The following is a 141,638-nucleotide window of genomic DNA, read 5'->3' on the forward strand; positions in this document are numbered from 1 at the left end:
TTATTTATTTTTTCCATTGCCAACTTGACAATATAAAAAGTTCAATTGTATATATTAATTTGATAGTTGTGGTCATGGATCATATAACCTTCAAAGCTAAATTGGATCCTCCGGTCATGAATTAGCGGTATTTACAGGAACCAGATTGAGGAGAAGAAAAAGTAGATGGGTATGTTGATTCTTAACTTTAACTAGCTAGGCAGTGTCATCCATTAGAAAAAGCGAGGCAAAACTAACCGGCTTCATTTCTCTCATGAATTCAATAAAGGCACACCGGTATAGCAAGAAACACCGATATCTATCCATTCGCTTCGATTTCTATCTGCTTATAGCAGAAGAAGGCCAGAATAGAGATGAAGATATATACTAAAAGTGAGCAAGCCAGACAGCAAGAAGAGCATCAAGCAAGGCTGCTAGCTGGTTTTAAGTCTTGAGCAATCAATTTCTCTGATCATCATCAATCATTCGGCTTGATAAAAAGTTGAGACTTGAGATAGGTATGGTCTATTCTTTATTAAGTTTCTCTGACAAGTTAAAAATATTGGTAGCTGATCTTCATTTGACAAAATTAATGGCTACTGCAGCACACAACTATCTGTTTTAGTCCTCACTGTTGCCATTGTATTTGTTACCATGGCAATTTAATATGGTGGTGAAACAGAAATATCAATGTTTTGCAGCTGTAGTCTGCGGCTCCACGGCCATCATATGTCACTTGCACATATATTGCCTAGGGGCGCAACCAAACGTCATCAAATAATTAGCTAAGGTTTTATTGCAGCACAAAAGGCAAGTTTTCTCTCTTAGCAGATATTTAGTGTACTGTTTTAAACAATTTGGTGAACAATTCCTTCGTCAGCATCCCTTGGCTTTTCATTCCATCTTCTCCTTGATTTGCTAAAGAATATCGAAGATATGTTTTAATGGATTAATGAGATGTTAGTTTAACTGCTAATTTCAACTTGATTCAAGTGGAAATTAAGGTGAAGTGAATTATATTTATTTTTAGGACACATATAATAGAATATGCTTATGCTTATATACAACAAAGTTGGAAAATAAATTAAGTTGGAGTTGCAAAGGATAAATGGATGTGTATGGAAAATGTTTTTGGGGATGATTTATCCCGGTTGTAAATAAGAAATTCAAATGACCCAAGTTGTTTAGTGATGTACATGTTATAAAAGACATTCCAAGTTTTCGTCTGTATATAGCAACTATAGCATGCATCTGAATTGAAAGTTTTCCAGACATGGAGCTTTATCACCTAGTTAAAAAATCAAAAAACTATAGCAAAGGCTGAAAAGAAGAGAAGCTCGAATTGCAGGACGACCATAAACGCAAGAGTACTGAATTGAATATGGAAATGAGCCTGAACCCAGACAAAAATGAAAGGAGGCAATTCATTTCTACTGTATATGCTCGGAAATTTAATTATTATTTACATCTCTGTCTGAACAATGGCACCGGCAGGATCACAACATTAAGCATTGATTGATTCAGCTTCAGGGATGGAAAAATTTTGGTATCTATTAATTAGTTTCAACCACTTTTGGTTGAAATGAAAAGTTAAAGATACTATGCGCTACATTTTCAATTCTCCCTATACTATGCAATAGTGATGTGCCCTACACATAACGTAAAAACTATTGGGACAGACACAACCGCTCCTTCCCAGGTGGTCGTGGACTTGCTTTTTTTGCCGCAGGTTGGGACTTGGATTGGGAATATTTAGTGGAAACCTACCAAAATTTGTTTGATTTTTTTATTTTTTTGTGGATATTACAAATTAACACAATTGTTGATGCCAACTCTGATCTTTTCATTTTTCCTTTTACTCCTTTTTTTTTTAATTCAAAGTTAAATTTAGCAAGTTACTATGTTATATATCTTGTTATTTTCTTATGTAAATTGACATATTAAAAGTTTTTTATGTAGATATTTTCCCTATATATATATTTTTTGTGTAGATTTACGTGGCGTAACAGTGGCCAGTGGCCAGTGAGTGGTGCGTGATGACACGAGAAGGAAGGGAAAGAAGGTAAATTCTTAATATATTGCCGCATAAGACAAATTAGCAAAGGCAACAGTTATTCATTAATTAATTTCAAAACCACCAAAACATAAAAGCAGAAAGAAATGTTTTCTAATGGGGTGTGAGTCCAACCAATGCCTTCAACAAAAACACATGAAACCAAAGAAGGAAAAGGAAATTAGACAATTTATAATATAACCATTATATTCCTACGTTAACTCTCAGTCTTACTATAGACTTAGCCCTAAGGTCACAAAATGGCGACTTCTCCTATTACCCTTGTTTGGCAAAGTCAATTCCCGAACCTATTACCCTTGCAGGGTGGCGATTTGCCTTCTTACAAACACCACGATGCAAGGATCATGAAAGGTGCGTTCTTGACTTCTTCCTTATGTTTTGAGGCAAACATCATTTCTTTTCTCTTCTCTTCCTCCTCTTGTTCCTGCTCAACATACAAAGAACATAGGTTAAGAGGGGGGAGAAAATACCAATGTGAAATGGGATAGATTCCAACTCTAAAAATAGAAAAGAAATTAATAGCTGATTGCTTACCATATATAACTCTTTTGATACGGTCAAGCATGATCACACATTACTGCAGCCTTGATCCTTTCAACTGTGCATTTAATTAGACTATTGACAGTAGTCACTGATCCTAGAGAGAGTTTAGCTGTTGGAACTGAATCAACTAAAATCTGGAACGCAACAGTAAGGAGAGAGCCACCGGAACCGATTTCTAGAATTCCTTCACTATTAAGTCCGGGACCATCAGGAAGTATTGCAAAACCTGATGGTAGAAGCGCAACATAATCAGGATCCCCGCCGCTTAAGACCACGTTCATAGCAGCAATGTCGACCGGGGCGTAAATCACATAGGACCCTGTAGCATCACTGCAGCTCTCTTGAAGTATCAACATGTTGCTTTGACTAGAGTTTGCACTCTACAGATTAGTTTACAATTGGAAAGGTTAGCTTAAAGAATATTGATATATTTATATAGATAGGATTATCAATGTTAACTTAATGGAAATTTAACATACATTTACGCGCAATAAGGAGACACAATTGCCTGGATCACGACCATTAGCTATGTGAGCCATCTCTTGAACTAGACCACCATTTGAAAGGATATCCCACTAAAAATTCAAGTTAAAAAATGCAAATTAATTAGTACAATATTTTAACAGAAAAAGAGTGCTACATGTATGATTAAGAATGCACCATTGTCTTGGCAAATGCAATGTAGAGAAAATATTGAAATGCAAGACTGGCATAAGAAAACATTTGTTAAGTGCGATATGATGATTGCTATCTTTTTCAAATCAATCATGTTGACAAAATATTGAAAACTTTCTCAATTATCCAAAAAAAATGATGACAAAATGATTGAATTCTCCCAAGTCAGTGCCGCCTTTTTTTTTTCCAACAAACGAACAATCATATAGTACTATCTGGGCCCTTTTTCTTTGCTGTTGCTGCATGTGGTGATAGAAGCAACTGTGCAAATGCTTAATTGAAAGCTTCATGATTATGTTCGTTTACCTCACTTCGAGAGTTTTCATCCCGGAGGAAATCAAAAACCCTCTTTGGTGGAACTGGGATCCAGAAGGAAGTTGCAGCACTTAACACAATACCAGGAGGCCTGCCTGGATCATCCATACTCTTCCTGGTCATAACCCTCACATCATCAGAACCTGTTGTTGATAAAGTTGTCCAAGCATGTGCAGTAGAAGCACCAACGCCAGTACAAAAGCTAGTCACCATCCTTTCTGCCAACTTCAACATGCTCTTCCTCCCTTCTGGGCTTGTTATAACTGCAGAACAAGAATTGAAATAGTAACTTAACTGAAAATGAAGTGCAAACCATTGGCAATTTATCACTTCTAAAAGGTTTCTCAAGGAGAATAAGAAAAGGCGTTAATATGCTTTTACCGCATAGATCCCCTGCTGGAATGTTACTGGCCATTGAACTTGCAAGACGTTCACACTGTCGATCTAATGTAGCCACCCAACGTTTTGCCCCGAAAGCTAGATCAGAATTAACTAATGGTCTGTATATGTTGTGGACAGCTCTATCATCCACTTCTGCATGCTCAACCCATATAAGCTGCAGGTATCATGAAATTAAACATGGCTTGAGTAAATGAAGATTTTGCCTGCCATGATTAGACAGGGAATGAACAGGGGAATTAATCTATACGAAAGAGTTAAGGCAACTTAGAATGCGGTAAATATGCTGAAACAAAGAGTAATTTACCTTTGAGTATCCATTTGGCAATTCTTGGATCAAACAACCTGACGGCCGTCTTCTACACTTGGACAGTGGACTAGGGCGTAAATTATCCAAGGAAACATCAACCACTGCCCAAGTTCCGTCAGTGTGCTGCTTACAATACCTCAAGAAATAATTTTCCCGAGTTGGTACAAGTGGTGTAGGGACCTGAAACTCAGCTGTCATCTGAAAATGCAGGATATTAGGTATATTTTCAAAAGCTAAATGAAGAAAATGCATGCCCTTAAGTAGTACCTTTTAATTTCTGTCTTCAACTAGCACAATTTCATGTATGACAAAATTATTAGATTGAATGCATAGTTTTGAATATATATATGAACCACTAATTAGTACCACTTGCAAAGCCCCGTTGTAGTATCCTGCTACTCCAGTTGAGAGGACTTCTAGAGTCATAGCCCTTGAAACAATACCGCAAAACACCCTTGACCATTGATTCTGAAAATCAATTATTTAAATCAGAAATGAATGGGGGGTGGATCTAAATATTTAGACAATGGATCCAAACTTCAAAAGAAAAGCCTACCACATCCATGAGAATCTCAACTAGGTTGACATGATTCATAATTACTACAGCAGATTCCCTTGAAGCTTCAGATCTCATCCCCAAAGGTTTTGGTCCAATTCCCCTAGGGAAAGTTCTCAAGTATTCATCATCATTCAACACCTCTGTAGAATTCTCGCCAGGAACCCATAAAGGTTCCCCAGATTGGGCCATTCTGATTAGTTCCTCCATTGCCGCAACAGCAAGCTCGACAATCATGGGCTTATCTGCTTCTGTAGGCACAGAGACAGACCTTAGAAGATCACCACCACCATACATCTCTCCTACAAACCCTGATTGCGTTCCAAAATTGCTAGCTCCAAGATCAAGAGAACGGGAATGTAAATTAGAAGAAAGGTGAGGATAGGAAGTCGAAGGCTTGCCGACATATTTAGCAGCTATTCCAGATAACCTATCTATCTGTAACAGAAGAATAAAAAAATTGAATAAGAATCAAACTAAGGAACTTGACGCTAACAAGGACGTGTGTAAGATTTTCCAATCACCTCTTCCCTTAACCGGGCATTTTCTATTCTCAAATGCTGCTCATCAAATGACATCTCTCCAAGAGCAGCTGGGCCTCCGCAGTTCGGACATGTAGCATTGATAAGAGCTTCCTTGTACCTATTGTTCTCAGCACGGAGTTTTTCATTCTCAGCCTTCAATATAGCATTTTCGTGGCGTTCATGTTGGGCCTGTAATGATGGTGAAGTTTAGCAGTTAAGCTAAGAAGTGCTGCATATAAGAAGCTTACTACATAGACAATAAGTATAAATACTTATATCAAGCATATGAGAGCCTGATTTGAACTCTATTTATGGAAGTATACCTTCATTTGGGTGCGCTTATTTTGGAACCAAAACTTGACTTGTAGAGGTTCTAACCCTAGCTCGCGGCTCAGCTCCTTCCTTTGCTTGTCATCTGGGTGAGGGCATTCCTTAAAGAATCTGAGAAACAAAGTTTCAAAAACCCAAAAGAATCAATTCTCCAAAGAAGAATGAGCTTCTTTAATCTGTCTCTCACTCTTATCTCTAATTTCTTGTATATAAACACCCAATGGCACACATAGAGATGGTAAGGAAAAAAAAGACTTACGCTTCCATGTCCTGGATTTGACGCTGGGTATGGCGATGGTAACGCTTCTTTTTTGGGCGCTGGTTAGGATCCTGATCATCTCCTGAGGGAGCATCCATGGTTTCAGTTCCTGATTTTGTCTCGTAATCATCGTCCCTTATCTTCCCCACTAATTCACTTTCAGAGGTCTTATGGGTCATGTCGAAAATATGGGGACTCTCAAATAGGTTTGGACTGAACATGTCAACGAATTGCTCAAATGTCGACTCGCGCAATGGATTTTTGGGTTCTGCCGAGAAAACACAAGTCAAGCTGGCTAATAAGGGGAAGAAAAAGACAGGGAAAGAAACTGTAGAACAGTACTGAAAAGGAGTAACAAACGAAGAAAAGAAAAAAGCAAGTACAAGGAAATGACGAAGGATGATAAACCAAGTCAAAACCAGTGCATCATAAATGGAAGTGCAGAAACTTTTTAGGGTAAGTAAACCATGGAGAGAGAGCTGTAAACCATATAGTATAATGAATATCTCCTCCTTTTTAAGAAAAAGTTTAGGCGTAATAGAGTGATAGTATATATTAGAATTAAGTCAGCATATAGTATGAAGACACAAATGATAAATTAATCAAAAGCTTACCCTAAAATGTGACTAAATTGTACGGTCTTAGCTATATATCCATTGAATAAGTGAAATTAGGAGATAAAGAATAGCAGCAAAAGGGGGAAAAAGGAAAGAGAATTGCCTTATAGATTGTTGATGAAGGGGACTAAGAACTTAGATCAACAATTTTCTTGCCTTAAACGGGGCGATATGTCGCTCACTGGAAGCATCATGCTAGGAGACATAGGTAACTAATCACCTTTAAAACCCTAACTAGCAGCACACATATCTCTCTCTCTCTTGCTTGTTAGGTTTTGGCTTTGGATTCCAGTATTGGAGGTTTTTGGGTTGATTTTAATAGATTCTCTGGTTTTCTCTGGGCTAAGCTAATGGGATCACTCCAAGTTGCAAAAGAATAGAAATGACTATAGTTTTAGTCTATCAAAAAGTCTTCAGCCTTACGTGCAAAAAGAGTACTGTATATAGAAAAAGAAAATAGAAGAGTTGACAATGAGAAACCTCTTTGACGCTCCAATTCTGAAACCCCCCAAAACAAAGATTGTAACGCTCAGCTAAGATACTTCTGTACCATATAAAAGCCTTTTGGTACTCTCTCTTTCTCAGCAAAATAATAACGGAAAATCTTCTTCAAAAGAAAAAATAAAAAAAAACCAGCTAGCTAGAGCGTAGAAGAGATATCAAAGAGAGAATGAGAAAATATGCATATAAGTTACACACATAGATATACTGCTAACAAAATGGTCTGGGGAAAACAAGGAATAAGTTTGTGAGTTAAGAGTGGGAAGCAGGCTTGGGGGTCAAAACACAAGAAACCCTTTTGAACTTTATTCACAAAGGTTAATGAAAGAAGGTTTAGAGTGGGTTTTTTAGATTGGGGTCACCGGAAAAAGCAACTCTGCGGTTAAGAGGAGTGGTTTTGACAGAGACCTACCTTGTGAAGTCGAAAGAGAGGGAAGAAAAAAAAGGAAAAACAAGGATAGAGAGGAAAAAGAGGAGACAAAATCAAAAGAGAAAGAGAGAGAAGGGGGTTTGAAGTTTGGACTTCGAAGAGGGTGAGAGAAATTGAAGAGAAGAAACAGGTGGAGAGGATGCTGTAGCTAAGGAGCAGTTATTGCAGAGGTTGCAATAGCATTTATGGAGGGTGAGAGGTGTAATTGCGATAGAGAGAAATTATAGAAAGACAAACAAACAGAAAGAGAAAGAGTGAGGCATCTTCCCTTCCCTTCCCTTCCCTTCCCTTCCCTTTGTTTAAATTTACTTGCAAGAGTATGGTGAGACGAATTACAGCTTCTTGGCTCCAAGCTTTCAGTATCACTGTCACTGTTTCAATATTGTGGATGGGTTGCCAGTTTTTGAACGACACTTATATTGATTCGTCCACCTTAGTTGAAGTTATCCCCAATATTTCTTTTTTCATATTTCTTTTAGACTTTGATCTTTTTCACTAAAAGAAATATTGATTGATTTTTCAGAAAGCATATCGATTAATTGAGAGCACTTCAATTTTTTGTTTTAGCGTTATTTTATATAAGTAATTATGACATAATGCAGGTTATGTAAATTTGATTGAGACACTGAAAGCTTTTTTTTTTTTTTTTTTGCAAAATATAATGTTGATATATGGTATATAACTAATATAAATGTGTATATTAATAATATATATGATATAATTATATATGTTAACTAAGATATGATTCAATATGTTACTAATAATTAATTTTCCAGTAAAATTTAATTATGATAGTTAGAACATATTCATAATCATTGCCTCCATTCAACAACATTTGAGGTATATAGGGAGATCCAAAAGAAAATAATTATCAGAACTGACCACACTATTGTTAAAATCTTTAAACAAATATATATATATATATATATTTATGATTATTGAGATACTGAAATTTAAAAATTGTAATTTTTTTCATAATAATACTAATACATATATATCATGATGACGATGATGTAATGAATATATGTGAGTATATAAATATGATTATGATAATGATGTAATTAAATTTTTTTTTTTTGGAAATTAAAATGTAGAGTACAAGTAAAGTAGCTATACTTTCCCTAATGGATATAACCATATCCACTAATAATTTATATTTTTTGAACAAATTAATTTATTATTTCTTTCTTTAGATAAAAAATTAAATTTTTTATTTAAAATTATCAAATATTGAACCGAACAGATGATAGGAGACAAAAATGCTATGCCATGTATCTCTTTTCCTTGGGAAACGCAAATCATATATCCAGTCAAGATGTTAATCGATAAATTTATCAATTATAGATTAATTATATATAAATGTATAACAAAATAAGATTATTGCAAACGCAGGTAATATATGTATGGAATATAATGTAGAGTTCTAAATCTTAGAAAAAAAAATATAAATATATATATATATCTGAATAGGTATATATAAAGTAAAAATTTATTCATATTAGTGTAAAAGTTATATATATATATTTATTTTTAGATCAAAATTAAATTCATAACACTTATATTTAATTATTTTAATTCAATGATAAAAAATATATATAATTCCTCCATCAATATGAGTTAACCTTTCCTTATATAATATAAAACTAAAAAATTTTTTATATATTTTTTTAATATTTGGTTTTAATAAATCTAAAAAAATTAAAAAATAATAAAAATGATTTAATATTATCTCTTAAATATATTAAAATCAATATTAATTAAAAATATATAAAACTTTTTTAATTTTACATTATATATATTGATTTTTCATATATATATATATATTAAATAAAAAGCAATTCACTCTCGTAATCCGTAAATCTCACATGAATTCATGATAAATCCATATCTTTCGAGGGGCTAACATAATTAAATCTTACTATGAATGCATTGCATTTATGAGTATGCTTTTGATAATAGAACTTAGATTGGATTGACCTTTTGCTTAGAGTAGCTAGCCTACATTATTAAACAAATGAAAACTCAATTTTTTGATCTGTCCACTGTCCAAGGGAGCCAGTTCTCTCCCCATATATATATATATATATATATCATCAAACAAAATCATTTATTTAAGAAGCCTTTCTTCATTAATTTTATATATGCCTAGTTATCAAACAAATTAAAAGTCATAAATTACCTGCCATGTTCTTTCTCAGAAATACTTGCTTTCATGCAACCCACCAACTTATGTACTGTTTGGCTACATCCTCTTAAGTTTGTTAGCTACATTTCCTCTTTCCCATTCGTCTTCATCTTCCACTAAATGTGTCTGAAGAACGCAGGCTCTGCTTCTGCATATTCAGAAAAGCACAATTTACTTCTGCCTTGCTTCCCTTGCATTTGCCTACCAAAAATCTATGGCGCAATTCTTATAATTTCCATGAAACAAATAAAGATAACAAAAATTCATTTAAAATAATTTAATAGCATCTCATCAGCCAAATACAGATAATTATCATTTTCAACATGTGGAATTAGTGTGAAATTTTATGTATATATGACCTTTGTCAATAACATATAAAAATAAATAAAACAAGTAAAATGATGCAACAGTGTAAATGTCATTTCTCCTTTGATATACCCAGCATTTTGCTTAATTTTGCGTGCGGGTAGTTGTTCGATTGCATCTTTTGTCTACGAAAATAAAAATATGGGTGTGACATTATGGAATATTGACTTTGTAGGTGGTCTTTTTCAATTATGGTTAGACATGAAAATCAGACGATAATTAATCACTCGAAATTCAGCGGTCAAGTTCTTCAATATGTCCACACATTAGATAAAAAACACCGGAAACTTAAATTCAATTTTTTTTTCTTCGTTTTGGTAAAAGAATTATGATATGTTAATTATAATAATAAATTTCAATACGAATATCATTTTATATTTTCCTTTTGTTGTTGTTGCAAAAGTGAAATGTTTTATGATAAATCAATGGAGTTCATCAGCAAGTTCATTGAACCCCAGGCTGGGGCATGTGTGAAGGGTTTTTTAACCTTTGGTGAAATGTTTCCCTTTCATCAACGTACCGAAAGAAGAACCATTGTTTTCAAATATATATCATACCAAAAAGATCGAATTACGTTTATATAGTTATATAATTCGAACTCTTTCAAAGTTGGGACGGGACAAAAAAAAAATTGAAGGGTTAAAACAACGTGAATTGCTGTTTGGTGAGCTAGCACTGCAAGATATTTATTGACGAAAACAAAATCTTGTCTGAGTTTTCAATGTGCATGCTGTCCTACCTGAAATTTTCATTTATTATCTCCCTCAATCTCCATTGATTAGCTTCACCAGAGCTCATTCGACTATAAGCCTTTGGTTCTCTGGTATTTATGAGATGTATAATGAATTCTTTACCAATTTGAGAAATTGCTACGATCCCTCGAAAGGTTGAGGGAACCTTGTTCGACCGATTAATTTGAGGACTATTTAGTAGTACATCACATATATTCTTATTAACTTCATCTTATTGTTTATTCAAGTACTTGATGCTCAATCACTTTGAGTAATTGAAGCTCAATCCCTAGCAAAGTAGGGAAGAATCTAAAATGGGCCAATTTGGAGGTTGAAATGATAACTGTTCAAAATAAATGTTTCACCACACTGTTGGATATTTAGTCCACACTATTCAAAATAATATCACAAATCCTTTCTCATGTGGCGAAAATCAAATGCACTTTCTTTATTACAAATGACAACTATATATTTTGATCAATCAACAACTTTGATTTCTTGTATTAATTCTTATATACGTGATAAATGTATCTGTTAGTACAAAATGAAAAGTTTTCCGGACAATTACAACCTGATTTGGATTTGCAAACAGAATCAACGTTCTCTGTTTAGATCAAAATGGAGATGATACAGCTGCTGCTACTAGAAGCTTTCAACTTGAGGAAGTTGAAAACGTTCACTTTTCCATGCAAAATCGTTGATGAAGTAAAATTAGAACCCCAGTTACAAAATCTTTCATGAAATTACGACAGGCGGCCAAATTGTCTGCAAAGATGATCATTGTTGTGCTAATGTTATGCTTTGCTCGAGCTAGGATAGAGTCGTTTTCTGTTGGAGCTTTAGCTACTAATTAAATTCCTACCATAATATTTATATAAGCTGTAATGTTCTAATGGAAGAAAACCTCAATCTCTGTTGTGAATTTCTATTAACAAGAAGCTCAAAATTAGTTGGGAAAAGTTGTGGCACTGGCACCAAACTTTCACTGAATCGGTTTCCACTTCCGATTGGAATACGTGTGTAGGAAGTGCACACTCTTCCCCATTGAGCAAGACCCTTGAAGGAAATCCATCTCCTTTTGCCATATTAATCAGCGGTTTGTTCTTCTTTTTAAAGGAAATGATGGATTGCTGTGTTTTCCAGGAACATTGGGATCTGTTCTTTTTTTTGTGGCTTGAATAGACTGTCATTTCAGGTCAACAAGAAAATGCTCTTGTATTTCAGAGGTAACTATCTCCATGCAACCCTGGCCGCATAACATTCTTGCATGTGAAATGAACTTGGAAGGGTTGGAAGTCAGCATCTTAAATAGACTGTCATTTCATCCACAACATGAAAAATTTAGATTCTTTTAATTTACAAACTTGTTCGAGTCCAATAATCTGAATCAGCAAAACTTTCCAGTTTCCATCAAAACAACTACAGTACCAATCCCCCATGATTATTCCTTATTGTAAGCCAACAATTTTCTTCTGCCTGTAGATAAGTCTCATCCTTGGACGTTGATCATTCTTTTTTGTCCATGTCATCATCCACACCTAATTTACTTTTATCCTTTACAAATTAAATATGAATTCTAATTTACACAAGCTTTAACACTTCTTTGTTGTCTTTATAAATATCTTGACCACTGAAAGAAACTTCTGCAATCTTTTCTGAGCGTATTGATTGTTTGATCAGTTCAAATCAAATGCCACAATCTTGCATGATGATCTCTAAATTTCAGGTTCTGTTGATGAGTCCAATTGAGTATATGTTGCCTTGGTCTTTGATGTTCGTGAAGATTTGGAGGAGGAACACTTCGGAGAGGAAGTTTTCTTCTTTTTCCGTTTTTGCTTCTTAGGAATATTAGGGAGATCCATCGAAGGCAGGTCTCTTATCATCTCTGTTGCAGGTTGGCATCCCATTGATTGTTCAAAATCTGTTACAAAATAAAGAAAGACCTGATCAGAATGCTATATTTGTTTTAACAAGGTTTGAATTTGAAACTGCTAATGTTTCTGTGAAGAATGACCAGTTTGTTACAATACCAACAAAGAAAAACATCACACTCACATATATCACCAAAACCAGGACAGAAAAAAAAAAAGGTAAATCCCAGGACATTTTTCCAAATAGAACACAGCCAAATGATCAAAAGACAAAACTGCTGGTTGGTTTTCTTCAGTGGTTTAGTTAGACAGAGTTACCAATAAACACATAAGGTATTACCAAAATATTTCCTTGCAATATTTCGCATAATAGAGAGTTTTCATGGATCATATTAGTTTAATTTGAATTATGTTATTAGATTCTGATATAATTCCTTTGAATCTGAATGATATTTGATTTAGTTTAAGTTGGATTCATTAATGATCCAAGTATCCCACTCAGTAGATTCATAGTTTTAACACAACATCCGAACGCTTTCAGCTTCCTTGATGGCCGAAAATCATCAAAACTTAAATGCTTAACAGCTTGAAGACAGAACATATCAACTCATTAAATTGTGCAATAAAAAAAATTCTGATTGAAACCACAAGTGATATCGAAGATATCAAATTAGAAGTTAGTTATAAAGCCAGCCAGTAAAATTATTGCAAGGGACAACCGAAATGATCTTTAATTAGGACTAGTAGCCTATAGATTCCTCTTGATATGGAAGTTTTGTCCCGTGACAGAAGAGCCAAACTCTTCCTTTTGGGAGCAAATCAACTAAAAATCTTCCTCCATGTCTATAAATTGAGACAAAAAACATTTCCCCTTATCAATGTGACCCGTGAAATGACTCTATTGTCTTATTAGGAGCTCTCCACATGATACCAGACAATGCTTCAGGCATACATAATTTGGAAGTTACCCTTGGTCTTACCTACTATTCTCTGTATTGCATATTCTTGTCCGTTATTTAGTTACATCTAAACGTGCATACATATTAGTATATCATTTTGAAAACATGTATTCTAAATAAGGTAGATTGAGAGAAAACATGCCTTGAGAGGACCATGTTGAAAGAGGAGTAGGATTGGAACCTCTGGAGTTACCGATTGATGTTGCTGCGAATTCAGGGCCTGTCTTGAATTCATTCATCTGCATTAATTACCAGGCCAAGGCAACAATTAAGAGATAAACACAACACACTTAGGCCTATACAAATAGTAGTATTTGAATATTAAATCAAGATATTGAACAGGGTAGAGATAAAAGAAATGAAAAAAAATATAGACGACACACCCAACTCGGTGCAGTGCCTGAAGGGCCATCCCAACCGATGTGTGCCACATGTTTAACATCTGTCGGATACCCAATTTCCATCTCTCGCTCCTTCACAACTACAACAACAATACCCTTTCCCACCTTAGTTCCAAAGCAATCAAAACCCATCACCATAAACATAAGTAATCCAGAAACATGCTCAAACACATTCATATTTCATACATCTACATGTGCATAAATAGAGAAATGTATAAAGAAAGAGACAGAAAAGGGCCTCACCAAAGATTTGGGAAATGAATTTGAAACCTTTGTAGATCCCTTTGATCTTGGTAGCCATGATGGTGGACTAGGAACACAATGGAACTGCCGATTCAGAGAATGATATTATGTTGAAGGAACCTCTATGTAAATGAGAGATTGTACTTGCATGGGGTTTGTTGCTTTAAGCATTTTGCAATTACCAAAAACACAAATACAATACAAAAGGACAAAAAGTTGCTGCGTATCAGAGGAGTAATTACATGTGATTGAGGAACTATATTACCCGTGAAACAAGCTTGGTATCCATCATTGGAACTAAAGCAAATTATGATGATAGATATATGAAAGGTGCAATCTTTTAGGAGTAAAAGTAAACAAATGTAACGTACGTATAAAATACGGTGATGATGATAGCTGGAAGATTCAAGAGAGAAGCAACTTCTCCTCCATCTCCTCTAAGCATTGATGCAAGGTTCCATTCTTCATCTTGTTTGCTATCACTTTTGATAAATGGACAAATAACCCTTTTAAAGAAACAAACAAGGAGGGAAGAGAGAGAAAGAAAAATGCAAGCAAATGAAGGAAAATGGTGGCTTCAAGAGAATGGGGAGAAGAGGGTTGTAAAGGGAATAGAAGAGAAGGTGAGATATGGGTCTTGAAAGACAAACAAAACAACAAAGAATAGAGTCAGGACATAAAAAAATGTGGTGGTGGCTTTGTTAGTTTGGTTAAGAAGCACAAGATTGCGACGGTATTTGTTGTGGGGTGTAGGGTGCTTTGTTGTTGAGCGAGTAAAGTGCGGATCCTTAAGGCTACTTTGTGAAAGAAAATGCAGGCAAAATCCAGAAGAGATGGAAGAGAGAGACAAAAAAAAAATTATACTTTTGTAGTTCATAGACAACAGTAGTAGTTTTCAAGATGTTTTGTTAGCTTAGACCAAGTACAGAACTTTTTTTTAGCGGTAAATGAATTTTGATTTTTTTTTCTGTATTTTTACGTATTTATAAAAAAAATTATTTTTTTTACAATTTTTTCAGTAAATTGTAACTTTAAATAAAGAGAAGTAGATTTTTTTTTCACTTAAATTACTCATCCGTCGATAAATTGTTTAATTTTCCTAAAAAAATTGTAAATTTTACCCACCAAATGTCAATAAAAAGATTAAAAATCAAGACATGATTCAACGCTTGTATCTGACCAAAAAAATCAGCACTTGCACTAAAATTTTTTTTGTTATTTACTTATATTAATATGTTAATTCTTCAAGGATGGTCCATTAGGGGAAAAATATCAAAAGTCAAACACCACAGTCATATTTTTTTTTTATTTGGTTCATTAACAGGAACATACCTTTCATAACTGTCAAGCAATTTTAATTCATCTTTAATACCGTTTACACGGATAGTCAAACGTTTAAAAATATTTCTGCTTTTGATACGAATGTCAATTCTTGGAAGGTTTTGAATCTGCTTTTTAACAGTGTCTTCCTCTCAATTTGCTTACAAAATTCTTCTTGGACATCACAATATTCTTCTTACCTTCTTGACTACATCATCTGGCAATCTAATACAGCTCAATTATGCTTGGAAATGTTGATTGTTGCAGCCACGTTAGGCGCAGCTGTCTCTTAGAATGAAAATGAAACACAGCCTTATTTCATGGTTTCCAGATATAGCAATGTGCTTTCTCACCTTGAAAACGACCAGGCGAGTTTTGAGTCTGTTTCTGTATCTCTAAGAATCTAAGAGAACCATGGTTGAAAACATGATCTGATTATTGAACTGTTATTAATGGTCAAATCATAAAAAGAAAATGAACAATGTAATCGTTTCTTTTCCTTTTCGGATTCCAGTATTTAAATACTCAGCAAATCTCACTTTAGTTCAACTAAACTAAGGTCAGTGAAAGGTTTCCATCCAAATTAGTTTAGTGGATGAGTAAGACAGCAGCAATTTTTTATACCGTTGCTTCAAAGCAATCGATTATGTTGATAATGAACTAGAACTTCATTGAACCATAAACTCATGTTAGTACATTGGCAAAATATATTACAGTGAAAGGGATTCTGGAAAACCCTCATTTATTTTCAAACAAACAGATGAAGTTGAAAGAGGCCTAGCTATTTCTACAGCTCGCCCTTGTGTAAAAGCCCCCCCAGTAGATTTCAACCAAGATCCAACTTGTATAGCCCAGCCACAGTGAATTTTTTGGCCTCTTCCGGACTAGTAATGACATGATAACTGATTAATTATTAATAGTCCGCCGTTTTAAGAACCAAGTGGGGGATTTTATATCCTCTTGTAAATATGGGAACCATCATGGAATTGCTCATTGATCTTCTTCCCGACATTGCGATTGAGTCAGTCACCTACTCCATCTTTTCTTTTGCCTTCTATTTCTTACATAGAAATTTGTCTACTTCAACATTAAAAATGAGTAAAAGTTCGTACAACAACATCAGATCCGCCAGCAAAACATCCAAGATTCTTCTCTATCATAACAATTTTGCTTTGTCTGGGTTTGCTTTTGTCTCTCATCTGGGTTTTTCTCCTATTTATTTGGCTGATGTGGCAACAAGATGCTGTAAGAATTTTCTTTTACATGAATGTAGCAGCTTCTGTTTGCATTCAATCATGCTGTGTTTCATGACAGTGCATGGGCTACACGTTTGTAAACAGAAACATAGAATCCGAGGGCTGTCATTTTGGACCAGAGATGTGTTACTCATAAACCAACCCAAACAATTCACCATTCAAATGGCCCACATGAACAATGAATCAAAACATAGTCCAAGAAGCTTTAAAAGGATCCGATCCAACTCATCCAGAAACCAATATCAGTACAGGAATCAAAACCGTTCTGTTTATAATAGTAGAAAAGGGTAATATAAAGGGGAATGAACGAATTGCGAGGCATAGTAACTTGGTTTTCTTTTTATTCAACAAATCAATTACAACACAAATGATAATGATTGAATGGAAAAAAATTCAACCATAATTAAGACGGAATATGTCATTCTGCACGAAGAAGTGTCCTTCAAGCAAAGGGATTAAATGAAACATCTGTAATATATAATTAAAAATTAGAGATTCATAAATGTGAAATGCAAATGAATTACAAAGAGTGAGAAAAACTTTAGAATGCAAGAAATAACCTGGCTGAACCGTAAATGGTGCTGCTCTCCAGGCAACTGGAGGCTGCCACTGACGAAGACAACAATGCCACCAGTGAAAGAAGAAGGTTGCGAATCAATGGTGCTGATGACATGTAGGCATTGATCAAATGGCAACTGGTTAAGCTTAGCAGTGATGTCCTCAATACTTTGTATCTTCTGGCCCTCAAACGTCAACATGGAGGAAGGCTGGTAGAGTGAAGACAGTGCTGGCCGATCATTATCGAAAAGATGGTAGTAATGATCCACAAATGCTTTCCCTACCAAATCAATTAGTTCTTCCATTGGCTATCTCTCAAAAGGTTCCCTTCTTCCCAGTGTCACCATGCTATTGGAATATAAGGAAAATTTTTATGCCATTAAGAGTATAACATGTGGGCTAAGCAACCCAAAGAGGAAAGATGACATTGGACTGTCTTCCGGGTTAACACTAGATGACTATAATGCCCTCAATTCATTTGCCTTTAGCTTAAAAGGGCTGTGATTTCTTCCTACTAAATGAAGCGTGCAATGGTAATTGGAGGATGGGGAATCGACACCGCTGCATTTATACGCAAAGTTGCATAGGGATTGAAATAGCATGGAGTAGATGTTCCTTCAAGGCTTAAATATGGCATCCATGAACCTGGAAGGGGCTTAAAACTTAGGTCACCACAATTCAGAGCCCTTTCTAGCCGTCCAAATGCAATTTTCCTTATCCACGTTCTATGAATGTTTAAAAGCCCTACCTATGGTCGTGACTCATCGGCAGTCACATTCTAACTTGGAGGTTGGCCGAAAGTTTGGAATATATTCTTTTTGCTGATCAACTAATCCCCTTTAGATGGATGCCAAAAACGTTACCAAAGAGTGTTTTATTAGATACTATTTCTCCACTTAACCAGTAGACCACATCTCCGTGATCAACTAATTGGAATTGATTACTTGTAAAGTATGGGCATCTGCCTTTTGGCATAGGAGCTGAGCTACAATCTTTAAGAAATGGAAAGGCTATGCCATTTTTACCGTCTTTCTGCTTTTTTGTGTGGAAGGTATACAGACATGTTCCTTTTTTACCTTAAATAGAGTATGGCAGCCTATTACACCTAGACCATCCAACAACAACTATTGCAAATTCAAAGGAACAAGTTCCCACAACCAAAATTCCAAGGAGCAAAAATCCAGGTCCTGCTCTTTTGACGCTTCATTTGAAAGTGTAATACACACAGGCAAGCCTTCAAGCGCTGTGAATAAAGAGGATCTAGTCATTAGTCTGGGTTTAGAATCAAAGTCTCATGTTCATGGCTTTTCACATACAATCACTCTTGGTTGAGATCAAGGAAAACAACTACTGATGACAGTTGAGAGTTGCTTTGGGCCTCAACATACCTACAACTTTAAGCAGCCTCATGTTGTACAGCACTAAGATGGTGGGTTCCCGAGTCCTGAACAAGTATCTCTAGTCAACTGAATCACTCTTCTTAATCAGCCTCTCCAACTGACAACTTTGAATGATCTCCAAAATAACTCAAAGAATTCAGGTTCACGAATATTAGAGCACCTTCCAAAGCCTTACCAGAACATGCGCTGTTTTGTGAGAATGAGTTGATCACAAGACACAATTCAAATGGAAAATCAAATGCATTCTATGCAAGAAATCGAATGAATAGTAGCAATGATGAAGAAATAACATGAGATTTATGTTTCCTATGTCCAGGCCAATTTGCACAACCCAACGAACTATGGGCAGACAACAAGTATCGAGCACCGCAAATTAACAATTTATTTTAGAATTTCTAGACTACAATCAAGATAAATATATAAGCAAATTTTAGTTTGCAATTACCAGGGGATAGGCATATCAAAATTTCCAAATTTAAAATACATTAAGATGGATAATCCAAACAAACAACTAGACATGGAAAGAGATTATAACCAGCAAATTTTACATCAAAAAGACCTAAAATTTCCCCACTGCTCCTCTTAAACAGTTTGCTGACATCCTAGGAATTATTGCACCCTACATGGAACATAAGGCAAAGAAAACGCTTTCATAGTTTATGTTCAGTCATTTTGGAAGATTAGATCTTAGAAAAGAAGTTTACTTCTCTAGATGTGATTCATTGATCATCAAGAACGTCAACTTTTACGCGCCACTAACTTGACAAGACCATGACCTTTGGTCCTTGATGCCAAACTCAGGGAACTTAGACATGATCACATGAACAAATCCTAAGAACAGTCAGGGCAAGTAAAAGGCGTCAAAGGATTGAACTCAACTGAGCCATTAAGCTTAGTTAAGGGGATCCTGTACTCTCTACACCAAACGGCGGAAGATCCTGTCCAAGAGGCTTAAGCATAGTTATGAAGTAACTGGAGAACCTATTGATTAACCTTTCCAAGCCTAAATTATGCCTCTCATATGTCCATAGGATTCCATTTCAGCTTACAGTATGAAATCCAACAAGATTTTTTCCAATTCTGCTTTAACGAAAACTTAAACATCAGTAACTATAACAAAGATTGTATTAGGATTATTAGTGCACAAAAGCTTTCATTCATACACTACGAGAACTGGCATCAGAAGGTTTAAAGAAACTATCAAAGCTAAACATGGGAAACAAAAAATCTAGGATAAATCTAGAACCTAATGCAGCAGAAAAACTGAGATAACTGGACACATGTACTTGGAACACTAATTAACATCTGAAAATCTTATAGTAAATTGGGGTTTTTCAAGAAAAGATGTCAACTTGTAACAAATAATGTTCTTTAAGCCCAAAATTTCAAACGAAGTTATAAATTTAAACACCTAAACTTGATATCGAATTCTCAACTAAATTCTCCAAATATCAAAACCATAATTCACCTCATAGTAGCCTAGAAAACAAAAAAGATATAGCCTTTAATTCCAACTGGAAGGCCAGAATCCGTGAATGCCATATCCAGTCTTCCAATTGTCCAAGATAATGACTTTCTTCACCGCCCAGAAGGAGACGAAAATCGCAAAAAGCATCGCCGCACGCTTAGCCGTCGCATCCTTAACATAAACAAGCACATGCGTCACAAATGCTAGCAATAACCCCACAATTGTATAAAGAAAACCCACCGCGAACCCTTCCGCTCCAAGCTGCATCCCAGAACCCTGGTAAAATAAAATCAATTTGTTTGGATCGTTCCTATCCACCAAAAACATGGGCATTTTCCTTATTATATTATGCATTGCCCCCGAAACGCTGAAGAAATAAACAAAAACGGCACCCGAAAGCCAAATTTTGGGATCGTGCAATAAGGTTTCGCCAGCGAAGATCTTTTTGGCGACGAACGGAGACCAAATTAACAAAAGGGCAACGATCAGACCCAGTTTCTTTTTAGAAAGAATGGGAGGACGATGGATGGGACCCACGGTGAGTTTTGTTCTGGACTCGACGAACTCGGCCATTGACTCAGCCAATCGGGAGACATCGCCCTGGTTCATTTGTTCCGAGTCATCTTTCAGGGATTTCGCGGTGGGGCCTACGAGGCGTATGTGGGGAAGCGAGTTGACGCCGAAGAGGTGGAAGGAAGATTGGGATTCGCGGAACTCGATGTCACAGAAGAAGAGCTTGGTGTTGGAGTTGTTGTGGTTGGCGATGAAAGAAGAGGCAAGGAGGGTGAATTCTTGACGGAGTTCGCGGAGGTGGAGTTCGGACTTGTCGTGGAGTTGGGTGGCGTCAAAGAAGATGAGGAAAGAGTAAGGGCGAAGGGTTTTGGCGGAGGTTAGGAATTTGGAGACGGTTCGGTCGTCCAAGTGGATGACTCCTGATTTTGATTCGGACTGAAGGGTTAGGAGATCGGCTACTAGCTCTGGTTCGGACCCAGCTGTGGAAACTACAAGGAAGAGAGAAAGAGTGATGAACAAAAGTAAGAAAAGATGAGTGGAGAAGATCGCCATTTCCTTCTTTTTTCCTTTTTTGGGTTTGGTTTCTGAGATTGGTGAAGAAGGGTTTTGGTTTAAAGTGGCATGTGAGGGAAGACTTTGACTTGGTCTGGACATTGAGCTCCAACCAAACGGCGTCGTTCTCAGTGCTAGACATGATCACATTATCACAACAAGGTGAATTTGGACCTTACACTCTAAAACTGCAATTTACCAATTGACATGAACTTTCATTTTTTTCTTTTTTTATATCATCATGGTAGAAAAGATCTTGCTATCATTTCTTTTAAGTGGATTTGATACACAAATTCAGTCGGAGCAAATCAAAACCTGTTTGGATTTTAGAACCTAAATTGTATAATCAAGAGTTGAATTTAAAAACACTTATTATTAGTCCTGAGTAATTTTTAAGATGGATTTGAGAACAAAATGCAATAAGAGAAAAGCACTTGAAAAATCAATGAAAGGCGTTGCAGGCTTGCAGCATAATAAAATCTCAGACTAAATATTTTTTTCTTCATTCTATTCAATTTATCCAAAAACCAAAGCAAAAATCCACCTTTCGTCGACGTCCAACCTATAAACCCACTTCAAAAACGGCCTAATTTCATCCACATCTTTCTTTATTTAGTCCATTCCCTGAAAATCAAATATTTTCAAGCATCAACAGTCTCGTCTGTCTCAGCAGCAGCAAGAACAAACTCAGGCTGTGCTCTTTCAACGTCACTGAAGGTCCCATCTATTGCATTAGGTTGCCCCAATGCCTTCAATGCTAAATGTGCTGCTTTCTGCCCTGATATCATCATCGCTCCAAATGTTGGCCCCTGCAAAATCAAACCACCATTTTTGTCAGTGACACAATTTACACAATAATATACTCGTATTCACTAAACTGAATTAAACAGAAGGATAGTTTACCATTCTTGGGGCTCCATCAATCTCTGCAACTTCCATTCCCGTAACAATCATACCAGGAACAATCTCCCTGGTAAGCCGGATAATTGCATCCTCTGCAGCGTTCATATCCAGTGCCTTCATCCCTGGGACGCTATCAATCATCCCGATACTCTTCAGTCTCTTGACACCAGTAGCTCCGAAAGGTCCATCATGCCCACAAGAACTGACCACGACCTTGGCCTCCATGACATTTGGGTCCATGCAAGATTGTGTGTCATGGTTCATAGACACCAAAGCCCAGTTAGTTACCACTCCGGCAACTCTGTTTCCCTTCACTATCAAATCCTCAGCAGCCACAGCGTTGAACAACTTCACGTTAGGCCTGGCCAAAAGCTTGCTCATGATCGTTGATGTGAACAAAGCTGCATGCTTGATCACGACGTAGTCTTCTTGTTCATCATATTGGATGCCAAGCTCAGCAAGGAATCTCTGAGCTGGTTTGCGCACAACCATGGCTGAAAATAGTTGGCCACCAAGCCATGCGCCTCCACCAGGGCTAACAGATTGTTCGATTATGGCAACTCGGATGTTGGGGTTTTTGCTAATCTCGTAAGCACAAGAGAGACCCGCAGAGCCGGCGCCAACGATGATAACATCAGTATCAGCATAGGAAATCATGTCCATCATGTAACGGCGTGTCATTTCACGAGCGACAGAGGATTCTTTGATGGGTTGGAATTTAAAGGATTGTAAGTCATAAGGAGGAGTTAAGGACATGGAAATGGTTGAGTTTTGTGAGGAGGATTTAACGGGAGTGAAGCGAGAAGCAATTGGGGTGCCATACAAGGATGACTTGTGGTCTAAGAAAGATGGTTTACAGCTTGAAGGCAGTGAGGTGACGGTTGTTGCCATGGCTGCCATTGCTTGTAGTCAAGTGTTTTGGGTAATTTGGTGTGGGAAATGAAGGAGATATGGGGGTATTTAAGCTTGTATTTAGGATGGAGAGAGATGAAAATATCTGAAACGAGGTATTAAAGCTTGATCAAAATATCTGTTCGAAAAAATCTGAAAAAGTGAAAAAGATTGATGAAGATAGAATTTGAACGGTTCATAATGCTTGGATTTTTGCTATCTACTAGGTACATTGGTATAACATTTTCTGTAACTAGATCTCATAATTTCAAACAAGTGCTATGATATGAATAAAAAATATAACAAGAATACAATTTAAAATTTTAATAAAAATCATAAAAAAATTAAAAAAATAATATATCTTTATATAAATACGAATTATAAAAAATAATTTTAATATAAAGTATTATATAAATATATTAATTTTTAATATTTTATGCTACAAAAATACATAAATTATCGTATCTATCTACAACTGCAGACCAAGCTACTCTGTATTTCATGGAAAACTTGGAGTTTGGAAACAATTCTTCGATGCCTGAATTTGCAATTCTTGCATTGAGCTCAAGATGATTTTTGGTTACTCCGGCCCATTGTTCTTATCTGTGAAGTGTGAACAAAGGGAGTAAAATGGGCCGCTGAGCTCAAGGACAATTGGAGTCCAAAAAGGTATAGGCTCACATCCCACAGCTGTACAGGAATTAGCAATAGCACAAAGATCACATAGCCTATTTTAGTCTTAAGCCCATCTTAGTACCGGTTACGGTTAGTTTAGTAATGCAAGGGCATTTTTGTCATTTTATAAACAGAACAAAAACTTTTATTAAAGCACATAAGCGGCCGGATCCATCGCCAACAATCCCTAGGGCTCCGATTTCGAAAAGGGGAAAAGTTGCGGAGCAAAGCTAACAGCTCCAATGGTGTGCGAGAAGTGTAAGTTTTCTCACTCTGCAATTAAACCAGTTTGCTGATTAATAGGGGTATTTATAATAGTAATGATCTGTAAAATTTAAAGAAAAAGCTGATTGATTAGGTTATTTTAATTTGCAGGCCAGAAGAAGCTATCGAAGGTGATCGTGCCAGATAAGTGGAAGGAAGGCGCCACCAACACCACAGAAAGCGGTGGCCGGAAAATCAACGAGAATAAACTCCTCTCCAAAAAGCACAGGTCTTTTTGTTTTTACCGTCTCCTTTTTCAGTCATAAATCTTATTTACTAATTTGCAAAAAAAATTATCAAAGTTAAAATTCCGTTACAAATTTGGGATTTTTTATAATTGATTTGGTAGAATTTTGACTTGAATAGTAGTAATACTTTTTTATCAGTTTATTTCTTTCAAGGAATTGTTGATTATTGCTGTAAATTATCATTAATTTTTCCAATTTTGGGATTTTAGTATTAACCTAAGCTTGGGATTGGATTCTTAACGTTGGGAAAAGAATTTTATTTGAGTGCTAGTTTTCTGGGGTTCTCTTTATTACAGAAGGTAATTGTCAAAAACATAACTTAGGGTTTAGGATTTTAGCTGCAATTGGTTTTGTGCAATATCTTGAGTATTTGGTTGTTTCTTCTTGTGTTTGATTTAATGACTTCTTTCCACAATGCTGATTATCTATGCAGTGCTCTTATCTGGTCAAATTGTCCCTCTTATTTTTCATGTATGATTCTGGATTTGGTTTTGATATTCTTAATTTTGGTTTGGAAGTTATTGCTTGCAGGTGGACTCCTTATGGAAATACTAAGTGCATCATTTGCAAGCAGCAAGTGCATCAAGACGCCAAGTACTGTCACACTTGTGCTTATTCCAAAGGTATGATAATTTGATGTTGCTCAATCTGCCCATTTGATTGATTTTATGATTTTTTTTTTTTGGTGGCGTCTGATGGGTGTTTTGTGTTATGCAGGGGTATGTGCGATGTGCGGTAAGCAAGTGCTTGACACCAAGCTTTACAAGCAGAGCAATGTATAATGCAAAGGGGATATTAGCTGGTCTTCAAGTAGATATCATAACTGCACTTTGTCATTGTTAACTCACCAACTTGATCACAGATGCTGTAAAAGATTATTAAATTGTTGATGTTTATGCTGTACGTTTGCTGGTTTTCTTTCTGATCTTTTGTGCCTCTTTCCCTTAATGATTTTACTAGCAAACTGAATCTCTTTTTTAATAAAAGCATGCATTAATCATGTCTATAGAATTGGCTCCAAAGTTGGTCTTCCTTGCAATCAAGTTTGCTAGGGCTAAACTTTAAGTTGGGTTCACTATGATTGTACAACTGGGTAGATTTATTATTTATAAGCTTCTTTAAATGGTTATTTGTGGTTCCTTTCCCTTCTTTGCTGGAGGGATGATGTCTGGAGGCATCCGGTTTGAGCAGCATGTCCCTTGAGCAGCATTTCAATTGGAATATAAATCAAACTTTCAGGCTTTGTCCTTTATTTGAATCATGTTATCTGCCTTTATTATCTTGCTATAATTAATGCAAGCTAGCCTTTGTGTAATTTGGTATAACTTGGTTGTCATATTGAATTTTTGCTGTTGCACACGCATCAAGACAAGATCATTGGGTAAACATGGTTGATAGGCGAACTAAGAGCATGTTACTTTCTGCTCAGTTTCTTTTCAAACGATGAAAAGAGATAAGAAATCAAAATCGAATACATATGGACAAACTCTCACAGTCGACATTTGAACTGAGAACTTTCATTGGCTAATTGAATAGGCTTTGGAATTACGAATGTAAAGCCTTACAATGAAGATAGTCGACCGTAAGATCATGATAAGAGAAAGTGGTGAAGCCCAAAATATAAAACACATCACTTGCTTGAAGAGTTACAAGAACATGCGTATTCCAGTTTTCAAGTTAGTTGAACTGCTTAAGATCTTCTTGACCCGTTTTAGGTGGCTGCAACAAGTAACCAACATGTTCTGTTGTCTGTAATTGGCATCAGTTCTCTCAAAAATATCGACTATTTGGAAGAGGATAGTATCGATCGTCCAGGTTTTTTAATCACTTGTGGAGTACCTAGTATTGCAATACTCTTCAATTTCCTCCGCTATCCTTCCAGAGATTCTCCCAGCGATTAAAGCCCACCTGACAATGGTTACTAGTAAAATTTTAGGCCTTTCTTGAGAGAACGAACGCTTTGCGGGAGAAACAAAAGAACTAAAGTGAAAGCAAAGAGATTTACCTCTCTTCAACCAGATTATACATCCTAATTATAAGTGTTTCCTCGTCTTCAGAGAATTTAAGCTTTGATTCTTCGCTAGTTTGCACTGAACAAAATCCAGGAAAATATGTATAGTTTCGAAGGATCCAAAATTCAAACCTATGAATATTTATCCAAAACCCTACCACGTCTCTAGAGCTAAGTTGAAAATTGCAGTAAACAACAAGCATCAAATAAGCGAAGGTACCACAAGTAGTACTCTTTAAATCAGCATTGTCTATATGTATGTGATAACAAAAGATATTTTCATTTGCAGATCTCTTTGATTGAAGATCGGAGGTATTACTTATTTTTTAAGCTCTCAAAGCAAAACAATTAATACGTTGTTGCAAAGAAGACCTTCATATCATAAGAAGAGCTGCAGAGGATAACTTTAAAAAAGAAAAAAAAACATCCTAAGATCTCGAAGGGACAAGACAGAAAATCGCTGAGTTGAAACAACTGCAAAAAGAGTTGGTGAATCTGAGAACTGAGAGGGATAATTAGGTAGCTGAGTACCTCGAGAGTCCACATAAGTTTTCCCATAAGTGGAATATGCGAGTCAGCCATATGAAGTTGAAGCTTGAAGGAGATAGAGGATCCCCTAAACCATCCGTTAGACTTAGAAAGTAAACAACCAATGGGGGATTGTTTTTTAAACAATGCGGGCGCTTAAATAATTAATGTATAAATGTCATCAGGCCGAGGCATAAACAAGAATGGTGGTTGAATGACAGATACGGCCTTGGTTTATCCTGTTTGATGCGTAGTTGAGGCATTGGTGAAAAGAATCCACATGTGGATGACATACGATGGCATATAAGACTTTGGAATGAGTCCAATAGTCCGGGCGCTATAATAGTTTAATCCCTTGAGATCCGATTCTATCAGAACAGAACCTATTGGAAAAGGGTAGGATTATCTCAAAAGCTCGTATCCTCCACAAATTTCAGAGGCAAAAGATATCTCGTTTACCCTCTTTTTATAAATGCAATGAACACCACAGAACACAATACGCGCACCCAAAGACAACTATTTGGCAACAGAATTGCGTTAAATATGCAAATTTTATTCAAAAGAAACTGTAACATAAAGTAAAGATAGAGATCGGACTAAGATTTATTTAAAAGGCCTCAACAGGGCCAGACATCATTACTGATAATCCTTTCACATAAAACCAGAACCCACCATGGGGAGCTTAGAAACCACCACGAAGACGCAGGACAAGGTGAAGAGTGGATTCCTTCTGAATATTGTAATCAGCCAAGGTCCTTCCATCTTCCAATTGCTTCCCAGCAAAAATCAACCTTTGCTGATCAGGTGGAATCCCTTCTTTGTCCTGAATCTTCGCCTTGACATTATCGATGGTATCCGAGCTCTCCACCTCCAAAGTAATCGTCTTCCCAGTCAAAGTCTTGACAAAAATCTGCATCCCACCACGGAGCCTCAGAACCAGATGAAGGGTCGACTCCTTTTGAATGTTATAATCGGCCAAAGTTCGACCGTCTTCAAGTTGCTTCCCAGCAAAGATAAGCCTTTGCTGGTCCGGTGGGATTCCTTCCTTGTCTTGGATCTTCGCCTTGACATTGTCAATGGTGTCAGAGCTTTCGACTTCCAAGGTTATGGTTTTGCCGGTCAGGGTTTTGACGAAGATTTGCATACCACCACGTAGACGGAGGACGAGGTGGAGAGTTGACTCCTTTTGGATGTTGTAATCGGCCAAGGTTCGGCCGTCTTCGAGCTGTTTTCCGGCGAAGATAAGACGCTGTTGGTCCGGTGGAATTCCTTCCTTGTCTTGGATTTTCGCCTTAACGTTGTCGATCGTGTCGGAACTCTCGACTTCGAGGGTGATTGTCTTGCCGGTGAGTGTCTTGACGAATATCTGCATCTTGTTTGGCTGGAGAGAAAATCGATGAGAATAAAAAGAGAGAGAAATTTAATCGTTGGGTTTGGGAAAAGAAGGCAATTAGAGGGATTAATTTATAGGAAAACAAATAAAGTAATGAACAAATGAAAATTTGACACGTAAGAATCAAGTGGCTCTTGCCATAATTGACACGGTAACGGTTGTTTATCAGTGCGCGTAATGATTAGGAATGTGATAATGACAAGGTCAAGCGGTGGGGCTCACCGCCGTTTGTCTTTTTGTTTAACGGTGTTAGATGACCGGCCTTGGTTAAAGGTGGATCACGGTTATTTGACGGAAAATGTTCCGTTGGAGTTAAATGGGCCTACAGGGGATTTGATTTGTCTTCATGGGTTGGAGGAAGAGCAACTTAACTTTGGTTCCAAGAAATTTAAAGATCAATTTCACCCTTTTTGCGTCTGGATTCATTGCACCGTTTAGAAACATCTTTTGGAAAATAAAATTTGTTTAATGATTGATTATGTCAAAAGAAAAGTAATACTGATCGATAAATAAGAGAAAAAAATAGTATAATAAAATAGTTAAATAAAGAACTACTTTTTTTGGGCTTTTGGCTACAATGGGCAAATGGATTCTTCTTATTTCGCGGGAGGTCGTAAATGGGTCGGGATTTAAAGCAGGTTCCAGTTGTAACATTTAGATGTCTTGCTTCCTTGCCAAGCAAGAGTGACTAACTTTTCGTTCTATTACTTCAGAATTTACTACTATAGCACATTTACCAACACCCTGTTTCACACAACAATAATGGTTTTCCTTTTTTCTTCATCACATAACCTTCCCAGCTATCAGAAATAGCATATATATAAACAAAATATTTCTATTTCTAGAGTTGAGTGGGTTCAATTTAGTCCACTTGACACCATGTAACTATGTCCCTCGCTCACCAGCAAGTAAGGCCCATGACCACAAAAAAGCCATCTAAATCTACACTTTATATACGGAAGTTTACAAAAAATACATTCTGAATACTCCGCTACAAGAATTAGATTTGAATGTTACGGATCAAAACTTAACAATTAGCAACAACAGTCTTCTCAGCCTTCAAGTACAATCAAACCAAAATCGTCTATATTAGTAAAAAGCAGTTCCGTTCCTGCATGTAGTTTTGGCAAACAATCTCGAGTAAGCGATGCAATAATCCTTCTATCTTCTGCGCTTGTGTTCTTTTCGCATTTCTGCTATATAGCTCTCTAAGTTTGACTTAATCCATAAACGTATCTGTATAAGATCCTCCTTGGTTGATTCATCTAATAAACATACACAAGATTTAATTTAGTAAAATACTATAACACCAGCATATGAGAAGTATAAATGTGGTTGCTCCCACAGGCCTAGACTCAGAAGGAACGAACTATCGATGCTCCTTATGGTCAGGTAGTACATAACGTTTGCTGCAACCATATAGTTCACGGCAATATGCAAATCTTTGATGATATAAAGATTTTAATCAAACTAGGCGGTATAACAATAAAGTTTAGTAATTATTATAATGGTCAGCACATATGACAACCTTGATAAGCCATTCTATGATTCTATCATCTATGAAACATAGTTAAATCCCTAAAAAGGTGTATTGCCTTTATACAAATTTGAGGAACTCAATTATAGTTACCAATGTTTAGCCATGCTTCAAGAGGCACTCTGAGGGAGTTTCTTGTCAAGTAAGCTGCATCTTCCCAAGAATATGGAGCTCGTTTCACTTTGTATCTCCAGAACCAACAGACATACCACAACAATAGCTGGAGAGACAGAAATTTAATCAATAACCAATTTCAGTCTGAAAACTAAGGTTGAAGTCTAAGTCAAGCATTCTTTTGCCAATGCAACAACAGCAAGATCAAATACATAGGGTAATCACTATTATTAATATGAAATTGTTGCTATTCTTAGCTTAATAGCTGGTATTCTAACCTTGCCAATAGTGTAGGGAAGGAGAATGAAACGGACAACAATTAATTCCCAGATGGAGGGCTTTTCGGCTCCCTTAATGTCCAGCTCAAGCTCTTTGCTGAGATCTTCCTCCTTTTTCCTGCTGTCAAAATATGGGTCATATTGTTTTTATTTAAAAAAAGAAAAAAGCATGCACAAAGGGTTTAAAGGATGGCATATGCACATTGCTCTATATGTGGTTACTGTAAACAAAACCACATCATTGGAGTCTAATTTTATGGGTCAAAAATCAAACAAGTATATGCGGTATACTTGTCCATTTGCTTGTTACTCTTCTTCTTATTAGTTGTTCCTCCACTACGTTCAAGTTCCAATGCCCGCAGTCTGTTTTTGTAAGCAGGTGTCTTCTTGACCATGTCTACAGCCTGAATCCAGAAAAAGAAAGGAGAAAAAAAAAGTAAAATAAAGGGAAAATGTAAGCATTTCTATGCGACAAATAAGTAAAATACATTAGAAAAGTTATGCCACAAAATTCTCTTATGGTGCTGTTTTATCATCATAACTGGCTGTCTCCTCTTTGAACTTCTTCCTTTTTGTGCATTTGGAAAACGCTGAGGAGAGGGGGGAGTTGAATCTTTGAAGTTGACTCTCCATTGGAAGGGTAACAAGCAGTAAGCTAAGCTTTAGTTGTTAGTATATCTTTTGAAGCTATGACAAGTGCTATTGTAACATACTAAAAGTCACATTGCAAAAAGTTCAGTCTACTTTGTGATACTACCTACCAATATTCAGCACATCCACCAAACGACATAGACATTTCAGAAATAACCATATCTAGACAATACTTGATGGTAGCTCACCTGATTATACCTTGTCCACCGATTTAGATATTGAAATGCTGATAGAATCAGAAGAAGACCAACCAAGACAGCACGAGGATCCTAGAAAGCACACATATGGAATAGCAAGAAACAAGTCAACGCAAAACCCTTATGCCAAACCAGAAAGAATACATAATAACCACAGAAATACTAAAATAGTTCTCACCGTTTTGTGACCATAATATGCATGATAGTAACGAGCTGTGTTATAAAATACCTAAATGGCACAAAAATTCGATGATTACAAGTAATTTAAGAGAGAAATATATAGAAGGTCAACTCTGGTGAAATCAAATGATCCACGATAATAACTAGAGTGACAAAGCCAAATGAAAACACAATTTTACGTAATGCAACTCTTAATACATTTAGCAAATTACAAAAAGCCTTCAATAAAAACTTAAATTTCACCTCCTCAGGATGAGCAATTGCATAATCATATTGCTCCCTCGTGGCTTCATCTTTCAAAATCTGCCAAAAAAAAAAAAAAGAAAAAAAAGGAACACTTTTTATTCAATTTTAAGAGGGGGGGGTGGGACAAAAAGTCACTAGCTTTTACAGTACTAATAGGAAAAACAAACTGTAAATCTCAAATTCAATGTAAAAGATATAGCAAATCGAAAGAAAAAGGATTGTAGTTACCTCATAAGCATTGGCAATTTTCACAAAAAGCTTTCTCGATTCCGGATCTGGATTCTTATCCGGATGACTAAACAGAAAAAGGAATCAACTTTAAGATGCAATTAAATCAAAGAAGAGATTGAAGATGTTAAAAAGAAGAACTTACTATTTCAAGGAGAGCTTGTAGTAGGCTTTCTTGATCTCCGAGGCATTAGCATTTTGAGAAACCCTAGAAAAAATAATGGAAAAGTTAAAATTAGTGGAAGATTAAAATATGAACAGAGAGAGATAAATTCGGGATGGAAGATAGGTGAAAGTGAGGGAGCTGACCCTAGAAGATCATAGCAATCGTCTTCGTCGCAGTAAATGGAGATCGACGGTGAGATATATAGAGATAGAATGAGTATCGATACGACTGCGCACCACCGTATCGCGGCTGGTGGCGCCATCGTCTTCATCGTGTTTTTCTTTGTTTTCTTCTCTGGTCTCCTTCGAAATGCCTTTACGGTTGGAAGCTGAAAACAGACTTCTTTGATGTAATTACAAAAGTACCCCCTGATCTGATCAAAGTCAACGAGTTCTCGGGTTCATAGTTTTGGCTGGGCGTCCACTTACTCTGTAATATCCAGGTTTTTATGGGCTTCAATTAATTTACTGGATCCAAAATGGGCCTTAAGCCCTAAATTCAGAAAAAAAATAGTTGAATTGGGCTTAAATTAAGCCCTAACCCATTTTTTTTAATTTAAATGAAGATCTATTCGAATCTTTTTTTTTAATCGTAAGATTATGTTTTAATCACTAAATCAAATGTTAGGCTCACTTTATTTATTCTTCATGCTTGGCAAAATCCAACTACTTGTCTGGAGATGAAAAACAAATGGCTGACATAGTGTCTACATATATACATTGTAGCCGCCACACATTTTTGTTCCAAAATGAAAGTTTAAAGAAGGTGAAGAATTTCAACATTAATTTGCATACTGCTGTAGCTATAAGATCTAGGTAAGCTAAGCAGTGTGTGTTCTGGATGAAGTTTGACGTGCTGCTTTGCATGCACATGGCAACTATGACAATGCCTACAGCAGCAACTAGCTTGCATGAGTTAATCATTAGTTTTTGAGCTTCTGTGACGTTTTTACTCACCTCTCTCTCTCTCTCTCTCTCTCTCTCTCTCTCTCTCTATATATATATATATATATATATATATATATATATATACACACACAGTAGGCAAGAGTTGTGATTCCCTTCCAAAAATTTTTTATCTCTGTTGTTGTACATCGATCAGTTTCACTTAATTATTACTTTATCTTCTCTTTTCTTTTGAAGTTCTTTGTTTGATCCCGTTTCTAATAATAAATTAATATATTAATCTATTAATTGATTCATCTCATTGGTCAATTTATAATATTTTATTTATAAATTTAAAATTTTGCTTAAAATTCTAAAGTTTGACTACTATATTTTAACGTTGCGTTGGAAAAGTTTATTTTTCTATGGTTATTTCCTTTTGTGTGATTATAACTGAATTGAAACATTCTGTCATAACATGGAAATTAAACTCTTCAAGAAATACGCCTGAACATGAAGTTGATGGAAGTAGTTGATGAGACAAAGCCATCACATATTGCACTATTAATCCTTGTTTTTTTATATACTCTTAAAAATGAAATTTAAGTAAGCTCTCTTAGACCTTTTATAGTAGTTATAATTACTTTTTTAATTATTAATATAATAATGCATAAAAAAAAATCCAAGTCTCATTTGAAACGGATTACAAAATATTATAATCTAAAATTATTATTTTCTTAAAAATAAATAGATAAATAAATTGAATTACCCATGTCCCATGGATTGGTAGATTTAACATTTGAATTTATTTGATAACTAAATAATATATCATTAATACAAATATTTGAGACCAAATTGATAGGATAAATAACATACTATAATATAATATAACCATTGATTCTATTTCTTTTTTCAATTTAATGAAATGTTAAAACTAAAAAAGAAACCACATTCACTTTCTCGCTACAATTATGGAGTTTGAAACATTAATTGTACGGCTAAGTTCATTATGTACAACTATTGTCAAATTCGTTGTCCTTCAATAAAAGAAACCAAATATCTTAACCAATATTCATTAATGGTTCATGAATACTTATAATTGTACTTAAAATTGTACTTAAAATTGCTGAATCAAATTGAAAGGCTTGGATGCAACATTTACTTTTGAAACAAAATGAAACGAGTCTTTCAATCCTTTTTCTCCCATTTCTAATCAAACAAAATGATATTCATACATAAGTTTTGCAACTATAAGTTATGAACATAAGTCTCCTCAGAATTTGATAAAGAAAAGCATGTTTAGTGTATACCAGTGGGTAAGAACACCAAATTCAGGAATTGGAAGCCTTTATATGTACACCAACAACCATGATAGGCTGTTATTGACATGAAGCAAAGCAACACCATTTTTTTAGAGCATCAATTTTACAACTAAAAAATCTTTGTCTAAACTCTCACCAACTCCTACCACTGTGAAGGCAAATCCAAGTTGATGTTGATAATTTAGAACATGGTGTATCTTACATTGGATATAAAGATTTAATTATTGATAAATTAAATTAATTTTTGTATTAATTTTATTCATATTTTAAATAATTATGTTTGAACAGAAACAATTATCATATTACAAATGGTTATAACTATTTGAATATAAATAAATTATTATTCATAAATATCATGATTATATAGAAGGTCATAATCATTTGAATGAAAGTTTATATCTATTCATTCATTATAAATAAATATTTCAATATAACCATTTTCACTACTTCTAATTGGAGAGTTTGAGGCTTTGTTGTATTTTAAAGGCATAATTGCTTTTGAAAAAAATATTCTTCACGTCTCAAAGCCAAAATTTTTTTCTATTATTTCTCTTCTCTTATTTATTTATTTTTAACAATTTAAAGGCAATTATGAGAAATCTATATTTTGCATGAGAAGGATACAAGGAAAAGAAATTAGCATGATTCAGAGATCAATATTAGAGAAGATTCAAGATGTCAAAGGATTAATGTTTTTATGGACCAAAATATTAATTTTCATAAAGATCTTCATTAGAAGTATGCATTTTATTTTTTGCATAATTGCTGGTAAAAAGATTCACTAAATGAGATAAACACATTAACAATTTATTTCATTAGTGTGTAAAATCAAAACACAATATGCAAAATATCGATTACATTGTATAAGTTTATGCATATATTGAAATTCACTTCACAATTGGGTTTAATGAATTGTATTATATTTATTTGAAAAATCAATGTTTATAAAGACTAGGGTGAGAAATAGCCTGAAAACATAAAAGAGAAAGACATGAATTAATTTACAACTAAAAAAACTATCACTTGTTATCAAGTAATGAATTAAATTAGGTTATAATAGAATGACCAATTATTTAATTGTCATATCTTGGTTATACATAGAACAGGTAAATTGTGCAATAGTTTCTATGAAAACAATCAGAAATGGGTAAAAGAATTTACCATGATAAATTAGATGTAAGTAAAGAATATATGCCGAAAATAAGATTTAACTACAAGATTAGTTTTATTATTAAATTATGGTACCAAAATTGAGATAATAAGTTGAGTCAAGCTATTTGTATGATTCTATCTTTGTTGGTCGTTTATAAATCAAATGTTGATATATATATATTTAAAACTTATTATTGGTTCAAATTTTGACTAGCGTTTAATTTTTATGAAAACCAATTAAAATTAAATTGATATATTTGAATAATTATTATTAAGATATGGTGTTTCATGTATTAATTGGTGGATAATAAACCAAATAATGGTTATTATCAGAAATATAGGTAGTGTGACATGTATTTTGCTTACTGGATGTATTATACTAAAAGTGATTTTATAAAATAAAATTTTATTGTGAACAATCACAAAGTGAAAATCATAAAAAGCAGTCAAAGAATTAATCAATGGTTACAAAATAACATTATTGCTTTTTGCATATGGGATATTGATTAAACGAAAAGGCATGCCATTAAAAAATATTAAAGCATTTGTCGGTTACTAGTATTTTGAATAATGCTTATAAATGTCTAATTAGGCATGTTTATAAATTAGAAAAGAACATACAAATTCAATGTTTCAAAGGCACCAATACATGCATGTGTTTAATTTCATTTTGTGATGGCATGGAGAACATTGATACAGTTTGCTATATATTACAAAAATGAACTGAATGGGATGAAATTTTCTTTCTTATACATATAAAAAAGATATAGACTGTAGAGATAAAATGTCATCGTCCAATTAATATATTATTAGTTAAAGACAATGAAGTTATTTTTGCTTCTTGCACTTGAAAAATGGCCTTTTGTAGGCTGTTAAAATGAAAAGTGAACAAGTTTTCAAGATTTTCAATAGTTTTTTGACAATGGCAATAATGTGGCTGGTTATATACTATATTAACATATGGGCTTAGATAATAATATTAGTTTGTGAAAGTCATAAGCCATAGAGTTAGCCAATTAATGATTTAACCAATGCAAATTCATCATGAATTTTTGCATGAAATATGAGTAGAACTCATATTATAATTATTAGTTATACTATTTTATGAAAATGATTATTTGGATTCATATTTCATGACTTGCATTGATATGATGATCTAGATATGAACATATTAGTTACAAAATGATTGTGAAAGCATTTGAAATTGGAGTTAAATATACTATAGACTTTTATTGTATAAGGCATATTAGTCCTATGAGTAAAGTTTGAGTTTATTATATATTCGAAAATGTTATGACCAATTAAAAGTGATAAATAATAGAGATATATAGGCTACACAATGGTGGAGAAATAAAGTTCTCATACAATTTGAAATCAAGTTTAGAGGTTTCAATAATCATGAACTTGAAATTAGCCATTAGGCAATTACTATATGCATTGAAAACTCATGATAACATTTGAGATAGTTGGTTTTCACTAAAAGCCATTATTATAAATGAGATAACTTTAATAACCAAATCTATATGATTTATCGGTATGAGGTGGATTATTATAATTGACTTAAAATAGCCATAAGCCAAAATTGATGCCATAATCTTGATCACGTTGTGGTAATTTTTTGTTATATATATGGTCTAATTCATGGATTGTACAAACGATTTATCATTTATCATTTTATATAGTGAAAATTTTAAAGTATATTTACTTTAGAAGTCATGAGTGATCCAAAGATCTTGTGAATTTGAAAACTTTTATAATAGTAAAAAGAATGCTATTTGATCCATCTGGGTGATGGAAATGGTTTTGTTCATGGTAAAAAAAAAATTAATAGCTAGTGTCCATGATGAAATAGATTCATATAAATATTTATGAATTGACATAAAAGTCCTAAAAAGGAGACTATAGAAACATGATTATATTTGAATTCGCCTTATTAATGTAAACTCTTATATTAAGTTAAAATATAAAAGTTTTGAAACTTTTATTGAAATGTTAAGCTATCAACTGGTTATCTTTTACTAAGGGTGGATTTGGAGGCCTCCTATGTAAAAAAAAAAAGTGCAAAGATAAATGAAAATGGCAACTTGATTAAGTATATGATATTTTGATAATTGAATGAGATATTCTTTAATAAAAGAATGCATATTTGCACATGGTGGGGGTAATAAGAATTGAAAGAAATAAAAATTACCACCATAGTGTTGTTAGATATTGTAAGATTTTAGTATAATTTTATAAGTAAATTATACAAGCTAATAAGTTTAAACACTTATTAAAGTAAAGTCATAATAGGTCCATAAAAATCTTAAAAGAACTAAAATCATTTGGTTTATTCATTGAGTTTATCCAATTGTACTAGAAGTATAATTGAATTAAAAATATATAAAAGTATGAAAATAGAATGGTTGAAATTGATAAACATAGAATTGTGGCCACATCCAAAATCAACTATTTCTTAAAATGATAAGAATGAGGCAATAATGTTTGGAGCATATAAATGATATGCAAAATGAAAAATTAGGATATATTAGCCTGAAATAATTATATTAGAGATTCAATCTCAAGTGAGGGTAATTACCATAAAAAAAATTGAATTCTAAGATATTTAGTTAGTAGTACTACAAGTAGAATGGATTTAAACCCTTACTATTAAACACCAATAATAGGAACCCAACCTTGAATTAGTAACTTTTAATTATAAAGTTTAATGGGTAAAAACAAGTTATTGTTATGTGTCTGTTAAACACTAGTAAAATTCATTCAAATTTTAGAAACTAGTGTAATCTATTTGTAGGGAGGATGAGTTTTTATACTCTCAATAGAGTTTTAAGTACCTATATAAATATAGAAGTGGTGTCGCTTTAACAAGAAAAAATGAGGTCTCCCTTGTAAATGTTTATGAATATGATAAATACATGATCATAATAGTACTAAAAGTGATTATAAATCTTTGATAGAAGAATAAATAAGTATTATGTGTGTTATATATTCAATTCTAACATTAGGAGTTGAGGTTTAATTTGTGAATACCATCAACTTCATTAGAATTTTAAGATATATACGCCAATTGAAGGTTTAAATCGAGAGATAACTTTTTGAATTCATAATATTTATTTATGTGAAAAGTAAAAATTAAGCACTAACATTCCAAACTAGTGGAAGATTATTGGTAATTTAGAATGTGATACATCCTACATAGAATAGATAGATTTAATTATTGATGAATAAAATTAATTTTTGTATTAATTTTATTTATATTTTAAATAATTATGTTTAAACAAAAATAATTATCATATGACAAATGGTCATAATTATTTGAATATAAATAAATTATTATTCATAGAGTTCATGATTATATAAAATGTCATAATAATCTGAATAAAAATTTATGTCTATTCATTCATTATAAATAAATCTTTCAATATAACTATTTTCACTATTTTTAGTTTAAGAGTTTAAGGCTTTATTGTATCATAAATGTATAATTGCTTTTAAAAAATTGTTCTTCACACCTCAAAGCCAAAATCCTTTTTTATTATTTCTCTTCTCTTATTTATTTTTTCTAACAATTGAAACGGTGCAGCGATTGACATCAAGCGATTCAATTCTCAATCATTACCGAGGATAGAGATCAGTAATTGAAACTTCGTTCGTGGACAATGGGGGTGCTTCGCTTTTGAATTCGTCGGACTCTGTCACCTGAGAATTATAACCCAACGAGGATGACAAGTCAGATTCAATGTTTCTGTGCATAAAAAATGCTGGTTGTGAGGGCACCGGGAGGGAGATTGAGAAGCTATTAAGCATCAGAATAACTGTAGCCATGGTTGGTCTGTCAGCTACATTTTCTTGAACGCATAGTAATCCAATCTGGATGCATCTCATAATTTCACTTCTTGCGTCATCTCTCAAAGTTGGATCCATGATATTCAATACTGTCCTTTCCCTCCAATTTTTCCACGCCTGCAGCAAGAAATTATCAATTTGTAGACAAATAATGGTGCAAATTTCTAACCAAAAAGAAACAAATATGACTTTACATAGTATACTTACACAGCTTAGTAGGTCCTTCACCATCTCCCCATTTCGGAAGCAATTATTTTTCTGACCACTAATAATTTCCAAAATCAACACACCAAAACCGAAAACATCTGATTTTACTGAGAATTGCCCAAGCATGAGATACTCTGGTGCCATATATCCACTGGATATGAACATTTCTAATGTCATTCTCAATTTTGACGAACAAGGTTTTCTTAAAGATAGAATGTAACTGAATCTTTTTTTGGAGTTTCATGCTGTTTCTATAAAATATATAGTACTGGAATCCGTGCATACAACAAATAATTCAAAGGTCAATCAATATTTTGATACTTACTAGGTGCCCACAATTCTGCTGGTATTGCCTTGTGTTTCATCCCGTACAAACAACTTTGCCATCCCAAAATCTGCAATTTTAGGAATCATATCTACATCTAACAAAACGTTGCTTGCTTTAAGATCTCGATGGATTATCCTAAGTCGAGAATCTTCATGAAGGTAAAGGAGCCCACGAGCAATTCCTCGTATGATTTTGTAGCACGTTTCCCAATCCAGTTGTGCACGCTTGACTCGATCTATGTTACATGTTCATAGAAGTGTTAGATTGATTATAGTGGAATAAGAGAAATTACTAGGATTATAAGCTTCACTTGGATACGATCACTTATCAGTTTACAAATATATTCATGTTGATGTCTATGCCTTAAAAAAAAAACAGAAAATTTATAAAAATTATTAGGAATAAATCTGAAAGTGAAACGGAAGCAGTACCAAATATGAAATGATCAAGGCTTTTGTTTGGCACAAACTCATAAATGAGAAGCTTTTCATGTCCTTCCAAGCAGAAACCGAGAATCCTAACTAAATTGCGGTGTTGAAGCTTGGCCACTAACAGGACCTCATTCTTAAACTCTTGGTCTCCTTGTCCAGAATCCCTGGATAGCCTTTTTACAGCAACCTCTTGTCCATTTGGAAGCTGACCCTGAAAATAGTATAATGCACCATAAGTGATTTTAATTGATTTCAAATTTTTAGTTAAACTTTCATAGTTTGAGACAAATTAATATTCTTTTCCAATTAGCTGAGCTCTTTACCTTGTAAACAGCTCCAAATCCACCTTGGCCAAGCTTATTTGCCTCAGAAAAGTTATTAGTTGCACTCCGAATAGTGGCAAAGTCAAATTGCAAGGACTCAGCCCTAATAACCTCATCATCAGCTGCAAGAAGTTACACTTGCAGATAAAATAATGGCATTTTGCACGCACTTCAAGTACATTCTACTAGATATTATAAACTTATTCACGCGTTATTGACAGCAAATTTTGCTTATTCATCACATTTCTTCACCAGCTAGGCTACCCATAGTTAGCTCTAGGGAGCTAGGGTTGACCTCGTAGGGCCGAGCTGAGCTAACCGTTGATCATCCACTAAAGGTGTGACAAGTTAGCATCCCTGGCCACTAACATGTAGGCTATTGAGGTGGCCGAGTTGATGTGAACTTGTGAATTGAAGTCGGCTTAACATGTCAGCTCGACCAAAATGACTAATGTACCATTGATTGTCAACTAACTCATACTAAAGGTGAAAAAAATCCATTTTGCCTTTTAGACACTAAAATACCTCTAACATTTTGTTCCCTACTGAGCATTCTAATGTGTCAAAATGTTGACAATAAAATTGATCGATCTGTCTTTGGTTGGATCGAGCTATTAATTAAATGCGAGTTTCTTTTAGGTATTATATTTAATGGTTGCTCTAACCTTATTTTGTTGAGGTAAAAAGCGGGAAGTGTCGACATGAACAAAATGGTAACCGTATTTGGGTTCAAGGTGAAGTAATTGATGTGCATTTGTATGATTAATGTCACACCCATGAAGTGCACAATTTGTTCATCGTCTTTTTACGTTAATAATCGATGTGACACTGGTAAATTTTTTGTATAGTAGAAGGATTGATTTGTCTTTTGTGTGAATTCATCTAAATTTGTATTTATTGAAGAGAGAAAGATTTTGGCTGTTTAACAAATTAAGGATGAGAATGTGAAAGGTCATGCTTAGTAATCATTACAGTGATATGGATTAATCTAGGATGTTTATCTGATATAGGACTTAGCTTTACAAAAGGGCCTTTGAGGTCTCATTTTTTCACTACCAAGGTATTCAAGCTCTTAGGTTGACCAAATTTAACCGACCTTAAAATCTTCTAGCCTTTTTTTGTTCGATCTTCATTTTTTCAAAATTTTTGGTACATTTCCTTTCTTTTTCATTATGTCTTCTGATTCTAGCATGTTTAATAACTTTATGATAGAAGTAAGTGGAGGTTAACTCAGCCAAGAGGCATTTTATTTGAATGGTCAAGTCTCTATTTGTCATTGTAGGAAAAGACTACTGTTGAACTACCTACTGGTTAAATCTAATGTCTGATGAGGAGTAAAATCAAATCAAGGACACTGCCCGAGCATGGGAAAAAGGTTTATCATGGGATGGATGAGCTTTTGGTTGCAATTGATTCTGACCTCTAAAATTTTTTAGTCCCAATAGCTATTGTCAGTTCGACTTTTCTATCTGACTTTCCTTCTTCTTCTTTCATTCCTTCAAACTATCTTTACCTTTCTTATCCTTTTCATATTTTTTTCCTTAACCTGCTAATAATTCGAGCTCAGAGTCTATCTCTGGCTCAACTTTTGAATCTGAAGAATCTTTTTTACTCCTATTCAATTTCTTTTTTCTTCTACGTAATGGAGGTCTTAGCCCCTGTTCAAGCTCAATGGCCTATTTACTATTTAAAAACTGAGTAGCCTAGTGATGAAACTTTTGAAAATGATCAGTTTCAACAAGTCGAGAGGTCCAGCCAAGCCGAAAAAAAAGGTAAAGGTGAAAGGAAAGTAGAGGCTACCAATGACGATGATGATGAAGACCTCACCTTTTCTATATCCTTTGCTCCTTAGGTATAACCCCTAAAGAGATGATGAAGAGCTTGAAGGGTAGAGCCAATCCCAACGACTGCCTTAACTTATACTCTATTTATCACTTTTCTATAGTGAAAATCAAATTTGATTTTCTTAAAAAAGGATACAACATAATGATGTCAACCTCTGATGATATGGTCATTACTCTTTTAGAGATTGAAAAGATTTGGGTTTATTGGGACTCTATAGTGGCAAGTCTCAGATTTTTTTTATATGTTTTATTGTAAAGATTCTTAAACTTGGCAATTCGTGTTTTTATGTCATATTTTATATCGTGTTTGACATGTGTAATAACACAAATTATTAAAACACTAACACGACACAAATTATAAAATGTGTTTAAATTCTAAACATGAACACCATAAGTTTATTACACGTATTATAAGTGACATGATATGACTAAGACAAATAACACTAATGACATCAATATACAAGAATAAATAAGAACAATATTGATATATATAAATAAACACGAATAACATTGATATATGTGAGTAACACTAATATACATAAATAGATAGTATATACATATCGTCAAATATCATATGCAATCAAGGCATACTAACCTATTAGCTTTAGGATATTAAAAAAAATAATTTATAAGTTACGCTTTAATAATATCGTATTGTGTAATATAGAATAAATTATATAATTTTTTATCATTATATATATTATTTAGAATTTGTATTATTTTTAATTTCAAGTGTATAATATTTTATTTTAACTTTTATAATTTAAAATAATCGCATATCTTAATTCATGTTATTATGATGATCATATAATTTTTTATCATTGTAAATGTTATTTATTATCATTATAATATATTATTGTATATTTATATGATTTGCATTTGCTTCGCTTTGCTTTGTCAATGATCATATTGTTGGATGCTACTTTTTATTAACAATTAAGTGTATATTTGTCCTTCTAAATTCTTTTTTAAGAAAAAACTATTTTTAATCTTATTATGAAAAGATACAAAGAACAATATATATTTAATATGTTAAAATTTATATATTATATATACATTACTACTATACAAAGTACTTGCATATTTAAAAAATATAAAAAATTTGATACTTGTTTAATATACATTTAACATATATTATATATATTTAAATTTTATTATATACATTACTAATATAACAATCATAGATGCATACATAATTATATTAATTTTTAGTACCAAATCCAAAATGATGAACTACTAAAGATTAAAGAATAAAATAACAATGTCTTGAACTAATATTATTATTTATATTGTATTTATATTTTAATATAAAAAATAATTTTATAATAATTATTAAATTAGTATTATAATTAAATATTTAAAACAATCTTCATATGGTATATTGAATAGCTAATAAGGTATTATAATTAAAAGATTAAAAATTAAAATAATCTTTATATATTTATATTAAATTAAAATCAAAATAAAAAATTATTAAATGTGTTTTCATGTTGTGTCATATGTTAAAAATGTTTCTGTGTGACATGTTTTATTTGAACGTGTTTTTCGTGTGTTATATGTGTTTAGATATGTCAACACATATAAGACATAAATTGTTTTGTATCAAAATTTGTGTTGACATGAATAAATACGAAACACATTTTTTAAAAACACATACAATTTTTTCCTTATGGTTTTCATATTGTATCATTATGTCGTGTCTGAAATTGTTAAGTCTAGAGCTTCTTTTATCTTATAATTTAACAATCACTCAATTCGACTTAGATTTTTTTAGTTATATAGTAGGAGTTATTATTCTTTGTAGAAAGTTAGGTTTTCTTCATTCTGTTCTTTTTTTTAAAGAACTTTGTCAGTGAATAAGCACTTTCAAGATAAGAACTGGTTTTATATAACAGCTCGATCTTCGAAGAGAATTTTTGCCAACTACTTGAGCTTAATAAAGACTTGGAAGGTCTTTTTTTTCTGTATAGAAAATGTTAGGAGAGTTTGAAAAATAAATAATAACCTAGGCATTTTTTAAAAAACCAAGGTCAGCCTTCTAACTATTGATGAGCTTGGTGCTTAAGATACAATAAATGACTTTTTTAAGAAAGAAAGTTAGTAATTGAAGCTTATGAGCTGACCTCCCATACTAGGTAGGTGTTTATTAATTTCATGTACCATTTTATTTTATCAATTTCATTCTAACTTTCTGCTCGGTTTGGTATTGTAGAGATGGCTAGTTGAGGTGGAACTTTTGATATTTCCCATTTTGTCCAACTTCTAAAAAGAGAGGGAGGGGTAAGGCCCCTCTTTAGCTTGGTGTCCCCTCTAAGGGTGCAAAAATAATCAACCTATCATCTTCTCAATATGGCTAGGTCAATGGCAAGAGCCCACCCACGCTTTTGAAACTGAAGCAAAAAAGTATGGCTCAGAAACCCTAAAAAAGGTCGAAGATAGAGGCCTCTTTTTTAGAGCTTATGGTTAAACTCGAACCTATCTTAGAGAAGGTTACTGTTAATGTGGAGTTTGATTCCACAGTGAATGCTTATAAAGGCCTTGAGGTGGTGAGAAAAATCATGTGGGTCACTATGTCTTAAAAAAGTTTATACATCTCTAAGCTCGGTTCAATTCATAAAATAATATTGTTTTATATATTACCATTAAGCTTGGGTTTTTGTTTGTAGTTTCTAAATGGCTCTCAATTTTTATCTTTAAAAACAAGGGATAAGGTCTGATGCATTACTACCAAGTTTTAGCTTAATAGTAAAAGACCGAGAAAGACATCAAAACCAATATTAGGAAAACTCAAAGTCTTTAACATTGAGTACAAGAAAACCAACGAAGAGCTCAACAAACAGGTCAAAGACTTGAGCTAAAGGCTTGAGGACATGGTAATCCAAAAAGCCATAATTGAGTTCTTGTAGCAACAATCTGATCTTAAGCTAAGCGAGGCATTGGCCGAGGTAAAGGGGCTAAAATTCAAGCTTTCTATCATAAAACAGATGAGTTCTACAACATGTAAACTGACTTGGCTAAAGACCAAGTTTTTAACTTCTTCGACTTAGTTTTGAAGGATGTAAAGTTTCAATATGCCGATCTGGACTTGTCCTCTATCAGTATCAACAACCTAAAGTCCTAGCAAGTCATGACGCCAACCATAGAAGTCTAAGACGAGGAGGATATGCAAATTGAAGCTGATGTGAATACTACTTTTGAGATTGAGATCAAAAATGGAGGGGAGCTCGAGGTGAAAGCTCAAGCTGGTAAGCCTAGACATCGGTTCTTGAAGAGCAGCTCAAAGATAGGGCTTAGGATAGTTTTTGTTGGTAATTTTTTGATTTGATCTATGCATATCACATTTATTAATGAAAAGTATTTTTTGTAATCTTTTAGGTCAGTTTCTTTTAAGTATCCTAAGTTCAATAACACATATTTTGCAATAAATAATTTTCTTAAGTCTCAGCTCCATAATTAGAATTAAAAAAAAATAAAGAATTAGAAATAACTTCAGACTTTAGACTGGAAAAATTCACCAAAGTACCAGCTTGGTAACAAGTCTTATCTTAGACTTTAATTTTAAATATTAATCAATCTTCAAATAACTTTAAGAAGGTAGACTAAGTCTAAGGTTGATCATAAAGAGATTAACTGATCTTAATGAAAAGACTTTAGACTTTAATTTTAAGAAATTTACTAAGTATAAGCTCAGACATTTTATAATACCTAAAACATTTGATGTTAATGACTTAAGATTAGATTTTTAAACAATTCTATCACTTAACACCTCATAGCTTTTGGATATTTAAATAATTCTATTAATTTAGATATATAAGCAAATGTATAAGTTGTTTAAACTTCAAGCTTTTATTCAACTTGAAACTTGATAATACAAAAGAGTTGTAAAATTACAAAGTGTGAGCTAGACTTTGAAGCCTCTACTAATAATAAAATTTTAAATTATCCGCATTCCATGTCCTTGGAATGGGATTTTCATTCAAATATTGTAGTCTATAAGCTCTAATTTGGATGATTTTTTTGACTATATAAAGGCCTTCCCAGTTTAAGGTTAGCTTTCTACCTCAGTTATCAACTTTCGAAGCTTCCACTTTTCTAAGTATCAAGTCACCCTTTTTGATGTTTTTTTATCGGACCCTTCTGTTATAATGACTAAAAACCTTTTGCTGATAAGCTACTATCTTTGTCAAGGCTATTTTTTTTATTCTTCGATTAAGTCAAAATTTGCCCTTAAGGTTTCTTCGTTCCACTTTTCAGGCTTGAGCTTGACTTGAAGACTAAGGAGGTCAATCTTAATAGGCACCATTGCCTCTATTCCAAAAGCCAAGTTGAAGGGGGTTTCTTCAATACAAACTTTTATGGTCATCCTCAAGGTGCACAACATTCTAGAAAACTCATCGGCCCATTTACTCTTAGCTTCATCTAATCTTTTTTTGAAGGCTTCAAGTATAGTTTTATTTGCTACCTTGGCCTAACCATTGGACTATAGGTGTGTGATCGAAGTGAACCTTAGATCAATACTTAGGTTCAAACATCATTTTTTGAGCTTTAGGTTCTTAAACTCTCTCATGTTATCTGTTATTATGGCTTGAGGTAAGCTAAATCAATAAATAATTTTATTTCAAACAAACTTTTTAACTTGAAACTCAGTCGTGGTGCTAGAGCCTCAGTCTCAAGTGTCAATGGTTACTAACACAAATATCCTCTGTCCCATGGTCGGGGTAAATGGACCAACCACATCCATTCTCCACTATATGAATAGCCTAGGGCTAATTATGAGAGTTAGCTTAATCGATGAGAGATGTTGTATATGAGCAAACCTTTGGTATTTATCACATTTTTTCATCAGTTCGATTACATCTTTTCTAATGGTTAGCTAGTAACATCCCTATCTGAAGACATTTTAAACGAATGGTTAAGGTCCAAGATAATTCCTATATATTTCTTTATGGATTTTTCTGAGCATATAGTTTACCTCTTTTTTGTCCACACACTTTAAATAGGGCAAGCTGAATGATCTTTTGTATAATTTTTTATTAACATTGGTGTACTAAATAGCCTTTCTCATTAGGGCCTTGGTTTGGCTTTTATCCTTAGGTAGTTTTCAAGTTATCAAATAGGTTTTGATTAGGGTCATCCATGATTTTTTTTCCTTAATCTGGCTGACTAGTCTCTTGTTAATATATTTCTTCATCAACTTTTCTACTAGAACCTGGGTCAAACTATCCATCGTGATTTCAGATGCTAATTTAGATAGCGAGTCAACTAAAGTGTTCTTTGATTTTGGTATCTTTCTCATTTTGGCTTTTGAAAACACTGTTTGGTATGCCAGTGATTTGTCCAAGTATTTCTTTATTCCTTCTTATTGTGCCCTAAATGCTCCATTGCCTTGGTCGATGACTAGTTGTGAATTACTATACATAAGAATATTTTTTACATTTAGGTCGATGGCTAGTTTCAAGCCAACGAGCAACGCTTTATATTCGACTTCATTATTTAAGGTCTTGAACTTGAACTCCATATCATACTAGAATTGCATGTTTTCTAGACTGATCAAAATCAAGCCAACCTTATTTTTCTGGTTTGTAGCTGGCCCCTTAACAAAAAATTTTCAAGTCTTTTCTTTTCTTCATTCATTGACCATAATGGGCTATTCATCTATTTAAGCTAAGGTGCATTCGATGACAAAATCAACTTGTACCTGTGACTTGAGCGTTAACCTAGGCAAAATGTACAAGTTATATTTACTAAGTTCTACCACTTATTTAATCAATTTCCCTGACATTTTGGATTTTTGCAAAATTTGTGTAAGTGACTAGTTGACCAAAACTTTCACTTATGAAATTAAAAATACAGCTTAATTTTCCTGGCTGAGGTGACAACAATGTAGGCCAACTTTTCTATTCTAGAATAATTCATTTCGAACCCTGTTAATACTTTACTTATGAAGTACACCAACTTCTATATTCTTTCTTCTTTTCAGACCAATATCGACCTAATGGCTTGGTCTATAGTTGTGATGTAGAGGTATAGTACTTCGCTAGGCCTCAGTTTTGATAAAATAAGAGGAAAGAAGAGAAACTGCTAATGTCCATTATTCTTTGAAGACTTTATAATGCCAAGGTGTCTATCTAAAATTTGAGATGTTTCTAAAAAATTTAAAAAATAACAAACATCGGTCTGTTGACCTCGATATAAATCTGCTTAGAGCAGTAATTTTTTTGCCAACCTTTATATTTCTTTTACTAAGGTCGGTGCCTTCATATCTAAGATGGCTTGAGCCTTTTTGAGGTTTGTCTCTATTCCCCTATAATTGATCATATAGTTGAGGAACTTGCCTGATATGATTCCAAAGGCACATTTACACGGGTTGAGTATCATATTATACTTCTTAAGTGTATTGAAGGTCTCCTTAAGGTCTTTTAGGTGCTTGATTGAGTTTTTACTCTTAATAATCATATCGTCAATATATATTTCAACATTGCGACTAATCTGGTATTTGAAAACTTTATTGACTAAGCTTTGGTAGGTCGCTCTTGCATTTTTTAGATTGAAAGGCATCACCTTGTAACAATATAAACCTTTTTTAGTCACAAAGATTGTATTTTCCTCATCTTTCTTCATCATTTTAATCTAATTGTAGTTTAAGTATGCTTCCATAAAATTGAATAGGTTGTGCTTAATGTAGACACCTTATTTTGTTCGAGCTTTTAAAATTTTGTTTTTTAAGATTAAATGTTTTAATAAGATAGATTATTTTATTTATTTATTTTTTGGGTGATTTTTTTTAATTTCAAAAAAAAAAGAAAGAGTTGTTTTATTGAAATTGGGAAAAGGTTTGATTCAAATAGATTGTTGAATTAAAAGTGTTCTAATTAAAAAAAGAATGTATTTGGGAAGAAGATTTGAAAGAAACTTCGATTAAAAATCCAAAATTGAATTTGATTAAGAGATTCAAACTAAGAAAACCTTTTAGTATTGTGATTTGGATTAAAGGTCTATAAAAAGACCCTATTACAATTCGTGAGTGACAATTAGAAACAATTAGAGCCAATCAAAAAAATAAAAAAAGACAAGAAAGAAAGTAAGAGAGATTAGTGGGTCAATAAAAAAAATTTTGGTTTATGGTAATGTTGATTTCTTGAAAATTTGTTGGTTTGATCTGGGGATCAATTATGGTTTAAGGGGTTTAGATCTAGGGAAACAAAAGAGGGATTACGTTCTCAGTTTAGGAAATTTTTTTCTGAAACTTTTTGAAATTCTTTTTGGGTTTTTTGGGGAAAATTGGAATTTTCTAAGTTGGATTGAATTTTTTGATCAATTTTTTAATGATCTGGGTTACATTGAATTTTTTGACTAGTGTTCAAATAGTTTTAGAAAGAAGTTAAAGGGAGGACTGGCTAGAGAAATAAAGCATAAAGGAAAAGTGAAGGAAAAAGTTTTTAGAAGCCTTATATACTTCATTGAAATGACACCATTTGGCTTTAAAAAATTTTGAAGACCCACATCTGATTTGACTACAACCTACGCGCCTGGCTAAGTAAGACCCAACCCGTTTCAAACAAAATTAGGTGGGTTTAGATCTAGGGAAATAAAAGAGGTATTACGTTCTTTGTTTTGGAAATTTTTTTCTAAAACTTTTTGAAATTCTTTTTGGGTTTTTTTTGGGGAAAATATGGAATTTTCTAGGTTGGATTAAATTTTTTGATCAATTTTTTAGTGACTTCTTGCTGAATTCTACATTTTTTGCCATGATCTGGGTTACATTGAATTTTTTGACTAGTGTTCAAATAATTCTAGAGGGAAGTTAAAGGGAAAATTGGCTAGAGAGAGAAAGCATAAAGGAAAAGTGAAGGAAAAAGTTTTTAAAAGCCTTATATACTTCATTGAAATGACACCATTTTAGCTTTAAAAAATTTTGAAAACCTGTACCTGATTTGACTACAACCCACGTGCCTACCCAAATAAGACCCAACCCATTTCACATAAAATCCTTTTCCTATTTTCTTTGCATTTTTTGTTTGGATTTTTTTATTTTTGATTTTTTTTTATTTTATTATTTTTTTTCTTGAATTATTGTAATGTTTATATTTGCTTAATTAATTTGCAAAATAAAATAAAATAATTAGGGATGCATAAAATTTCATCAAATGATGAAATTCTAAAGAAGTTACAAGCATACAATTTTCTTAGAAATTTCTACATAAGAGGACTTTTTCTAAATTCGATCAAGACGTTGGAAGATATAGAAATTAATCTCAGTACAATAAATTTTATTTATTTCTAATTTGAAAAATTGAGATTGAGAATAAGTTGTGATGATTTTATGATTGATTAAATTGTGATTGTTTGATTATTTTGTATTTTATTAAATTGTGTATCTTATTATGTATTAAATTTCATAAAATATTTAATAAATCTAATGAGAGCCCCTCCTCAAGGAAATGGACGTGTTACTTGAATATTTTTATTGTGAAGAATATTTTTAGGGGGTCGACCAAAGTATTGGAGAAAACATAAAAATATATCTAATATTAATATATTTGAATGAACAAAAATAATAAATATTAAAAATGAATTAAGAATAAGATACCATTGAATTAAGGTTAAAAAGATAATTTAAGATTAATTGATACCAATTTGTGGGCATTGTATGGGTGCTATAACCTTTCTTATATGTAACTGAACTCTCGAACCTAATTTTGTTTAGAAGATCATAAATTATTCTTTTTAGAGATCTTTATTCAAGTTTATGATTTCTTTTGAAATGATAGATTCATTTAGGTGGCCAATCATACCTAGGTAAAAAAAAAAGATTGGTGGCAACTCCATATGTTGTGTCTAATGGGTAGGTTCTTCTAATTTAGATGCTATGATAGTTTGGCAATTTTATTGAGAAATTAGAGAGTCGAGCTAGTTTTTAATCTTATACTATTTTAAGCCTTATTTGGATGGTCTTAATTCAATTATTTTTGTTATTTTTTCATGTTTACTAATTTGTTTGTTCTTTATGTTTTATTTAGTCATTTGAAGAAGAAAGTTTGTTAAATTATTTGTATGTTCCTTGACACACACTGCATATGCATTTCATACATAAGCTCTTGACTCAAGCTTTGTCCTCTATTAGGAAGGAACAAGTACCTACATTTTCGTAAGATGATAACCTTCCACTCAAATCAAACCTTTTTATTTGAAGCCTATTATGGGTAAGGATTGAGGTGCCTTACTAGTCTGTAATAGACAATGATGTGGAGAACAATTTGAAAATTTTTAGATTATCAAAAAATCTTTAACCCTACATATAGAACAATCTAAGAAGCTCAAGCTTAGCCTCTATTTGCATGTATTTGTAGCATTATTTTCATAAAATGTCATAAGTATGAGGTTTTTCATTGGTTTTGGTCAGTTAATATTGATCTTAGAACTTTAATAGATGATTTCCTTATGTTCTGTTAGGTCGAGACTATTTCCTATAAGAATGATTCCCGACATGAATGTTAGTTGACTTGTTAGTAAAATAATGTGTTTGTAAAAAGACGAGATAAGCAATATGTAATTTTTGTATTCATGTGACTGACTTAAGAGCTTGGTTTATGTAACATGTATAAGTGTCAGCTTCAAGGTGTGGCAAAAAAATCTTCAATAAATCTTTTCAAAAAGTATATACAAGTAATGAACTTGAGAGCTTAGAATAGCTCTTAAAAACGTGTTTTTTTTTTCTCTTCTCAGTTTCATCGTGATTTTTACACTAGTTACTTTTTTTGATTTTTTTTATTTTCTTAACCTTGACCCTGACTTCTTATTTGTTCTAAGACTTTTCAACCTTGACTGAACTGTTAGCCTGCTTTCCAAACCTACTTTTCATAGTTGTAATATAGCATTATCTTGTTATAAGCTAGTCTTCTCTGACCTTTCCAACCTCATTAGGTATTGAAAACTTAATATTGAGATAAGGAGTTAAGCCAATAATTCTCATAATAGATTAGTTAGATTGGCCTAATATCATGTTGTAAGTTAGGGGGACATCCATCATTATGAACTTAATGATCGAGGTGACATTCTTTGGCTTTATATCTAAAAAGATCGATAACCTGATAGTCCCCATGACTAGCATTTGTTCATTTCCAAAGTTGATTAGAGTGGTGGTGAATGGTTTCAACATTTTTCAGTTATGCCCATCCTCAGTATTGTTGAATATTACAGAACATTAGTCGAGCTCCGACAGTCAAACAAGATCTTCTTTACAACATATATGTAAACCATGGCTTGAATGACATTGGCATAATCATGTAGGAACTTTATTTCTTTCAAATCTTCTAAGGTGAAAGAGGTCGACTCATCATTCTAACTTTTTTCTTTTTGGTTGAAGGTCCTATGGTAATAATCATCATTTAATTAAACTTCTTTTTAGTTGATGTCGAAGTCCCTTCAATAATCAGATTGATTATTCTTATAATAAGCCTCTTGTCTATATTGTTTCCTTCTTTTTTTCTTGCTCAACCACCTCGATTCCATTCTCTACCTTTATTTTCATGATTTCTCATTGCCTTATCTTCTTGGTTTTTTATTCAAAAATCTTATTTCCTTATCCCTATCTTTTTTAGTCCATAAATTTGTTTAACTGGCTTCTTTTGATCATATTCTCAATTTCATTCTTTAAGTTGATATTGTCATTAGTGTTGTGACTGCAATCTTTATGAAAAACATATCTTTTTGTTGGATCTCTTCTGTTGTTTAGTTTCAATGGCTTAGGCCATTTGAATTTAGGGTCTTTTTTTAATGTGGATCAAAATCCTCTTTCAGGAGGTATTCAATGTAATGTAGTTACTATGTCATCAGCTTAAGCTTTTAGCCTTAGGGTACCTTTTTATTTTTTCCTTTTTGGGGGATTGTAAATTTTCTTTTCTTTTCACAAGCCGAGAAGAAGGGTTGAGCCTCTTTCGCCATGACTACTTTTCATTGTAGCTTTAGTGTTAATATAGTTCTCGGCATGAGTAATACAATGGCTAAAGTTTTCAGTGGGTTTAAAGAAAGGGTGAGTTTGAAATTATATTCTCGGTTGCTGAGCCCACTAGTTAGGGTAGTCATTGCAGCGACTTGTTCTAAGTCTTTGACCGCTAGATGAAAAGATTTTATAATCAAGAAAAATTGGGGGAGTCGTTACTAATCCTTTTTAGGGTGTGATTGGCTACCTAAAAGTTTATCTTTTCAATAAAATTATAAAAATATGTTTAAAGTTTATCAAAAAGATAAATTTCGATCTACAAAAAACTAGGTTGGGTTTGAGAGTCGGTTACGTGTGAAAATGATTAGTATCCCTACAACGCCCACAATTAGTAGCACTTAATCATGCAATATTTTCAGTGTTGGATGAAATAGTTTTAATCTAAAATTTAATAATAATTCCTTTTATTATTTGAAAAAAATTAATTTTATTAAAATTCTTTATTTGTGAATATCGAGGAAATCTTTAAGTTAAAAAATTATTTCAAAATTATCCAACATTTAGGCAAAATTTAAAATAATTCTTTTCGCTTAAGATTTGCTACAACATTCCTTAAAATAAAAATAACATTCTTCATAGATGATAATTATTGGTGACTCTCCCACATCTAGGCAGAATACAAAGAATTAATACCTTTAAAATGTTATTTTTGTTTTATTTTATAATTTCACATTTTAAAGTACATATTTCCTTTTTGGTAAAATATTTTATGTGAGAAAGTAAATGATAGTACTATCAGGTAGCAAATAAAAATTAAAGGCATAAATATACAAAAAATACAAATAATAGCAAATAGATATATATATATATATATATATATAGATGTCAATAGATGTTATGTATGATGATGAAATACAATTTTGAAATCAAATTTTTAAAAATAATGTGACCACCTTAACTCTCCAATATCTAGGCAAAGTTTAAGTGCGACTATTTATATTTAAGATCTCATTTTATTTTTTTATAATTTTTTATTTAATTCTATTGTTACTGTGGGTTAAGGGCTTGTATGAAAAACTTGATGAAATAAAATTTCCTAAATACCCCAACTTCTAGGTGATATTTGAGAACAACTTACTTTATGTTAAGTTTTCATATGTATCTTTTAGAATTTTAGAATGGTTTTGGGTATGGGCTTAGGTTGAGGTTTTTAGGATTAGAATGATTTTCAATGATGATTTGGGGTTACATGTTGATTTTACGGTTTGGGTTGGATTTAATGCCTTGATGAATATTTTATTTAGGGTCTCGCTTTAGGGTTTCAAGATTTTAAGGTGTTAAGTTTTAAGGTTTGATCTTGAGATTTCAAGGTTTCAAGGTTTATGGTTTTAGAGTTTTGGATTTTAGGATTTTAAGATTTTAAGGCTTTAAGATTTTAGAGCTTTAGAGTTTTAAGGTTTTAAAGGTTTAGGGTTTAGAGTTTTGAGTTTCAGCATTTTGAATTTTAGGGTTTTTGGTTTCGAAGTTTTGCTTTTTTTTTTTAGAAAAATAGGAATTATCGAAAAACTTGAACTTTTTCAATCATCTCCAACATCTAGGTGGATTTTTAAAACAAAATTGATTTTTTAAAATTTTTTTCCCTTAACAATTTTATATCAGTAAAACACGAAACCACTAAATTATACAATGAATGCTAATAACATAAAATAAAGTAAAAAGGAATAAAAAATTTAATCATTTGTTTAACTTGTTTCTATTTGCTTTTTACCAATTTTTTTGAAAGAAAGAAAAAAAAATAAATTTTACTTATTATTTAATTTACTTATGAAAATTTAGCTTATATTTTAGACTCTAATTTAATTTAACTTAATTAATTCTTTTAATTCAATATTTATTTATTTTTTAATTCCTCAATATCTAAGTGAAATTAATTTTTTTTTAAATGATTTTGAATTCCCTTCAACATTTAAACAGGGCATCCAAAATCATCTCATCATTTTTTATTATTATTATTTTTTTGTAATAAAAACATTAGTACTATCATTTTTCTTTACCATCAAATTTCAAACTGTATGCATTATTTATTAGTTTTATTATTGTTTATATTTATTTATTTATTACTTTTTTGCAAATTTTAAAGTAATAACAAATGTTAAAATGATAAGAGGAATAATAATAACCAATAGGAAAATAGAAAAAAAAAAGATAAAATACATTCCCAAATAAAACTTTTGCAATAGATTCTAAACACCAATGATAAGGTCTAAATATGGCAGCTTAATCTCCCAATTGATACCTTTAGAATAAAGCCTAATAGATATACACAAAAGGCCCAAAGTTTGGTTGCCCAATCTTTTAATTCAAGCCAAAAGGATTTGAGTCGAGCTTGAAACGAGCATGAGTCAGATTGGCCTAGTTGGTGAGTTGACCTGGTTTGGTGCAAGTAAGGCAGACTTGGCCAACCCTTTCTTTCTTTTTTTTTTTAACTAATATAAATATTTAAGTTTTTTTATTAATTTATTTTTTTCTTTTAACAAAAAAACTTTTTTTTTTAAAAAAATAAATAAAGCCTTTATTTGAAAAAAACAAACTCAGATTCCAGCGTCTTTGTATCACCACCGCCATTGCCATGCCCTGTCATCGACGTTACCACTGGTTGACCTTCTTTCTTCGTCAAAATTGCACTAATTGTTTTCTTCCACCTGCTCTTCATGGATCCAGGCCCTATTTCTTACAAAACGGTCTCAAAATCTCATATCTTAGCCCAAAAGTTGAAAGCTTCAAACCTCTAAACTTTCTCTTTCGCCGTTAGATCTTTCTAATTTTTTAGTATGTTATTCTTTAGTCTTCAATTTTTTTCTTTAACAGTTTAGATCGTCCCAAAGTCTTCTAATGTTGTACCCCTCTTTTTTGCTATTATTATTGCCTCTTCTTTTTTTTACTTCTATTATTCTTTTAAAAAGTGATGATTAAAAAAGAGATGATTCTTTTTTTTTCACAGGATTGTTTGGTGCTGGGTTCCTCTCTCAGGGGATGACTGTATTTTTTCTTTTATATTTGGTGGTTATCAGTTTGGAAAGGGACTGGGCTAGGGACTCATAGGGCATCTGGGTTTGGGACTATCCCAGATGAAGGGTTAGGTTTTGATGAAGTTGAAAGGGGGTTGGTTTTATACAGGTGCTTGGAGGTGGTGGTGTGGCATGCATGAGGGTTGGCCAGTTGGGTGCTTGATGGTAAGGTTTGTTTTGGGGCTATTGAGAGAGGGACTAGATTGGTGCGTGCAGGGCTCATGGAATGGGACTCGTGCTTGCCATTTTTGGTTGGGATAATTGGCTAGGTGTTTAGGGGTTCTCTAGTAGTGGCTGAATGAGGTGTGGGCATGGTGTGTTTGGTGCTATGGGTCTTAGGTGCATGAATGATTCTAGCAAGGGTCAATAGGAGAGAGGCCGATGAAGGTGTGAAAGTGGTTGGATTTGATTTCTGGCTCAGCCCTAAAGTTTAGGTAGAAGACTTTTTTTTTTAATTTGAAAGAAACTAAATAGAGCAAAATTCGAAAATCATGCTCAAAACCAAAAAAAGATAAAAGATCTGGGAGAAATGATATGGAATAGCTTGTACAAGGGAATGGGTTGAGGTAATTAAGATATAGTGGTTCTGTGTAAAGCACCATTGTCTTTTCTCTCTCTCTTTTTTTATAATTATTATCAATATATTTAATATTTAATTAAAATTTTTTTTTAAAAAATAGAGTCTAATCCGAAGAACTCAAACAAAATTTGATGTCTACAGATTTGAAAAGCCTCAACATTAAAATGTGTGACATACTCTTTCAGAGATTCATTTTGGCTCTAGTAGCTTGACATTAGACTCAGTAACATTTTCTTTATTTGTCGATATTGATGAACTTGGACAAAAAAGAGTGATGGAGTTGTTTGAAGGTAGTGATAGACTTCGATTCCAAACTATTATACTAAGATTAAGCTACCTCTTTTAGTGTTGTGGCCAATCCTTTGTACATTAGGACTTCATTAGCTCTTTTCATTATCATGTTAATTTGATAAAACTCTAAAAGATCAATAAGGTCAGATGTATTGTCGTAGGTCTCCAAAGTTAACATATTGAACCCTTTTGATCCTCAGTAAAGGGGAGTTTTTCGAGAAAACTTAGCTTATCATCAAAAGTGAGCTTTATTCTTCAGTTCTTTCTCCATTGTCTCCATTCGAGCTTCCAAATCTTTTTTTAGCTGAGGTTTTAAGATGGCTTGTTTGATTTTTAGGTAGTGGCTTATGTTGAGGTACATTTGGGGTAAATAGTCATAAGTGTTTCTTCTTTATCATTAGATGCTGATGAGGCATATTGTTATCGTAGCTCGATAATCTTTTGACATGTGGAGATTTTGGAGTGGTCAAGTCATGAACTTCTGTGGTTTGTGGTGGGGTTAAATTTTGGATCATTTTCTTGAGGGATTGAAGCTATTGGGTAAATGTTTAGAATTATTCTATAGTGGGGTCCATTATTGCAGGTCAATCAATGGTGGGTTGGTTCAGCTAAGTGTTTATTCAAATTGCCATGGTTTTTTTTTCTCACTAACTTTCTTTCTAGGTGGCATTTTAGCTTGGCTATATGAAAGTGTCCCTTTACCTAACGAGCTAAATGTTTATGCCGAGCTGTCTTGAAGGGGTAAAACTTTGAAAGCATAGGAGAAAAAAACTAATTAACAACAAAGGTTGAGAATGATCTAAATGTTTGTACTCTGATATTCAAGTCAAATATCAATTTAAAAATAGATTAAGAAGGAGATAACATTTAAGGTTCAACAAACTAGATAGATTAGAAGTACCTCGATAGTACTATTCATACCTTTTAGATGGGGGGTTTTGGACCTAGGTTATTTGTGGTCAACTTTAGGGGGCTAAGGCTAACCTTGTAGGCTCTAGTTGAGCTAGCTATTGACTATACATTCAAGGTGTAACAAGTCAGCATCTTAAGGCACAAGCATGTAGACTGCTGAGGTGGTCAAGTTGATGTAGACTTATGAATTCAAGTCGATATGATACTTCAACTTAGCCAAAATGGTTAAAGTACACTTAATTGTCAGCTGACTCATATTAAAAAGAAAGAAGTCCATTTTACCTTTTAGACCCCAAAATACCCCTAAGAGTCTTTTTCCTATATATTTTACTGAATCAAGTCCAGTATCATATTGCATTAGGGAGTAACATTACTTATATTTTACTGAATCAAGTCCATTATCATATTGCATTAGGGAGTAACATTACTTACTTTCAAGTTTTTCATGGGTCTTCATGACTCTCCAAAAGATACATATAGAAGTAATCAGCATTAGAACTCCAATAACTGAGGCAACAACAATTATGACAATATGAGTTGTGTTATTGTCGTTTCCTGCAAAATTCATAAGTGTGGGTCCATTCAGAATTAGAATTCTATATACTTACACAATGAATAGATAAACCTATAAGACAATGAAAAAAAATCCCCGCAATGCCATATAACCACCCTCGACCAAAAAAAAACCCTAAAAGAATAAATCCTTCAAATTTGATTGTCACATATTAAACCATTACACATTGGTGTTCCTTTATAAATAATTTTATTTTCTTTCTAGATGCTTTGCTCTGTTTACTTTGTGAGTCTTTACCAAAAAATTTTACTTGAATAGTAGCATTTTTCTCTTGAATTCTACTACCCCCTATTTTTTCTTTATTTTTAATCATGAATGATTTCTATTATTAAGAAAGTAATTTGTAACATGGGAAATAAGAACAATGGAATTATTTAGACATTTGGAGTTTTTTTAGGCTTCGTTCGTTTTGTAAAATATGATTTTTGAAATTTTTTTTTTGTATTTTCAGATGTTTGTTTGATAGAAAATTGATTGATCAATAGAAAATTACTTAGTAACCACAAAAAAATGGAGCGATATTTCTAAAAATTTTCTTCCAGCAAAGACAATTTCTAGAAAAAGTTATACATGAGTAGAATTACTTATTAATGTACTTAAGCATAATTTTACTCAAATCACATCTTATACATAGTTTTTTAAACTCAAACTTAATTTTACCCAATTCAAAATATTATTATATTAAAAAGTAATATTTTTATTTAATTTTACTTTAAAAATTGCAATATTAATATTAAATGTTTTTTAATATTTTAATTTTAAATATTTTTATAGTTTTACTCAAGTAAAACTTTAAGCATAATATTTTAAGCTCGAACTTGATTTGATTGAATTTAAAATATTATTATATTAATAAAAATGTTGTATTTAATTTTAATTAAAAACTAAAATATTAACATTAAAAATCTTTTGACATTTTAATTTAAAATATTTTTATTTTGTATATTATTAAACATAAATATTTTAATATTTCAATATTAAATAGTATTATATTATTATTTTAATAATAAATAATAACATATATAATAATATTTTTATTATTTTAATAATTAATGTTAAATAATATTACTTTTTTAATATGAATATTTTTAATAATTTCTTTTTATTTTTTAGGTTAACATATATGATTTTATATTTATTTATTAAGGCATTTGTAATACTATTTTAATACTAAATATAAATAATTTTTTTTTACGGTTTAATGATAGATACTTTCAATATAAAAATAAATATTTTAATAGTATAAATATTTTAATAATAAATATTGTTATTTTAATACTAATAAAAATAATATATTAAGAATAGTAATACTATTTTAAATATTTCATAATATTAATATAAAGAATAATAAATAGTTTTATTTTAAATAATTTTTATTAAGATAATATTTTAATATTAATTATTATTAAAATATAATTATTCTTGAATATTAATAATTTTAATAATAAATAATTTCAATATACTTTAATAATAAATAAGTTTTAATATATTAATATAATATATTAATAGTTATATTAATATTATTTGAAAGAAATAAATTTTCAAAAAACAACCAAATAACAGAAAATATTTTTCATTAACTCATTTAAATAACAAAAAATCTATATATTTTTTGTAAATTGTAAACATTTAAAAAAATATATTTTTTAAAAAAATATATTTTATGCGTTGTCAGTATATAAATTATATATACTATCAGTAAATTAGATGATACTATTTCATTAATTAGTGAAATGAATTAGATGATATCACCACATTAATTAGTCATTTTTTAAAAAAAATATTAATTTTTGTATTTATTTTACGGACTGATATTTACTTAATTAATGAAGTAATATCATCAAATTTGCTGACAATGTATAAAATATATACTGACAGTGTATCAAATATAAACTCTTTTTTGAATATCAATTTTTGTGAAGAAAAAAACCCTTAAAATAAGAAAACTGAATATATAAAAGGAAATGTAAAATAAGTTTATATTTGATGCATTATCAGTTTATAAATTATATATATTATTAGTGAATCGGATGATACTACCTCATTAATGACATAAATCAAAAAATGTCATTTCATTTTTATATATTTATTTTAAGTGTTGATATTTATTTATTAATGAAATATCATAATATGATAGTGCATTGAATTAAATAGTGTATCAAATATAAACTAATGTAAAATGATATATTTAGTTATCAAGAAGACAATTAATTTGATCGAACTACTCCTGGTAATCATTTTAAATGAAAGAGAAAGAAATATTTTTATCAGCAAGACTAGATAATTTACCCCCTGGAGGAGGAGATGGTGGGGGCGACGGTAGAGGAATTGGAATCCGGTAAAATGGTACAGCCTCAAACCTCAAGAAACAGCTTGGTTTTAAAACCCTGCATCCAATCTTCCCCAAGCAGCAATTTCCAATCCCTTGCGCAGCTGCAGTTAGACAATCACCACATTCTTGCTCGGACAAATCAGGAGTGCACTGTACTAGAGCGTATACTGTTTGAATGACGCCCACCGATGAGTTATCTGCTGCATACTTGCGAAGAGGACCCCCAGCTGCGGCTCGACTTCTCAGATTACTCAACAGGTTATTCAATGCCTGAATGAAGTGATCAGCATTTGGTACATCTTGTAGGTTGACTACACAAGAGTCAGGAGAGTATTCCATTTCTCGAAAGATGTGTCGGTTGGCGTAGCGCAGCATACAATATTCAGACCATCCAACCACCTCCTTGTAAAAGGGACATAACTGCTTGAGTTCAGATGTGGTGTCATTTAGGCAACTGTTGCAATCAGTTTGGTTTATGTCCCCCCTGCAAAGTGCGATTGCATTAACTTTGGTGGCGTTTTCATCACCAACAGATAGATTATAGAACCCATAGTTGAATTCTGTCAGAGAGATAAGTTGAGAGAAGATATTGTTGAGGTTGGCCTGGTAAGTGCTGTTTGCGGTGTAGTTACCTGCTGCGCTTACACAGCTAGACCGAAAGTTTGGATACGTTGCAAGGGTGAGAGTAGCAAGGAATGGAAGAACCGAATAAAACAAGAGAAGCAGTCTTGAAGATCCCATTGCCATCCCGTCTCTCTGCCCTTCCAATTTTTATTTTTCTGTATGTAACTTTATAAACGTACTTGCTAAAATGGTGAAATCATTAATAAATTACTAAACCGAATTGAGAAATTGAGACTTTTCTGAATCGACCTTCCAAATACCAATATTTAATAAAGTAATTTAGATGGTATGCATGATATTTTTGCTCATGTTGATGTCCCCATAGATTCACGTATATTATAATTAATTCATATATTAGTTGGGCGTGTAGAGAGGGAAAGGGTTGATAAAAATGGCAGTGGCTGGCGACAAGTCGCCATGGACAAACTTGGCTTTCCAAACACGGTATTTTCCTTGGGCACCGGTTTGACCGTTATTCATCTATATGGTGGATTCACACTGTAGTTAACTAGAGTATATGTTTAGGTTATCAATAAAACTGGCCTGAATTAACCAGCAGAACACGTAAATGTAATATTGGATTGTCATTTAAAAACAAAATAGAAAATTGGAGAGGATTGTCAATATCTCGTCATTGTTACGTTTAAGTAATTCTATTTAGACTTTTTGGTCCATAAACTTTTTATAAGTTTTCTATCCTAGTTGGTGGGTCATATTGAATGGACTAAATTTATTTCTTGATCATTAATTCTCTTTGCAAATGTTGAAGAATCTAATTGATCAACAGTGGCTAGCTCTTTCAAAGCATCCAACAGCCTGATTTACTAATTTAAGGTCTCGGCACTGATATAGAAGATTTGGGTGATCATGCTGAAATTTTTAATTTTGGGCTATTCATAAGTTCTTCCATAAGAAATTGCTTAAAGGGCTTCACAGTTCACACACTATGTTTAAAGAAAAAGAAAGGAGTCGTCGATTGAGATGGTAGTGCTGGAAGAAGATAAGCTGCGAAGCTTCAACGTTAATTCCTTCTTTATGAAGATTGTCATAATATATAGATCTATAAATTTATAATTAGATTTAATAAAAAAAGTCGTCACCAATATTTTTTCTGAATGTGATTGATCACCTAATGAATCTATCATTTTAAGGAGCTTTCAAGCTTAACTAAGGATCTCTAAAGAATAATTTCGGACCCTTTAAATAGAACTAGGTTCAAGAGTTTGATTACGTATAGAGAAGGTCATAGCACCCCCACAACGCCCATTATAAGATGATATCATTTAATTTTGAATTATCCTAACAAGTATCTTGATTCTAATGATTTTTATTTTAATATTTAAATATTGAAAATAACTTCTTATTAAAAATAACTTTTAAGATTTCTCCATTAATATGGAAGAATTCTTAAAAATACTTCATCACTTTAAGAGTATTTAAGAATTCTATTTGTTTTCTTGAAGAAACTCCGTTGTAAAAAAAATGTTTAATTATTTTTTATTGAAAATATTTCTAATTCATCCACCATTTGGGCCAAAATTAGAAATATCTTTTCATCTAAACATTTCATAGGTAATCAACTATTTGCAATTACTAAGAATTTAATCCTTAAAATTTATTTTATTTATTTATTTATTTATTTATTTATTTCTAAATTTTTCGTAATTTGGGTCAACTTAGAATTTTTTTTTATTTCTAAATTTTTCACTATTTGGGTTTGTTTAAAAAATTTTTTTTATCTTTGAAAATAAAATAATATGACAATTATTTTTTTGAAGTTTCATTTAAATTCTTCTACCATTTGGACAAATTTAAATAAATTTCTCACCTAGAGATTTTTTAAAAAAATTATCATTTGAAATTTTTAAGATTCTCGTCCTTGGATAATTGTAAAATATAATTTCAACCAAAATTTTTTATTTGGAAAAGAATACAATTACCTTTATTGAAATTTTATCTAAATTATTCCACCATTGGGATAAATTTAAAGAAATTTCTCACCTAGAGATTTCTTAAAAAATTTACCATTTGAAATTTCTAAGAATCTCATCATTGGGTAATTAGCATTTCAATTCCAAAATTTTATTAAAATTTTTTATTTTTTGATTTTTTCTTTTTTTGAATTGAAATATAAATATAAATTATTATTATTATTATTATTATTATTATTATTATTATTGAAACTTTCTCTAAATTATTCCACAATTTGGGACAAATTTAAAAAAATTTATCACCTAGAAATTTTATAAAAATTTACCATTTTAAATTTCTTAAAAAATTCAATTATTGGATAATTAGTATTCACTTTCAAAAATTTTATTCATTATTTTAAAAAAAATCTCTAAGTTTTTCCTAAAATTTTATCATGCAAAAATACTTATAACATAAATATAATAACTAAATAAATAATTAATTAATAAAATAAAAAATACCAAAAAAATTGGCTCGGCTTGGCAACTGGAATGGCTCAGTTAGAGACACAGATGGTGACTCGAAGATGCGGCGAGGCTAGGCTTGACTGAAAGGCTTAGCTGGAACGTGGGTCGACAGAATAGGTTACGCTCGGATCAGGTCACCTGTTGGGAAACATGCGAATCTTGAGTTTTTTAACGCCAAAACAATATCGTTTTCAGAACTTCTAAAAGCACAAGTTTATGTTTTTCCTACAAATCTCTTCTTTTCTTTTCTCTCTCTTTTCTCCTCTTTCCTCTCCCTCCCTTTCTCTAGAAGCCAAGAACTCTAGTCAAATGTTTCACCAGAAACTAAAAAAACCCATCAAAACTGAAAAAATTCATTGAAAATTGGAAAAACTCATTGAAAAATATGAATGTCACTAGTAAATTGCATTGAAATTTGGAAATTTTCCAAAAAATTTCCAAAAAAAAGAGCCAAAAATTTTGTTTTCAAACAAACAAAAAAATCCTTTAAAAATCTTAGACTTTTTGGTTGTTTCGTGGGTCGCATTTTTGCTCTGATCTTTGTGTTTCTATGTGTATTTTTTTGTTTGATTCAGGGATGTATTTATAGAGAATAATTAGAAGAGTTTCTGATTAACTATGAATCCATATTTGACAGGATTTTCATATTATAAAAAAAAATAGATTTATCCTATACAAATTGAATCCTTCTATAATTCTACAAACACCAATTCTTGGCAGAATATTTATTAAATTTATTTTTTCTTTTTTTTATTAGTACTATTATCTTATTTTATCTTAATAGAAAAGCTAAATATAAATCAATTGAAAAAAAAATGAAAAATCAAAGATAAACAAGAAAACAAATAAATGAATAATCAACCAAATAAATAAATAAATAGATAAATACATAAATAAATAAATAAATAATGAATAATTGAGCTCACAGTTTGGACTCTATTGAGCCAGACCCAATTGGTTTGGGCCTAGACCAAATAGAGTGTTTATAGTTGTCATTCTTTACGCATTTCTTGTGTAACAGGAATTGTGCAAAGACATAGCAACCCTCATATCCAGATAATCAATTCGACACACTTATTTTTTTTAAAACGAACACTCAAATTTATTGAATAATATAAAAACTCCTCTAAACAGAGGCTTGTAACTTTTGAAAAATATATAAGGCTTTTTTAAACAAAGGCTCAACAATTTTTAGAAATAAATAAAGCTCTCATAAATAGAGGCTCATGATTTTTTGAAAATAAATAAAGTTCTTCTAAACTGAGGCTCATGACTTTTTGAAAAGTAGATAAAGCTCATCTAAACAGAGGTTCAACAACTTTGAAAAATAACAAAGCTCCTCTAAGTAGAGTCTTAACAACTTTGAAAAATAAATAAAGCTTCTCCAAATAGAGACTCAACAACTTTGAAAAATAAATAAGGTTCCTTTAAACAGAAGCTCAACGACTTCAAAAAATAAATAAAGCTCCTCAACAATCATGTCTAGAAGAGTCGGATTATGTTTAAAAAAATTTATGAGATTATGCCCGAAGATCTTACAAATCATTCCTAATATTAAGAAATATCCTTTTTCAAGGATTAGAATCTACTTTATAAGTTTTTTCTCAAATAAGAATTTGAAATTCTTTCATTGGAAAGTCTTCATATCTGTCTTCTCTATGTGGGATCTTGAAATATCCCTGCTTCCTAAATTCATGCACTAGACATTCTCAAATGTAATGCATGTTATGCATTAAACATTCAGAAATGCAATACATGCTATACAAATGTCAATTAATTAATTTTTTTTTAACTATGGTACTCAAGTTTTTTAAGCTTTTTCCTTGGATCTTGAACTTTTCAATCTTCAAATATTAAGACCAAATTGATTTAATTCTCAATCATCCCTCTTATTTAACTCCCATATATATTTTTTAAAGAAATATCTTTTCTCCAAATTCAATGTCCTTACAAGGAACTGAACATTTCATATTTGCTCACATCACTCTTAACCTTTTCAAGGTAATGTAGAAATCTTTTATGCTATTATTCATTTATCCATCATTATTTCAATTTCAAAAAGTAAAAATACAATCACACATTTCTTCCATTACAAGGTATTAAAGGAAAAAAGTAGGAATAGGTTGGGAAATATTAGCCTTGAATTGATCCTTATTTTGAAATGACAAAACATTAAGCTAAATAAGCTTGATTAAGATTTTGAAAAAGATTTATTTAGTATATGTTCTTAAGTTTTATATTTTGGTACTAAATAAACAATATGATTTTTAATGTTTAAACAAACCTTTCTTGGTTTCAAATTTCTCAAACCAAATCTATCTTTAAAGATTATTTATTTGAGCTTAAATGAAAGTCCAATTGTTGTTTTGAAAGTGAACTTATTCATTTTGGACTTAATACAATTTTAATAATATTGGTTTTGAGAAATAGATTAACTTAAGAAAGTTGTTTTACAAGAACAAAGTTTTTCAACATTGAATTTGTTTTATTTTTTTGTATTAATTCACAAAGTTTTAATATTTTAATTTTATATGGTTGGAAAGCTCTTTGAGTCTGCTTTCTAATGGATTAAACAAAATCAAAATCCAAATTTTCTAAGAAAAGATTTTGAATTTTTACTAGAGACTCTATAGTTGTCTAAAAACTACATAAGGGGTAGATTTGAAAATTTACTATAATTCTTACAGAGTAAATTAGGTGATGAACTTTATATAGATAGAAAGCCCTTTAAGTCTAGTTTCTAAATCTTCAAACGGTTTGTAATTTGAATTTTTATAACTCAAGATATGATTAAATTAGTGAGTATAGTGCAAAATAAGATACAACAAAGCAGCTTGACCGGATTGATCCCTTGGGTTACAGGATCAATCCCCTAGCTGACCCAATCAATCGAGTCCCAAAACCAATCGATCCCCTTTGCTGTAACAGTAAAAAACTCAGTGAAATTCAAGAACCGATCGATCTTGTATCAATACCAATCGATCCCTTCGTCCCAAACAAGCTCCAACGACTAGTTTCAAAGGAAAAAAACATGGTTTTTCATTTCCCAAGCATTCCCAATGGCTATTTCCTCAATTTCTCTATAAATTGGGCATTTCAACACTTTAAGAAGGTAGATGAAGCAAGAAAGCAAGTGCTAATAAGTTATATTTTTATTTTCTCTTAGAATCAAGAGTTTTTAGAGCTTAAATTCAATATCATTTGTATTTTTTGTATCCAAAATATTATTGTGTTTCATTCATCATTTTCTTTGTACTTCATTAGGCAAACACTCAACCTTGAGAAGTATTTTAGTTTACAAAAATTATTTTGGTTATCTTGTAAGCAAGATGTGAGGTATCATCTTGATATTGTAAGGGTAGAGATTGCTATCTAAGCCGTGAAAAAAAATATAGAGATTTAGTACAAGATAGGCTTGTATCTTGTAAGAGTTTTTCTTCAATAGTGGATTGAAGTCTTGGTGTGGACAACCAAGAAAAGATGACGTAAGTGCATTGTGGAGAAGGACTGAACCTCTATAAATTATTGTGTTTGCTTTCTCTATCCTTATCTCTTTACAATTTATTGGTGTTTATATTTGATTTTAGGTTCATTAATTGTTATTGTTTGCAATATATTTTCATCAAAAGTGCTTATTGTTTTAATTTTCATTCAATTATATTGAAATCATTTATTTGGGAAGAATTTGGAGAAATTCAATTCACCCCTCCTTTTGGATCACCATCTCACCTAAGAAGCTAATAATTGGTATTAGAGCTTTGGTCTCTTTTTGTAGGTTTAACCACCTTGAGTAAAGATCCTATGGCTCAATTTTGGTTCAAAGATGGTGAGAAAGTCCTCAAAGCTCCAATGGTTGATAAATTTGAATTTTATGAATAAAAAACGAGGATAAAAGTGTTTATTATGTCTCAAGATTTTGGAGTATGGAATGTGATGGAAAAATGGGTTAATACTCTTTCCAAAGATACAAAATATATAAAGAAATAATAAATGATGCAAAGGTCAAGTACATTCTCTATGGAGCTTTAGATGATTACGATTTCAACTTGATCTCAAAATGCTCAACCTTAAATGAGATATGAAGAAAGTTGGATGAACTACATGAAAGATAAATTTCTAAGCAACATCCATCATATTTCATGGCTATTGAGAAACCAAAGGTAACCTTTAACTCTTATGATTCAAACCCTTATACTTTTGATGAGTTACAAGATGCTTACAATGATTTAGTAATTGAATTTGAAATATGCATTTGAAACATAAGAAAATGATTTCAAAATTAAATGTTAAAAATGATCTTTTGATGAATGCAAAAAATATTTTAGAAAAAGAAAATGCAAAGTTGAAAATAGATTTAAAAACCTCTCAAAATAGAAATGATTTTTTAGAAAAAGAAAATTTTGTTTTGAAAAAGAAATATGATGAATTGATAAATGAAAAACAAAAAATTTTAAAGAGTTCATTAAGTTCTAAAATGATTAAATGTAATTTTTGTAATTTTTATGGTCACACTATACATACTTGCCCTATTAAAAGAAAAGTTTCATTTAGAATTGGCAAGTATGGGATCCAAACAGAATAAGAGACTTAGTGACTAACTCTCAAGGATCCAAAGCAATTTGGGTACCAAAAATCAAATGAGATTGTCTCTTGTAGGTGTGCTAGAGTAAGGAGCTACAATGTGAGATTGGAGATTGAATACTCTGACACATAATAGAGATAGGTAACCTCTAAACTTTTATTTGAAAAGGATTTGAATTTGGTTACCTATTCTTGATGAAATTTTAATGCTTGATTGATTATGCAAAATTTGGTTGCCAATTCTTGTTTAACATAGAATGCTTAATAGATATTGGTATATGTTTTGTTGATAGATCTTGAATATACCAATTTTATTCTATACATGTGAGCTTGAGTTAAGTATGCATTTATTTTTTTCTTTTGAATGTATGATTTTAATATATTCCTCATACTTGTTGATATTGTGTTTAATATTTGAGATATATTTTGTATATGCCTATATAACCATGTTGATTAAAATTACTCAATTTGTTCTTAATGCTTGGATAGTGTGAAATATTTTTTTAAAAAACTTAATTGTTATATTCTAAATTGTTTTAACTTTGTGATTTTAAAAATTGATAATCATCTTGTGCTTAAATAATAAATATTGATGTTTGATTGTTTATTTTTTGATTTCTTATGAAATAGTCTTAAAATATGCTTTAATTCTTTATCCTTATTAATTCAAGATCTATTTCTTCTCTTGTGATTAATGAATTGATTAACTTTATGTGCTTAAATAAAATATATTGATTCTTGGTTCATCTCTATGTTTTTGGTCAAGATATGTACTCATATGATCATTAATTCAATTTGACCTTAATGTTTGTGGTTTAAAAAGCTTGAATTATTTATCTCTTGATTGTGAAAGATATTTTGTGAAATATGCTTATTTTTGTGCTTAAATATTTTATTAATTTTATGAAATATTTTGGATCCTTGTGCTCAATTGATATATCTCTTAATTTGTGATTGTGAATATGATGAACTACTTATTTGTAAATGAAATATGTTGTTCATTTATTGTTCTTGTCAAGTGTATACTTATGTGATAAATGTTATTTATCTTTACTTGATATGCTTGCAACATGTCTTAAGTGAAGGATTTTCTTATGATGGTTATGTTTGTCTTAAGTCATTATTGATTATCGCTTATAATTTGCGTAGACATATTTATGTTTTTGTGCTAAAATTCTCTTGAATATGTTTTTGATGATAAATATGTCTTTCTTGAGTATTTTTTAATTCTATAGTGCCTTAAATTAGTTTTGACATATTTTTTCATGATTTCTTGAACATACATGAATATTGAATATGTTTATTTTGTGTTCATGAATGATCTAAAAGATTTGATTTTTACACATTGCGTAAGAACTTTTGCCTTGGTGCCATTCTTGTGCTATTTGATACTTAAATTGATATATGACCTCTAGCTTAAGTATATATCGTCTTTGCAATTGGCAATTTATGCTTAATGAATAAATTTTCTTTTGCCTATAATGACTTAAAATATGGAATTATTTTCTAACAATTGGTATAATTTTGATCAATTGAATTTTTTTATGCTTTTAATAAAAATCCTTTGTTAGGAAATTTTTTCAAGTCTATGCTAGAAGAACTTAAAATGAGCATGGATGAGCCTACATTTTTAGAATTTCAAGTATAGTAAGCAAAGCATATCATCTTCATTAATGAAGTCCAAGTACATCAAAGACTTAGCTCAAATGATGTAGAATTGAAGATTCAAAGCCTCACTCAACTACAATGAGCACAATAACATAGCTTGATAAGGATGGAGGTAATAGCATTGAATTTATGCTATGTGCCTATGATTTATAATGTTTAATGCATGATTTGAATGATTGCTTTTATATGTGCAAAAATGAGATATTATGTTTGAATTTGTGAACACTTTCCACAGATTAATCACCAAGCCACTTAGTAGATATTGTTCATATATTTTTGAAAGCTTGGATAACTCACCTTTATTGATGTTCATGCCTAGTTTTTGATTGCTTTGATTAATAGTTTTCATTGCATGAATATTTGTTTAAGATGAATATTTGAACATGGCTATGAGTTGGATATGTTGATTTCTTGATCTTTAAATTGATTTGACTAATAGATTATGAATTATAAATTTAAAATTTATTTACATGTTTATTGATTGAGATCATTGAGATGGCATGTACCAAATTGTGCTTAAATGCTTGCATATTTTTTAATTAGGTATATTGCTTATGCATTTTGCATATATTTGTATGATTTTGATTGAAATATATGATTGAATACTTACATATATTTGAGTTAAGTACTTTGCTATGCATTGAAATAATTTGAAGTATATTTGAATAATTATACTTATATTATTTCTTTGCTATAGCTTATGTGTTATCATGTTTGAAAAATGCTTGAAAGATCTTTGTTATGACATGATGATAATTAAACCTTATTGCTCATTAATATTCATGCTTTATTAAATTCATATGAGTTTGTGGTTCTTGTTTGGATAGGATAGATTATGAAAGATTATTATTATCATTTATGCATGTATTGAATGAATCTTTCATTTGCTTGAAGTATGTGTGCTTTATGAAAGATGTTGAATAAAATTGCTAACAATTGATATCAAAATTGCTCAAGATTTTTGAACTTTCATAGATGTATATTTATGTACCTATCTTTGATATAGCTTATACCTTTCATGCAAATTTGTGTGTATCTTAAATTGATTAATCCTTAATTTGAAAAAGAGGAAAAATCTTAGAATATAATTTTGCTTGATTTGTTTTGGGATAACAATTGGTATGCTTTATGATAACATATATTTGACAATTGGTATCCATAACAATTGGTATGAGCTTGTATGCATGTGCTTGAATTTATGCTTAATTACTATTGATGCTTTAGATTTTAATCACATCTTATGATAACATAATTTATGAATAGGTTGCATATCGTTCATTATCCTTTGCTCATAAATTTCATGTAGCATATGCTAAATTTGGATACACTTATACTTTTATGCTTGAATACATGTATGTGATCTTCATTGTGCATGTTATACTTAATTGCATGTATTCAAAACACTCTTGATATTATTGGTATCAAGCATTTTGTCCTATGTCTTAAATTAATCTCTCTTTCTTTTGAAATGATAAAAAAGAGAGAGAGAGTTTAGAGATATTTATTCTTATATGCTTATAGCAATTGAAATAGGAGCTTAAATATTTGTTCTAAAGAACATAAACAAAAAGGAGGAGAAATGTTTCATGAATATATATGTTAATAATGCCTCTTTGTGTTTATTTGCTCATTAATATGTTTATACCTTTTTGCTATGACAAAAAAGGAGAGAAATATCATATGGACAAATTTGCTTGTGCTTGATATGCATATGTTTGATTGTGTTTATTTGATATATTTGGCTAACGTATGTTTATTGAGTTGGATTGGATTAAGATGCATAAATTGAGAGGGAGTTTAACATGCATATGTTTGATTGTGTTTATTTGATATATTTGGCTAACATATGTTTATTGAGTTGGGTTGAATTAAGATGCATAAATTGAGAGGGAGTTTTACCATGCATTGCTTAAGGGGGAGTTTTTCAAAATGTTTTTCAAAATCTTAAATGTTTCAAAGAAAGTTTTTCATCAAACAAATTTATCTTTAAGTTTTGTCATATCAAAAAGGAGGAGATTGTTAGTCTTGAATTGATCCTTATTTTGAAATGGTAAAACATTAAGCTAAATAAGCTTGATCAAGATTTTGAAAAAGATTTATTTAGTAAATGTTCTTAAGTTTTATATTTTGGTACTAAATAAACAATATAATTTTTAAAGTTTAAACAAACCTTTCTCAGTTTCATATTTCTTAAACCAAATCTATCTTTAAAGATTATTTATTTGAGCTTAAATGAAAGTCCAATTTTTGTTTTAAAAGTGAACTTATTCATTTTGGACTTAATACAATTTTAATAATATTGGTTTTGAGAAATAGAATAACTTAAGAAAGTTATTTTACAAGAACAAAGTTTTCTAACATTGAACTTGTTTTATTTTTCTGTATTAATTCACAAAGTTTTAATATTTGAATTTTATATGGTTGGAAAGCTCTTGAGTCTACTTTCTAATGGATCAAACAAAATCAAAATCCAAATTTTCCAAGAAAATATTTTAAATTTTTACTCGACACTCTACAGTTGTCTAAAAACTACATAAGCGTTAGCTTTGAAAATTCACTATAATTCATACATAGTAAATTAGGTGATGAACTTTACATGGATAGAAAGCCCTTTAAGTCTAGTTTCCAAATCTTCAAACGATTTACAATTTGGATTTGTTAACTCAAGATATGATTAAATTAGTAAGTAGAATACAAAATAAGATACAATAAAGTAGCTTGACTGGATTGATCCCCTGGGTTACATGATCGATCCTCTAGCTGACCCAATCGATCGAGTACCAAAACCAATCAATCCCCTCTGCTGTAATGGTTAAAAATTGAGTGAAATTTACGAATCAATCAATCCCTTATCAATACCAATCGACCTTTCATCCCAAACAAGCTCTAACGGCTAGTTTCAAAGGAAGAAAACATGGTTTTTCATTTCCTAAGCATTCCCAACAGCTATTTCCTCAATTTCTCTATAAATTGGGTATTCCAACACACCAAGAAGGTAGATGAAGCAAGAAAGCAAGTGCTAACAAGTTATATTTTTATTTTCTCTTAGAATTAAAAGTTTTTAGAGTTTAAATTCAATATCCTTTGTATTTTTTGTATCCAAAATATTATTTTGTTTCATTCATCATTTTCTTTGTACTTAATTATTTGAACACTCAACCTTGAGAAGAATTTTAGTTTACAAAAATTATTTTGGTTATCTTGTAAGCAAGATGTGAGGTATTCTCTTGATATTGTAAGGGTAGAGGTTGCTATCTAAGCCTTGAAAAAAGGATAGAGATTTAGTACAAGTTAGGTTTGTATCTTATAAGAGTTTTTCTTCAATAGTGGATTGAAGCCTTGATGTGAGCAACCAAGAAGAGAGGACGTAGGTTTTTGTATCTTATAAGAGTTTTTCTTCAATAGTGGATTGAAGCCTTGATGTGGGCAACCAAGAAGAGAGGACGTAGGTGCCTTATAGAGAAGGACCGAACCTCTATAAATTATTGTGTTTGATTTTTCTATCATTATCTCCTTACAATTTATTGTTATTTATATTTGATTTTAGGTTCATTAATTATTATTGTTTACATTATATTTTCATCAAAAATGCTTATTGTTTTAATTTTCATTCAATTATATTGAAATTATTTATTTGGGAAGAATTTGAAGAGATCCAATTCACTCCCCTCTTGGATCACCATCTCACCTAAAAAGCTAACAAGAAATAATCAACAAAGAGAGACACAAGAAATGAAGTGAAATATCTCCTATTAAAAAAATAATAGCACAACTTTGGCCATTGAACAGTGTAATAAGGGAAAAAAAGTTTCAAAGATGGGTATGAGGTAATAACGCCCAAAATAAACAATTAGATAATCATGATAACATATCTTGAAGTCTTTTCGAAAAACTCAACCACCTGATGCACTTAACAACCAAGAGCTCATCAGAACATACTAGCCTTCATGCTGATGAATTCTAAAATTCGATGTTGTATCCTCTTCATTTAAGTCATTTTTTTCAAGTTTTCAACTTAGATGAACCCTCTTTAACTTAAATCATTTTTTTAAGTCCTCTTTTTTTTATTTTTCATTTCTTTTTTTAAATTTTTTTAAATTTTTTTAAGCATAGTATTTCTTCGCAACATCAAATTTTATAAGATAAGGCAAATCATCTCTATCCATCTCAACTAATATAAATGCTCTACCCGAGAAAGCTCGTTTCACAACATATGGCCCTTATCAATTCGGAATCCACTTTCCTCTATTATCATGCTAGCTTGGGAGAATTTTTTTCAAAACCAACTTTTCTTCTCAAAAGTAACGAGGTTGAACCTTTTTATTATGAGCCCTCATCATTTTTCTCTAATATAGCTGATCATGGCACAACACTGTCAATCTTATTTTTTTGATAAAATTCAACTACTCATAGTGCTTTTGAATCCATTCAGCTTATTCTAATTCAACCTCTCTTAGAACTCTTAAGGATGAAATTTTCACTTCTACCAGTAACACAACTTTTATCCTGTAGACCAAAAAAATAGGGTTGCCTCAATAAAGGTACGTACTAATATTTGATAAGCATGTAGTGCAAATGATAACTTCCCATGTCAGTCTTTATAAGTCTCGATCATCCTTTTAAGAATTTTTTTTATATTCTTGTTTGCTGCCTCGATTGTCCTATTCATTTTCGGGCGATATGGTGTCGAATTATGATGCTTGATTTTATACTTAGCACATATTTCTTTCATTATCTTACTATGTAAATTCTTAGCATTATCTAAAATTATTCTTTTTAGAATTCTTTATCTACAAATGATCTTTCCTTTTATAAACTTACAGATCACAGATTGCGTCACATTTTCATATGAAGTTGCTTTCACCTATTTTGTGAAATAATCGATCATCATGAAAATAAACCTATGACCATTAGAAGCCTTTGGGGTAATAAAACCAATAACATCCATGCCCCACATGGAGAATGGCCAGGGTAGTGCCCAAACATATAAAGTAATTGGTGGAGCATGGATCTTATAAGCATAGATCTGGCACTTGTGACATTTTTGAGCATAGTCAATGCAGTTGCTCTCCATTGTCAACAAATAGTACTCAACTCTTATGATCTGTCTTACCATCATATGTCTCTTTGCATATGCTCCATATATTCCATCATGCACCTCTTCAATAATTTTTTTACCTTAATCGTATTTACACATTTCAATAATACTTGATCATGGCTCATTTTATACAAACATCTTTATCTAGAAAGAAACTCATAGCTAGTTTTTAGATAACCCTTTTATCATTTTCAGTTGCTTGGTTTGGGTATTGCTGATTTTTAATGTACTGTAAGATATCATAATACCATGGCTTCCCATCATCTTTCTCTTCTACATTAAAACAATGAGCTAGCATATCCTTGACATCTAGCTTGATGGGTTAAATGTCGATGTTATCATTAATTTAGACCATTGTTATAAGAGTAGCCAATGTATTAGTAATCAGATGCTCCTCTCAAGATAAATGATCAAATTGAATATCTTTAAACTACTTGATCAACTATAGGATATACTTATGATATGAAATGAGTTTCTTATCTCTCATCTCACATTTTTCTTTCAACTGGTATATAACTAAAGCTGAGTCTCCAAGCACTTTTAATGCTTTAACTTTTCTATCTATAGCAGCTTATAAACTCATGACATAGGCTTCATATTCAGTGAGGTTATTTGTGTAATTAAAATTCAATTTCGTTGTTATAGGATAATATTTTTCTCATGAAAAAATCAAAATTACCCCAATTCCATGTCCTAAGGCATTAACAGATCCATCAAAGTACATTCTCTAACATTTTTCATCATGCTCTTTTCTCTCAAGTTGGGAAATAGCCATTAAATCTTTATCAAAAAATTTCAATCTCATTAGCTCATAATCTTCAATAGCACGATCTACGAGAAAATTGATTATAGCACTCCCTTTTATTGCCTTCTAGCTCATATATATGATATCGTACTCTGAGAGCATTACTTGCCATCAAATATTTCTTTCAGGCGAAAAAAGTTTTTGGAAGATGTATTTGATTGGATCTATTTTTGCTATAAGCCAAGTGGTATGACAGAACATGTATTGCCTGAGTTTTTTGGTCGTCCAAGCTGATGCACAACACATTTTCTCTAAAGAAGAATACTTTGACTCATATTCTATGAACTTTTTATTGAGATAGTAAATAGCTTTATTTTTTCGGCTAGACTCATCTTGTTGCCCCAGTACACATTTCACTGAATTCTCATATACTGTCAGGAATAAAATTAAAAGTCTCTTTGGAATAAGTGGCACCAACACTGAAGGATTGAACAAGTACTGTTTAACTTTATCAAAAGCTTATTGACATTCTTCATTCTATTCTCTAAGATTATTCTTGCAAAGAAACTTAAAGATGGGATCACACTTGTAGGTAAGCTAAGAAATGAATCAAGAAATGCAGTTCAGTCTACTCAGAAAATCTCAAACTTTTTTTAGTTTGCTTGGAGGTGACAAATTTTGAATGGCTCATATTTTGTTTAGATTAACTTTAATCCCTCTTTCATTGATCACGAAGCCTAGTAACTTTTCTGGCTTTACTCCAAAGGTACACTTAGCTAGGTTCAACTTAAGTTGGAATTTTCTCAACATCTTAAACAACTTTCTAAGGTTGGTAACATGATTTTCTCTTTTTTAAGATTTTGTAATCATATCGTCCATATACACTTCGATTTCTTTATGTATCATGTCATGAAAGAGCATTATCATAACTTTTTGATATATTACCCTAGCATTCTTCAAACCAAATGGCATAATTCATAGCAAGATATACCCTACATGGTCACAAAAGTGGTTTTCTCTATGTCATCTCTAGCCATTTTTATCTAAGTATACCCTAAGAACCTATCTATGAAGGAAAACATCGAATGCCTGACCATTTTATCTACCAATGTGTTAATATAAGGTAAAAAAAAGTTATCTTTTGGGCTAACCTTATTCAAATCCCAATAATTTGCACATATTCACACCTTTTCATCTTTTTTAGGGACTGGTATTATGTTAGCTATCCATTTTAGATACTTAGCCACTTGTAAGAAACCTGTATCAAATTGTTTCATCACCTCTTTTTTAATTTTTAGCAGTATTTCAAGCTTCATTCGCCTCAGTTTCTGTTGGATTGGTTTACATTCTAGCTTTAAGGGCAATTTATGTTCTACTATTTCTATGCTAAGCCTAGGCATATCTTGATAAAATCAAGCAAATATATATACAAATTTTTGAAGTACATCTTTCAACTTTTGCCTATCTGTTAACAAAAGTGAGGTATAAATCTTAACCTCCTTCTTATTCTCTTCATTTCTAAGTTCACCAATTCAATTATCTCCTGATAAGGCTTAATTGATCTATTTTCTTACTCAATTAATCCCATTAGGTCATGAGACAATACATATTCTTTAGAATCATCTTCACTATCAAGTTCATCAATGTTAATCAAAATTTCAAAATTAACTTTTTGATTATTATCATGATTATCTTCATGATATTTAGGGACCTAAAATTGAATAAAATTAGATATATTGGTAAGATATGTTGGGAAAATGAAAATAATGAAAATAATAGAAGAAATGAATGAAAATGCATCTTTCTTAATCTTTATTAAAATAATAATAAATAAATGGCCTATACATAAAAGATCATCCCAATGTCTTAGGCATAAGCTATTGAGATGTACAAGTACATTGAAATAATTTCAAAGATAACAGGCATTTTGATAGCGCTTCAATTATTCAGTTCATAACTCAACAAACAAGGGCAGACCCACATTTCTTATTCATGCCCCATTTCATCTTCAATCGCATGCATGGACAACTCAATGAATGTCTCCTCCATACTTAATTTTAAATCTTCTTTTATATTTGGGGTACATAAACCCTCCAAGCTTAAAGGTCTCATGTAAGTGTGGGATGATCATAGGCATAATCTTTGGTTTGCACCTTTTTAGCCTTATCATCTTTTTTTCTCTCTTATTTTCTTATCTTTTTCTTATCTCCCATCATTCTGCCTCATAGCCTAGGCCTAATTTCTTGCTATTATCAATTATCGTTGGGGGGTTTTTTATCCCTTATAAATCTCTACCCAACCTTACTTCTGGATACCAACCTTTATTAATGATTTGGCTCATTACTATCTTTAAAAATTATTGGCTTTTAAGTCTTTCACCTTCAGAATTAACTAATTCAAAAGATCGATAAGAACATTCCATCGTTTTTTCAATAGCCTCCACATATAGGGCATTCAATGGTTGAGTCACTAGCATATCTTTCTTTCTAAATACTACCACCAATTGACCTTTCACGTTAAACTTGATCTTTTGGTGTAGGGTAGAGGGAATAACACCTGCCATATAAATCTATAACCTTTCTAATAGAAAGCTATAAGATGGTGAGATATCTATCATCTAAAATTTTATATTAAATGTGTATGGCCCCATCTGTAAGGATATCTTTATATCTTTTAGCACTTCACATTTGGTCCCATCAAAAGCTTGGATGACTATATTACTACTCTTTATATATTAAGTAATCAAGAGGTTACCTTGTTAAAGTTGACATAGACATGATGTTAATAATAGAGCCATTGTAAATAAGGACCTTAACTATAATATGGCTCTTACACTTGACAATGATATGCAAAGCCTTGGTGCTTCTCCTTTCTTCTAGAGGAATCTCATCATCATTAAATGCTATGTAATTCAACATTACTAGATTTTTAGCTAAATGATTCACATATTCAATAAACACATTGTATGTCACATAAGCCTTGTTCAACACCTTTATCAAGGCATTTTGGTGTGATTTAGAGTTCAATAACAATGATAGCAATGAGATTCGTGCTAAAATTTTATTTAATTATTCAACCATAAAGTATTGACTATGCTTCACCAATTTTAAGAATTCACAAGCCTCTTTTTCTAATATTGACTTTTGACATTCTTTTGTATGCACTACTTTTGGATTATTCTGTTCTTCTCCTTTCTTGGCCTTTTCTTTTCTAGCCCTCTCTATCATTTTTTGACTCTATCATCTTTTATTTCGAGTGATGCCCCATACACCAGTTATATTGGCAGCATCAAACTTAAGTGTATTCTCCTCTTACCCTTGGACTGTTGTATCATAGCCATATTTTCATGGCACAGCTTTATCATTCTTGTAAGGGAATGAAGCAGAGACTTTAAAAGTTATCGATCTGGGGATGAACTTGTCTATGATCGACTTTAGTTTGTCCCTACAGTAAATTGTTATCGATTTTGAAAACAATTTTGATGGCTTATTCATCATAGACACTTCAACACATTTTGAAACCTCTTTTTTCTTATAAAGCACAATTTGGTAAGAATTCATGAGCTTTTATACCTCCTGATAAAATTGTTCATATGTTTTAATAGAATGGTCAATTGCCTCACTATGAAATTTATGACTTTTATTTGATACATATGCTCTATGGTAATTATGTGAACTTATTGGTTGTATCATGTCAGTTTCATATAAAGCATCAAATAATTGATTGAAAAGTGTCTTGATTTCTTTTACTTTCTTTTTCACATGATGCTTCCAATCCTCATTTAGAGCATTCTCATTATGGTTAGGCAAATGATTACCACTAACATTAGGTGCAGTTACCCCTCCTGTATCAAAGTTTATCATTTCATCTTTGATCAATTGTTACACCTTATGCTTTAGGGTGTTGTAATTTTTTATGGAATAACTAGTGATTCTATAATGATAGTCGTAATGAGTTGTAGGATCATACCATTTAGGATAAGATGGCTTAAGCGACTTTAATCGATTAGGGGTAATCAAATGATTTTTGTAGAGTTTTCAATAAACTTTATATAAGTCATGAGGATCAGATCAAATATTAGTTTTTCTCGAGTAGTTCATTGCTCTCATGAACCATATATTGGGTTAACAGGATGAATCTAAGGTCTTGTGAGAGGTTGAGTGTTAGGACTATATATGGGTGTTTGGGGTCTAAAAATAAGCTAATATGTTGAAGGGTAGGATGGCTGTGGGATTGGTTGTATTGGTAAAGTGAAGTATTATTCACAGTAGGGTAATATGTGGAGTAAGATTATGGTGGATACGGTTGATAACCCTTAAATTGTTGTCTATCAAAGCTCACAGCTTGAGCTTCAGTATCTTTTTTCTATGGTGCCTTCTTGGTGGAGGTTTTCCCTCTTTTTAACTTGTCATTCTTAATGGCATTCTCAATGATTTTACCTAAGATCACTATGTTGATAAAATTTTTTTATTGCATTTTCTATCATTTTGTCATAATAGAGAGATTTTAAAATGCTAACAAACAATACTGTGGTTTTTTTTTAGTTAAAAAATGCTGCACTTGAGTAGCTATGTCCTTTCACCTCTGGGCATACTCCTTGAATGATTCATTTATTTTTTTTTCTCTATATTTTACAAAGATAAATAATCAAAAGCTAAATCTATGATATGTCGATACTAACTAATAAAGTCATAGGTCATATCACTCTAAGAATGAATACGAGTCTTATCTAGCTAGACATAGCATCTAACAGTGAAGCCAGTAAGGTTATCTTAGAATGTGTGCATTAACAACTTTTTATTATTAGTATGGGTTATCATCTTTCGATAGTACATGATAATGTGAGCCTTTGAATACTTTGTACCATCATACTTATCAAACTTTTATACCTTGAACTTCAGGAAAATAACAATATTTGGGACTAAATAAAGCCTAGTAGCATCTACAGAACCATAAAAATCAATTTTTTCTACTGTCCGTAACATTTCTTCTACCATACTAACCTTTTGGTCAGCTATCAAGTCCTCTAATGACTCAACCACTTTTGCTTTTAATTTTTTCTTTTCTCTTGGATCATCTAAATCGAGGATCTAGATTGGTTCCATTACTTTCTCAGTAAAGACAGGATTGATATAGCTTTGGTAATGTCCTATATTTGAAACTATGACATTTCGAGGTATGTGTACCTTACAAGGTATGTGAACTACTGTGATGGTGTATCCTAAGTTGACTGAGCTTGATGTGACCCAAAATTAAGAAGATATAGAGGATCAGTCACCTTTTGTAATGGATGGTCTTATTGGTTAGTATTTTATTTGACATTCTTCACCTTATTTAACTTATTCAAAGCCTTTAGAATCTTATTCAACTCTCATTCAAACTTTCCTTGCATTTTTTCTATCTTCTCAAAATGATTGAAATTCTCTTATTCTATCTGTCTAGTTCGAGCTCTTGTATTGCATTGGTGAGTTGATCGTGTGGGGTTGTTGCTTGGTGGAACTATCTTTGAACTTTGAGTACCATAATTGCATTATCATTAGAGTTGCTATAGTTTATGTTTAGAATTTTGATGTATGAATGGAATGTACTAATATTTGCCACATAATCATTATTGATAAAGAAATCTCAATTCAAAACTTTATTTAATAAAATTTCAAAACTACATTCTAATAAGGCCAAAATAATATTCTAAAGTACTAAGCATCAACCCTTATTCCTAAAAATTACTCTAATGCTTCCTTATAATTTTTTTAGCTTGCTGGTAATGATTTTATGCCTTATCCAAGAAGTCAAACAATTGCTACCCATGAGCTCCTACTAGTTGCACCACAGTCTTCAAATCTTCCACTTTTTTTTCATTTTTGATGCTTTGTCTGCAACAGGGCATCGTTGATCAAATAATTACCTTAGATGTTTCTAATTTTTTGTGTACATGCCCTTCCATAACTTATTCTGTTAAGCATGTTTCTTGTATTTATTAGTCAAAGCTTTTACTTGTGCTATGCGTTAGTCCACTATCCCTTGTAGCATCTAGCTATGTCTGTGTACGCTAACGGTAGCCTTTTGTCATTCTTCCACCCTTGTTTTCAGTAGTTTTTTTTTTTAAGAGTCAGGCAAGCTCAGTGTGACTGAGGAATATGTCATGTCTAGATCATGGAATAAGGCTTTCCACTGACCTTTTTACTCAATGAGGCTTTAAATTTTTTATTTTTGAGCTTCAAACTTTTTACCATTTTTACCTTTAATTGCTTATTTTCTTGTTCATGCTCATCTTTCTCAATTTAGAGTTTTCTTTTCGTTGTTTCCACATTGAGCAAAGGATCTTGAGGAATTGGTTTTGAAGAATGGTCAATTATTCATTCTCAAGGAAGCATAATGTCTCTACCTCTCCTTGTATACCATAAAATATATTATGAGATAACATCATAAGTAAGCCTCCCCTGGTTAACCCTGATGGTATGTTTCCATACCTTTTTTTTATTATTTTGATCATTTCATATGCCTCTTTTTTAGTGAAGGACAATTCCCACCGGTTAAGTCCATAGGTTTCTAGAATAACTTGTTCACATCTAGATTGTCTTTTTACCAAAGTTGAGCATAAGTAATAGCCCCCTATAAGCCTAATAAGAACACTAAGATTGATTCACACAACTATATAATACTGTATCATGATGCATCCAAGGTGTTCTGCAAATTATCCATTGGCTATCAAGGGCATTAAAATATGAAACCCATTCTTCTTTCGACTTTACTTTAGGCCATGTGCTGCAACAAACTCTTTGATTAGAACATTGGAATAGAGGTATGGTTTGTGAAACTTGCTTTCTTCATATTTGATGTGACTCTTCATCCATATATAAAGTAGCTGTAAGCACCCATTAAATCGACTTTTACCATTTTTAAGATAAAAATTCAAAGAATGAATGGTTTCTGCTAAAATGGTTGGTGCTACATTGACTTTGTATGCTAACAAATCGAAAAAGTCTGTTACTGTGATATCAATATATCCAATGACTTTTAGGAAGATTACCAATCCATATAGAGCTATAACCATTGCCACTAGCCCCTGATCATCATCTAAATACCCCTAGATAAAGTCTCATAGAAAACTTTATGGGATGGCCTTACTTTCACCTTTAGTCTTTACACATACATCAACTTGAGGCAAGCTAAGTCTAAGCATGTGTACAAGCTTCTAATGATAACCCACCTTATTTGACCAATAAATCTTGTTTGAGTTTGGTAAATTAAAGAGAAGTAAAACCATGTACTTTTCAATTATGGGCACCATATCTATTTCATTAAAAATGAAACACCTATAAGAAAGATCCCAAAACTATAAGATGGCTTTGATCAAGTTATTGTCCATATCTGCTTGAGCAGTTAAGCTATGTCTTTATATTTATTTTCAAATACCTCCTGCCTTGTTCTACTCATGCATCCTCAAACATTACTTAGGTCAACTAGGTCATTTTGTTGGAGATTGAGATGAACTCTCTCAAGCAATAATGAGATAAAACCTTCAGGTAAGCAATTATCCTATTTTCTTTGACATTCCTTTAATTTGATTTTCAATTAATGAGCATATTTGTAACGAATTGTTGTAGATTTTGATTGCATTTAGCTTTTTATAGATGTAGATATGAGATCTGATTTATCAAGGACTGATATGTGGCAAATATTCCCTATATAAGAATGATGGAAATGATAATATTAAACATGACCATGAAAATGATGCATAGAATTAAATGACAATGAAATGATACAAATGCACAAAGTCAAACAAAAAAAATGGTTAGATAATCAAGAGGTAGGAAGGGCTCTATCTTAAGGCTGACCTTTTAAGTGTAGATTATATGCAGAGTTAGGTGATTTTGACCACTAAAGGTTCTCAAAATGTTTCTTACGTCATTATCCATTACAGACTAGTAAGACATCCCAATCCTCATCTCATAGGCTATCAACGGAAAGGATTTAATTTGAGTAAGAGTATTTCACTAGCCATTGCAGAGATTATCATCTCACAAAAGCGTAGGTACTTTGTTCCCTCATAAGAAAGACAAAGCCTGGGTATAGAGCTCATATAATACAAATGTAAGTGATAGTGTGTTTGAAGGAACATATAATTGTCAAACCCCTATAAATCAAATGAGAAAAAAAAAAGAAAAAACATTAGTAAGCAAATAATTACAATTTAAAACCATTAGCTCAAAGGATAGGATAAATTTAAAATTTTATGGCTTGACTCTCTATAACTCTTCAATGAAGTCTCTAAACTGTCATAACATATAGATCCATAAATTTATAGCTATACTTAAAAAAAGAAGTCGTCACCAATCTTTTTTCTATGTGTGATTAGCAACCTAATAAATCTATTTTTTGAAGGAGCTTCCAAGCTTGACTAAGGTTTCTTAAAGAATAGGTTTTAACCTTCTGAACAGAACTAGGTTCGGGAGTTCGATTACGTGTGGGAAAGGTTTTAGCACCCCCACAATGCACATCCTAAGATGGTACCATTTAATTTTGAATTATCTTAACAAGTATCTTGGTTCTAATAGTTTTTATTTTAATGTTTAATATTGAAAATAACTTCTAAGATTTCTTCATCAATCTAGAAGAATTCTTAAAAATACTTTCTCACTTCAAGAGTATTCAAGAATTCCGTTTATTTTCATGAAGAGGTTTTGTTGTCGGAAAAATGTTTAATTTTTTTCATTGAAAATATTTCTAATTCATCTACCATTTGGACCAAAATTAAAAATATCTTTTCAACTAGAAATTTCTTAGATAATCAATCATTTACGATTATTAAGAATTTTATCCTCGAAATTTATTTTTTATTTTTTTTATTTCTAAATTTTTCACCATTTGTGTCTATTTAAAAAAAATTTTTGTTTTATTATCTTTGAAAAGAAAATAATATGACAATTATTTTTTTAAGTTTCATTTAAATTCTTCCACAATTTGAAAAAATTTTAAAGAAATTTCCCACCTAGAGATTTTTTAGAAAATTTACCATTTAAAATTTCTAAGATTCTTATCCTTGGATAATTGTCAAATATTTTCAACTAAAATTTTTTATTTGGAAAAGAATACAATTACTTTTATTGAAATTTCATTTAAATTATTCCATCATTTGGGACAAATTTAAAGAAATTTCTCACCTATAGATTTCTTAAAAAATTTATCATCTAAAATTTTTAAGAATCTCATCATTGGGTAATTAGCATTTCAATTCCTAAATTTTATTAAAATTTTTTTCTTTTTTAAAATTGAAATATAAATATTAATTATTATTATTATTATTATTATTATTATTATTATTATTATTATTATTGAAACCTTCTCTAAATTATTCTACTATTTGAAATAAATTTAGAAAAAATTTCTCATCTAGAAATTTTATAGAAATTTACAATTTAAAATTTCTTAAAAATTTTTATCATTGGATAATTAGTATTTATTTTCAAAAATTTTATTTATTATTATTTTTTCAAAAAAAAATTCTCTAAGTTTTTCCTAAAATTTTATCATGCAAAAATACTTATAAAATAAATATAATAACTAAATAAATAAAATAAAATAAAAAATAATAAAAAATTGGCTCGACTTGGTAGTTGGAATGGCTTAGCTGGAGACACAGATGGCAACTCGAAGATGCAGCTTGGAAACATGATGCAGCTCGACTCGGCTTAGTTGAAGGGCTTGGTTGGAACGAGAGTCAGCAGAACAGGTTATGCTTGGGTCGGGTCACATATTAGGAAAACATACAGATCTTGGGTTTTTTAATGTTAAACGATTGTCATTTTCAGAATGTATAAAAGCCTAAGTTTCTACATTTCCCACATATTTTTTCTTTCTCTCTCTCTCTCTCTCTTTTCTCCTCTTTCCTCTCCTCTTTTTAAAAGCTATGAACTCTAGTTGAATGTTTCACCAAAAACTGAAAAAAGCTCATTAAAAACAGGAAAAACTCGTCTAAAACTAAAAAAATCGTCAAAAAATATGAATGTCACCAAAAAATTACACCGAAATCTAAAAAAATTTTCAAAAAATTTCCAAAAAAAATTGCCAAAAATTTTGCTTTCAAACGAACAAAAAAATCTTTAAAAAATCTTAGACTTTTTGGCTGTTTCATGGGTTGCTTCTTTGCTCTGATCTTTGTGTTTCTATGTGTATTTTTCTACTTGATTCAGGACTGTATTTATAAAGAATAATTAGAAGAATTTCTGATTAATTATGAATCCATTTTTGACAAGATTTTCATATTATCAAAAAAACCATCAAATTTATCCTATACAAATTGAATCCTTCTATAATTCTACAAATACCAATTCTTGGCAAAATATTTATTAATTTTTTTTATTAGTACTATTATCTTATTATTATCTTAATAGAAAAGCTAAAGATAAATCAAATGAAAAAAATGAAAAATCAAATATAAACAAGAAAACAAATAAATGAATAATCAACCAAAAAATAAATAAATAAATAATGAATAATTTAGTTCATAGTTTAGACTCTATTGAATCAAATTCAATTGATTTGAACTTAGACCAAATAGGTTTCTACAAATATACGAGAAGGTCATAGGTTTATTTTTATCTCCTTGTGGCAACTATAATGCAATGTCAAAATCAAACACATTGCCGGTCAAACAAGAAATTTTCAGTTTTTTTTTTTTTTTTTTCTGTTTATGTTTGTTATCTGATTCAATGGTCGCAGGACTTAAAATGCCATGTCAAAATCAAACACATTGCCAGTCAAAAAAGAATTTTTCAGTTTTTTTTTTTTTCTGTTTATGTTTGTTATCTGATTCAATGGTCGCAGGACTTAAATTCAGGGTCAACGAATTCCTGTCAATCGAAAAACGAGGTTTGAATTACCAAGCTGCATCCAAGATCGCAAGCACCTGGTCACATTTGTAAGCATTTCTATGTCAAATTTAGTACCATTGTCATTTATGATTCTTAGAAAATTCAGTAATTGTCAGTTTGATCTGATTTATACACCATCGAAGTATGCTGGGGTTAATCCAATCTCTAACTTATAATTCTTTTTTATGGGTAAAAATTCATTTGAATAGAAGATAAAATTATTTATTATAATAGTAAAATTAAAATTAATAGTGGATATATATTTAGATGTAAACATGTCAATGACGGTAAATTGTATTGTAATTAGAAGAAAAATTATCATTAAAGTTATTAAATTAAAATTAAAATATAATAATAATTTAAATTATTTAATATTTAAAAATTTATTTATTATATAAACTTGGTTAAGAAATAATAAAATTTATTAATAAAATAATAATATTGATTTAATTTATTTATTAATTTATTATATAATAAAATTTATTTATTATATTAAATTAATAAAATTACTGTTATAATTTTTAAATAAAAAATAAAAATGTTATGAAAAAAATAAAAAATCAAAATAAAAAAATTGGTTCAATTGGTATTAAAATAAGATTTAGGGGGCAAAAAAAATAAAATAAAATTCACCTGCATCACTGGATAAAAAAATATCAATCTATGATTTGACTTTTATCGCATCATCGGTTTGAATATCCGTCGAGCGATGAATACAGAAAAAAAAATGACAACCAATCTCTCATTGGAGGTCCGATCTCATTCGAAAGAAACGTGACTCGCTTTGAATTATAAATGACGTGGTCCAATGCCTATTGGTCATGTATATGTATGTATGAATATGATATTATGTCACTTCAACTTAACTACCAAATGATTTCTTGTCAAAAAAAAAAAATTACCAAGTGATTTGAGTTTTAAATAAATATATTAAAATTGAGATGTGACTTTGCATTTTTTAATGCTAAAAATACAGTTCAATGTTGCCTGAGATTGAGATGTTTCTGTTGTTAGGTGCATTTACACCTTTTCTTACCATTCTAAATAAAGCTCTCAACAAGATTTATAACCCAAATTATACAAATTCATGTCATGCGAAGCAACAGAAAAGAAAGGAAGAAGGCCCCAGCAATGCACGTGATTGGAAAGGGCGAATCTTTGGGGCTCTTACTGATTGAGTGGGCGTTAATTGAAATACAATACAAGATTTTGCCAACCAATAGAAGAAAAAAAGGGTGGGGGAAGCACCAGGGGGCAGCCAACAACGACATGACCTGCTAAGCCCAACCCACCACTCAGACTTTGAACCTTGAGCCTTCCACCGCACCACCCCCACGATGATAGTGTCGAGGGTGACTGATCATGATTGATTCTTTTAAATTAAATGACCACACTCTCAAAGAAATTTTTATGATAAAATGATCATCAACCATTTTTGTACCTCCTTTCATCGACCGTCCATGTGGATAGGCTGACAATAATGGAGGCCGAAACTGATCGCGTCCTTTTTTCCATCACATGGCTTAATTCGATGCAGAAATTTGCATGTGTTGGTCCTTGAAAGATTAGGGCAAGTAATGCTGTTTCAGGCCTAGCTCCCTGGTTCATATGACTTAAAGGTACGTACCCTTAGACAACTCAACGTTTGGCCCATTACAACTACGATTTCTGCTCCTCCTGGAGGTGAATCACATGTTTTCCTAGTTAAAATTTTGGACCATTTCCCCAGATATATGAGATACTTACCACACTAGCTAATTATAGACAACACAAAGACAGATCCTCTGCAACTTCATCATCTGGGACCAAGTCAAGATTAAAAACTATGGTAAAGAAATTACAATAACATTATATGTTCTAATGATATTCATATAATTTAATTTGATAAAATATTATATTTTTTAATTTAAACTTCCTAACTTTAGGGGATAGTTACACACACATATATATATATATATATAAGTTTTTAGTTACACTCATTTTTTAATTAAATAATCTAGCTAATTTTTTCAAGTAGAGCATGCCATTTAATTGAATGTCAACCATTAAATTCTACATAAAAAATTAAATGTTGAATGAGTATTCTAGTAGTACTAAGGTTGTGTAGGATTTGATTATTGCCAAAAAGATAAAAATAAATAAAAGTTAATAATCTTTGTATCCTATATATGCTAATTGGACTTGAGTCATAAGTCTCGAATTAAGATTATGTGTCTTACAAGAATATATTAATTTTTTAAAAATTTGTGTGTGTGTATATATATAGTTAGTTAGTTAGTTAGTTAGTTAGTTAGAGGATATAGAACTTTTATATTTATTTTAGTCAAATATATTTCAAAACTGATATAGAATCATAACAACACAGTTTATATATATGGCAAATGGTGCAGGTGCACATAATTTATTATGCACAAAATTAAAGATGGAGTTCATTAAGAAGAAAAAAAGATCTAAAGCTTTTTCCCCCTAAATGCCATGGCTCATTAAACTTTCAAGTTCGTGAAATTTTTATTAAAAATCATTAAATAAAAGTTAAAATTAAGAATCAAAATCAGTAGATTAAAAAATTTTGTTATATAAATCAAGTGTGAAAATTTAAAAATATATATTAATAAATTTTGATATATTTTTTAGATAAATATTTTTAATAAAAATTTTTTATAGTATTTTTATCGATCGTCAAATAAGTACCGATTAAATTTGAATTATTAATAATATTATTAATATTTTTTTTACATATTATTGATATTTATATTGAATTTTATCAATATATCGATTTAGAGTTTTATTTAAGTTTTTATTAAATTAATTAACAAAGTTCACAAACGTCATTTAAAAAACTTCATTTAAAATTTATCCCACGTTAATTACACAATATATACATAATGATCATCTCTTGTCCTACAGAAATTCACCTTCTAAAATCCAAATTCAAATTGCAAACTTTAACCATGTGGTGTCCCTATATATCAAATTGCTGGAAAAAGAAAGCCTCTATTTACACAAGAAAAGTGAGTAGTCAACCCAACGCTGTACCTGCATCAGCATTGCAGGTGAGGTTCCAGAAACAGATCCAGGAACTTCACTGCCTCACCCACCTTATCCTCGCCAGCAGTCCTGTCACCCTGTGACTCAATTTAATCACAAGATATGAGCACCACAAATAATGCTATAAGGCCAAAATAATAATCCATATATATGCAACTTGGCTTATGTTTGTCGTCGATCAACAATGTAGTCTGTTTAAACCCTGCTGCAACGACACTGTTGGTAAAATCAACACCCACAAGTAATACTCATACATAAAATATTAAGCTCAAATCAAAAATAAAAATATACAAATATATTTAATTCGACGTAAGTCAAAATAATTTACTCCAAACATAATCTATTAACAAATAAATCTTTACAACTGTGAGACTTTTAGAAAGAGAAAAGTTTTCTAAAACTTTTTACTCAAAACTTAACCCAAAACTTAATTACACCATTTAATAGCCTACTCAATTAGTTATTCTCTAGATGTTTAACTCTCTGAGATTATCAAATTAAAACAAAAACATCTTATTTATAAAAATGAAATCATTTATACTTTTATTAAACTTTCGATATGAGATATTAGACAAATTCAAAACTCATTAATTTTTAATATAAAATTATGAGATTAAAAGTAACTTCCAACAAAAACAACACGTGAAATGTATATATATCCATTCTAGACACACCTGAATTGAAAATCGAGTGAGTCTGTAGATAATTAACAAAAGGTGGGGCCAATGGCACCTTCGTAATTCTCATTAATTTATTCTCTCAGAAAAAAAAAAAAAAAAAAAACTTAGATTGATATTACCAGCGGCAGCAAGCCATGTTGCTTTCGTTTGGTTTCTTCTTATGAATACAAGATTTAGACTGTCCAGGAAAAGTGAGTGTCGATTGAATTTTAAAATAGTATAATAAATTTGAGGGATATTTTGCATAATTAGAGCCTTTGCATGAGGGATTTTGGGCATAAATCCTTCTCTGAGAATCCTGATGTCCTTTTATATCGAAGCACTACACATGGAAAATCTTGATTTCTTAATTTCTCAGGTCAATCAGATGTAACTTAATTTCGTTGAAGAAGTTTACCTGCATGTGACTCTACATTCTGCTACGTATGTAGTTTGTACCAACATGGATAGCTCAGAGATTACGGTTTTAACGATTGGATTGGAATATTAGAACCAGAAGCGACCATGTGCCTTGTTTCTCAGATTTTACCGAGACAGAAAATTGATTAAGATCGAAGTTTGAAAGCCAGAACCTGTCAATTGGTGTAGATTCAGCCAAGTATCTTTTCAACATGGCTATACCAATTTTCATTCACAAATTACATCTAATTTCATTTGGTTCTTGTTCTTCTAAGTCTCCCCCTCCTTACCCTATCTCTTTTTTTTTTCCTCGCTCTCATTTCAAAACAATAGGAAGAAGAAAACCCACTTTTCTCTGTGCTTACGCTAATTATGTTTGAAAAAATACAGTATGGTCGGCTAGTTGCATTTCCCTCATGATACTCACATAAGACGCGTGTTCTTGTCTTAAGCGTAGACTCTCAGTCACTCCCACTGTTTTGCTTGCCTAAATAATTAGCATCAATAACTGTAATATTGACGGGATCTTTCATATAAAATATCTGTCCTTCAATCTTCCTCGACTACGCAAATAAAGCATATTACATTCTCTCCTTCAATCTTGCTCTGCTGTATATAGATGTAACATATTTTCTTTTTCTTAGTATAACTCTTCTGTGTTTTAATTTGCTTCTCTCTAAACCCTTGCAAGTATAGTCGTTTCCCAAGGCTAGCTTTCAAGATTTTTGTTTGTTCCAATCTTCATTTCATTTTCTTCCCTTTTGTTTTCAATAAGGATTGAAATATACTTATATTATATGAGATTGATAACAATATATATATATATAGATAGATAGATGTTGATGAAAACTACCACTAGACGTAGAAATCTACGTGCAGTGACGTGCAAGAAGTTATCTCACACTTAATTTCGTCTTTGACGATTCGAGAATCAATTGAAAATCTTTTCTTTTTATGTTCATGCAGACAAATATATCAGCACGTATTCAAGGAAGCATAAAAATGGTGGAGATTCATAATCTCATGGCAAATACTGACCAGGTAAGAGAAGAAAAATGCGTTCGATTCTGAGTTGTTCATTACTATGCATGTCTGCTAATCGCTTTTATAATTTGTTTATGTTTTCTTCTCCCTCTTTATTAGTAGTTAAAAACCCCAATATAAATGCATGACGAAAAATATAGAAATGTTTCATTTTTATTTACATCATTAAGCTGTTAATCAATCCAAACATCAGTTATCTAAAATATGAAAATCGTCTAACTTGATAATTAGAGCTTCATGTACTTCTAGTAAGCACTGTTTCATTTTCAGAAGCCACAATTTGGCATCGTCATTTCCACATGGTGATGAAGCTATGTTGCCCAATTGCAATGACTAGATGTGATGGGTATGAGAGAGTGGTGTCATAATTGCCTGATAACATTTGGCATGACTGCAATGTCCATAATTTTCACGACAAGTCGTACATATATATTTCTTTGTCATACTTCTTATTTTCAGCCTCTCTATCGAGATGTTTCTTTTATTCAGCCTCGCTATAGAGATGTGTGGGACAAAAAGACACTTGAAAAGATCAAAATATAGTATGTTAAAGATCAATTATTGAGAGAGAATCTAAAAACAATACAGACCCATAGTAATATTATATCATCTTATCTAATAATACTATTTGGAGAAAAATCAAATGACCAAAAAAAGGGTTCAATAGTGTGAAATGCAATTGAATTACTTGTAGAAAAAGAAAAGGACATTATGCACCTTGGCTTGAGGGGGTCGCTATCTTGGTTGATTTTAAGGAATTAGGAAATGAACCCACTCTAGGACTATGGGCAGCATTACCCTTTTGATAGAGAAAACTTGTAAGCTTAATTAATTGATGACATGACCAAAGTCTTGTTTTTATCTCCCACCAAAGTCAAGAATTCAATAAAAACCTAAAAAGAAAAATTGTGCTCTTCTCCTATTGTAAATCTATGTGACTGTGACCCGAATAAAGGCCAAGTGTGGGCACATTTGATTAGAAAGAAAGACACCCAAAGACAATCCTAATAAAGACCAAAGTGGGCACAATTAATTTCATTGTTGAAAAACATTTCAGTTACTATAAATTTCAAAATTAACAACGAATCTAGACCATGTTTGATGATTAATATGGCAATAAAATGGGAATCTGGGATATTCCACCTTGTAATAATTAATAACTGTCTTCATCTTTTTATATAGTTGGAGGGTTTTGCCAATAGCCCCATTATCTCGTACTGTTTTATAAAACCATCAAGTGTCTGATCGAAGCATATGGTTTAGCCGACATACAAAATGGTTTCTCTCAATGACTGCATTTTGCATGGGTCTTTTTGTAGCTACCTGTTCATTAACTGCAATTAGCATCTTTTTTATTCAATTCTTTGTCATCTATTATTGCTTTAAACCCCCCCAATTTACATATCAATATGTTTCTAATTAAAACCCAAAGTTCACTTCAAATTTATTTAAAAATGAAATTTCATCAACTTAGATTTTTTTGTCATAGTTTAGTTCATCTATAGTTATTTGAACCCCTAATTTGTGAAGTGAAGATATCTATAGTTCATCACAATTTAATTCTTTAACAAATATGCTGTCTGAATATTAATTACAACTACAAAAGAGATCTAGTTTATCTTTTTTTGTCAACAGTGAATTCATCTTCATTTTCTTTTTCTTTTTTTTTTTTTACAAATGTATTGAAATTTGAATATTAAAATTTATTCAATATAAGAGTAGTTACGTAAAACAACTTAATTAAATCTAAAATAAAAAATAAAAAAAATTCAAACAACATTGAATTCAAAAAATATGATTTCATTGGAATATTGGATTAGTAAATAAACGAATTAAAAGCAAAAGGAGAAAACCAAAAAAAATAAAGTGTAAGAAGAAGAACGTTATAGAAAGTGATCGACATATAATTATAACTTTAAAGAAACAATAAAAATGGATGACTCCAAGTGTTTCAAAAAAGACATGCAATTCAGCTTTGTCTTCGAAGTCCAAAACGTGAGATTGTCTCAATCCCTCTCCTCTGACTCCATCTCACCCACAACCATACAAACAGCTTATAATTAGCCATTTTTAACCCGTCTCTACTCAACTGCTTTGAGATCAGCCACTGGGCATGGATTCGGACCCACCATTCCACGAGACCTACAAGACCCTCTTCGCCAACTCCATCGACGACGAGGAATCAAGAACCAAAATATCTCAAAACGACGATCGCCTTGTCATCATTGAGGAACGCGATCCTCCGTTGATTGATCTGAGCCGTTTAGGCCTGGACGAGGTGGAGAAGGAAGGTTGCAAGGAAGAGATAGCTCACGCTGCTCATGAATGGGGTTTTTTTCAAGTCATAAACCATGGAATCTCGAAAGACATACTGGAGAAGATGAGAGACGAGCAAGTTAAGGTGTTCAAGCAACCTTTCCACAACAAGTGCAGAGAAGACAAGTTCTTGAATTTCTCCGCAGGTAGTTACCGTTGGGGGACGCCAACAGCTACTTCACTAAGGCAATTATCATGGTCAGAAGCTTTCCACATTCCCATGACCGATATCCCAACCTCTGGCGCCTTCAATAGTAATACTCTCACTCTCAGGTATTTATTCTTTTCCTTATTCTTTTGCTTTCTCTTTTTTTTTTTTTTTTTTTCATTAATTTGTTGTCCCTTTTCTTACAATTCGCTAAGGCTTTATTTAGAAGAGAGAATAGAAAAAGGCAAAAATAGACGACTTGTTAATGTAATCGTTAAGCTACAAAATAAGAAATTAATTATAAATTTTAATAATTAGATTAATAAGTTTTTCATTTTTATTTATTTTTTCATCCTTCGTAACAAGTAAAGTCTAAGAGCTCACAAAAATCAGCTTTATTTCTTGTCTAAGACAATTGAGAGCGTTTTGTTTTGTCTATTAGTAGTTGAATAACTGCTGAGATTGAAAAACCAACTATTATAAAGACGAGACAAAAAGGGTCAATCCATAGTCTTTTCTCTTTTGTAGTTTTAGAGGCATATTATAACAGAAGTTTAGAAGCTTTTCTCTCTGCAATTCTACTATATATATATATATATATATAAATATATTGAGAGATCAAATTACTTACAATTATTATATTACAATTAATCAATTATAAATTAAAAATTTTGTAAGATTTAATATAAAATCCTACATAATTTTTATTATGATTGAACAAATATAAAATTATAATTAAAAAAATTTTACATAGAATGCTCTTGATGTATACTATATAATCGGATATTCATAACTTTGCCTATCCATTTGGCATAAATTGAAAATTAAAGCTTCATAGTAAGATATTGAACATTTCGACATTTTTTTGTGTCCATCTTAATTAATTTGACAAGTTACCTTTTCATATCTGAAGAAAATATGAGGTTGATATTGCATGTCCTATTTTTGCATGTAGCACCAAATATGGAAATTCAATTTTAAATTTAATCATGATCAGGTGGTAAACTGTAGGGTCGACAACTTTTATTTTCAACCAAATCATATCCACTCGAGTCTCAACCAAAAAGTTAAGCAAGTACTTAACTTTGCTGATATTTAATCCTTTATGAAAATGGATGATTTAAGAAATAGCAAAAATTGTCTGGGTGGTGTAGCTGGTTATCACGCTAGTCTCACACACTAGAGGTCCCCGGTTTGAACCCGGGCTCAGACATGTCTATTTTTATATGTAAAATTTTTGTCTTTCTTCTTGGTGGTTCTGCTTCTCTGTCAACTCCTAGTCTCACTGGGACGTACTTGGCTTCTGATGAGTTATCACATGTAAACATTATTAAGCGGTAACTTCTCAGTAGGTTTTGCCCCTTTAGATTTAGTGAGACAATTCAATATGCAGATACATTACCATGGGCATTTCCTCACCTTGCATGCAATGCATGTTCTTCTCTTCTCTCTCTGGCATGCATCAGCCAGCACCCAGCATTGGCACCTTTACACGTGAATGTCAAAAGTTCATTAGACAAGCTGGAAGCTCTGTCAATCCAGTCTGACAAGCATCACAAAGCCTGATGTGAGGCGGGGTCCCATTTTTCTTGATGATTTATATTATTATTGTACTACTGCCTACTGGGTGATTGGACCCACCTCCTCATAGTTGGGAGATTTTTTTTTCCATTTTCTTTTCTTTAAACTGTGCAATATTCTCAAACAGGGATCATTTACGCCCTTGTAACGTGTTAACCAGCTCATCAATGGAACAGTTTGCTACTAAAGTTGCCAGTCTTGCTCAGAAATTAGCTGAAATTTTGGCAGAGAAATTAGGTCACGAGTCAAAATTTTTCCAGGAACATTGTTTGCCGAGCACTTGCTACCTACGACTGAACAGATACCCACCGTGCCCAATTCTTTTAGAAATATTTGGTCTAATGCCACACACTGATAGCGACTTCCTCACTATATTGCACCAAGATCAGGTTGGAGGATTGCAATTAGTGAAAGATGGGAAATGGGTTGCAGTCAAACCCAATCCTGAAGCTTTAATCATCAACATTGGAGATTTATTTCAGGTAATCAATACTAATATACCAACTTCATTCTCTCTTCTCATGTTCATTAACTAGCTACTGACTGGATATATTGATTGTGCAGGCCTGGAGCAATGATACTTATAAGAGTGTGCAACATTGTGTGGTCACGAACCCAACAAAAGAAAGGTTTTCCGCTGCATATTTCCTTTGCCCATCATATGAGACTGTGATAGAGAGTTGCAGCAAGCCTTGGGTTTATAGGAAGTTTAGCTTTAGGGAATATAGACAGAAAGTCCAGGAGGATGTTCAAAAACATGGTTATAAAGTAGGGCTCCCCAGGTTTCTTATATAAATCCACCAAGTTATTAAATATCGGTTTCATCTTCAAGTTAGGTACTAGGTCATTCGTATAAAAATGTCAGTCTCCAAACCCCATTCCCCAGCACCACCCCTTGAAAATGTAATAGTATATTTAAGTCTTGTTTAATTGGAAAATTGCATGAAAATTGTGATTGAACTTTAAAAAGAACCAAAAAAAAAAAAAAAAACCCTTAGGCTCCGGATATACATATATTCTTCTCCCACTTAAACGGCTCTATTACAGTTAAAAACTTAGGGCGAAAATCTCAAATTGTGAAATAATTAAGACATATGGCTAAGTTATATGATCATTAGCAAGCAAAACTTAAGAAATTAACAGTAAGAACAAATTTTTTTCTTAGGACCCTAATAGTTGTATATAAAGTTTAATTTAAATGAGTCACTCACTTAAAAAGTTAAATTTATGTAAAGTTGGACTCGATCTCCAATGTTTGAAATTTCAGTTCTTTTATCCTCTTGAAGCATATCATGTATATATTAAAAAAAAACTCATTACTTATCCGACAACTTAGCATCATACCTCAGGCTATAGTATTAGCAAATAAGTGGGAGCCTTGAAACCTTGTGATTTAAAAAAAAAAAAACACAGATCCATGTGTTATTTTAGATCAAAGTCCAAATAGCAGCGTTTGTGGGCCCAACAATCCAACTGAACTTCAAAGTAAAACCATCCTTTATTTTTTTTAACAAAAGGCTGCCCAAAAATTTCTCAACTGCATTATCATATTCAGTCCAATTTAATAGGTGGGCCGCTCAACTCTTTATTTTGGTTTTTCCACCTTCAGCCTCCGTGCAGCAGCTACCTCGGCCAATCGCGATATTTCGAAGCCAGAACCCGAGCCAAAGGTTAGGAAACGAGTTCGGGCCACAAGATGGAACGATCGAGTCATCGGACCGGGGGGCTTGAGGTGAGCCAGTCATTTCAACGAACAAGAGAGAGTCTGTCTTTGGAGCCCACTTCAACTGTAAGTGACGGCGATCATGACGTGGAGGTAACGGCATGGGGTTAGCCAAATTTTATGGTATCTGATGGAACTGGATGGACGGCGGAGCATTCCATTTGGGGCAGTTCGAGCATTGCGTGGTGGACAGTGGATGATGCCCTGTAAATACACATCTGTTCTCCGGGGTATGTTTGTCTTTTCACTTAGTTTCACATCCTAACAGAACTAGTTTCAGTTACTAATAAATCCTAGTGTAGTTCTCTCGAAAGTTTTGCAATATTTAAGGTTGTCTTCTTGTTTTTGTTTTGTTTCTTAATGTCTTGTTTCATTGTCAGTATAAAATTTTGTCAACAACAACAACAACATAATAATAATAATAGTAGTGTCTTTTAGATTGATTTTTTGAATATGATCTGCAATGCTTAGATAGATGATGTTGAGAGATTGATGGAGATTATAAAGCAGGCAGCCAAGGAAGGTGCAATTGTTGTTTATACTTCAGCTGATCCTTCCATGGCAGAGTCTGCCAAGCAAGCCTGCAAAATTTGGGGTAATACCATCAACGAATATGTAGGGTCCTATTACAGAGGCAATTGCCGCTCATTTCGGTGTCTCGCCTTCTGGTTTTCGCCGCGGAGCTCCTCGAAGAAACTTCCCACTTTCGGATGAATACTTGAGCGTGCAGAAGTGACAGGTAAAGCAATTGAAGAAACTGCTGCTGCTATATTGAGGCTCTACCATGATCGAAACCTTGTGTTCACTGCCACGAATCTCAAAATGTTCAAGCTTGTTTTCAGGTATTCAGGAGTGAGAGGTTGCTGCCTCGTCTATTACATAGAATTACTTACTTCATTGCTCAGAATGTAAATTCCAGGGAGAACAAGGTGAAATATAGCTACCTGTATACGTTTCTACTTTCCTTCTTGAATACCAGTATTTCACTGCTTATTAACTTTATTAACTGCTAGTGTATAATGATGCAATACAGCCATATAGTTTGCTTATGCAGTTGTCTTAAACAAAGTCTTCTTTTGTGTCTATTGAACATATAAAGATTCTCAATAAAGTGGCAGCTATCTATTTGTTTCAAGTGGTTATAACGTCCAATGGTATATAGAAAGTGACTGCTTAACGGTTTTATTGCTTTGCGGAGAAAACCTTATTTCAAGTGCTTCATTGCTGAATTTAGAATCGATGCGTATCTGGTGTAGCTGTGTCTAAAAAATAATGAATAGCTTTGCGGCTTGGTAGGGGCAGGAACTAGGTTACTACGTTAAAGACAAAGAGAACATACGTATGCCCACCTCCATGCTTGGAGATTTTTTAATATGCTGATGACAGTGATTGAAAATTTGAAAGTCTCGTCCAGGTGGTTGTCAACTTGTCGTTTACTGCATTTTTTCTACCTAGAAACAAGTCTTCTTCATATGCTAACTCCACCGTCCTTTCTCCCTCTATAATTTTGTCAAAGGAAGAACAGGGCATGTATATTTGTATACTACATATATATAGATGGAGCAGTTGATAGGGAATTATCAATTATGATTTTATTACCGGGAAAGATTTTTTAGTCTGGGATCAGGTGTGGCTTTCTGGAACTGAAGCAATTTAACAATGTATGATGCAGCTTTTCTCGATAGTGAAATTTGCAGTCTTTGCTTTCTCATGGTCATTGACAGCTCTGTTGTTCAAATCACCTATTATTCTGTTTTGTTTGTTGCCTTGATGTTCATGCAGCTTGATGCATCTGCGTTTTTGCTCAATTTTACTACTAATGTTTTTCGCACAGCAGCACCATTATTACTTTAAAAAAAAAAAAAAAATGAAACCAGGCATTGTATCAGTATCAGGAATGATTCCTCTTTCCCACTTCAACTCAAGTATGAGTGAGAGTGTTTGGCCTATTCAACTGCTGTGGGAACCAACGTACGAGCCTTTGGAAGAGTATCCCGTAGGTAACCCTACAAAAAAAGGTAAGCTTCGAGTGCGCATGCTCGTATGTAAATATGCAAATAATTTAGTGCCTGTTAATCTCGTAGCGAAGGTCTTTACTTTTCTCACTCCCATGAAAGCCACAAAGAACAAAAAGGCACTTGAAGTTGGATTACCAGAAAAGGAAACTGAAGAGAAGGTATGGCGAAAGAAAAAGAAGGGAGCAAAAGTAACTTTCTGATCCTCCATTTCATTTCTATCGACTGTGGTGATAAACTAGAAAGCACAAAAAGGTAACATAGCATGTTTTTTCATCTCTATACAAATATGTATATTTAATTAAAAAGGGAAGATTCCATCTCTTTGTGACAGTGTAACAAGTACTTGTCCTCTTCTCCAAAATTTTTCTAGGAGCCACAAAAAGTTGGTAACTGCTAAATTTGAAGCCATTTTAATGGAAGGTTGATTAGCTTTTATCGTTCCCCAATTTGTCTTTTCTTCTTTCTTTTTGTTCTTCACTACCTGGATATATAGTTCTCATCAAAAGAAGAGATTCATACCAAAAAAAGAGCCTTACCATCAACCAGTCGTATCCATTTCTATTTGTCACGTATTGAACCTCCATGTGTATGCTACATTGCAACATATTTTAATAAGCAATAAGTTGGTGAGTGTAGTTCCAGCTACTAATCTAAAGCATTCTCATCTCCATTCATTTTGCTAATTGACAAGGTGAAGTATATCAGCAAAATTGTTCCCATGCTCGACCTGTCAAAAAAAAAAAAAAAAGAAAAGGAAATTTTCACTTCAATGTATCCAATTTGTTAAAGTGCTTACATGTCTTTGCAGGTGAAATACCATTATAGCTTGGAAACTTACAGTGTGGCAAAGAGAAAGAGAATCCTCTTGGGATCTAGTAGCCATGGGGGTGGAGACCGCCTGAAACTATTTCTCCTTAGACTAAATCTGCTTTCAGTTGCAGCGGTGATATTGCCGGTCGTAATGGTGATCTGATGATGAACTTGTGGGTTGTTGTCATGATCAGTGGACCCTAGAGCCACCATCGTTGGCTTTTCAGGCGTGCTAGAACCTACCAGAGTAGTTGCAATTCAATAATCCATGCCCAATCTTACAAATAAAATATGTAAACTAACAGTCATTTTACCATAAAATTTCCAAGAATACATGAGAACATTGGTCCAAGAGAAAATCATGAACAAAAAGGACGATATTCCGGAATCTGTACTTTGCACCAAACTCATTAAACACCCAGCAGTACTCAAATTCAGGTACTGCCCTCTTCTTAGTTAAATGACAAGGTACCTTTTCTATATGTAAATCCTAAATACTACAGCAGAACTGCCCTGTAGTTAAACAAGTTAAATTTAAGTCATTCAAGTTAGGAATTTAACTCGTAATCTGATGGCATTACCATGCTAGGCTTTGTAACTATACATGCAGAAAGCCGGATTCCAGAAAGGCATGCATGCCAGCACACAGGAAAGGACCAAACCTTCTTGAGAATTTTAGTACTAAACTAATTGATATAGCCTAATGATAGCAATATCAATTGTATAATTGTCGCGCTAAGCGGTGCCAGCCTATTGGTAGCTACTGAAGCCGGAGGTGTGGTTGGTCCAGGTTGGTGATGGAAATTAGTGTATTAGACTGCAATATGGTAAACAGGAAATATGTAGCCAAATCTTGATTTATTCTCACTATTTTTTGCTAGTGCCCTGCATATGCAATTATGCACCAACACCCCCTCCCACACAGGGACCAATGGTCCACAGATTAAACATGGGAAAAACTAGTAAAATCTGACCAAGCTGCTCCCATTTAAAAAAAAAAATTCCCGGGAAAATTTTTCCTGGGAATAGTTGGAGGAAAAGTTTAAAAGCTGCAAATGGTAAATTGACAATGCAATGATATAATCTAATCAATTAATGTCAAAAGTTCGTACCTCTGGGTGAGGAGGAGGTGGCAACAAAAGAACCTCTATCATTGAGGGTGGAACTAGAATTAGAATTAGTACAATTGGGAGTAATAATCTTCTTGTCCCCACGCTGAGACCCTTTTCGAGAAAGGCTTCTCTGCAATTTCTTTTTTTTTTTTTAATCAACAAAATGAAAAACAACAAATTAATAAATATCAACACCATTGAAAAATGAAAAAGATTGAAAAGTAAACTTAAATAGCAGAAAAAGAATTCTTGAGAAAGACATTTTCGATATATTGAGCTAACGTGTCATTCAAAAACGTAGTCTTTTAGAAATTATAGAAGGAAACTTACTGTGCTTCTTGAATTTGGATTCATTTCCTTATTGGCTCCTCCAAGAGAGAAACTTTCCATGTCAATAACAAAGCTATCGGATTTATCGGTTGTGTATTGAAATCCATTGATATGATCCGAAACTGAAACCTTTTGTGCGGATATCTTCTCTTCCGACCCACGACCGTCGTAGGAAGATGCCAAATCCTATGACCAAATCAGGAACCCAACCAGACAAAGTCAGAGGAACGAAAATAAAGACAGAACAGCTCTTAACTTGAAATTAAGATAAAAATTTAAGGAATTATATTAGAAATAAAACGATAGATTATGATAATAAAAACCAATTAAACAGTTACAAGGAAAACGTAAAAAAATGAAATGTTTGAAGAAACCCAGAGAGACCTACCAACTTTGGATTTTCCGTGTCCATCGTTTTCTCGGGAAAATGAAGCAAAAGGAAGAAGAGGTAGAATTAGGACTCTATACAGCGTACCAATTGCGTATCCAATGGGGCACTCTCAATCAAACCACCAAATTGGAAGAGAAAATAAGAAAAGAGAGACACCCACTCCCCCTTTAGAAGTCAAAAACTTCAAGATTTCTAACACGAATAAACTATTCTTAAAATCAAACAAATCTCGTGATTTACAAAACAAGACTTTGGAAAGGAAAAATGAATCTAACAACCTTTTTAACGAAGACTGAAACGAACATAACAGAAGAACAAAGACAACTCTTTTCTTTTGTTAAAAGAACTGGTGCTGTAACTGATATCTGTTCTAAATGAACTGACTTTGTTACAAGGTTGCAGTTCCCTAAAGTTGGCAACAGAGATTTTGTTTCATTTTTTGTCAAAGAAAACACCATTAAAATGATGGGAATTTGGTTAAGAAGAAGAAGCTGAAATCAAAGCATGCAATTTTGTTCTCTTTGAAAAGAGATAAAAAGAACAAGACATAGAATTTGGAATTGCAGAGGCCTTGTTTCTCTCTCTGACATATAAATATCTCTCTCTCTCTCTCTCTCTCTCTCTCTCTCTCTCTCTCTATATATATATATATATGTATATGTATGTATATGATGAGTAGTTTAATGAGTTGGTATTGCATTCATTGGTACGTTTACAAAAATTTATAATAAAAAATTGTGAAAAATTTACATTTATTTATAGTAATAGACAGAGTGGAGAGATAATCATATGGAATTGGGCCTATGACAATGGCCTCACCCTTGAAGATTATTATTGCTATTAACAGAAAAACTAGTTGTACTTCAAGCGATGTGAAGGCATTTTGCGTTTTAGTTTTTATGATTATATAAACTTGTTGTTGGTATTAAGTCTTTTTCTCTTATGTTGATGGTCTTAACCTTTTACTTTTTTGCACAATAAAATAAGCCATATGATGTGAAAACCAATCATATTTTTAGTATTATGTCTTTTTGAGTTGTACAAATAATCAATAATTATTTTGATGGAGTTGAATAATAAAGTGGATTACTTACTGATTAATTGTCATTCTTTTACTTCATCATTATGTAGTATTTATATTCTAATTCAAGTTCCTAAGCCTATTCATAAAGACAGCTTTAATTGATTACACAATTATTCATTATCTTTTTATTAAAAAAAACTGTTTTATAATGAAATAAATTACAGGTATATAAAATTTGTGTTATATATTAACTTTTTGATCAATTTTAATATTGATTTATATTGCCAAGCTTTTTTGGATATAAATAAAATTTTAATTATAAAAAAAAAAGTTATATCACTACTTTTATGGTGTCAAAGATCTTGTAGTTCAATGCTACTTAATTACTTCTTAAATATCAATGATTATTAGGAGTAAATAAAATTAAACCTTACAAGATTACACCAGCAATTTCATAATATTTTAACTATTTGAAAATCAGATATCATCTGCTTTTTATATTGGATGAATAAAAAGAACATAAACTCTAGCAAATTGGGGGTAAATTTGAATCTAAATTACTAAATAATTCAAAAAATACTAATTTTTTTATTAGTTAATTAAAAACCAAAGAAAAAGAAACTAGCTATGTTTAATTACATCCTTAAAGGCAAAAAAAAAAAAACTATTGTCAAGTTTTGATCCCATAGACTCAATCTTGTAAAAATTTTCATAGAACTTTGATGTAGTTTAATCACAATAAAAAAATTTTAGCTCATAAGAAACAGATAAATTTTGTTTTAAATATTTCAATTAGTTTGATTCCAGTTAAAATTTTATGATTGTAATTGAATTGCATTAAAATCTTGGGATAGTTCCCATGAAATTGAGTCCATAAGATTACAACTTATTATTGTAAACCATGACGAATTGAGGATGATCGAGTAATGATCCATTTGATATGGACATTGAAAACACAAAGGCGTGGGGCATCGAGTTGTAAGATGAGAGGCCAGGCCTTCCCCGGTTGCGTTCTAAAATTAAAATTGTTAAAATACTAGTCGTGAAATAATTGAAGGTCATTCAGACTGAATATTGACCACAAAATTCAACACTATCCCTTTTGCTCAACCCATTAATTGATTGAACAATAAGTTTCAAAATTAATAATGTCAATCATTTGGGAATTTACGATCTGTGTTAATCATAAATGCCTTTTAGAATGTCACAGGCTCCACTTAGCTGAATCTTAGAAGAGAAAAAAAAAAAGAAAAAGAAATTATAGACATTAAATTTGTTTGAATATATGTGTTATTAAGATATAGATAATTAAGAAGAAAAGCTTGGCCAATAATGATCAAAGGAGCAGCACATGTCGTGGAAACAATGTTTCTGGCGGTGGAGATGCTGCTGCTGCTGCTGCTGCCTCATGTAAATATTCTATGAAGAAACATTTCACTTTATTATATTGAAGCTTCAAGCTTGATTCGTAGGAAACATGCTCCCAGGTTTCCATGAGAAAAAGAATAAAAAAATCCCAACAAGTTTTGGTAGTCGCAAGGCACCGAAAAAAGGAAAAAGAAAGGAAGGTAACCTTCCTTGTCAAAAAGGGAAAATGAAATAGTGACTTTGTGCCACTTACCAAGGAGATCCAACAATGCAATTTCCTTGTATTTCATGTGAGGGAACAAAAAGTTAGATGAAGTTCTTGGATAATGTTTGTGAAATTTAAAAAAAAAAATTTAATAAAAATTTTAATAAAAATATTTCAAACCATTGAAATGATAGAGTTTAATATAAAAATCAATAATATATAAAAAAATAAAAACTGATATTTGTAATTAAAATTTGATCGGTATTTATTTAATGATAAAATTTTTATTAAAATTGTTTATCTAAAAAAAATATCAAAATTTGTATATTTAATCTATGTAACAAAATATTTTAATTTATTGATTTTAATTTTTAATGATAATTTTTATTCAATCATTTTTAATAAAAAAAATTTATAAACTTTATCCACAAAATTTTAAATTTTATTTAAGAGAGGCAAGTTGCATGACACTACTATAAAATACAACTAAATCCAATTCGTGGGAATGAAGGGACTTTCATTGCTCTAGGCTTCAGTTTTAGGTACACAAAGCTGTGGAATTTAGCTGCTTCTTTTTTGGAAAATAACAGTACAAAAATCAGAAGTGTCAGCTGCCCTTCGGCAAAACTTTACCCAGCAAGCAGCTCAAAAAATCAAAAGACTACATATATTCTTAACTGCTGGAGTACACATAGCTGCGATGTGATTCATCTTAATCTTACAATCTCTTGGTAAATTATTAATTAAAGGTTCACACTTTGAGTTAAAGCCTAGGGGCCTTTGTCACTTGTAATGAAGAAGCATGTTAGCTATTTGCTCTAGTCTGAATCAAGCTCGGGACCAGCCCATTGCCATTTTACATATTTTCTTCCATATGTTTGTCTTCAAAAATAAAATTTCCTGGAATTTCATGGCAGTTCGAGATAAGTCATGAAATGGACACCTTTCATATTTAATTTCCAAACACAGAATAGATGACTCCACATATTCTTCTTTCTTCTTTCATTTTCGGTCCCCTCTTTCTTTCAATTGTCACTGGTAACAGACAAAGAAAAACAAAGAGAAAAAGGATTGCAGCAAAATTTAAAGATGTCAGACTTGCACTGCCATTAAGTTGAGTTCCACAGTTAGTACAATAAGACTGAGATTATGTTCGCCACAAAAGGATTCATACTCAGCATTGATAACGTCCATACCTAGTATAGACAAAGCCAAGAATAATTAGGAGAGAAAAATAGTAGTATTTATTAACCTGCTCAACCATGTGGGGGCAATATTTGTTATGTAAAAAAGTCTTACATGTAATTAGTATTCTTTATTGAGGGTAGCTACATTTTTCAGAATTGTTAATTTCTAAGTCAACATGGTGGTTAATTGGAGAAGTCTCTTCAAACAAGAAACTACTCTTGATTCCCTGGTCTTTGTAATTGGGCGTTGGCTTAACCTTGCAATTCGTATAACCAACTTTGAATTTTTGGGTAGATTTCACCATGCAATCATGCATATAATATATATATTTTTCTTGGTACAAAAAAGGATATCATTAGAGATAGAGATTGTAAATGTTAAAATTTGAATTCAAAGTTTTTGCATAAACACGATCATTATATAAGATCATTAAGAAGTGACCACCACCCAAATTCTAGAACTAGGAGTTCAATTATTCAATTCTTCTTTATTTATATATTAATTAAAGTTAACCCCCTAAAGTTTTATCCATATGAGGTTAAAAATTTTGTTATTGTGATGAGATCTTAGAAGGATTTATCATTTTTTCTTTTTGGATTAGGATTTTGATATGCTTCTTTGCTAGCTGATTATTCGATATACTATACTTCTGTTGTAGTCCAAATCACTTCGACCTCTCAATTAATATAGGTTGTGTGAAATAATAATTTTTCTTAGCCAATAAGATATTGAATTATATTTTATTCCCCCCCCCCCCCTTTTGTGTGTGTGTGTGTGTGCTTCTTTGCTTGGCATTAAATTTCATCAATGTTACGAGATAAATATGGGGCAATGGAACTTGGAGATAAGGGGAGAATAACGTGGAGATGTCATTACAGCTTCCACTCTTGATTATTTGGTAGGGAAAGGAGAGTTGGGGATGATCTGTTTTATTTCGGTTGCGATTGTTGGCTAAATAATGAATAGTTCGGTAAGTTCAACCCCCCACTTTCGAACCCCTTTTGCACTGTGGGAGAGTCAACGAAAAGTAATCATGGTAATTCTCTCTAAACGTGATCACCACCATGATTGTCTGCTAGAATTAATGCATAATCAAGGAACAATCATACATAAGTTGGCTACAACCGCAAACAAGAGAGAGTGTACTGTCATAATCAACTAATCAAACGTCATTATATTTAATTATCGATTTTGAAGACGAGGAGAATTATAGGAGTTGAGACTTGAATTTTAACACTAAAAGTTCAAAATAAAGTGAATAAAATATCAGGGTTAATTTTGAATTCAAAATTCAATATATATACATAGCCAGAATAAAAATTTGAGTTTTAACCTAGAAATCCGAGTTGTGCCTTGTGCAGCTGAAACTTGATGATGGCCAAGATAGAATATTCATAGACAAATGGATGGTGGCTATCACCCTTTGTTTGGTCCTTTGACTTAACAGGAATTAGATATTCCTCTAACGATTGGTAGGGGAATTCTAATTTATCGCATTAATTAAGAAGGCAAAAGAGGAATCAACTTAACGGCATGGTACTTGAGAACTGAACTTGATTTTCTTGTGCCGATTCACAAACTTGACTTATAAGATATTATTTCATAAATTATTTTTTGTATACAATGACTTGGGAATTGAAGAATTCATTAGTCTTAATCTCTAAACAGGTTTTCGGATAATAGCTTTTGGTTTAATGGGAAACCAACAAGTGAGATATGCAAAGAAAATGGACAGAAGACAATCAAATAATCAAAGCCTGACATTAGAAAGCCAAAAGGGACCCTAAAGAGAATACGGGTTGTCCAACCCTTGCCCAATAGAAAACAAATGGTAGTTGATTCTCATTGACACTGATTTTTACTCTCCTCAAACAGGATAATTCTAATTTAGCAATGATAAGGGAATAGAACCTTCGATGCTCAATCATGAAAATCTGAACTCTGAACCATCCGCAGCTTGTCTTCTCTAATCTTTATAGCAATACAATAACTAATAAGCCAAAAAAATCTTTATGAGCCAGCATGAATACAAATTGAATATAAGACAAGGTGTTTCCAGGGAAAGACAAAAGTCCGATGTTTGATAGTGTGGGCACTCTCCTTTATCATTGATCGATGGCTTTGTAACTTAATCTGTACTGGTAGGAATGTTTTTGCTAGCATACAGGAAACTGTTTTTTAGCTCTATGAATTTTTAGAATTTTATCATGTTTGATGCATGCAATTAATAAGATCAATTTCAATTGCCCCACCTATTTGTCTCGACCACAATCCCTAATGACTTAAAAGTCTCTCCTTCATCATTCCCTAGTAGAAAATCACTCATGGGATGCAACTTGCAAACCCATTGGTGCTACCAAATGAAGAGCTAAGCCGCCCTGATTAATAAAGCTTATTAACCGGGTAGGGAAAGGTAATATTTTCTTTCCGATTTGGCTAAACCCCTAGTTTTCTTGAACGTTGCTGTGGCTTTGTCGAGAATGGTATACTTGGATTCAGCCTATATGAAAGAATTGAATTTGCCTTTTATTATTATTATTATTTTTAAATGGCAATTTTATACATCAAGATGAATGAGAACCGATTATTACATCCCTGTTATAAGTAATGTTTCTTTGAATTTGCCTTTTAGTTATTATCACTTTACAATATTCTTCTAAATTTTGGTTTTAATTTTGTGCTTTAATGGTTTTGTTTCTTTCATCGTGGTAGTAGTAGTACTCCATTTTTGTTATGAGGCATTCATTTGTTGCACATGAATTTTAACTGATTTTTTTACATATTATTATTCTTTTCATTAACTTTTTTATTTATCGGCCTTTAAATTTTTAATTAGTTTTTGATTAATCAATTTTAACGAAGAATCTCACCAAGTTCATCCGATATTTAGACCCGCAATCGTCAAAATTCATGGTTTCTTGACGTGTCTCTCTTCCCATTTTGAGTGTCCAATAGGTTTAAAACTGCTATGGGCCTTATCCAAATTGCAATAAAACATGATAGCCCAATCCTAGCCTTGGTCCAAATGAGTTTTGGAACTGGTTGGTTCTTCCAAAACCCAAATTTCAATGGGCTGTCTACCAAAACTAGTCCTACATTTCGGCTTGAAATTCATATATATTACATATGTTTTTGACCAGCTGTCAGACAGTAAGGGTAATAGTACCATTTATGAACATGGATTGCCTTGTGATTAAACGATGGCCTTATTCCTTTCTTTCGCCATGCAAAAAGACTCCAAATTTTTTAACGTCCCTTGCCTTCCCCGCCACCTTTAGACCACGAAATAACCACTACATAAACACCATTCCTGGAAACACTTCTGTTTCATCACCGAAATCTCCTCGGAAAACCTTCTCAAGTATTCAAAAATATGGCCGATCCTGACAGGTTGCCGATCCGATACACCCAGCAGGAATTCCAACCCCAACCCCAACCACACACTCCACCACAAACCCATCAACCCATCAAACGCCGCCACACTGCCCGCTACTACGCGCATCGGGTTCGTGAAAGCTTCACCGCTAGAGTCACCAAAATACTATGTGCCATATTTTTGTCTCTTCTTTTAGTTGTTGGCATTGTTTTCTTCATTTTATGGCTTAGTTTACGCCCTCATCGTCCAAGGTTTCATATCGTAGAATTTACGGTTCCTGGTTTGGCTCAACCCTCAGGGTTTGAGAATGCTCAAATAACGTTCAATGTAACAGCCAGGAATTCCAACCAACAAATTGGAATTTATTACGACTCTATGGTCGGGTCAGTTTTTTATAAAGATCAACAAATCGGGTCAACTCCGCTGCTGGACCCTTTTTACCAGGAACCAAAGACAACAACAATTGTGTACGGTACATTCGGTGCGGCCACGCTTACGGCAAACAACAACCGTTGGGAGGAGTTTATGAATGATAGGCAACAAGGAACGGTGGTTTTTCGTTTAGATATAACTTCAGTAATCAGATTTAAGGTTTCTATATGGGACAGTAAGCACCATAAGATGCATGTCAATTGTGATGTCGCAGTCGGTTCTGATGGATCGATCTTGCCAGCTTGGAAGAACAAGAAATGTCCTGTCTATTTCGGTTGATTCTTGCATTTATTTATGTCTTTTTTGTTTTCTTTTGGTTTTTCTTTGTTGTATAATCATTTCTTATTTGATTTTATTTGTAATGCCATATATCTAAAGGAATTATGATTTGATGGCACCTTTTTAGACCTTTCAAGCTTTGAATGTTACAAAAGTAAAACTTGTAGCTTAAGTTCTCCATATATACCTAAAGAGAAAATCAAAACACTTATAAGTCTTACTTGTTTGAGATGAACTTTATTAGAGGAGGTGCTCATTAAGCAAAATGGGAAATTTTGTACAATTGAGACAGTGAAATTGCTCTTTGTTTCTCTTGGATGAATGGAGTAATTGCCACTTTAGCCTGGTATTTGGAATTTGGATGCAAGGGCTATGAAATTGCCAGATCTGAACCACGTCAGAGTTTTAGTCCTTCGCTGCTGAGTCATGTTTTCCCCTTTTTTAATCCACTTGATTTATCTTGTTAACAATAATATTGGAATAATCTTGCCAAACAAAAAAGGGGATATAAAGCAACTTCTATTGAAATTATTTACTTTAATTACCTTTTGATTGAAACACTCTTCAGTATCTTTATGTTTACCGGAAAGATTAAGCTTCCTTAGTTCTTAGTTCTTCAATTATGCTGCTCTCATGTGGACCAGTAGTCTTCCTGCTTATTATAGTAAGCAATGCAAACATTTTCCTTCACTGCTAATCTTTGGCCTTGAAGCCTGTGTGCCACATGAAGCAAAATAACATGCAAAAGAAAAGAATATAGTTCGTCTCTCCCTGAAAATATTAATAAATATGTTCCTTGCTAAACTTACATCCTTCAACGAACAAAAGTTCTAAACTTCAAACTTTATTCTCACTCAAACCATTATTCCCTAGCCTCCGAGATCAATCAAATTTCATTACTAGCTAGGCTGATCTATCAATTCAATCCTTGTGGAAGCCTCCTTCATTCTCTCCGCAGAAGAAACTATCCCAAATAATAATGTGTGAAACCAAAAATTTCTACTTATGGCTACTTCAGATTGTTGGCCTCTCAGGCCTTCTTGCTCTTTGTCTATGGCTAGCCTTACGCCCCAAAAGCCCCAACTATACTATCGTGAACTTTTTGGTCCCTGCGGTGAATGATGGCAATGCATCTGATCATGGGATAATTCAATACGAACTTGATATCCAAAATCCAAACAAAGACTCTGGTATCGACTATGATGATATCTTCCTGATCTTTTATCACGGGCCGGATACAGTGGGGAACAATGCTATCCCTTCTTTTTATCAAGGGAAGAATAGAAATCGTCTAGTACTTGACCATGTGGATGTTGACACTGGCCTTTGGACAGCTCTTCGAAATGCAATACTGAATGCAACTGCTGAATTAAGGGTTGATTTATCAACTACGATCAAATATAAAACATGGGGCATAAAGAGTAATCACCACAGCATACACAGGGAAGGGAAGATACCGATTGGTAAAGATGGCAAGATATCAAACAAGAAGAAGAAAGTTAAACTTCGACGTGCACATTCATTAAAGAAATGGAAACTAAGGGCTACTCGATTTCTCTGAAGTACTATTGTTAATACTTTACCTTTGTCTTCTTTATGTATCTATAGCTGATTTGCTGTATTTTGTCACATTTTTTTTCTTTGTTTTGTATATATTCATAAGTTTCAGATTAAAAAGAAAAAGAATTTCATAGTTTGATGAATTTATGATCATCAAATGCAGACATGCAATTAAACTTGAAAACATATGATGCGAAGAGCAAATCCAACAACAACACAAATCATTTGGTGAACAATGTACAAACAAATTTTTGTCACTAGTGGAACCAGACCGACTACGCAGTGGAACCAGACCGACTATATATTGAAAGGAATGGTATAAGAGTAAATATCTCTATTCGAATCTATTTAATATTTATAATTTTTAAATTTTTTTAAATATTTATTTAAATTTAATATCCTTATTTAAATATGAATCCATTTAAATATTTTAATATGTTAAAATATCTTTTTTGTTTAAATTTTTTATAAAAATATAAAATGAATAAAAATTTAATTTAACATTCAATTTCAGTATTAATTAATAATAAATAAAAAGTTATTTTTTGAAGTCTGAAACTTTGTAAGTATAAAATTTATATTTTTTATATGTCTAAAAAGATAATGAATTCGGATACAAATTTAAATATTTATTATTATTTATTAAAATTTAAATAAATTTGAATATTAAATATTTAAAACATATTATCCATATTTATTTTGAATCCATTATGAATAATAAATTTTTTATTTAAATTAATTAATTATTTATTTATAATTATCCGAATCTAATATACAGAGATCAAATAATAAAAAATATCCTTCTATTTATTAGTCATCGTCATTCCTACACGCTGATCGGATGTCCTTGGGTACGTAAGCTTTCTTTTCCGTGGACTCCTTTATTGTTTTCTTTTACTTTTGGGCTTCCCCAATGGGTTCACGCAACTAGATTCATCCTAAGATACTACTTGGGCTTTAAATCCTTAAGGGAAAACTCTAGCCCGCTAGGCATGTAGTTGCCTGATACAATATCAGAGGTTAAGCTTGTACAATCCATTCAACAAACCGCTCGAGGGAAAACGCTGAAAATTAAAATTATATAAATATGGAAGACTTCTCAAGCAAAGGGCTCACTAAGCAGCGAAGCAAAGCTGTTTATTATGTATATTTAAACCAAAGAAGCGCTACCAATGAAAGTTGGTAGAATTAATAAGGATCCAAATACTTCGCTTGCGGTTGGTCCTGGACAAGGAAAATCTCATCTCACCTTAGATTTTTGTGAATAAAAAAACCAAAGAAGCACTGAGAATTTCTAGACAAACTTACAGATAATATGTAAGTACCATCTTTCAAACCCTATCGAGGATCTAGTTCAGAAATTGAAGCCTCATTGATTAAGACTTCGACAGTTTCACGCCTATATTGATCAGATATGTATGACTCAGACCTCTTTTCTGTCTCCTCGATGGAATGTAAATGAAACGCAGGTCTCGATGGCAATATTGGGAGAGAGATGGAGTAGCTATTAAGCATGAGAACAACAGACATGGTTGGTCTGTAAGCAATATTTTCTTGAAAACATAGCAATCCGAGATGGATACACCTCATTATTTCACCGCTCGAACCATCCCTCAGAATTGGATCTCAAATATCCAAAGCAGTCCTATCATTCCAATTTTTCCATGCCTGCAAGGATTTTGAGAATATGAACTCAGCAAAGAGCATGTAAAATCTACATTGTCCTTTTTAACAATTCTAATCCAGTCTTGAACACAAGGGAGATGCAACTTACATGGGTTAGAAGAGACTCTCCCACTATTTCTTTGGCGAAGCTACTGATTTTTTTACCACTAATGATTTCCAAAACCAACACACCAAAGCCATAAACATCAGACTTAGCTGAATATTGTCCATGCCAAGCATACTCTGGAGCCATATATCCACTGAAGACAATAAATTAATAAAAAAAATGAATTTGAATGGATTTTAAAGTAAGCCCTTGTTGAATTTGTGCTAATGCTTAGGATAACCTAGTGTTTTAGACTCAACAGGTGTAAAAACAAAATCTGCATGTTCATATACTTACAAGGTCCCAACGATTCTGCTTGTACCAGAGTGAGTTTGATCGACTGGAAACAATTTTGCCATTCCAAAATCTGAAATTTTAGGATTCATCTCTGCATCTAACAATATATTGACTGTTTTGATGATTTGATATTGGGAATCTTAGTTAAGCTAAAGAAGTCCCTTAGCTATTCCCTCTATAATTTTATATCTCTTCGCTCAATTTAGTAGTAAACGCCTGACAGGATCTACAAAATTCCAGGACTAAAATGTATTCAAAAAGTTTCTACTCATGATTAGTCATGAACAAAATACTTATAATCAGAGATATGCAATTTTTTACCAATAAACATGTCTTTTCAACGCATTCTGCCAAGACAAGCGAATTAAATAAAGCCAATATATTTAATTTGTATAGTCAAACGAATTGCTACTATACCGAATATGAAGCGGTCAAGGCTTGAGTTGGGCAAAAACTCGTAGATGAGAATCTTTTTCTTCCGAGCTAAAACCAAGAAGCCTAACCAAATTCCTATGTTGAAGCTTTGCCAATAACAGGACTTCATTCTTGAATTCTTGTTGGCCTTGTGCTGAATTTGCAGATAGTCTCTTCACAGCTATTTCTCGTCCATCTTGAAGCTTACCCTCATAGAAGATGCAACAAAGAAAAATGATGGAAAAATCTAACTTGCAATTCCCAGTATTTGCTTTTCAAAGGAGTAGTGATACTAGTGAGTTACTAGTTTTATGGCAGAAATAAAAACACTAGATTTAGCACATTTTGAAAGAAATTTTATTATAAATGGGAAATTTGGAAGTTGAGTAACCGAGACACCACTAAAAGTGTTAAGCTTAGCACTCGGAAAAGAGGACACAAAGTCCTGCATTCCTTCTAGATATAGCATATAGAGGCGGCTCAGCGGCAGGGAAGCTTTATTCTATTATAATCTTTTCTTTTCTTTTTCTTATATTGAAAATTTTCATACACTAAAGCTCCATTTGGATGCTCAATTAGCAGCGATGAGGTGCAATTACACTATTTGCACAAAAAAATTGTGTTTGGCTGATCGGTGAAAGCATATCAGTTGCTTACACCTGTGATTACAGGTTCGAAGTCACGGAATCTTTTAACTCCAGTTGACCAAATAGCACCAAAATGAAATTTCAAAAGTCACAATTGCCATCATATATTTTTGTTAAGTCCTAAATATCCTAAAATAAATGCTAAAAAAAGTATAATATATAGTAATAATCAGTTCACATTAGTATATTAAATAATTATTTGATATGGTTTAACTGTTAAAAATATTAAATATTTTAAATAAAATTTACAATTTTTAATACTTAAAATTTTAATTATTATTTTAATATAATTTAATGTGTCAATATTTTGATTTAATTTCTTAAGATTTTAATGCTAAATAATTTTTAAATATATTATTTGCTATTAAGTTTTTATATTAATGTTTTTAATGGTAATTTTATCTTTTCACTTCACTTCACCTTATCATTTTTATTATTTTTATATTCAAATACATATTTCATCCTTAATTTAATATCAATATTATAATAATTAATCTCACTCTTATAATAATTAATCTTATTTCTATAATTATTTTAAATTTTATCAAAATTAATTTTCCCGCCTATTCAAAAGAACTTTAAGAATCTATTTGGATGTCTAGTCAGCAATGATGAAGTGCAATTACACCATTCGCACCGAAAAGTTTGTGTTTGGTTGACCAATGAGAATATATAAATTGCGCCACACATGCGTTTAAAGGCTCGAAAGCCACTGGATCATTTAGCTTCAGTTGACCGACTCGTACCAAAATGAAATTTCAAAAGTCACAATTGCCATCATGCCATCATATGTTTTTGTTAAGTCTTAAATATCTCAAAATAAATGGTAAAAAAAAACGTATAATATATAGTAATAATTAGTTCACATTAGTATATTAAATAATTATTTCATATGGTTTAATTGTTAAAAATATTAAATATTTTAAATAAATTTTACAATTTTTAATACTTAATTTTATTTATTATTTTAATATAATTTAATATGTGTCAATATTTTAATTTAATTTTTTAAGATTTTAAATGCTAAATAATTTTAAAATATATTATTTATTATTAAACTTTTATATTAATATCATTAATAGTTATTTTCTCTTTTTATTATATTTCATCTCACCATCATTATTAATTTTATATTCAAACATATATTTCATAATTAATTTTAATTTCAATCTTATACTAATTAATTTTATTATTATAATAATTAATTTTATTTTTATCATTATTTTTAATTTTATTAAAATTAATCTTATAGTCTATCCTACGGATTCCATTTGAATACCCAGAGAGTAGCGGTGAGGTGCAATTACACTATTTGCACCGAAAAGTTTTGTGTTGGATTGGCCAGTAAAAGCATATCAATCGCACCAGACCTGAGATTAAAGGCTCGAAAGCCATTGGCTCCTTTAGCTCCAATTGACTTAATCGTACCAAAATGAAATTTCAAAAGTCACAATTACTATCATATATTTTTGTTAAGTCTTAACATATCTCAAAATAAATGTTAAAAAAAAAAAAAACGTATAATATAAAGTAATAATTGGTTCACATTAATATATTAAATAATTATTTATGACGCTCACAATCTTATATTAGAAAAATATATAGATATGTTATAATATATATATATATAAATTTAAACTTAAACTTATGAGTCATTTTTTATAAGATAAAATTATAAAAAATTTTTATCAAAGTAGACAATATCTTATTTGTTGGGTGTGAGTTTCTATAAATAATATCAAAACGATCACTAGTCAAATAAAAATTAAATGCTATACCATGAAAATCATTAAGTGCTGCAAGATAAAAAGCCTTACTACACTATGAGAATCACTAAATGCTGAATGATGGGAAACTACTTATAAAATCCTAACGTTTGATATGATTTTAGTCTTGTGATTGGACTTGACTTGATAAGAATGTTAAGCTTTAAGTGGGGAGATTTTGATACCCTCAATCCCATATTAAAAAAATGTATGGATATAATATAATATATATATATATATATAAAGATCTAAACCTAAACCTATGATATGTCTTTTGTAGAATAAAACAGTGAGATTTTTATATTAAAGCGGACAATACTTTATAAGTTGAGTGCATATCACTATATTATTTCATATGGTTTAATTGTTAAAAATATGATTTTTTTAAATATTAAATATTTTAAATAAATTTTACAAATTTTAATATATAAAATCTTAATTATTATTTTTATGTAATTTAATATGTGTCAATATTTTAATTTATTTTTTTTAAGATTTTAAATGTTAAATAGTTTTAAAATATATTATCTGTTATTAAACTTTTATATTAATGTTTTTAATAGTCATACATATCTCATCACTGATTTGAATCAAAATACTATAGTAATCAATCTTATTGTTACAATAACTAATTTCACTTTCTCTGTTATTTTCAATCTCACTAGAACTAATTTTATTGCCTATTCAAAAAGATTATAAGGCTCCATTTGGATGCCTAGTTAATAGCAATGAGATGCAATTACACCATTTGCATCGAAAAATTTTGTGTTTGGCTAACCAATGAGAACATATCGACCGCACGACACCTATGATTAAAGGCTCAAAAGCCACTAAATCTTTTAGCTTCAATTAACCTAATCGCAGCAAAATGAAATCTCAAAAGTCACAATTATCATCACATATTTTTGTTAAGTTCTAAAATATCTCAAAATAAATGTTAAAAAAATGTATAATGTGTAGTAATAATTAGTTCACATTGGTATATTAAATAATTATTTCATATGGTTTAATTGTTAAAAATATTTTTTAAAAAATATTAAATATTCTTGAAAAATTTTTAATTTTTAATACTTAAAATTTTAATTATTATTTTAATATAATTTCATATGTGTCAATATTTTAATTTAATTTTTTAAGATTTTAAATGCTAAATAATTTTTAAATATATTATTTGTTGTTAAATTTTTATATTAATATTTGAATGATCATTTTCTCTTTTCACTGCACTTTACCTTACCATCATTGTTGCTTTTTCATTAAAATATATATCTCATCACTAATTTTAATCTCAATGTTACATTAACAAATTTTATTATTACAATAATTAATCTCACATTTACTGTTATTTTTAATTTTAATGGAGTTAATCTCACTATCTATTTAAATGGACCTTAAAGCTCTATTTGAATGTCTTTGTTAGTAGCGGTGAGGTGCAATTAAACCATTTGCACTGAAAAGTTTTGTGTTCGACTGAATAGTGAAAGCATATCAATCGCACCACACTTGCGATTAAAGGCTCGAAAGCCATTGTATCTTTTAGCTCCAGTCGACCTAATCGCACCAAAATGAAATTTTAAAAGTTACAATTGCCATCATATATTTTTGTTAAGTCCTAAAATATCCCAAAATAAATGTTATAAAAACGTATAATGTAAAGTAATAATTAGTTCACATTAGTATATTAAATAATTATTTTGTATGGTCTAATTGTTAAAAATATTATTTTTAAAATATTAAATATTTAAAATAAATTTTACAATTTTTAATATTTAAAATTTTAATTATTATTTTAATATAATTCAATATACATCAATATTTTAATTTAATTTTTTAAGATTTTACATGCTAAATAAATTTAAAATATATTATTTATTTGTAAACTTATATTAATATCTTTAACGGTCATTTTTTCTTTTAACTAAGCTTTACCTCACTATTATTGATACTTTTGGATCCAAATACATTTCGGACCACTAATTTTAATATCAACATTATAGTAACCAATCTCACTGTTATAATAACCAATCTCACCTCTCACATCAATTACTATTTTTAATTCCATCGAAACTAATCTCACCACCTATCGAAATGACCTTAAATATTAAATTACTTTATAAACAATACCAAATTCACGTCGTCCAAACATGTTTGTATCGAAAAAGTTTTCTATTGCACTCTTACTACCTTAAAATTAGATTGCAAGGATTTCTCATCAAATTGTAAAGATTTCTCATGACTCATGTTATCTGCAAATTAACAAAAGAAGCAAGTTATAGCAAATGAAAAGGAGAGAAAGACACAGGAAAGATTTTGGCTAAATGGATCTCACTTCATAGCTGGTACTTAAGCTAACTACAACCTTTTCATTTTTATATCGTTGGATTAAATTACTCATGTTTAATTTTCAAAGTAGGAAACCGCATCTACTTAAAAATTGTAAAGAGGTCGATTTTGTAAAGTGGTTGTTAGGCTAAAAGCCTCAATCTAATCAAATATCAAAGTCAACGGAAGTAAAATCAAATAATTAATTAATCAATCACACAAGAGACAATAATTTAATGTGATTTGGTCTAATCAACCTATGTTCACAGATAAGAAATAAGATCTACTAGTTGTAAAGAATTACAAACATATAAATCATATCAACCTCACTCAACAATCAATACCCATAAACTCTTTCAATTTCTTTTAATCTTATGGAGTATTCTTAACTCAAATAAATACATACACATGTGCACTGATGCATCATATCTACGTGGACCATCTCAGTTCCTCTAGTCCACTCAAACATACACACTCATAAGAACGTTAAATCCCAGTAGTCTTATGGGGTGTCTATCTCATAAAATCTTACAGCTTTGTTTTATCTTTTTTTTTTTATATTTAACAACCCTATAGAGACTTCATCTATTTATAAGTATACAAATTTGTCTATTAAAAATCTTTTTCTTTTTAAAATTCTTCTTTTGCAATTCAAACTTGCCTTTTAAAATTTTTTTTCTCTTAGAATCCTTCTTTTATAAGTCTTTTTATCCATCAAGCAATCACAAGCAAATTTGTTATGGGATTTAAGTCATTATTCTCAACAATCTCCACCTTGACTCAAATTTCATTAAATCATCTATCTTCATGTTAGATATGCTTGGCTCTACCTATTATGAAAGTCTCACAATCATCTTCTCTTGTGTGCCTTCACGCTTCATACAAACCGATCTTCAAAACACAAACTTGAATTTCTTTCTTAAGTCGAGCTCATCTGAACTTGTCTCTTCCTATTTCTCAAACCATACTTTGATACCACTTGTTAGGGATCACTAAAACTTTGATGCCACTTATTAGGCTAAAAGTTCTAATCCAATCAAATATCAAAGTCAACATAAGTAAAATCAAATAATTAATCAATCAATCACATAAGAGATAATAATTTAACATGGTTTGGTTCAACTGACTTATATCTCAGGATAAAAAATAAGATCTACTAGTTGTAGAAAATTACAAACATACAAATCATATATTAACCTCACTTAACAATCAATACCCATAAACTTTCTCAATCTCCTTTAGTTTTATAAAGTATTATCAATCTAAACAAACACATACCTATGTGCACCTATGCATGATACCTATGTAGATCATCTCAGTCTCTTTCAGTCCACTCAAATATACACACTACCATACCTATGTGGACCATCTCATTCTTTTCTAATCCACCCAAATATACACACCTATAAGGACATTAAATTCTCAGTAGTCCTATAAGGTATCTATCTCGTAAAACTCTATAACTCTCTTATATTTTTTTCTCATATCTAACCCTATAAAGACTTCACATATTTATAAGCATACAAATTTACCTAATAAGAAAACCTTTTCTCTTAAAATTATTTTTTTACAAGTTTTCTTGTCTATTAAATAATATCCAACCAAATCTAAACAAATCTGTTAGGGGATTTAAGTCACTATTCTTAACAATCTTTACCTTGGCTCAAATTTCATCAAATCATTTATTTTTGTGCTAGATATGTTTGGCTCTACCTACCGTGAAAGTTTTACAATCATTTTTTCTTGTATGTCTTTACGTTTCATGCAAATCGATTTTTAAAACACAAACTCAAACTTCTTTCTTGAGTCAAGCTCATATGGATTTATCCTTTTCCATGCCTCGAATCATGTTTTAATATCACTTGTTAGGGATCACCATAGCTCTAATACCACTTGTTAAGCTAAAAACTCTAATCTAATCAAACATAAAAGTCAATGGAAGTAAAATCAAATAATTAATTAATCAATCACACAAAAGACTGTAATTTAACGTGGTTTGATCTAATCAATTTACGTCCATAGATAAAAAATAAGATTTACTAGTTATAAAGAATTACAAACATATAAATCATATCAACCTCACTCAATAATCAATACTTATAGACCATCTTAATCTTATCTAGTCCTATGAAGTATTTTCAACCGAAATAAACACATATCCATGTGCATACATGCATCATACTTATATGGATCATCTCAATTTCTTCTAGTCCATTCAAACATACACACCATCATACCTATGTGGACAATGTCATTCTCTTCTAATTCACTTAAACATACACATCCATAAAGACGTTAAATCTCTAGTAGTCTATAGGGTGTCTATCTCATAAAATTTTATAACTCTCTTATATCTTTTTTTTTATACATAACCTTATACAGACTTCATCTATTTATAAACATACAAACTTGCCTATTAAAAATTCTTTTCTTCTTAGAATTTTTCTTCTACAAGTCAAACTTGCCTATTAAGAATCTATTTTTTTTTAAAATTTTTTGCAAGTCTTCTTGTTTATCAAGTAATATCTAGTCAATCCTAAACAAATCTATTATGGGATTTGAGTCACTATTTTCAACAGTAATGAAGGTAGAATGGTAGACTATAACAAACAAAAATCAAAGGTAGAGTGTTATTTGATATTGCTTGTTTTTTTCAGGTTTCAAACTTACAAACTCGTTTTACTAGCGAAAGTGGTGCGTAAATCAAACTCATATGTCCATAACAATTAGAATGATTTTTCCTCGGTTCTAACTTACTTTGAAGTTTATTTGGATTTATACCCAAGCTAGGTAAAATTTTAGAAGATATATACGAGAATAATTCTATAAAAAAAAATTTTTGGTTTTCAATAGAATATGAAACTTTTTAATTTTATTAAAACTAAGATGGAAATAATTTAAATTGTAACGTGATCAGTTGATAAAACTTTAGTTTGTTAATTTAGGTGATCATAGTTCAAACTCTTACAATTTTAAACATGAAAAAAAATTATTAGACCAAAGTAAATAAGTAAAAAAAATTAATTCCAGAAAACAAGTTTAAATAAAGCCTAAATCTTCAAACGTTGTCGAGGAATTGTCAGAAATTGAAACCTCATTTTGGGTAAATTGAGTGGTTTTGGTTATCATCTGATGCCACTAAATTTGTATAACCATTTTGTAATGAGGATTCCTCCAATGACAGAGAAGTGTTTTGGTAGAATCCAAGTCTTGAAGGCTGTGGAAAGAATAGATGCATCTACTGAGAGTAAGAAACTAAAGCCATAATTGGTCTATTAGCAATATCCTATTGAACACATAGCAACCCGATATGGATACTTTTCTTCATTTCACTTCTGAAACCACCCATCAAAATGTTAGAAAATCAACACACACATATACACGCACACATAAAATAGTAAGCTCAAAATAAGAATAAGAACATACAAATATATTTGTTTTAGCTTAATCCAAAATGGCCTACTCCAAACTCAATCCACTAACAAATAAATCTTTACAATTATGAGACTTTGGAATGAGAAAAATCACCAAAAAACTCCTTACTCAAAACTTAACCCAAAACCTAATTACATCATTTTAATAGTCTACTCACTTAGCTATTCTCTTAGTGTTTAACTATCTGGGATTATTAAACCAAAACCAAAACATCTTATTTGTAAAGGTTAAACTCCTTATACTTTTACTAAACTTTCGATGTGGGATACAAGACAAACTCAAATTCACTTAACTTTCGATGTAGAATTATGAGATTCAAGGCAAATCCAAACAAATTCTCTCTTGACTTGAATCTTTAAATACTTCAACGGTAATTACAAAACTGACACACTTGCCCTTTTTTTTTCTTTATCGCAGGAATCCCAGCAACTAAAACCCCATCAAGCATATATAAGTGATTTTTGACCCTATTCCCTTATAAAATCAAATTACTATTTTTGTACACTTTTAATCAATCATTACTACCATAATATGTGTACACCCTAGAAGCTAACTTACTCGAAGTAGTTAAATTGTAGCTACAACTCGATACATGCCTTATATGACAAAGTGTCCTAACAACACCATTACAAAATCTAAGGCAAACACTCTTAATATCTTGAATTTGCACCTTTTCATTATTAATATCCCCATACTTCTTATTCTTTTCCAACTCTACAAAGTAACTTCTATCATTGCAGACATAGACTGTAGCAGCTGAATCTAAAGCCCAACATTTATCACCTTTCAAAGTCTAAGTCTCATCCACATAAGTCATCAAAAAAACTTCATCATCATCAAACACAACAGCAATTGTATCACTTTTTCCTTCATTCGATTTTTTTCATCATTCACTTTTTTTAAAGCAACCATATCCCTTTTTAGCTTCTTGCAGTGCATTTGGATATGTCTTTTTTCACTACAATAATAACATTTTATATCATTGTAATCTCAGTCTTTTGACTTGGATCTTTCACTTAATTCATCAACCCTCTTTTGACTCTTTACTCGATCAAAACCTTTTACAACTAATGCACTCATTTCAAGTGATGAGTTTTATGTTCCCATAAACCTTTCGTTCTCACACAATAGGATAATCACATCATCCAACTAAAAGAAGACCTACTTACCAACAAAGTCTGAACTATAGGTCTATAAGACTTGGGCAAAGATAACAATAAAATTAAAGCCTTCTTTTCATCTTCTTAATAAAAATCATCAGCAATTGAGAAACCAACATATTAAACTTAATCAGGTGATTGTGAAGACTCGTACCTTCTTTCATCTTTAAAGAATACAAATCCCCCTGTAAATATAATTTGTTAATCAATGACTTCAAAACATTAATACTTTCAAGCTTATCGTACAAACTCTTCGAAGTATTATCAGTCAATATATTGTACTTTACTTCTAGTGTTAGTACCAATCAAATAGTACTAACAACTTTTTTTTTAATTTATTCCAATTACTATCAGACATTCTTTCAGGCTTACTACTCTCTAATGCCTGATTCAACCCTTGTTGTATTAACAAATATTGAATCGTACTTTACCATTACATAAAATTATCGAATCTCAAACGCATAGGCATACTAGACATACTTCAAACATCTTGAAATACTTGCTTCACGATCTTTTGGGCTTGCCTCTCATTTTCTCAAACCTCAAACCTCACTTGTTGGGAAATCAATACAAACATGTAGCACTCACACACAAAATAACAAACTTAAAATAAAAATAAAAACACACAAATATATTTATTTCGACTCAACCCAAAATGATTTACTCTAAACTCAATCCACTAATAAATAAATATTTACAACAATGAGTATTTTGAAATAAGAAAAGTCACCAAAAAAATATTACACTATTTTAATAGCTTACTCAATTAATTATTTTCTTGGTATCTAACTATTTGATATTACTAAATTAAAATTAAAATATCTTATTTATAAGGGTAAAATCTCTTATACATTTTTTTAAACTTCCGATGTAAAATATAAGACAGACTCAAATTTACTTAATTTTTAATGTAAAATTATGACATTCAAGATAAATCTTAACACAGAATAGGATCTATTACATTCAAGAGTGGTTGTTTCTTCCAAATTTTCCATACCCAAAAAAAAAAAAAGAACTTGGATACTGTAAATTAGCGCTACTAGTCAAATTCCCAGAACATATGGGAAATATCACTTTCTCCTTTTATTCGAATGGTGCGTGAATTACTCACTGTCACTTTTTCCTTTTTTCCAATGGTGCGCGAATTATTGACCATGTCTTGCATAAGTTGGAAAACTCCCTGCCTGCTCGTCGAAGAAACGACTGATCTTTTACCATTGATGGTTTCCAAAACTAACACACCAAAGCTATAAACATCAGATTTGACTGAGAAATGTCCATGTTTTACGTACTGGAGCCATATATCCACTATAAACAATGACAAGTAATATTGATTAATATTTGCCAATTTTGTACTTTAGTCCCAGTTGGAAGGAAATTTTGACTACGACATTTGAGAGGAGACTTATACTTGCAATGTTCCCACAGCTCTAGTTATATCGATATGAGTTTGATCATATTTGAACAACCAAACTATTCCAAAATCAGCAATTTTATGATTCATCCCTGCACCTAATAGAATGATATCTGCTTTCAAGTTTCGATGAATAATTCGTAATTGAGAATTTTCATAAAGATAATGAGCAATTCCCACTATAATTTTGTATCTATGTTCACAATTCAATGGCACACGCTTGGTGGGATCAACAAAATTACAAAATCAAGTTATTTAACTCGATGGTAAAACAATGCTAATAACAAAAATAGATGTATAAATTTGCTCTCTCTCTCTTCACGTACAAGCTCTTGCCTTCTGTGAGATGTGGTAATATAATATCTAACAAAAAATGCATCAGGAAGAAAAATGCAATCATACGAAATATAAACTTGCCAAGGCTAGATTTAGGCACAAACTCATAGATGAGAAGCCTTTCCTCTTCCTCCAAGCAAAAACCGATAAGCCTAACCAAATTTGTGTGTTGAAGCCTTGCCATTAACAGGAATTCGATCTTAAATTCTACTTCTCCTTGTTCAGAGTTCCTAGACAGCCTCTTCGCGGCTACTTCTTGTCCATCAGGAAGCGTGCCTTGAATCAACAAAACAGAGAAAATATGAATCCTAGTCCTAATAGAAAATTCAAAAATTGACTCATTCTTCTACTGCGGTCTCTAATTAGCTATAAGACAGTGCCAAACCACCCTGTCCAAGCTTGTTATGGTCGGATAAGTTAATTGTTGCTTCTTTGATAGTGCTAAAATCTAGGTGCAATGACTGCCTGCTGAAGTCAAATGGCAATCTGGTGCTAACATTTTCATCTGCCACTTCATGGATCGAAGTGGTGAACTTATGTAAATGGAAAAATGGAAAGCACCTGCATGGTTTGATTTTATGATCTTTATTGCAGACTGTCTGATTTTCTTAGACACAACTACTAGACATGCAGTTTCAATGTGTTAAACGAATAAAATTATTTTTCTGTGATTTCTCTGAAATTCCATGTGCTTGAAGCTATTGTAATGAAGATATGTAGTCATCGTCAACTATATTTGTAACATATAGAACCAAACAAAATAAAATGATCAGTTACTTTTCTTCTCCCATTTGGTCTTCTTCGTCATCCTTCGCAGCACGGTGCAAGCAAGAGCCAGAAGTTGCCATTAAAGTAACAATTGGAACAACGATGAATATAGCAGTTCAAAATATGGAACTTTCTTTATCTGCAAATTAAAGCGAGCAACATACTTGACAAATTGAATTCAGCATTTATAAAAAGTGAAACATTATAAGCGGTCCCGTGCAGGCAAAATTTGGTACTTTTCTTTTTCAAGCATTTCAAAATAATTCATGTCTATTAAAGAGGATTGTTCTATATATCCTTGTTTTTAGTCCCATATAATATGAATTTCTCCAATGGGCAAGATCCTGTACCTTTCTTGGTTATTGTATCTGTAGAATGCGGAGGAGGAATATTAGGTGGAGTTGGAGGTGGAGGAGATAGGGACGGGCCGTCAGCTGAAGATTCATAGAAGGAATACAAATCCCATCGGAAGGAACGGTTAGTTTTATGAACATGACCTCCCTGCCTCCCATGGCAACGTCTTCGTTAGTCATCCACTGACACCCTTAGGCAGTTGGTGCAGTCACTCTGAGATAGATCTGGAATGCACTGCATGAGTGAATATATCCTCACATGGCTGGTCAAATTACTTAAATGTATTTGCAACAACTATACCGAATATGAAATGGTCAAGGCTTGAGTTATAAGTCAAAAAGTCGTAAGTAAATAGGCTCTGTCTGAATTGTCAAACAGAGAATTACCCCGAAAAGGAAAGAGAACGGGAGATGCTGCATAGTAATTGTGTGCGTGGAAATAGATCGATAATGAAAACAAATTCCATTGCACTTCGCTGTCTTTGCTTAATTTGATTTTCACAGGCCTCTAATATTATTTATTTAAAAAATAGACAAAATGAATAGGATTATTAAGGTAATAAACAATTAGTTTTATTTCTTTAATTTAAAAGAGATGAAAAAAAAAGAATACACTGACAATAGTAAGGTCCAAATCAATTTGAATATCAAATTGTGAATCTCTTTTTTTTCCTCTAACCTCATGCATCATAATGACAATAATAATAAAAGTTCCATTAACAGATGTTTATAAACATTGCTTAAGATTAATTTAAATTTTTTTAAAAAAGAATATATCATTTTTTATCAAATTTAATAAAAAATAATATATTAAATTTATCCAAACTGTGCTGATTCTATGAATCTAGTCTAGAACACATATTTTCGTATTCCCAGCACCTACCAAAAACAACTCAATTTGCGGTTAAACAAAATATGCTTAACGTGGATAGTTCTTTTATGGAACAAATCGCATGGACTTGAGAGAGTCTGTTGCTTGCAGGGCCAGCAATTTGAGACATAAAATATGCTTTCTTTTCGATGGACTCCTTTTTTTTTCTCTTCTTTTGGATAAATTAAGGCACTAGCCATTCACCACTCTCCAATGCGCCAACAGCTTGTGGTCAACTCTTTCACTTTTGACTTGGGAGGGTTTATATAGCCAATGGGTTCACAAAACTTGATTTCATCCTAACTACTACTTGGGCTTTAAATTTTCTAGGGAAAACTATGGCCCGCTAGGTATGCGGTTGCCTTATATAATACAAGGGGTTTAAACTTGTGCAATCCATTCAACAAACCGCTTAAAGGGAAAAACATTAAAAATTAAAAATACATAATGTGGAAGACTTATCAAGCAAAGGGCTCACTAAGCAGCGAACCAAAGTTGTTTATTATGAATATTTAAACCAAAGAAGCGAAGTTGATTGAGTTGATAAGAATCTAATATTTCACTTATAAGTTGTCTCGAGAAAATCTTTTCTTATTTTAAATGTTTTGTGAATAAAAAAAATCAAAAAAGCATTGAGAATTTTTGGACAAACTTACAGTTAATTAAGTACAACAATATCCATTGTCAACAATCAAAAGTAATTTTGATTAATATTTGCCAACTTTGTGCTTTAGTCCCAATTGGGAAGGAAATTTTGAATATGACATTTGAGAGGAGACTTATACTTACAATGTTCCCACAACTCTAGTTGTATCAGTATGAGTTTGATTGTATTTGAACATTTGGTCATTCTAAAATCTAAAATTTTAAGATTCATTTCTTCATCTAAAAGAATGTTATCTGCTTTTAAATTTTGGTGAATAGTTGGTAGTCCAAAATCTTTGTAAAGATAGTGAATCCCTCTAGCAATTCTCACTATAATTTTGTAACTATGTTATTAATTCAATAGCACACGCTCGATTGAATCTACAAAATTACAAAATCAAGTTACTAAACTCATGGTAAAACAATGCTAATAACAAAATAAGATGTATAAATGTGAATTTTGTTACACACATACACACATTCTCTCTCTTTTCATGTATAAGCTCTTGCCTTCTGTGAGATGTGTTAATATAATATCTACCAAAAAATGCATCAGGAAAAAAAATGCAATCATGCAAAGTATAAACTTGTTGAGGCTTAATTTAGGCACAAACTTATAGATGAAAAGCCTTTCCTCTTCCTCCAAGCAAAAACCTATACGCCTAAGCAAATTTTTGTATTAAAGCCTTACCATTAACAAGATTTTATTCTTAAATTCTACTTCTCCTTGTTCAGAGTTCCTAAATAGCCTCTTCACAGCTACTTCTTGTCCACCAGGAAGCGTGCCCTGAAGCAACAAAATGGAGAAAATATGAATTCTAGTCCTAATAGAAAATTTAAAATTAACTCATTCTTCTACTACGGTCTCTAATTACCTTGTAGACAGTGTCAAAACCATCATGTCCAAGCTTGTTATCATCAAAGAAGTTAATTGTAGCTTCGTTGATAGTTCTAAGATCTAGTTACGATGACTACCTGTTAAAGTCAAATGGCAATTTGGTGCTAACATTTTCATTGCAACTTTATAGATTGATTTGGTGAACATATGTAAATGGAAAAATGTAAAACACCTACATGGTTTAATCTTATGATCTTTATTGTAGACTGATTGATTTTCTTTGGCACAATTACTAGACATGCAGTTTCAAAGTATTAAGCAATAAAATTATTTTTCTATGATTTCTCTAAAATTTCAAGTGCTTGAAGCTATTGTAATGAAGATATGTAGTCATTGTCAACTAAATTTGTAACATATAAAACCAAACAAAATAAAATGATCAGTTACTTTTCTTCTTCCATTTGATATTTTTCGTCATCATTTGTAGTATGGTGTGATGGAATAAAATAACCTCAAACAATATGATAAGTGAATATATCAAGCAGTGAAAAAATCAAATTATCCCTTTTTTTATATGAATTTAATAGGAATCAAACAAATAAAGCTAATAAATAAATTTTCGAACCACAAGTACAAGTAATTTACGTGGAAAATCTCCCCAAAATGAGGAGTAAAAATCATAGGCAATAACAAATAATCTTCATTATCAAAATAATATGAATACAAAGTTTTCTCTAACTAAAACTAGATGCATACAACTACAATATCTTAAGATTAAATAATTTTGTAGGAAAAAATTGAAGAAATCTTAACAAATTTAAAGATTAATAAATACCAACAAAATCAACAAGTAAAAAACTCAAAACCCAATTTTCACCGTACAAATTGAAAAATAATGAGTCGTGAACACATTGATAAAATTTTAACTCAATTGGACGACAAATTAACTTCAATCAAGCTATTTAACTAAAACTGCACAAAATCCCCTTTTCTCTTTTTTTTTTTTCAATTTTGCCACCACACCACTTTCTTGTTTCTTTTTCAGCCATATAAGGGTTTACCCTATAACCAAACATAAAAAGACTAAAAAGTCCTTAGTGAATTGGCTTTGGTTTAGGCCACCTTCACATGGAGGAAACCAAGCCCAACAAATCTTCCTTTTTCTAACTATGTGAAGGAAGCAATAATATGATAAAGTCATCATTAGAGAATTTTTGCACAAACATACAATGGTCAAAAGTAGTTTTTAAGTAGCCTTGTTTACTCATAACTAACTCAAACTTCTTATACCATTGTCACAGTACTTGATTTAACCTATAAAGACTTTTTTTTTCAGCTTGCACACAAATTTCTCTTTTTCGTTAACCATGAAACCCTTTGGCTCCTTGTAATACCCGTAATAAAACAAAAAAAAGGGACTATTTTAAGTATTTTTATAAGTGGGAGAACTTTTTAATAAAGAATGAGAAATTCAGAGGACTTATTGATAAATAACTCAATTTTTATTAATAGGGTTAACTTTTCAGTTTTCAATCAACGACTAATCGAAAGAAAAATAAAAACTTATTTCTCCTCTATTTCTTATACAGAAAAGATCAATTGAAGGATTCCAAGTGAAGGGAAAGAACAAATCTACAAGGAAAAATTGTTTGTTAGAGGTGAGTAAATAATCTCTTTCAATTTTGGAGTATTGATGATTAAGTCTTAAGGTGTAATTTGTAATCGAGAAACCCTAAAATTTTAGGGTTTTCATTATCCTTATTCGGGCAGATGATTTAAACTTTGATTAGGGTCAAATTAAGTATTGAGAAAGTTGGTAATGAGAATTTATTGCTGAAATAGAAATTTGATAGGAATAGAAAGGAAAATCTTTATTTTGTATAAATCCTGATATGAATCCTGTGTTTGTAGTGATAAATTAAGGTTATATTCTGTATTAAAGGGTTAAATATTGCTATGATTGTTATATATTGTTGGAAAGCATGTTGAATCTACTTTCTAATAAAACAAACGAGAGTTGAATTCGAGTTTTCTATGAAGAGTTATCTAATTTTTACCTAAGGATGTGCAGGCTGCCTAGTAGCAGTAAGAGGGAGGAATTACGAAATTTCTCTTAATTTTTGTACAAGGATTTACAGATTATGTTTGGAAAGCTTATTGAGTTTACTTTCCAATGAAATAAGCGGAATTGAATTTGGAGTTACCTATGAATAAATACATATTTTTTTATGAAAAGGTATACTGGCTGTCTGGCAGCAGCATATGATGTAGATTTCAAAAATTGTTATAATTAATCCACAAGGAATCATGAGATGGGCCATAAATGGTTAGAAATTAGTCAAGTTTAGTTTCTAACGCATTAAAAATATTTTAATTCTGAATTGGATATCTTGAGTTATGCTCATTTTAGTGAAAATAGCGCAGGCTGCTAGAATTAATTACTCGAGTTATTACTTGTTTAACTTAATTATTTTGGTAAAAGTAGCCTCAAATGGGTTGATTAATTATTGTTATGTTGGAATTATCTTGAATAAGCCACTAATTTTTTAAGGAGAAAAACTAGGTGGTGGAATCGAAAGAAGGTAAATAAAATCTCACACATTTGCTTGTTTTCGAATCTATGTATATATATATATATGTTTCTAAATGAAAGAATGTTTTATTTCTATATTTTCGTTATATGAAAATAAGATCAAGCATATGATTATTTTGTGTTTTTCTATATAAATGATGGATCATACTTATAAATAAAATGAAAAAATGATTTATGTTTAAAGAATGATTTTGTGATGGCTATGTTTTTACATTCCTGAAAAGTGGGATCATCGACACCAGAACTAATTCTACGACCCTAACTAATGAGTTATAGTAGTTAGCATAGACATGATCATGCGACCATGCTAACAGGTTATAGTAGTTAGCGTAAGATCCTGGCTAGCGGGTTATAATAGTTAGCAATGATCATGAGGATGAAATTATCGATACAGCCAATGTCACGGGTTATAGCAGTGACCATAGCTAATGATAAACGATTGATAATGATGATTTATGATGATTTTAATGATTGATCCATGATTTGGTTTGATTACAATATTTGAATGATAGCATATTTTGCAATAATTTATAAAGACGTTTTTTGACATTGATTTATGAATTTATGAAATGTTTGACAGAATGATGATCTTGAAATGTTTTGACATTATGAGTTGATAAATGTTTTGAGAATGATCTATATAGTACGTATAAAAAAATGTTGTTTGATCCGGTAAGGTGTGTGAACCTTTACTTACTGAATTGTGGTTTGCTCATTCCCTATTTTTTTTTTTTTTACAGATGTTATGAATGATAAGTATGATTAGCTTGAGAAGAGCTAGAAGAATTGAACATTGGAGAACTACTTAGAAATTAGGATTTTATGAAGTATTGTTTATTTTAGTTGTAATATTCGACTTTGAACCTTTGGAGACTTGTTATCTAGTTATGTTTCTTAATGAGAACCTTTTATATTTGAAAGTTGTTCAATGGTTATGGATTAGGCTTCGTATTGCTTTGGAGGTTTTACTTCAAGGTAATATGACCATGTTATGTCTCGATTCGGGGCGTGACACTCCTCCATGTAAATCTCATTGTCTAAGTCACCATAAAAAAAAGCAGTTTTGACATCCATCTGCTCAATCTCCAAATCAAGACTAGCTGTTAAACCCAAAACCACACGAATATATGATATTTTAATAATAAGAGAAAAGATTTCATTAAAGTCAATACATTTCTTTTTACTGAATCCCTTAACAACCAATCTAGCTTTGAAACGTGGTTATGATGTGCGTTCTTCTCGCTTCACTGTATATACCCATATGTTTTTCAAATTGAATATATCACGCAGCAAAAAAATTAAATTAACCCTCTCTCATGTGAATCTAGCAAAAATTAAATAAATAGATATGATAAATAAATATCCAAACCATAAGCACAAGGACACAAGCAATTTACATAGAAAACTTCCCTAAAATGATGAGTAAAAATCACAAGCAATAACAAATAATCTCCACTATCAAAATAATGAGAATATAAAATTTTCTCTAACTAAAACTAAAGGTACACAACCACAATATCTCAAGCTTAAATAATTTTGATAAAGAAATAATCTTACAAGAGAAAATTGAAAAATCTAAACAAATTTAAAGATTAACAAACACTCATGAAATCAATAGGTAAAAAACTAGAAACCCGATCTTCACTGGTTAAACTGAATAACAATGAATCATCAACACATTAATAAAATTTCAACTCAATTGAATAATGAATTAACCTCAATCAAACTACTTAATCAAAATTGCACAAAATCTTCTTTTCTTTACTTTTTTTTTTTTTCTATTTTACCGCCACACCACTCTCTTGTTTCTTTTTCAACCATATAAGGATTTAAAATCCTATAACCAAATATAAAAAGATTAAAAAATCCTAGATGAATAGGTTTGGTTTATGCTACCTCCACATGGAGGATACCAAGCCCAACACTGTGGAAGTAAGAGCCAAAATTGCCATTAAAGTAATAATTGGAACAATGATGAATATAGCAGTTCGAGATGTGGAGCTTTCTTTAGCGGCAAAAGCCAGCAACATGCTTGACAAAAGTGAAACAAAATATAAGAGGTCCCATGCAGGCAAAATTTGGGTACCTTTCTTTTTCAAGTATTTCAAAATAATTCATGTCTATTAAAGAGGATAGTTCTATATATCCTTTTTTTCAATCACAAATAATCTGAATTTCTCCAATGGGCGAGAACCCGAACCTTTCTTGGTTATTGAATCAGTAGAACGTGGACGAGGAATATTAGTTGGAGGTGGAGGAGATAGGGACGGGCCGTCAGCTGAAGAATCATAGAAGGTATACAAATCCAATCGGAAGGAACAGTTAGATTTATGAACATAACCTCCCTGCCTCCCATGGCAACGTCTTAGATAGTCATCCACAGACACTCTTAGGCAGTTGGCGCAGTCACTCAGAGATAGATCTGGGGTGCACACTGCATGAGTGAATATATCCTCACACGGCTGGTCAAATTACTCAAATGTATTTGCAACAATTATACCGAATATGAAGTGGTCAAGGCTTGAGTTATAAGTAAAAACTCGTTAAGTAAATAGGCTGTGTCTGAATTGTCAAACAAATTCCATTGCACTAAGCCGCCTTTGCTTAATTTGGTTCTCACTGGCCTCTAATATTATTTATTTTAAAAAATAGACAAAATGAATAGGATTATTAAGGTAATAAACAATTAGTAAAGTCCAAATCAATTTGAATATCAAATGTGAATCTCTTGTTTTTACCTCTAACCTCATGCATCATAATGACAATAATAATGAAGGTTCTATTAGCAGATGTTTACAAACATTGTTTAAGATTAATTTAAATATTTTTTAAAAAAAGAATATATTATTTTTATCAAATTTAATAAAAAATTAATATATTAAATTTATCCAAAATGTGCTGATTCTACGAATCGGATCTACAACACATATTTTCGTATTCCCAGCACGTACTAAAAACTAAATTTGCGTTTTAACAAAATATGCTTCACGTGTTCTTTTATGGAACCAATTGCATGGACTTGAGAGAGTCCGTTGCTTGCAGGGCCAGCAATATAAAATATGTTCTCTTTTCGATGGACCCCTTTTTGTTTTCTTTTACTTTTGGGCTTCGTTTTTTTTTTTTTTCTCTTCTTTTGGATAAATTAAGGCACTAGCCTTTCACCCCTCGCCAATGGGGCAACAGCTTATGGTCAAACCTTTCACTTTTGACTTGGGCTGGTTTATATAGCCAATGGGTTCAAAAAACTGGATTTCATCCCAACTACTACTTGGGCTTTAAATTTTCAAGGGAAAACTCTCGCCCGCTAGGTGTAGTTCCCTTATAGAATGCAAGAGGTTTGAGCTTTTACAATCCATTCAACAAACCGCTCAAAGGGAAAAACATTAAAAATTAAAAATATATAATATGGAAGACTTACCAAGCTAAGGGCTCACCGAGCAGCGAACCAAAGTTGATTATTATGTGTATTTAAAGTAAAGAAGCACTACCATTGGGACTTTGTTGAGTTGATAATATATAAGTACTATCTTACGGAAGAATTTATAGACAAGACTTACAGATAATATGTAAGTACTATCTTTCAGACTTTATCGAGGATCTAGGTCGGAAATTGAAACCTCATTAACTGAGACTTTGGCAGTTTCACCTCTATATTGATCAGATATGGATGACTCAGACCTCGTTTCTGTCTCCTCAATGGAATGTATATCAAACGCAGGTCTCGATGGCACTGGGAGAGAGATGGAGTAGCGACTAAGCATAAGAACGACAGAGGCCATTGTTGGTCTATAAGCAATATTTTCTTGAACACATAGCAATCCGAGATGGATACACCTCATTATTTCACGGCTCGAACCATCCCTCAGAATTGGATCTATGACTTCTAAAGCAGTCCCTTCATTCCAATTTTTCCATGCCTACAAAGATTTTGAGAATATGAACTCAGCAAGGGGCATGTAAAATCTACGTTGTCCTTTTTAACAATTCTAATCCGGTTATATCATCAGCACAAGGGAGATGCAACTTACATGGGTTAGAAGAGACTCTCCCACTTTTTCTTCGGCGAAGCTACTGATTTTTTTACCACTAATGATTTCCAAAACCAACACACCAAAGCCATAAACATCAGACTTAGCTGAATATTGTCCATAACATGCATACTCTGGAGCCATATATCCACTGAAGACAACAAATTAATAAAAAAATGAATTTGATTGGATGCTAAAATAAGCCCGTGGTGAATTTGTGCTAATGCTTACGATTACCTAGTTTTTAGACTCAACAGGTGTAAAAACAATATTTGTATGTTCATATACTTACAAGGTCCCAACGATTCTGCTTGTATCAGCTTTAGTTTGATCGACTGGAAACAATTTTGCCATTCCAAAATCAGAAATTTTAGGATTCATTTCTGCATCTAACAATATATTGGCTGCTTTTAAATCGCGATGAATGATTCGGTATTGAGAATCTTCGTGAAGATAAAGAAGTCCCTTAGCTATTCCCTCTATAATTTTATATCTCTTCTGCCAAGATAGTAGTAAACGCCTGACAGGATCTACAAAATTCCAGGACTAAAATGCGTTCAAAAAGTTTCTACTCATGATTAGTCATGAACAGAATACTAATAATCAGAGATATCCAATTTTTTACCAATAAACATGTCTTTTCAACGCATTCTACCAAGACAAGCGAATTAAATAAAGTCAATATATTCAATTTGTATGGTCAAATGAATTGCTACCATACCGAATATGAAGTGGTCAAGGCTTGAGTTGGGCAAAAACTCATAGATGAGAATCCTTTCTTTTTGTTCCGAGCAAAAACCAAGAAGCCTAACCAAATTCCTATGTTGAAGCTTTGCCAATAACAGGACTTCATTCTTGAATTCTTGTTGGCCTTGTGCTGAATTTCCAGACAGTCTCTTCACAGCTATTTCTTGTCCATCTTGAAGCTTACCCTGATAGAAGATGCAACAAAGAAAATGATGGAAAAAACTAACTTGCAATTCCTAGTATTTGTTTTTCAAGGGAGTAGTGATACTAGCGAATTACTTGTTTTTCGGCAGAAACAAAAACACTAGATTTAGCACATTTTGAAAGAAAATTAATTATAAATGTGAACTTTGGAGGTTGAGTAACCGAGACACCACTAAAAGTGTTAAGCTTAGCACTCGGAAAAGAGGACAAAGTCCCCCATTCCTTCTAGATATAGAGGCGGCACAGCGGCAGGGGAAGCCTTATTCTATTATTCTCTATCTTTTCTTTTCTTTTTTTATATTGAAAATTTTCACACACTAAATCTTAAATTACCTTATAAACAGTACCAAATCCACCTCGTCCAAGCATGTTTGCATCCGAGAAGTTTTCTGTTGCAACTCTGACTGCATTAAAATCAAATTGCAACGATTTCTCATGACTCCTGTCATCTGCAAATTAACAGAAGAAGCAAGTTATAGCAAATGAAAAGGAGAGAAAGGCACTGGCAAGATTTTGGCTAAATGGATCTCACTTCATAGATAGTTATTAGGCTAACCACAACCTTTTCTTTTTCATATTGCTGGATTAAATTACTCATCTTTAATTTCCAAAGTATGAAACCACACCCACTTAAAAATTGTAAAGAGGTTGATTTTGGGAAGTGGTGATCGTAGAGTGGTAGACTATAACAAACAAAATCAAAGACGATCTTACTTTGATCATCCTGCTTTGTTTTCTTCCTCATCTTGAGGAGAACAACAACTGCAAGTATGCCAACTATCACGAAGACGATAATTGGAACAACTATAATGGCAAGAGTTGGGGATGAAATGCCTCCATCCACTGCAAAAACAAGAAATTTGTATGTAATTTTTTTACAAGATACCTATTATTGAAATTTTCATCTTCTTGCTGAAATCTGCATGTCATCTAGCAGACCCATACTTACCTTTTGTGATTGTGGAGTTCACTTGGTGCGGAGGAGGACTTCCAGATTCAGGTGGGGGAGGAGGAGATAAGGATGGAGCAGTAGTAGACGCATTAGGTGTATAGAAGAGATACAAATCCCACCGGAACCAACAGTTAGGGTTCCTAACTACACCTCCTTGCTTCCCATGGCAACATGTTTCATAGTAATTCACGGAGTTCCTTAGGCAGGAATCGCAATTCTTCTGCGATAAATCTGGAGTGCACTGCATTAGAGCGTAAATGTTTTTAAATGGTGTAAAATATGCTTCCCCAGTTGCATACTTGAGACTAGACGAGCCAATGGAAGCCTGTCTCACCACACTATCCATCAAACTCTCCCAAACCTTATCAAATTGTGTCAAGTTCGATGTGATATTGCCCGGGTTATAGACTGCAACAGTAGGATCTAGCTCCAGGATTCCAAAAAACGACCGATCTGCATAGCGTACAAGACAATCCTTTTCCCATGTCAGGGCTTCTTTCTGGTTGGGACACTTAGCTATGAGATCGTGAATTGAGGAATTGAGGCAGCTATAACAATTATCTGAAGAAAGGTCTCCTCTGCAAAGCCCGAGAGCGTAAACTTTGTTGGAGTCTTGGCCAATAGTGGCAGTAAAGAAACCACTTTTTGCAGAGACGTTAGCAGGGAGAGAAGCGAGAATAAGGTCCCGGTTTTTGCCATACGTACTATTAGTTGTGAAATTACCTGTGTCATAGCAATGTTGGGCAGTGACAAGATTGATGCCTATAAGCAGATGGGAGAGGAATGAAACAAGAACTTTAACCCACATTGCGTGACTACGCTGGCTTCAAAATAATCGACCTCAAATTTGAGAGAATTGAAATCCCTGTTGGAAAAAAAAAGTTTTTTCTTGCAAGAAGATGAGAGTTTGTATGTTCTGGCTTCTTAACTTGAGTTGGAAAAATACTACCATGGAAGCCTTACGCAGTTGAAGTCAAGCAACCGAAAACTTGTGAAATTCTAAAATTCCCAGTAATTACCCGTCATCTAGTAGATAACCCAGCATGGCAGTGTCGCATCGTTAAGCCCGCAACGACTTTTAAGTTGACGTGAATAGGAAGAAAATTGAAAAGCGATACTTCCCGGTTTCTTCCCGAGTGGTTCTGTTTTTTTGACAGTGACACTAAGGGACATGGCTTTGGGGTTAGCTTTTTGACTTGTGACTTTTCCAAGTCAAGGTCTTCCTATACCAAACCCAACAATCGTGTCGGGAGTAGAAGAAATTACTGCAGAATCATTAATGTGATATTGCGGAGTTTTTTCAGGTTCAAACTTACAAACTCGTTTTGCTGGTGGAAATGGTACGTAAATCAAAGACGTTCGTCCATCGCAAATGATTTTTCCTCGGTTCCAACGGCCAATGCAATTTACCCAAGCTGTGTAAAATTTCAGAAGATATACACGGGAATTAATTCTATAAAAAAAATTCTTTTCGTTTTTCAATAGCATACAAAATTTCTAATTTTATTAAAATTAAGATCAAAATAATTTAAACTATCACATGATCAATAGATAAAAGTTTAATTCCTTAATTTTAATAATTAGAATTCAAATTTTAACAATTTAAAACATTAAAAAATTATTAAAACCAAAGTAAATAAGTAGTTCAAACTGCTAATCAACATTTATTAGAACAAAGTAAATAAGTAATAATGATCAATTCCAGAAAACAAGTTTAAAAATACAGCTAACATCTTCAAACGTTATCGAGGAACTATGTCAGAAATTGAAACCTCATTTTGGGTAAATTGAGTGATTTCGGTTTTGGAATTATCGGATGCCACTAAATTTGTATTGCCATTTTGTAATGAGGATTCCCCCAATTCCGGAGAAGAGTTTTGGCAGAATCCAGGTTTTGAGGGCTCTGGAAGAAAGTAGGTGCATCTACTGAGCGTAAGAAGAGCTGAAGCCATAGTTGGTCTATTAACAACACCTTCTTGAACACATTGCAACCCTAGGTGGATACATCTCTTCGTATCACTTGTGGAACTACCCATCAGAATAGGATCTATTTCATTCAAGCCTGTTCCTTTCTTCCAATTTTTCCATACAAGAAAAAGTATAGAAATTGGAGACTCTAAATTAGTACTACTAGTCAAATTTCCGGAACATAGGGAAAATATCACTTTTTCCTTTTTTTACAATGGTGCTTGAATTATTGACTATGTCTTACATAAGTTGGAAGACGCCCTGCCTCCACGTCGAAGAAATGACTGATTTTTTTGCCACTGATGATTTCCAAAACTAACACACCAAAGCTATAAACATCTGACTTGACTGAGAAATGTCCATGTTTTACGTACTCTGGAGCCATATATCCGCTATAAACAATGAGAAGTAAAATTTGATTGATATTTGCCAATTTTGTGCTTTAGTCCCAATTGGGAGGGAAATTTTGACTATGAAATTTGATAGGTGACTTATAAATGTTCGCACAACTCTGGTTGTATCAGTACGAGTTTGATCAAATTTGAACAACTTGTCCAAAATCTAAAATTTTAGGATTCATCCTTTTGTCTAAAAGAATATTATCTGTTTTTAAATCTCGATGAATAATTCATAGTCGAAAATTTTCATGAAGATAAGGAATCCCTCGAGCAATTCTTACTATAATTTTGTATCTATGTTCTCAATTCAATAGCACACACTTGATTGGATCTACAAAATTACAAAATCAAGTTACTTAACTCATGGTAAAACAATGCTAATAATAAAAATAGATGTATAAATATGAATTTTATTACACAATCTCTCTCTCTCTCTCTCTCTCTCTCTCTCTCTCTCTTCATGTATAAGCTCTTGCCTTCTGTGAGATGTGTTAATATAATATCTACCAAAAAATGCATCAGGAAGAAAAATGCAATCATACGAAATATAAACTTGTCGAGGCTTGATTTAGGCACAAACCCATAGATGAGAAACCTTTCCTCTTCCTCCAAGCAAAAACCTATAAGCCTAACCAAATTTCTGTGTTGAAGCCTTGCCGTTAACAGGACTTCGGTCTTAAATTCTACTTCTCCTTGTTAAGGGTTCGTAGACAGCCTCTTCACGGCTACTTCATGTCCATCAGGAAGGGTGCCCTGAAGCAACAAAACAGAGAAAATATGACTCTTAGTCCTAATCGAAAATTAAAAAATTGACTCATTCTTCTACAATGGTCTCTAATTACCTTGTAGACGGGGCCAAAACCACCCTGTCCAAGCTTGTTATCATCGGAGAAGTTAATTGTTGCTTCTTTGATAGTGCTAAGATCTAGTTGCAATGACTGCCTGCTGAAGTCAAATGGCAATCTGGTGCTAACATTTTCATCTGCAACTTCACAGATTGAATTGGTGAACATATGTAAATGGAAAAATGGAAAATACCTGCATGGTTTGATCGTATGATCTTTATTGCAGACTGTCTGATTTTCTTTGGCACAACTACTAGACATGCAGTTTCAAAGTACCAAGCAGTAAAATTATTTTTCTATGATTTCTCTGAAATTCCAAGTGCTTGAAGCTATTGTAATGAAGATATGTAGTCATAGTCAACTAAATTTGTAACATATAGAGCCAAACAAAATAAAATGATTAGTTACTTCTCCCATTTGATCTTCTTCGTCATCCTTCGTAGCACGGCGCAAGTAAGAGCCAAAGTTGCCATTAGAGTAACAATTGGAGCAACGATAAATATAGCAGTTCAAGATATGGAGCTTTATTTATCTGCAAATTAAAGCCACCAACATACTTGACAATTGAATTCAGCATTTATAAAATGTGAAACATTATAAGAGGTCCCATACAGGCAAATTTTGGGTACTTTTCTTTTTCAAGTATTTCAAAATAATTCACGTCTATTAAAGAAGATTGTTCTATATATCCTTGTTTTTAGTCCCATATAATCTGAATTTCTCCAATGGGCGAGATCCTGTACCTTTCTTGGTTATTGTATCAGTAGAATGCGGAGGAGGAACATTAGGTGGAGGACATAGGGACGGGCCGTCCGCTGAAGAATCATAGAAGGGATACATATCCCATCGGAAGGAACAGTTAGGTTTATGAACATTACCTCCCTCCCTCCCATGGCAACGTCTTAGTTAGTCATCCACAGACACT

General features: G+C 31.9%; 15 protein-coding genes, 1 non-coding gene and 5 pseudogenes across 29 annotated transcripts in view; 6 read left to right on the top strand and 15 right to left on the bottom strand.

Annotated features, from left to right (window-relative positions):
- Positions 1 to 2,028: 2,028 nt before the first annotated feature.
- LOC111281290 (homeobox-leucine zipper protein PROTODERMAL FACTOR 2-like) lies at positions 2,029 to 7,902 on the bottom strand. 2 transcript variants are annotated; one of them, XM_089756996.1, is made up of 12 exons: positions 6,685 to 7,902; positions 5,965 to 6,232; positions 5,699 to 5,816; positions 5,376 to 5,564; positions 4,852 to 5,289; positions 4,662 to 4,763; positions 4,293 to 4,493; positions 3,968 to 4,142; positions 3,578 to 3,849; positions 3,076 to 3,171; positions 2,588 to 2,976; positions 2,029 to 2,477 (listed from the first exon to the last, which is right to left on the bottom strand). In XM_089756996.1, the coding sequence occupies exons 2-11, from the start codon at positions 6,183 to 6,185 to the stop codon at positions 2,611 to 2,613; spliced, it is 2,178 nt and encodes a 725-aa protein (XP_089613122.1). In that variant the 5' UTR covers positions 6,186 to 6,232; positions 6,685 to 7,902; the 3' UTR covers positions 2,029 to 2,477; positions 2,588 to 2,610. The 2 variants fall into 2 exon arrangements, with proteins under 2 accessions (XP_089613122.1, XP_022724746.2); XM_022869011.2 differs by having other exon boundaries at positions 2,067 to 2,477; positions 7,062 to 7,786.
- Positions 7,903 to 12,090: 4,188 nt separating this feature from the next.
- On the bottom strand, positions 12,091 to 15,103 carry RIC10 (ROP-interactive CRIB motif-containing protein 10). The gene is made up of 5 exons (XM_089757182.1): positions 14,640 to 15,103; positions 14,269 to 14,352; positions 14,008 to 14,105; positions 13,767 to 13,863; positions 12,091 to 12,715 (listed from the first exon to the last, which is right to left on the bottom strand). Exons 2-5 carry the CDS (start codon positions 14,324 to 14,326, stop codon positions 12,510 to 12,512), a joined length of 459 nt encoding a protein of 152 aa, XP_089613308.1. The 5' UTR covers positions 14,327 to 14,352; positions 14,640 to 15,103; the 3' UTR covers positions 12,091 to 12,509.
- A 2,058-nt stretch (positions 15,104 to 17,161) lies between these two features.
- LOC111280820 (nuclear transport factor 2B-like) lies at positions 17,162 to 19,946 on the bottom strand. The gene is made up of 2 exons (XM_022868310.2): positions 17,405 to 19,946; positions 17,162 to 17,312 (listed from the first exon to the last, which is right to left on the bottom strand). Exons 1-2 carry the CDS (start codon positions 17,705 to 17,707, stop codon positions 17,238 to 17,240), a joined length of 378 nt encoding a protein of 125 aa, XP_022724045.2. The 5' UTR covers positions 17,708 to 19,946; the 3' UTR covers positions 17,162 to 17,237.
- Positions 19,947 to 20,100: 154 nt separating this feature from the next.
- Positions 20,101 to 21,582, bottom strand: LOC111280818 (putative dolichyl-diphosphooligosaccharide--protein glycosyltransferase subunit 3B pseudogene; annotated as a pseudogene). The gene has a single exon (XR_016334961.1). The product of XR_016334961.1 is annotated as a putative dolichyl-diphosphooligosaccharide--protein glycosyltransferase subunit 3B pseudogene (transcript).
- Positions 21,583 to 21,688: 106 nt separating this feature from the next.
- Positions 21,689 to 23,331, bottom strand: LOC111280819 (thiamine thiazole synthase 2, chloroplastic). The gene is made up of 2 exons (XM_022868309.2): positions 22,239 to 23,331; positions 21,689 to 22,144 (listed from the first exon to the last, which is right to left on the bottom strand). The coding sequence occupies exons 1-2, from the start codon at positions 23,136 to 23,138 to the stop codon at positions 21,977 to 21,979; spliced, it is 1,068 nt and encodes a 355-aa protein (XP_022724044.2). The 5' UTR covers positions 23,139 to 23,331; the 3' UTR covers positions 21,689 to 21,976.
- A 586-nt stretch (positions 23,332 to 23,917) lies between these two features.
- Positions 23,918 to 25,241, top strand: LOC111280344 (postsynaptic protein-like protein). Its single transcript, XM_022867629.2, has 4 exons — positions 23,918 to 24,062; positions 24,180 to 24,297; positions 24,848 to 24,939; positions 25,034 to 25,241. Exons 1-4 carry the CDS (start codon positions 24,047 to 24,049, stop codon positions 25,096 to 25,098), a joined length of 291 nt encoding a protein of 96 aa, XP_022723364.2. The 5' UTR covers positions 23,918 to 24,046; the 3' UTR covers positions 25,099 to 25,241.
- A 682-nt stretch (positions 25,242 to 25,923) lies between these two features.
- Positions 25,924 to 26,898, bottom strand: LOC111280343 (transcription factor CPC pseudogene; annotated as a pseudogene). Its single transcript, XR_016335221.1, has 3 exons — positions 26,859 to 26,898; positions 26,322 to 26,406; positions 25,924 to 26,224 (listed from the first exon to the last, which is right to left on the bottom strand). The product of XR_016335221.1 is annotated as a transcription factor CPC pseudogene (transcript).
- A 489-nt stretch (positions 26,899 to 27,387) lies between these two features.
- Positions 27,388 to 28,298, bottom strand: LOC111280342 (polyubiquitin 11). The gene has a single exon (XM_022867627.2). The coding sequence runs from the start codon at positions 28,225 to 28,227 to the stop codon at positions 27,538 to 27,540; it is 690 nt and encodes a 229-aa protein (XP_022723362.1). The 5' UTR covers positions 28,228 to 28,298; the 3' UTR covers positions 27,388 to 27,537.
- Positions 28,299 to 29,065: 767 nt separating this feature from the next.
- LOC111280495 (chaperone protein dnaJ 50-like) lies at positions 29,066 to 32,171 on the bottom strand. 3 transcript variants are annotated; one of them, XM_022867955.2, is made up of 10 exons: positions 31,989 to 32,171; positions 31,825 to 31,887; positions 31,680 to 31,746; positions 31,449 to 31,508; positions 31,204 to 31,254; positions 31,017 to 31,097; positions 30,469 to 30,581; positions 30,178 to 30,298; positions 29,879 to 30,005; positions 29,066 to 29,513 (listed from the first exon to the last, which is right to left on the bottom strand). In XM_022867955.2, exons 1-10 carry the CDS (start codon positions 32,114 to 32,116, stop codon positions 29,410 to 29,412), a joined length of 915 nt encoding a protein of 304 aa, XP_022723690.2. In that variant the 5' UTR covers positions 32,117 to 32,171; the 3' UTR covers positions 29,066 to 29,409. The 3 variants fall into 3 exon arrangements, with proteins under 3 accessions (XP_022723690.2, XP_022723691.2, XP_022723693.2); XM_022867956.2 differs by having other exon boundaries at positions 30,178 to 30,295; positions 31,989 to 32,169; XM_022867958.2 differs by lacking the exon at positions 31,204 to 31,254.
- A 6,502-nt stretch (positions 32,172 to 38,673) lies between these two features.
- On the bottom strand, positions 38,674 to 61,929 carry LOC111280389 (cysteine-rich receptor-like protein kinase 10). Of its 3 annotated transcripts, XM_089756881.1 has the most exons (8): positions 60,839 to 61,929; positions 58,408 to 58,530; positions 40,339 to 40,460; positions 40,016 to 40,226; positions 39,582 to 39,819; positions 39,257 to 39,407; positions 38,922 to 39,166; positions 38,674 to 38,876 (listed from the first exon to the last, which is right to left on the bottom strand). In XM_089756881.1, the coding sequence occupies exons 1-8, from the start codon at positions 61,626 to 61,628 to the stop codon at positions 38,819 to 38,821; spliced, it is 1,938 nt and encodes a 645-aa protein (XP_089613007.1). In that variant the 5' UTR covers positions 61,629 to 61,929; the 3' UTR covers positions 38,674 to 38,818. The 3 variants fall into 3 exon arrangements, with proteins under 3 accessions (XP_089613007.1, XP_022723473.2, XP_089613008.1); XM_022867738.2 differs by having other exon boundaries at positions 38,674 to 39,166; XM_089756882.1 differs by lacking the exon at positions 60,839 to 61,929 and adding an exon at positions 54,872 to 54,877 and having other exon boundaries at positions 38,674 to 39,166; positions 58,408 to 58,447.
- Positions 61,930 to 92,038: 30,109 nt separating this feature from the next.
- LOC111280390 (gibberellin 2-beta-dioxygenase 8-like) lies at positions 92,039 to 97,141 on the top strand. Of its 2 annotated transcripts, XM_022867739.2 has the most exons (4): positions 92,039 to 92,077; positions 94,185 to 94,669; positions 96,286 to 96,607; positions 96,690 to 97,141. In XM_022867739.2, exons 1-4 carry the CDS (start codon positions 92,039 to 92,041, stop codon positions 96,918 to 96,920), a joined length of 1,077 nt encoding a protein of 358 aa, XP_022723474.1. In that variant the 3' UTR covers positions 96,921 to 97,141. The 2 variants fall into 2 exon arrangements, with proteins under 2 accessions (XP_022723474.1, XP_089613282.1); XM_089757156.1 differs by lacking the exon at positions 92,039 to 92,077 and having other exon boundaries at positions 94,175 to 94,626; positions 96,279 to 96,607.
- TRNAV-CAC (transfer RNA valine (anticodon CAC)) lies at positions 95,684 to 95,757 on the top strand. Its single transcript has one exon. It is a non-coding gene; the product is annotated as a tRNA-Val (tRNA).
- A 366-nt stretch (positions 97,142 to 97,507) lies between the features above and the next one.
- On the top strand, positions 97,508 to 101,162 carry LOC111280279 (uncharacterized). Of its 3 annotated transcripts, none has more exons than XM_089757202.1 (5): positions 97,508 to 98,078; positions 98,324 to 98,587; positions 98,691 to 99,866; positions 99,966 to 100,118; positions 100,675 to 101,162. In XM_089757202.1, exons 1-2 carry the CDS (start codon positions 97,979 to 97,981, stop codon positions 98,560 to 98,562), a joined length of 339 nt encoding a protein of 112 aa, XP_089613328.1. In that variant the 5' UTR covers positions 97,508 to 97,978; the 3' UTR covers positions 98,563 to 98,587; positions 98,691 to 99,866; positions 99,966 to 100,118; positions 100,675 to 101,162. The 3 variants fall into 3 exon arrangements, 2 of the variants coding, with proteins under 2 accessions (XP_089613328.1, XP_089613327.1); XM_089757201.1 differs by having other exon boundaries at positions 97,511 to 98,078; positions 98,324 to 98,777; positions 99,738 to 99,866; positions 100,675 to 100,810; XR_016335101.1 differs by having other exon boundaries at positions 97,509 to 98,078; positions 98,320 to 100,118.
- LOC111280393 (uncharacterized) lies at positions 100,051 to 103,162 on the bottom strand. Its single transcript, XM_022867741.2, has 5 exons — positions 102,507 to 103,162; positions 102,119 to 102,304; positions 101,789 to 101,927; positions 100,705 to 100,915; positions 100,051 to 100,593 (listed from the first exon to the last, which is right to left on the bottom strand). Exons 1-5 carry the CDS (start codon positions 102,528 to 102,530, stop codon positions 100,512 to 100,514), a joined length of 642 nt encoding a protein of 213 aa, XP_022723476.1. The 5' UTR covers positions 102,531 to 103,162; the 3' UTR covers positions 100,051 to 100,511.
- Positions 103,163 to 109,466: 6,304 nt separating this feature from the next.
- Positions 109,467 to 110,603, top strand: LOC111280391 (NDR1/HIN1-like protein 26). Its single transcript, XM_022867740.2, has one exon. It carries the CDS (start codon positions 109,668 to 109,670, stop codon positions 110,379 to 110,381), a length of 714 nt encoding a protein of 237 aa, XP_022723475.2. The 5' UTR covers positions 109,467 to 109,667; the 3' UTR covers positions 110,382 to 110,603.
- Positions 110,604 to 111,140: 537 nt separating this feature from the next.
- Positions 111,141 to 112,103, top strand: LOC111280394 (protein NDR1-like). Its single transcript, XM_022867742.2, has one exon. The coding sequence runs from the start codon at positions 111,361 to 111,363 to the stop codon at positions 111,940 to 111,942; it is 582 nt and encodes a 193-aa protein (XP_022723477.2). The 5' UTR covers positions 111,141 to 111,360; the 3' UTR covers positions 111,943 to 112,103.
- Positions 112,104 to 113,020: 917 nt separating this feature from the next.
- On the bottom strand, positions 113,021 to 121,547 carry LOC111280280 (cysteine-rich receptor-like protein kinase 44; annotated as a pseudogene). Its single transcript, XR_016334910.1, has 11 exons — positions 121,543 to 121,547; positions 121,388 to 121,427; positions 121,021 to 121,073; positions 120,510 to 120,561; positions 120,375 to 120,394; positions 120,127 to 120,185; positions 118,947 to 119,082; positions 114,427 to 114,632; positions 114,010 to 114,235; positions 113,716 to 113,866; positions 113,021 to 113,609 (listed from the first exon to the last, which is right to left on the bottom strand). The product of XR_016334910.1 is annotated as a cysteine-rich receptor-like protein kinase 44 (transcript).
- Positions 121,548 to 124,792: 3,245 nt separating this feature from the next.
- LOC111280282 (cysteine-rich receptor-like protein kinase 10) lies at positions 124,793 to 126,351 on the bottom strand (annotated as a pseudogene).
- Positions 126,352 to 134,954: 8,603 nt separating this feature from the next.
- Positions 134,955 to 138,481, bottom strand: LOC149510611 (cysteine-rich receptor-like protein kinase 11). 2 transcript variants are annotated; one of them, XM_089756921.1, is made up of 8 exons: positions 137,837 to 138,479; positions 137,500 to 137,743; positions 137,265 to 137,393; positions 136,884 to 136,999; positions 136,321 to 136,531; positions 135,892 to 136,129; positions 135,600 to 135,750; positions 134,955 to 135,488 (listed from the first exon to the last, which is right to left on the bottom strand). In XM_089756921.1, the coding sequence occupies exons 1-8, from the start codon at positions 138,308 to 138,310 to the stop codon at positions 135,159 to 135,161; spliced, it is 1,893 nt and encodes a 630-aa protein (XP_089613047.1). In that variant the 5' UTR covers positions 138,311 to 138,479; the 3' UTR covers positions 134,955 to 135,158. The 2 variants fall into 2 exon arrangements, with proteins under 2 accessions (XP_089613047.1, XP_022723384.1); XM_022867649.2 differs by having other exon boundaries at positions 137,500 to 138,481.
- An 832-nt stretch (positions 138,482 to 139,313) lies between these two features.
- LOC111280284 (cysteine-rich receptor-like protein kinase 10) lies at positions 139,314 to 141,586 on the bottom strand (annotated as a pseudogene). The gene is made up of 5 exons (XR_016334958.1): positions 141,457 to 141,586; positions 140,711 to 140,850; positions 140,411 to 140,621; positions 139,967 to 140,199; positions 139,314 to 139,862 (listed from the first exon to the last, which is right to left on the bottom strand). The product of XR_016334958.1 is annotated as a cysteine-rich receptor-like protein kinase 10 (transcript).
- The window catches only part of LOC111280354 (putative cysteine-rich receptor-like protein kinase 30), a 5,199-nt gene continuing 4,883 nt past the window's right edge, over positions 141,323 to 141,638 (bottom strand). Inside the window, exon 9 of the mRNA XM_089756917.1 lies at positions 141,323 to 141,638. This exon is cut by the window's right edge and continues 44 nt beyond it. The gene's annotated coding sequence lies outside the window, so the exon portion shown is untranslated.

This window comes from Durio zibethinus, chromosome 28, assembly GCF_047325235.1.
Source record: "Durio zibethinus cultivar Kanyao isolate XHJ-2024 chromosome 28, ASM4732523v1, whole genome shotgun sequence".
Classification (NCBI taxonomy): domain Eukaryota; kingdom Viridiplantae; phylum Streptophyta; class Magnoliopsida; order Malvales; family Malvaceae; genus Durio; species Durio zibethinus.

Excerpts from the sequence above, each read along its gene's own strand:
- LOC111281290 (XM_089756996.1), bottom strand. The coding sequence starts at position 6,185 with ATGTTCAGTCCAAACCTATTTGAGAGTCCCCATATTTTCGACATGACC. Across the intron at positions 4,143-4,292 it reads TGCCAAATGGATACTCAAAG|CTTATATGGGTTGAGCATGC; the intron begins GTAAATTACTCT and ends TGATACCTGCAG. Across the intron at positions 2,977-3,075 it reads TCTCCTTATTGCGCGTAAAT|AGTGCAAACTCTAGTCAAAG; the intron begins GTATGTTAAATT and ends ACTAATCTGTAG.
- RIC10 (XM_089757182.1), bottom strand. The coding sequence starts at position 14,326 with ATGGCTACCAAGATCAAAGGGATCTACAAAGGTTTCAAATTCATTTCC. Across the intron at positions 13,864-14,007 it reads CAGGCACTGCACCGAGTTGG|ATGAATGAATTCAAGACAGG; the intron begins GTGTGTCGTCTA and ends TAATTAATGCAG. Across the intron at positions 12,716-13,766 it reads TTCAACATGGTCCTCTCAAG|ATTTTGAACAATCAATGGGA; the intron begins GCATGTTTTCTC and ends ATTTTGTAACAG.
- LOC111280820 (XM_022868310.2), bottom strand. The coding sequence starts at position 17,707 with ATGGAAGAACTAATTGATTTGGTAGGGAAAGCATTTGTGGATCATTAC. Across the intron at positions 17,313-17,404 it reads ACCATTTACGGTTCAGCCAG|ATGTTTCATTTAATCCCTTT; the intron begins GTTATTTCTTGC and ends TATATATTACAG.
- LOC111280819 (XM_022868309.2), bottom strand. The coding sequence starts at position 23,138 with ATGGCAGCCATGGCAACAACCGTCACCTCACTGCCTTCAAGCTGTAAA. Across the intron at positions 22,145-22,238 it reads TTGATGGAGCCCCAAGAATG|GGGCCAACATTTGGAGCGAT; the intron begins GTAAACTATCCT and ends TTGATTTTGCAG.
- LOC111280344 (XM_022867629.2), top strand. Across the intron at positions 24,298-24,847 it reads CTCCTCTCCAAAAAGCACAG|GTGGACTCCTTATGGAAATA; the intron begins GTCTTTTTGTTT and ends TATTGCTTGCAG. Across the intron at positions 24,940-25,033 it reads CACTTGTGCTTATTCCAAAG|GGGTATGTGCGATGTGCGGT; the intron begins GTATGATAATTT and ends TGTGTTATGCAG.
- LOC111280342 (XM_022867627.2), bottom strand. The coding sequence starts at position 28,227 with ATGCAGATATTCGTCAAGACACTCACCGGCAAGACAATCACCCTCGAA.
- LOC111280495 (XM_022867955.2), bottom strand. The coding sequence starts at position 32,116 with ATGAAGACGATGGCGCCACCAGCCGCGATACGGTGGTGCGCAGTCGTA. Across the intron at positions 31,747-31,824 it reads TACAAGCTCTCCTTGAAATA|TCATCCGGATAAGAATCCAG; the intron begins GTAAGTTCTTCT and ends TTTTCTGTTTAG. Across the intron at positions 31,509-31,679 it reads AAATTGCCAATGCTTATGAG|ATTTTGAAAGATGAAGCCAC; the intron begins GTAACTACAATC and ends TTTTTTTGGCAG.
- LOC111280389 (XM_022867738.2), bottom strand. The coding sequence starts at position 61,628 with ATGGCAATGGGATCTTCAAGACTGCTTCTCTTGTTTTATTCGGTTCTT. Across the intron at positions 40,227-40,338 it reads GATTTGGAGCTGTTTACAAG|GGTCAGCTTCCAAATGGACA; the intron begins GTAAAGAGCTCA and ends TACTATTTTCAG. Across the intron at positions 39,408-39,581 it reads AGCAGAATTGTGGGCACCTA|TGGATATATGGCACCAGAGT; the intron begins GTAAGTATCAAA and ends GTTCATATCCAG.
- LOC111280390 (XM_022867739.2), top strand. The coding sequence starts at position 92,039 with ATGGTGGAGATTCATAATCTCATGGCAAATACTGACCAG. Across the intron at positions 92,078-94,184 it reads TCATGGCAAATACTGACCAG|CCACTGGGCATGGATTCGGA; the intron begins GTAAGAGAAGAA and ends CTTTGAGATCAG. Across the intron at positions 96,608-96,689 it reads ACATTGGAGATTTATTTCAG|GCCTGGAGCAATGATACTTA; the intron begins GTAATCAATACT and ends TTGATTGTGCAG.
- LOC111280279 (XM_089757202.1), top strand. The coding sequence starts at position 97,979 with ATGGAACTGGATGGACGGCGGAGCATTCCATTTGGGGCAGTTCGAGCA. Across the intron at positions 98,079-98,323 it reads ATACACATCTGTTCTCCGGG|ATGATGTTGAGAGATTGATG; the intron begins GTATGTTTGTCT and ends ATGCTTAGATAG.
- LOC111280393 (XM_022867741.2), bottom strand. The coding sequence starts at position 102,530 with ATGGACACGGAAAATCCAAAGTTG. Across the intron at positions 102,305-102,506 it reads ACACGGAAAATCCAAAGTTG|GATTTGGCATCTTCCTACGA; the intron begins GTAGGTCTCTCT and ends ATTTGGTCATAG. Across the intron at positions 100,594-100,704 it reads CTCTTTCTCTTTGCCACACT|GTCGAGCATGGGAACAATTT; the intron begins GTAAGTTTCCAA and ends TTTTTTTGACAG.
- LOC111280391 (XM_022867740.2), top strand. The coding sequence starts at position 109,668 with ATGGCCGATCCTGACAGGTTGCCGATCCGATACACCCAGCAGGAATTC.
- LOC111280394 (XM_022867742.2), top strand. The coding sequence starts at position 111,361 with ATGTGTGAAACCAAAAATTTCTACTTATGGCTACTTCAGATTGTTGGC.
- LOC149510611 (XM_022867649.2), bottom strand. The coding sequence starts at position 138,310 with ATGTGGGTTAAAGTTCTTGTTTCATTCCTCTCCCATCTGCTTATAGGC. Across the intron at positions 137,000-137,264 it reads AACAAAGCAGGATGATCAAA|ATGACAGGAGTCATGAGAAA; the intron begins GTAAGATCGTCT and ends GTTAATTTGCAG. Across the intron at positions 136,130-136,320 it reads CCTTGACCACTTCATATTCG|ATCCTGTCAGGCGTTTACTA; the intron begins GTATGGTAGCAA and ends GGAATTTTGTAG.